Below are 103,469 nucleotides of genomic sequence, written 5' to 3' on the forward strand. Positions count from 1 at the left end.
CAGAACATGGGAAGAGCGAATGGCCCAGTATCCTGTTCTCACAGTGGTCCGCCAGGTGCCCCAATGGGAAGCCCGAAAGCAGGACTTCCACTTGCTGGGAGTAACTGGCATTCAGAAGCATCACTGCATCCAACTATGGAGGAACAGCCGTCATAGTTAGTTGCTCTCTCCCCCACGAATCTGCCAGCTTTGTTAATAATAATAATAAAATAATTTATTATTTATACCCCACCCATCTGGCTGAGCTTCCCCAGCCACTCTGGAAGGCTCCCAATTGAGTGTTAAAAACAAGACAGCATTAAATATTAAAAACTTCCCTAAACAGGGCTGCCTTCAGATGTCTTTTAAAGATAGGATAGCTGCTTATTTCCTTCACATCTGAAGGATGGGTGGGCGCCACTACCGAGAAGGCCCTCCGTCTGGTTTCCAGTAACCTCACTTCTCGCAATGAGGGAACCGTCAGAAGGCCTTCGGCGCTGGATCTCAGTGTCTGGGCTGAACGATGGGTGTGGAGACGCTCCTTCAGGTATACAGGACCAAGGCCGTTTAGGGCTTTAAAGGTCAGCACCAAAACTTTGAATTGTGCTCGGAAACGTACTGGGAGCCAATGCAGATCTCTCAGGACCAGTGTTATGTGGTCCCAGCAGCTGCTCCCAGTCATCAGTCTAGCTGCCGCATTCTGGATTAATTGCAGTTTCCGGGTCACCTTCAAAGGTAGCCCCACATAAAGCGCATTGCAGTAGTCCAAGTGGGAGATAACTAGAGCATGCACCACTGGCGAGACAGTCTAACCCTGAAATTTTGGGTCCCCTATGATGGGAGTAGTCAGGATTTATGTTGGGGGGGGACAGGACACCCACCTGTCATCATCCTCCGCCTGGCTCCATCTAGCAGATTGGGAATGAAATGTCTCAACAAGGGTTGTTTTAAATTACTTTCTTTTGGTCCCAAGTGCTCAGAAAAATCTTGTCAAAATCTCCCTACAATTTCAAATTTTAGTTAAGCGTTTTTATTTATTTACTTTGATTTAAGGGGGGGGCTACCCCCTGGCTACTATGTCCATGGTCCCTTCCAAAGTTTTAAACTCATTTTGTACTGCAAACCCCACGTTTTGTGCTCCCCCCAATTGAGTAACTGATGCTCAAACTGGGGGCCATAAGTGACCCCCCCAACCCAACACTGTCCACCTTGTGCCACAAACCCTGTGCTTTCTTTCGAGTATCACTTACTCAATTGTGGGGTGGCACACAACACAGGGTTTGCAGCACAAAACTATTCCGAAATTTTGGCACCAGTTTGGAGTGAATTGGAGAATGTTGGGTTCTGCTCAGGAGTAGACCTGCTGAAACTGAAGAACATGGCTCTTAAGTCTATTGATTTAAATATGTCTACTCTAAGTAAAACATTGTTGACTAGCACCCAGGCAAGGCAGGCAAAGGGAACACAAGACCTTTTAAAAAGGATGATCTTGATATCTAAAGAGGCTACCACCTGCACCCGGGAAACAATTGTCGGGGGGGGGGGAGCCTTTTTTCAGCTTGAGGGCCAAATTCCCTTTTGGGGAACACATCTGAGTGGTGGGTGGGGCCAGAGGCAAATGTGGGTGGAGCAACAAATGTCTCTGGAGCAAGCTAAAGACCTGAGGGAGGAGATCATCACCCCACTCGTACTAACCATCCCAGGGCGCTCATCCACTGCCACAATGTCCTTTCGTCTATCAGATCAAAATGATCAGACTAACAGCAAAGGTTGCTAGGTTCATAGCAGGGGCAGTCAGAATAAGGGCTACTAACTGACTGCTGATTCAGGACTTTAAATTGTGCTTTTATATCAAATTTCCTTTTCTGCGTATACTGTAATGTTTTACTGTTACTATGGCCATTGGCTAATGCGAATAAAGTTTTCTCTCTCTCTCTCTTGAGCAGGCTTCTATCTTATACCCACAGGCTTGTATCTTATTCTCCCCCCCCCCCCAAGCAAGCAAAAGGCATTGTCAAGAGTTCAAGGGCACATTCCAGCCAGGTAATAACAGACAGCCTGGGGAAAGTCCTGTAAAATTCCAGAGAACAACACCCCCCGATGTTCCTCTTCCCTGGCCCAAAATTATTTCCCTGCAACGCTGCTTCTAAGGAGCGTAGCGGCTTCCACTCTCAAAAACAAATCTGCAAGGCACGCTCAGCTGAAAAATGCTGACCCTGGATCATCAGGTGGGCTTTGGAATTCCAGAGGGATTTAACCCAGGGAGCAAGCTCTGCAAGGAGGTGAACAGGGGATCCCAGAATTGATCAGCAGCCCCGATACCTGATCTGCATCCTATAGCATGTTGGCTCTGTAACCGGATGGTTTTTGGCTTTAGAGATGCGTTTGGCTGAGAACGCAAAACAAACCCTTCAGGCCAGGTGATTCAGCCTTCGCCATCCTGAGAAGGGGGTGCAGACATACCTGCCACACCTAAATCTCTGCAACATCCACCTCCACCCCTGCAGATTTCAGCAAGAGATGGGACATTTTGACAAGCCAGCAAGATAAATCTCAACCCAGGTCACCTGCACCCAAGTGAACAGTTCACTTTCTATATATATGTACTGTATATTAGCATTCATTTATGTAAGGTTTTTGGAGTGGTCGCAGCACTCACAATAACCGTGAACGGGAGGTCAATTTTATCTCATAACGCCACCTTGCAGTCTGTCTCCTGGAAGCACAGGAAGTTCTCTAATCTTCTCAGCAACCTTGTAAAGGGAGGTAAAATTTTATCACAGATGCACACCTGTTGCGGAATCAGACAAGAGCCTCTTTCACCAGTGTTCTTTTCTGTACCGTGGAAATGGTTCACTCTGTCCTCTCCCTCCCACCCACCTCCCTTAACTTCTACTCCACTGTTGGAAGATTTACCCTAAAAGCACCGCAGCCAGAATTCCCCCTCCCCCCCAAACCAGAGATTTTGCCTTTAGATTTCTAAGTCCCCTGCCAGCCTCTTTCTTGGCAAATCTCAGCAGTCCAGGCTTGTCCTTGGCAGCTGAGTGGGTTTGGGGCTTTGTTTCTTCAGCAACCAGCCCGGGGGAGGGGGGGTGCTTTGAAAGGAAGCAGAAGCTGAGAGGTGACACTTTGTCAAGGAAGCAAACAAGGGGGGGGGGAATGCCTTTTTGTGTGTGCGTCTCAGTAGACTCTGTTCTTTCAAGCCTCGGATTGTCCAAATGGGCATTTTTGTGGCTTTGGCATGTGGAGGAGATGCTTAGCCAGGATGTTTGGGGGTCAGAAAAATAGAGCAAGGGCATGAAGGTCTGGTTTGTAAATTACTTTTGTGTGCTTATTCCAACAGGATCAGATCAATTGTCTCTCTAATCGGGCATCCCGTTTTCAACAGTGCACAGAGGGAGTTGCCTTCTACAAAGGCAGACCACTGGCCTATTTAGTTCAATACGGCCCACACTGGCAGCAACTCTGAAGGGCTTCAGAAGGGGGAGGCAGTATATGCCTCTGAATACCAGCTGCCAGGAATCACAAGCAAGCAGAGTTGTTGCTGCACCCAGTTCCTGCTTGTGAGCTTCCCGTCGAGGCAGCTGGCTGGCCACTGGGGGAAGAGGACGCCGGACTAGATGGACCACTAGCCTGATCCGGCGAGGCCCTTCGCATGTTCAAATGCAAACCACTAATTCATACACACATGAATGTATAAGTACCCAGGTCATTGCTCCCTCCCACTAGCTTTCAAACTGAGTTTATAACAGCACGGTACAAAACGTTTCTTTTAATACGTTCACATAAAAACCAAGAGAGTGAGAGATAGAGGCTGTAGGTGTCTGTATGTGTCTGTGTGTGTGTAAACGCACGCGCACACAGCAATGATTCCCTACTCCCCCAGATTCCCTTCTTTTCAAAAAGTCCAGCAGGACAAAACAGATTTTTTTTTAAGAAAACAATTATCAAAATCACACCAGTAACCACTTGACCAAAACACACACACACAAGTACAAAAAAGGTCTGGGTCTAAGGGAGAAAACAAACAAACCCGCCAATTTCTTTTTAAAAGTAAAAATTTAAAAAACCAAAAAGATGTCCAAGAGTGTTTCCTCTTGCATGGCTCTCTTGAAATGCCCTCTGAAAGAGGTTCAGGGCAGGGGTGGTCTGTTCTCCGTTACTTGAGGGCCTCCTGTCGACCTTCAAAATATCAACCCTCCCCACAGGGCCCAGGCTTTGGCAGACTCACACCTGGCAGTAGTTCTAGGGAAATGGGAAACTGAGGGAACCGTGTTGCATCTGAGGAGAGCGGGTGGCGGTCCTCTTCTAAGAAAACGCCAGCGGAAGAGAGAGCAGAGACACCCCCAGTGAAGTAACCGCTCTCCAGTTTATGCTAAATTGCCGTCCGCTGGGTATCTGCTGCCCAAGACTGGCTGTTCTGTAGCTTCGAACCGCAGGAGCGGCTATAAAGAAAGCCCAGGAGGAGGAGATGATGGAATGCTCGAAGGCTTGGGAAGAACAGCTCCAGGTTCCGGAGGTCACAGGAGGTCGAAAACTCTGTCCTCCCCTCCCACCAAATCCTTTCAATAACCGAGAGGCTTTGAACATCTGCTACCCGTGTTCCTTGGACAGGCAGCAGAATCCACGGACGAAGCCGAAGAGTGTCTAGTGGCGCAGAGCAGGGATGCCGCCACCTCCGACGCCCAGGCAGAGGGAAGCGGCTGCGACGGCTCAGCCGTCGTTGGCGGCCACCAGCTGCCCCATGCCCTCTCGGATGTAGACCGACTGGATCTCCTTGGTCTTCAGGCAGAAGTCACAGGCCCAGACGGCCGAGGCCTCGGTGGTCAGCAGCCCGTAGGCGTTCTCGGTCATCCCCGTGCACTCCCGGTGGAACCACTTCTGGCACGAGGCCTCGCACAGGATGGCGTCCTGGTCGTCGTTGACCTCGCTGCGGCACGCCCCGCAGGGGTACACCAGGCCAGGCGGGGGCTGGTGGCCCGAGTTCCCGGAAGCCTTGCTGGAGGGCGGGAGGCTGTTGGCTTCGGGCGTGCCGCCCCCGCCGTGCCCCGTGCTGTTGGGCGCAAAAAGGGGCTGGGTGCCGTTGATGGCGGCCGGCGAACCGCTGTGCTGCTCCTGGCTGAAGGTGCTGGGGGGCGGGTTGAGCGGCTTCCCCCCACCGTTGTCTTCGCCGCCGCCAGGGGGGAAGCTGGGGTCGGGCCCGGGGAAGGAGCTGGGGTTGGGGGGCAGGTTGGGGAGGTTCGGGCGCTGCATGGGGGACTGTCCGAACAGGTTGCCCGGCTGGTTGAAGCGCTGGGCCATCGGGGGCCCCCCGGGGGGGTTTAGGGCGGGCCCTGGGCCCATGTCGCCTCCGCGCGGGGGCTGCCCCATGGTTGGGGAGATCATGGGGCCGAAGCCGCCCATGGGGCCCTGCATCAGCTGCCCCCCGGGGGGGCTGAAGTTCTGGCCCAGGGGCTGGCCAAAGGGCTGGCCGCCAAAGCCCATCCCTCCGGACTGCACGTATCCGGGGTTTTGGGGAGGCATGTTGAAGGCGGGACCCATCTGGCTTGGTCCGAAAGGGGGCGGCTGCCTCCGCATGGGCTGCGGGCCCCCGCCGTAGCCGGGCGGCACCTGTGGCCCCATCGCCCCCTGCATGCGGAAATTCCCAAAGGGTCCGGGGCTGCCGAGGAATGGCGCGGAGGCAGAGCCGACTTTGGGGGCCCCGAAGTCATCCTCAAAGGGGTTCGACGCCACCAGGTGGTCCACCATGGGCGTGGGCGGGGGAGCAAATTCCGAGAGGTGGGAGTAGGCAGGGCCCTGGAAGGGAAAGATGCGCCACAGTTAACAGGGGGGACCTCCGCTGCACGGATTAAACCAATCTGTACATTATGCCCAGGGAATTCTGGGCTGCTCCACCATGGGGCTGAAAACAGGGTCGTATTTCTCGACCAGCCTCGCCATCCAAGATGGCCATTTGATTTAACCAGGTTAATTCTTAATGTTTCCCCCCCCCCCCATAACTCAATTGATCTTTTTTGGAAAATGACACCCTCTCCTCAACAAAAAATTATTGAGGTATACAGTGAAGACATGGCGTAAGAATGTGATTTAACCCAGAGCAACCAAAGAAGAGAGGTCCGGAGGGTGGCAACCTGAGAACGGGGCCTTTTCTGCAGTGGCTCCCCATTTGTGGAATGTTCTCACTTGGCACATTTGTTACATATCTCTAGACGCCAGGCAAAAAGGTTCCTCTTCAACCAGGCCTTTGGCTGACTGACATCTGATGCCCTTTTAAATGTGAGGTGCAAGGGGGGGTTAACAGGGTCGTCTCTGGTCTTATTTTTCATTATGTATTTTGTGGTTTTTTATTGTAATATTGTGTTGTGAACCACCATGAGATCTACGGGTACAGGGTGGTACACTAATAATAATAATATTAATATTAATAAATAATAATAATAATAATAATAATAATAATAATACAGCTCTGGATGTCTGAGAAAGTTCAGGACTGTTTGTCTTATTCATGTAATCGATAAAAGAGTGTCAGTCAGTTGTAAATGACTCTTTGCATCTCTGCCAGCCGTATTTTGTTGGTCAATTTCTCTATGAGGACTAGTCACCAAATTATGTTAAATTATTTCAATAAGGATGCCCCTTCCATGTCTTTCTAAAACATATGGGCTATAGCAAGTCTAACTGCTAACAACAGTTAACTAATAAGAGATTTAAATGAGATATCTGCATTCTGAACCAGAGATATATTCAACAGGCTGAATGATTTGTTTGACTAGTGATATTAGGTATCTCAAATAATGACCATATTTACTCGAGTCTAATGTGCCATCGAATCTAATGCACAATTTTCAGAACTTTGAAACAAAACAAAACAAAAAAAAGTATTTCCTGGCGAATGTAAATGTGCCATCGAATCTAATGCACACCTTCATTTTTGCAACGTGATTTGGCCCAAAAAGATGAACTTTAGATTTTTAGTAAATACAGTAATTATTTCGCAGCTACTACTTTAGCTTTAAGACAGTTTCAAATCTGCTTTTTGATCAGGCAAGAAATTCACTTTCCAAATGACTGAAGCATCAGAAAATGGACGCAGCAAAGCGGTAGAATCTGTGTGGAGCAGGAAGAAGTAAGGAAAAGCCCAGATCCAGAAATCTTACTTGGAAGAAAATTAAGGTGCATGCAAGAGAGAAGGGAAACAGACAGTAATTCTCAGAGGCTGCTCTGTAGAGATTTATTAATGCTGATTCATATACGGTCCAAACAGGCACACATCCCAGTCACGTTACCTGTGTATTGGACTTGCGGCGCTTCTTCTCGGGACTCTTCATTTGAAGGCCTAATTAGGAGGAGAAAAGGGAGGAGAAAATGAAATGTAGATGCGGCAGTGGCAAGCTAATCCAAAGTCTGGGTGGTCAGTCACAACCTGAACATCCCGGTGCACTGCCTTGCAACTAAGCCCGCCCACGTCACTAGACCACAAAACCCAACAACACCCTGTTTGCCTGTCTACAGATAACTATGCTAGAAATTTGTGTTTCAAAACCAAAATCTACTGCATCGAGATCATTCCCTGCCTAGTTGCTTGGGAGGAGGGAAGAACCTTGCTTTTCCAGAACTTTAAAAGAGACATTTGAAAAATGCATTGATTGAATTAAGTGCCACTGGATGTTACAAAAGCCACCACCTTTAATATGCTTAGTGATAGCCCAGCCCACCTCCTTGTGTCTGTAAGCATATTAAAGGTGGTGGCTTTCGCAACATCTTGTGGCACTTAATTCAATCAACGCATTTTTCAAACATCTGTCTTCTGGAAAAGCAAAGTTCTGGAAAAGCAAAGTTCTTCCCTCCTGAACAGATTTTGCTTTGGGGCAGTGCTGGAGGGGAACAAACAGTATGAGAGGGGAAATTGCCTTCAGGCCCTGCTGAAATATTTGCCTGGGCACTGTGGAAAACTGGGTGGTGGGTATAGAATCATAGAGTTGGAAGAGACCACAAGGGCCATCGAGTCCAACCCCCTGCCAAGCAAGAAACACCATCAGAGCACTCCTGACATATGGTTGTCAAGCCTCTGCTTAAAGACCTCCAAAGTAGGAGACTCCACCACACTCCTTGGCAGCAAATTCCACTGTTGAACAGCTCTTACTGTCAGGAAGTTCTTCCTAATGTTTAGGTGGAATCTTCTTTCTTGTAGTTTGGATCCATTGCTCCGTGTCCGCTTCTCTGGAGCAGCAGAAAACAACCTTTCTCCCTCCTCTATGTGACATCCTTTTATATATTTGAACATGGCTATCATATCACCCCTTAACCTCCTCTTCTCCACCCTGTGATCTTGAGATGAAGGGCAGCATATAAATTGAGTTGTTACTACTACTACTACTACTACTACTACTAATTATTATAATGTGTCCATGCTCATATTAAACAAAACAGTTCTTAGATTCCTCTAAAGCATGCGTGGATAAACTGTGGCCCTCCAGATGTTGTTGGACTACAACTCCTATCAATGGCAATGCTGGCTGGGGCTTATTGTGTCCAGTTCTGTGCAGCACAATTTAAGGTGGATATTGACAAGCTGGAACAAGTGCAGAGGGCAACCAAGATGAAACCAAACCTTAGGAGGAACAGTTGAGAGTTGGGGATGTTTAGCCAGGTAAAAAGGAGACTGAGAGGAGATACATCTGAAGGGCTGTCCATGGAAGATGGAGCAAGCTTATTTTCTCCTGCTCCAGAAGCTAGGGCCATAACCAATGGATTCAAGTTGCTAGAAAGAGGATTTCGACTAAACATCAGGAAGATATTTCTGACAGCAAGAGCTATTCGACAGTGGAACAGACTCCCTCGGGAGGTGATGCACTCTCCTTCCCTAGAGGTTTTCAAGCGGAGGTTGCATGACCATCTGTCATAGATGCATTGAGGGTTTGCACCAGATGACCCTTGGATTTCCTTCCAACTCTACAATTCTATGAACACCTGGGAGAACCACAGGTTCTCCATTCCTGTTCTAAGGGACTAGATGAATTCATGGCACAATTGTCCATTGGTAGTTGGAACTGATGCTTTTGAATTATGGTGCTGAAGGAGACTCTTGAGAGTCCCATGGATTGTAAGAAGATCAAACCTCTCCATTCTTAGGGAAATCAGCCCTGAGTGCTCATTGGAAGGACAGATCGTGAAGCTGAGGCTCCAAGACTTTGGCCACCTCATGAGAAGAGAAGACTCCCTGGAAAAGACCCTGATGTTGGGAAAGATGGAGGGCACAAGGAGAAGGGGACGACAGAGGACGAGATGGTTGGACAGTGTTCTGGAAGCTACCAGCATGAGTTTGACCAAACTGCGGGAGGCAGTGGAAGACAGGAGTGCCTGGCGTGCTCTGGTCCAGGGGGTCACGAAGAGTCGGACACGACTAAACAACAACAACAAAAAGTTGTCACTAAAGCTAAAATAAAAATCACCTGGAGAAGACAAGGATTGAACTTGGGACCTTCTATATGTGAAACAAGATGCTCCACCACTGAGCTACCGCTCTTCTCTATAACAAAGGGACATGGGAAGCTGCTTTATTCTGAGTCAGACCACTGGCTCATCCAGTGTATTGACTACACTGACTGGCAGCAGCACTCCAGGGATGTACACAGGACCTTCCAAACCCTACGTGGAGCTGCTGGGGGGTTCAACCTTGCACCTTCTGCATGCAAAGTACATCCCTTCCTCTAACATTAAAAGATTCCTTTCTTTTTCACTTACTACATTAACATACCACCTTTTTTCTTCCAAGGATCTCAAGGTGGTGTACATGGTTCTCACCATCTCACAACCTGTGCGGTAGGTTAGTCTAAAAGATGGTGACTGGCCCAAGGTCACCCAATGAGCTTCATAGCTGAGCAGGGATTTGAACCTTGGTCTCCCAGGTATTCCAACACTGTAACCATTACACCACAGTAATGGTAGTAAACAAAGGGCCAATTTAAAAAGGAGAGCAGGAAGCTGCCTAATCCAGAGTGAGGTCATTAGTCCTTCTAGCTTTGCACCGCCTACCCTGGCTGGCAGTAGCTTTTCGGGATTTCGAAAAGGACATTCCCAGCATTGGGGAGCCAACCTGGGACCTTCTGCGTGCGGAAGAGATGCTCCCTGCCTCTGAGCTTGCAGCGCTTCTCCCGACTGCCCTGTTCCTTCTAACTCACCAGGGTTCACGCTGTCACACTGAACAACAGACTCAAAAGGACCTAGAGCTACCAGGGAGAGCTTAAACACAAGGCTGCTCGAGCCCCTGTAAGTCCCATCGATTTCAAGGGCGGAGGGAGCTGCCACTCGAAACGTGCCGACTCCATAAGCCTAACTTCCGAGTCCCACTGATTTCAATGGATCTGATCTCAGAACAGCTAAGTCCGAACCCAACGTGCACGTTTTAAAAGAAAACAAATATTTAAATTCCAGAGGGAAAAGGGGGTTCCACCCATAGACAAGACACCCCCTGATCATCATCATCATCATCGTGCGCCCTCCCCTGTCACTCAAGGGCTCCGTCTCCATGGCAACCACCCTCGCCCGCCTCCCGGGCCCTTACCGGCCTTGCCCTGCTTGCGGCCTGGTCCTGTGGAGATGTTCCCTGGCGGAGGAGGCGGAGGACCCGGAGCAGGCGGAGCTGGGCCGACTCCCCCCTCCAGCTTGTCGGGGTGCGGGGCCGCCATAAGAGGGAAAAGGGGGGGAGGGGGGAGGGAGAATGGGGGGGAGGGGAAGAGCAGCTACGAGCGCTGGAGGGGCCCTGCGCGCGCCATCGCGACGAGAACAGGAAGCGGAAGCCCAAGACCATAGAGTTGAGAGGACAGAGCACAGCTTCCGTCTTCCACCGGCTTTGGAAGGAGAACGCGCGCCGCTGTGCCGCTCTAGGGACTAAGCAGCTCTATGGCGACAGAAAAAAGGCGAGCCTCGCTCAATAGTGAAAGGAAAGGAGGGACACTCTATTTCCCCCTCTCTATGGCTCAGGGAACCTAGCCAATAAGAAGAGAGCTTAGACATGAGGCGAGTGAAGGGGGATTGGGATGTACCATTTCGTCGGCGGGGGGAGGGAATAGAGAAACTTTTTAACAGACACAATAGATCCTGACCCTGAGTAAAATTCCTCAGGCGGAATGAAATCAAGGCACGGCCGGAAGGTTAAGACCACTTTTTTTCAAAGAACGGGTGACATGACACACATCCTTTCCGTACCTACCCCTGTGGAATATTCCTAAACGGCAGGCGAAGGACAGGCTTAATCCTGACAGGCACGGCCGTTGGCCAATCAGCGGCAAGGAACAAACCGCTCCTAGCCAATGGAGCTTAGGCTCTGCCTTAAGGAATCATGGGAATTGTAGGAACGAATATGAACAAGCTATTCCCTACTGCAGAGGCGGTGGGAGCGAGCGCCGCCAGCAGAGAGTTTGGGGCATAGCCTTCAACGTTTCCCTTTTTTAAAGGGAAATTCCCTTATTCCGAATAGGATTCCTCGCAAGAAAAGGGAAACGTTGACAGCTATGGTTTGGGAAAGCAGCTGGAATTCCAGAGATACAAGCAAGTGCGCTATACAGGCGACGTGGGGAGGAGCCGGTGCTTTGGGATCAGCTCTGGAACAGTTAAGAACTTCTATATTAGAAGTAATTAGCTATATTAAGAAAAAGTTTAATTATGATAAAAGTGCGTATTGGCAACAAGTAATATGAAATCGAAATATGGAATAGACGGGAGGTTGGGTCTTTAGTGTTAAGACCAATATATGTTTTATTGTTTGCTAAGAAGATTATGTGTCCATGGTTATTCCTGTGTGCAATTTGGTATTTGTGTTTTTTTTTCTTGCTGTATCAATAAAAATCTAAAAAATGAAGAAGAAGAAGAGGAGTTTGGATTTGATATCCCGCCTTTCACTCCCTTTAAGGAGTCTCAAAGCGGCTAACATTCTCCTTTCCCTTCCTCCCCCACAACAAACACTCTGTGAGGTGAGTGGGGCTGAGAGACTTCAGAGAAGTGTGACTGGCCCAAGGTCACCCAGCAGCTGCATGTGGAGGAGCGGAGACGCGAACCCGGTTCCCCAGATTACGAGACTACCGCTCTTAACCACTACACCACACTGGCTCTCAAAAAAAGTAAGACCCAAGTAAGACTCTTTGCTGGGTGCCCCCAACTCCACCCCACCTGCAGATAAACAGGCAAACAAACAAAAAGTGAGGTTCCGGCAGCCACAGCTTTAAAGAAATACCAACTTTTAATAATAATAATAATTATAATAATAATAATCATCATTGGGTTCCTTTGGTATAATCAAGATAAAATCAAACCGATAAAAAGTGTGTGTATAGGATTGGGGGGGGGGGACACGTGAGGTGGAAATGAAGTCCCCCAGGGTGGGGGGACAGGCACAGTGATCATGGGTGTGTTTGTGAGGAAGGGGGGGGGCTACACTTTGGCTTCTGGAGTATAACAATGTACATGCAACACTAAAGTTATCAAACCTATTTACAGACCTGGGGAGGGAGGTGTGGCTGCAGCCTGAGCACTGCAAGGAAACGTGGCTTTCTTCTCTCTCTGGGTCCTTTGGGTGCTATGGAAAGCTTTGTGCTCCCCACCCCAATATTGCCTCATTGCGGAAGGCCCTCGAGTTCAAGGACGTGTGTCCCACAAGTCCCGAGGGGTCCCTGCGCTGCTAAGGCTGTGCTTTCATAGAATCACAGAGGTGGGAGGGACCCCTAAGGGCCATCTAGTCCAACCCCCTGCAATGCAGGCGAGGAGAGGGGCTGTAGTGTAGGGCGTAGCCCAGAGTAATCCCGCCCCCTCCTCCACCTTCCCTGCAGGGCACTTTTGCCAACAGGGATGCCCAAGACGTGTAGGAGTGCCCGCCGGGGCACAGTGATGGCTGTGCAGGTCCTAGAGATTGGGGGGGGGGGGGCAAAAGAGAACAACAGCCTTCTCTCCCACCCCAACCCCACCGCCCTCCAAAGCAGGCCACCACAGCAAGAGGGATTTTGCATAAAATCTCAGACCTGTAAAAGGGTCAAGGCACGCAGAGTTAATTAATATGTAAAGTGAGTGTTTTTTTTGGGGGGTGTATGTGTTACACATCTGGGTCCAGGGGGAGAATTGCGCTCTCTCTTTTTGTGCTTTACAAAAAAAAAAAAGGGGGGGGGAGAGAGGCTATTGTTTCCCTCCCTCCACCCTCTCCCCCACAAAACAACAAAATACGACCACCAACTTTGGCATTAGCTGAATCCATTGGGCAAAGATTCAATCAGGCGCTGCTACAAACGGGAGACGGGAACGGACTTCCGCCCAGCCGCTTTAAAAAGTCAATAGAAGAAGGGCGAGGTTACCTGAACTGGGGGTGGGGGTGGGGTAAAGAGGCAGGCGAAGTTTGGGGCTCTTCTGCCCCAAGGGAAGCTGTGCAGGCACGGAATCCAGCAAGGGCACAAGAAACCGAGACCCTCGCGCCCTCGCTGAGGACTAGCGCCCTGCGCAGGCTTTTCAAAGGTGAGGCAGTGCTGGCCCAGGGCCTCCTTGTGAGAAATGAAAGGTGGGTGACGATAAGCGACAGGAGAGTTTGTTGATAATCAGAGAGCATCTTCTACCAAGGAGGGATTTGTGGAGTGAGGCAGGTGTCCAGCTCGCAATAAAAGGGAGACGCTTTGGCAGAGATGGCAGCGCTCTGGCCTGTGGTGGAAGGAACCATTGATGCCTAGTGTACAGGCGACACGTGTGTGAGGAACAGAACACCCGTAAAAGGCAGGAGAAGCTGAGGTGAAGCTGCTGGAAGGGGCAAGGCGGCAATTATTTTTTCCCACTGAAGGATTTGCGGGGTGGGGATGAGGATGACACCCCGGCCCCTCGCTGCTCACGATCTCCGCTCCACTGGTTGCTGCAGGCAGAGCTCACTGCCCGCCGAAATGATTGGCAGCCGATTGTCCATGTGGTAGCTAATGAGGTGGCTGACGCTCTCGAAGCGGTGATCCTTCGTCCGGACCTGCAGGTGGGGGAAGGAGACTCTGACTGTAAGGCTTTTTAAAAATTATTTTTTAGTAAGCCCTAAATGCACTGCTTGCGCAATGGGGCTCCCCCCATTCCTGCCTCTTACCCCACAAAACTGGCCTGGGAGTTGGTGTTGGGGAAACCCCCAGAAGAGCCCATGAGAGGAGAGGGGCAAAACAAGAATTAGTGGGCTCTGGCTCCGCCCACCTTTGGGTCTCCCTGCCTCCTGCTGGGCTCTAGCTCTGCCCACCTTTGGGTCTCCCTGCCTCCTGCTGGGCTCTGGCTCCGCCCACCTTTGGGTCTCCCCGCCTCCTGTCCTTCTGCCTCTGGCTCCACCTCTTGTTGGGCTCTGGCTCCGCCCACCTTTGGGTCTCCCCGCCTCCTGTCCTTCTGCCTCTGGCACCGCCTCTTGTTGGCTCTGGCTCCTCCTACTGTTGGGTCTCCCTCCTCCTCCTGTCCTTCTGCCTCTGGCTCCCTCTCTGGTTGGCGCTAGCTCCGCCCACATTTGGGTCTCCCTGCCTCCTGTCCTTCTGCCTCTGGCTCCTCCTATTGTTGGCTCTGGCTCCACCTACCATTGGGTTTCCCGACCTACCACCCTACTAGTCTCAACAGGGGGCAGCCAGCAAAGCGGGGATTTGTGACAGGAGGGGCTGTTTTGTAGGTTGCACCTGGCCCCTCTCGCCCCACACCCTGAAGCAGAAGACGGAAGCCTCACCACTCCTTCGGGGTCCACGAGGAGCAGGTGCTTGGGCTGCCCCCCCTGCAGCCCGGTCAGCACATACTGCCCCGGCGTGGTGGTGCTCTCGCGCACCAGGAAGTCCCCATTCGCCTGCAGCAGCTTCTCGGCATCTTTGCGACTCATCCGGCCGTGGTACCAGGGCTCCCGTCGGAGCTGCTCCTCCATGGAGGCCACCAGCTGGGCTGGTGACGCAGGCGGCGGCCCCCGCAAGGCATCCTCAAATGGCTCTGGGGAGAGAGGCAAACGGTGAGAGGTGCACAACTGCCAAGTGAGGACTAGCAGCTTGACAACCCCTTTCAGAGCCAGCGAGATATACAGTGGTACCTCTGGTTAAGAATTTACCGTATTTTTCGTCCCATAGGACGCTCCGTCCCATAGGACACACCTAGTTTTTTTTGGGGGGGAAATAAAGGATTTTTCCCCCCTTTATTTCCCCCCCCCCAAAGCAGGTCGGGGAAACCGAACCAGGTCGAGGAACAGCGGGATGGCAGCGCTGCGCCTCCCTGCTGTCCCCCGAGCTTGTGGGGCTGGCCGATGTCTGCCTGGCGCGAGGGGTGCGCTGCTTCAGGGCGCCGCTCGCGCCGGGCGGCAGGCTGCTATCCGCAGCATGGGGAGCCCTGCGGGGAACTCCTGCAAGGCTCCCCACGCTGCGGATGTCTGCCCGGCACGGGGGGCGCTCTGCTTCAGGGCGCCCCTCGCACCGGGCGGCAGGCTGCTATCCGCAGCGTGGGGAGCCCTGCGGGGAACTCCTGCAAGGCTCCCCACGCTGCGGATGTCTGCCCGGCGCGGGGGGCGCTCTGCTTCAGGGCGCCTCGCCCCCCGCGCCGGGCGGCAGGCTGCTATCCGCAGCCTAGACATCCCTGCGGGACCTCCCGCAGGGCTGCCTAGGCTGCGGATGTGTTCCCAAAGCGCCGGGCACTCTGCTTTCAGGGCGCCCGACGCTCCGGGAAGCAGGCTGCTATCCACAGCCTAGACAGCCCTGCAGGACCTCCCACAGGGCTGCGTAGGCTGCGGATGTCTTCCTGAAGCCTGGAGGGCGAGAGGGGTCGGTGCGCACCGACCCGTCTCGCTCTCCAAGCTTCAGCAAAAGCCTGCATTCGCCCCATAGGGCGCACCCAGATATCCCCTTCATTTTTGGAGGGGAAAAAGTGCATCCTATAGGGCGAAAATATGGTAATTTGTTCCGGAGGTCCGTTCTTAACCTGAAACTGTTCTTAACCTGAAGCACCACTTTAGCTAATGGGACCTCCCACTGCCACTGCACGATTTCTGTTCTCATCCTGAAGCAAAGTTCTTAAGCCGAGGTACTATTTCTGGGTTAGCGGAGCCTGTAACCTGAAGCGTCTGTAATCCGAGGTACCACTGTCATTGGTTGGGGACTACAAGACGCTGGCAGAAGCCCACAGAGGGAAAATGAGAGTGGGGCAGAAAGCTCCGTCATCGTTTTATTCATTTATTAATTATTACAGTGGTACCTCGCAAGACGAATGCCTCGCAAGACAAAAAACTTGCTAGACGAAAGGTTTTTCCGTTTTCGATTTGCCTCGCAAGACGAATTTCCCTATGGGCTTGCTTCGCAAGACGAAAACGTCTCGCGACTTTGTTTTTTTCGTCTAAAAACAAAGACATGTTTTGTTTATAAAGTTAATTTATTTTCCCTTCAATTTTTGAACTGCTCTTTACAGTATGTGTGACTTTAAAGAGCAGTTAATAAACTGTTGTTGTACCAAATTTGGCTTTGTTTGGACTTTTTTTGACCATAGGAACGCATTAATTGATTTTCAATGCATTCCTATGGGATTTCGTGCTTCGCAAGACGAAAAATTCGCTAGACGACAAAAATTGTGGAACAAATTAATTTCGTCTTGCGGGGCACCACTGTATTAGGGATTTATGGTGGGAGCTGGAGCCCAACGCACCACATTAGTGAAGCCTGATTTCAAGCATTAGGAACTCTCCCACTACTCCCAATTCAAAAGTTTACAAATACCACAATAGTTTAAATGGAATGGTTTCAGGTCAGAAACATGTTGACACTATTTCTTAATCCTCTCTTTTGAAAGGGATATGCACTTCTGCAGGAACAGGTGTGTATCCTGAGATGGGAGAGCAGTTAAATTAACACTACTAGATTATTTATACCTGATTATTGAGATATTGTAACAAAGGGCGGTAGATAAACCAATCGAAAAAATATCCTCCAGCCTGAAACATACTTGTAAATATGCCTTTTAAATAAGGTCACCAAACATTATGTGCAGCCTTCCATCCTCAAGCCACACTTCATGGAAGGCTCTCCGCCCGGCCTCCTCTCCCCTCTACTATTGCTTGCAGGCAGCCATTCCATCAGGCTGCCTCAGCAGGAGAGATTGGGAGCAGAAGGCTCATTTCCTCAGTTCTGCTGGAGGCCCAGTTCCTGCGCCAGCCGCCCAGTGGTTGAAGAACGTGCCCGAGCTTGATTTCCCCCTCTTCCCTCCCTGTCGCTTCTCCTTCATGTGTCGTGTGACCTCAGGAACTCTGGTGATCATGCCGGGGCCCGTTTTACCTTATTTTGTGTTATTTTCATTCACTTAATTTTAATCCACCCTTTTTTCCCTTCCCTCATAACACAGTTCAGATGATGTGCTCAATGAGCTTCTTATCCCGGTTTCTTAATGCTGCTCATTGACCGTAATACTAAGTACAGTGGTACCTCGCAAGACGAATGCCTTGCAAGACGAAAAACGCGCAAGACGAAAGAGTTTTCCGTTTTTGGAGTCGTTCCACAAGACGAATTTCCCTATGGGCTTGCTTCGCAAGACGAAACGTCTTGCGAGTTCTTGCGAGTTTGTTTCCTTTTTCTTAAAGTCACTAAGCCGTTAATAGCTGCTAAGCCGTTAATAGCCGCTAAGCCGCTAATAGCCGTGCTTCGCAAGACGAAAAAACCGCAAGACGAAGAGACTCGCGGAACGGATTAATTTCGTCTTGCGAGGCACCACTGTATTGGATAGCTCAGTTGGTAGAGCGTGAGACTCCAGAGTTGTGGGTTTGACCCTCACTTTGGGCAAAAGGTTCCTGCACTGCAGGGGGTTGGACTAGATGATCCTTGTGGTTCCTTTCAACTCTAGATTCTATGAATTAGTGATGAGTTCGATTTCCCTCCCACCTTTTCCTTGCGTGTCTTTTTCATTTTTAAGATAGCACCTGCGTGCAGCCTTGCGGTCTTATTTTAATTGACCGTACGGTGGCTCCCTGGGAGTCTTTTTGGCTGAAGAATGGGGTAGAAATGCTTGATATGACAACTCTCCCCAGGGAGGCCTGCCAGGACCAATATTTGGCACCAAGCAAAGACGTGATGAGATCGTATTATTGTTTTTTTCTCTCTCTTTTTTTTACTTAGGATGCAAATCACTTTGGGACTTTGCCGAGAAGTGCACATTTCACAAGCCAAAGCTAGCTCGCAGGTTACTAATAATTGTACTAGCCTGTTGGAAGAGGAGGGACAAAGAGAAGAGGAAGAAGAAGAGGAGTTTGGATTTGATATCCCGCTTTGTCACTACCCTAAGGAGTCTCAAAGCGGCTAACATTCTCCTTTCCCTTCTTCCCCACAACAAACACTCTGTGAGGTGAGTGGGGCTGAGAGACTTCAAAGAAGTGTGACTGGCCCAAGGTCACCCAGCAGCTGCATGTGGAGGAGCGGGGACGCGAACCCAGTTCCCCAGATTACGAGACTACTGCTCTTAACCACTACACCACACTGGCTGTTTGCCTTGCCCCTTTCAAAAGGCATTCCCCACAACATTTCCCCACTAGGTGCTTCCACCAGCCTTTTTACCCGCCTGTGGCTACCAGGCAAGTGCTTAATTGCAAGGTTGCTGCCCCTGTGCCCACAAGTCTCTTGCACATACACATACACAAACATGCCTTTGACACTCACTCATGTCAAAGAGATCTCGCTGAGCGCTGCCGTTGGCAGTGGCCCCCGGAGCCCCCTGCCGCGCCTTCTCCAGGTTCTGCACATTAACATAGGAGGGGTCGTCAAAGAGATCCGTGCGGCCGGGTGGGCCCCTCTCCCTTCCTGCAAGAGGGGACAGAACAGAACATTAGGAAACCCGCAGGAAGACTGTAAGAAATAGAAGCCCCACATGGCAGCAAACAGGATGGGGAGCTCAGGAGGTCAAGGGCAGCGAAGAGGAGCCTCCATGCCCAGAGGCAGCCTACCAGGAAAAGCCTGGGTCTACTTCTGGCGGGGAACGCAGGAACATTGGAAGCAGCTTAAACTAATTCACACCCTCCAGTCCATCTATATGGGCTGACAGAGTCTTTCCAGGGTTTCAGACAAGGGTCTTTTCCCCAGCCCTATCAGGAGTTGCCAATAATTGAGCCCGGGACCTTCCGTACTCAAAGCAGCTGCTCTGCCACTGAATTATGGCCCTTCTTCTGAAATTAAAGCATGAACTGGTGGGTGGCACTGTGGGTTAAACCACAGAGCCTAGGACTTGCCGATCAGAAGGTCGGCGGTTCGAATCCCCGCGACTGGGTGAGCTCCCATTGCTCGGTCCCTGCTCCTGCCAACCTAGCAGTTCAAAAGCACGTCAAAGTGCAAGTAGATAAATAGGTACCGCTCCGGCGGGAAGGTAAACGGCGTTTCCGTGCGCTGCTCTGGTTCACCAGAAGCAGCTTAGTCATGCTGGCCACATGACCCGGAAGCTGTATGCCGGCTCCCTCGGCCAGTAAAGTGAGATGAGTGCCGCAACCCCAGAGTCGGTCACGACTGGACCTAATGGTCAGGGGTCCCTTTACCCTTTACCTAAAGGCAATTTTAAATAGGAAGCTTCCTTATCCTGAGCCAGTCCATTGATCTACTTAGCCAGGGGTGACTGCATGGACTGGCGGCGGCTCGCTGGGGTTTCGGTCAGGGAACATCCCCAGCCCTTCCTCGAGGTACCAGGGAACTGAACCGGGGACCTTCTGCATGCCCTAGCACTGAGCCAAAGCCCTACAGCATCACCGGCTGCCAAGGGTTCCCTTTTTCCGCTCAAGGCAAAGCAGTGGCCTGGAAGCTCACCTTGTGCTGCGAGGTGCGGTTTCTTGGATTCGTAGTCCCCAGCGGACATCTGGGAGACAGGCTGAAGGAAGAAAGGCAGTGAGTGAGGCATTTAAGCATAGACTGGATTCGGCAAGGGAAGAGGGGCCCTCAGGAAGTCAGCTTCCTGCTTCTGTACTTAAGAAACAGGAGCTCAAATGCTTAAAGATGTGCTTGACATTACAGTGGTGCCTTGCAAGACGAAAAGAATCCGTTCTGTGATTCTCTTCGTCTAGCGTTTTTTTCGTCTTGCGAAGCAAGCCCATTGAAGGATTAGCGGATTAGCGCTATTAGCGGCTTTTAGCGGCTTATCTGCTGATCGGATCAGCTGATAAGCGGCTTAGCGGCTTAGAAAAAGGCGGGGGGGAAAGGGGAAAAAACCAGCAGGAACTCGCATTGTCGTCTTGCGAAGCAAGCCCATAGGAAATTCGTTTTGCGAAGCACCTCCAAAATGGAAAACTCTTTCATCTAGCGAGTTTTCCGTCTTGCGAGGCATTCGTCTTGTGGGGCACCACTGTATAGTCAAACCTTGGCTTGGCTCCTGAACAAATCGGCTCCTGAACGCCGCAAACCCAGAAGTAAGTTTTCTGGTTTGCAAATATTTTTTGGAAACCGAACGTCCAACATGGTTTCTGCTTTAGTGCAGGAAGCTCCTGCAGCCAATCAGAAGCCGGGCCTTGGTTTTCGAACAGTTTCGGGAGTCGAGCGGACTCCTGGAACGGATCAAGTTACCACTGTAATGTCTAACGTTTTACAGTTTTTTAATGTGCTGTAAGCCACACAGAGTGGCTGGGGAACCCCAGCCAAATAATAACATTCTTATTATACTTGTAGATCAGGGATGGGGAACCCAATGTCCCTTCACCTGTTTATGGACTCCAGCTCCCATCAGCCTTGACCAGCCTGGCCAATGGTGCAGTGATGGGAGTTGTAGTCCCCAACAGCATCAGATGACTCTGCAGTTAGGATGGAGCAGAGTGCTGCTCTGGGCTTCAGAATACAAGAATAGCCCTGGCTGATCAGGTCAGTAGCCCATCTGTTACAGCGCCCTGCTCTCCTGTTATTCAACCAGATGCCTCAATGGGAAGCCCACAAGCAGGCGCTGAGCCCCACAGCAACCCTCTCCACCCACGATTCCCAGCAACCGATGCTTAGAGGCAAATCACGGCCTCCAATGGGATGGTAGAGCATAGCCGTTGTGGCCATTGACAGCCTTTCCCATTAATTCTCTTTTAGAACCATCCAAAGTGGTGGCTGTCGCTGCTTCCTGTGGCAGTGAGTTCCAGGGTTTAACTATGCACTATGGGAAGAAGTATTTTCACAGAACTGTAGCACCGGAAGGGACCCAAAGGTGTAGGGGTGCAAATATCCAGAGTGTGGGGGGTCAGGTGGGATCGCTATGAAGAATTCTGAAATATGGAGCAAGCCACTGTGTCAGCAATGAAAGCATTGCGTTGACTGGGTTTGATTCACTGACAATAGTTTCTGATCGAATCCCACAAGCCTCTGCACCTCTGCCATTTGTTTTCTCTACGCCTGACAGGCACGTATAATCATTCTAAATACACAGGCCAGCTGCTTCATCAGGCATCCTGGGTCATAAAGATGATAGTTAGCTTTGACGTACCTTTCCTTGGTTTTTTAAATCTTAGGGCCAAGAAATAGTTTCACATGGAGGTGATAAATATGCCTAATCTTTCCTTGCCATCCTTCCTCTCCTGTTTACTGCTTGTTTATGACCTCTGGGTTTGCTGATTGCATTCCTCCTTTTAATCCTGTTTTATTTACCCCAGAATGTATGCATGCTTAAATTAGCTCTTTGTAGTTTTAACTTTAACTTTGTCCCCATGTGGGGTTTTTTGAAATGGTCAGAGGAAATCCGATTGGTTCTTACGAACACTGTGTAAAAAGTTCTTTTGTGAATAAAACGACCTGGGGCCAAGGGGTGGAAGGATTATTATTATTATTTGCACGCCTCCCAGAGTCTTGCTGGTCAAGCCTCGTGTGTATTTTATTAATCAGAGTCCAATCCTTCCTTGCTTTGGGAACGCTACACAAAGGGTCATTTTGTTCAACCCCCTTGCAATGCAGGAATCCCAACCTTCAGCTGCCCCAGATAATCCTGCTGGCTTCTAGTGTCATGAGATCGAGAGAGAAAACTGGCCCCCTGTCTACTTCCTCCACACTGTACCTATTTAAGAACCAGCCTGGTCGCCTATGGCGAGTAGGAACTGCATGCAGGTGAGCAAGCAAGTTGGCAGAGGAATGCCAGCACACTAACCAGGGTGGCTCCTAAGTGGTTGGGCATCAGGGCCGCCGCAGCTCCTTCTCTCAAGCGCATATCTACCACGCCTCCCAGCGGGGGCTCCTTCCCCGGGAAGTCGTTGTAGTACTGGTGGTCTGGCAGTGGTTCCTCCTCTTCGTCCCAAGCAGAGCCATCGAATCCAGCCATCCTGAGGAAAGAGGGCAGGTGCTGAATGCAAGAGAAGCCCTACTGGATCAGGCCAGGGAAGCTCCCATCATGCTCAGCATCCCCACACGATCCAATCGGATGCCTTAGGGAGGGCAGACAGCAGGGCACAGAGGCTATAACCTTCTCCTGATATTAAAGGTAAAGGGACCCCTGACTATTTGGTCCAGTTGTGGCCGACTCTGGGGTTGCGGCGCTCATCTCACTTTATTGGCCAAGGGAGCCAGCATACAGCTTTCGGGTCATGTGGCCAGTATGACTAAGCCGCTTCTGGCGAACCAGAGCAGCGCACGGAAACACCGTTTACCTTCCCACCGGAGCGGTACCTATTTATCTACTTGCACTTTGACGTGCTTTCAAACTGCTAGGTTGGCAGGAGCAGGGACCGAGCAACGGGAGCTCACCCCGTGGCGGGGATTCAAACCGCCGACCTTCTGATCAGCAAGTCCTAGGCTCTGTAGTTTAACCCACAGCGCCACCCGCGTCCCTGCTATTACTACTCTGCAAACAAGTTTCATTTTGTTTTTAATAGGCAGATAACAAGATACAAGACTGCCACAGGAAAGAAGGAAGTGCAAATTGTCCTTGAAAAATCTTGCCTGTTTTTTTTTCCGTGGGAAAATCTGGGGCTGAAATCTCCCTTGAGTGTCCAAGGATCTAATGGCTTCTTTGCCATTAGGTATAATTTTATTTTATATACAAACAGCAGCTCAGGAGGGCTTGGTACCCACAGTTCTAAGCAAGCGTCCAGATTTAGTGCAGTCCAAGGTTACATAGAATAGAAAAGTTAAAAAATGGCAATGATTTTAATTTAAACCATGGAATCCTCTGTAATCACAGAACACATGTCCTTCTCTTCTTGGTTATGTTTTCTTATCGATTCAGTAAATCACGTAGCTGCATCCTTTATTTTTTTATTGACAATTGTGACAACTAACCTTTCTTTAAAATAAAGATATTTTTTCTTTCATTGCTGTTCTTGCCTACAATTGTTCAATAAAAAGTATTTGAAAAGCAGAGGGAGTCTGCTATAAAAAACAAAGAGATGCCACAGCATATAAACAGGGCGCTGGAAATTCTGTTCCTTGTCTGAATTTCAGATGGTGTGTGATTTTCCTCTGTAAGTACTATATTCTCCAACACTGTACACGCATTTAATATGTGATCCCTGATTGGTTGAGGCATGACTGGTCTAGGAAAGTGGGGGGGTCCTCCAGGTGTTGCTCGATAAAACCCGCTTGGCCTTACCTGTCATGAGGGGTGACGAGCTTGGGAGGGTTCTTGAGGTACTGTTTGAAGCGCAGCTCAAACGCCTGCCCAATGGTGCTGATCACGTCCTGCGCCAGCCCCTCGGGGCACTCCAGGATGTGGCAGGCTGTTGGGGGGCAGGGAGAAGCAGGATAAGGTAACAGGTCATATCAGATGCTGTTTAGGGTGCTCAAGAGTAGAAGCAGTGCAAAAAAACCCAACCCACAATGAAATAAACCCAAGCAAACTGAAAGCGTGATAAAAAGATTGAGATGAAAAAAATTACAAACCGACGTAAATACATATTTTGCACACACACATTATACCTATATTTATAAATTTAATGGAATCTAATAGCAATTAGAATCTTTCTCTCTCTCTCTGTTGTTGTTGTTTAGTCATTTAGTCGTGTCCGACTCATCGTGACCCCCTGGACCAGAGCACGCCAGGCCTTCCTGTCTTCCACTGCTTCCCGCAGTTTGGTCAAACTCATACTGGTAGCTTTGAGAACACTGTCCCACCATCTCGTCCTCTGTCGTCCCCTTCTCCTTGTGCCCTCCGTCTTTCCCAACATCAGGGTCTTTTCCAGGGAGTCTTCTCTTCTCATGAGGTGGCCAGAGTATTGGAGCCTCAGCTTCAGGATCTGTCCTTCCAGTGAGCACTCAGGGCTGATTTCCTTCAGAATGGATAGGTTTGATCTTCTTACAGTCCATGGGACTCTCCAGAGTCTCCTCCAGCACCATAATTCAAAAGCATCAATTCTTCGGCGATCAGCCTTCTTTATGGTCTAGCTCTCACTTCCATACATCACTTCCATACATCACTCTCTCTCTCTACCCCCCATCTATTTATCATCTATTTATCTATTCATATCTGCCAGGGAACTGCCATCAGAACAGGGGCGGGAAACAGAGGGGCAGTCGTGTTACAGGGAGCCTCTGAAAATCTTGCGAAGCTGTTCTTCCGGTGATTAGGAAAGCCCCACCTCCAGTGGGGAAGAGGTAAAAGGACCTGAGGATTCTGCGGGGAGCCTCAGCACCACTCCTGGCCAAGCCGGCTAGGAGAGAAGCACGCCCCTTACGTCGCCCACCCTGCGCAGAGGTCTAAAGCGCAAAGAGGGAAGGAAAAGGCTGGGAGTAATGAGACTTTTATGTTGGGGGAGGTCCAGGAAACAACCACTCCCGGATTCTGCTAGCGATTGAGGCAGATATGAACTTGTGGCTCTGCACTGCAAATAGTTTGCACCCAAAATAAAGCCTGTAATAAAGGTCTGAGTCCTGCCTGGTTACTCGCGAGCAACCACCACTGCCATCTGACAATATCCAAAGCAAAAAACAAAGTAAACAGTGCATGCTAACAGAATATCAACAGAAGACATGCACCGTATTTTTCGCTCTATAGGACGCACAGGACCATAGGAGGGGGAGAACAGGGGGGAAAATTTTTTTTCTTGTTCTCCCCCTCTAAAACAAGGTGCGTTCAAGGTGCATTCACCCAAAGCCTCTGGAGCACAGCGGGAGTACCTGCTGCGCTCTGGAGGCATCAGGCAGCTACCTTGGAAGCCTGGAGAGCGAGAGGGGTCGGTGCGCACTGACCCCTCTCACTCTCCAGGTTTCAGTGAAGGCAACCCGAAGCCTCTGGAGCGCAGGGGGAGTTCCCACTGGGCTCCGGAGGCTTCAGGTTCCTTTCGACCTGCTCTTTGGGGCTGGCTTGCTAGCCTTGCTAGCCTCTGAAGGGCAGCGGGGTGAAGGCAGAGGCTTTGTGCGCAGCCATCCCCAAGCTAGAACAGCAAGACGGAGTGCTCCACAGCGCTCCGTCTCCCTGTTCTGGCTTTGGGCTTAGCCATGCAGCCTGCATTTGCTCTATAGGACGCACACACATTTCCCCTTAATTTTTGGAGGGGGAAAAGTGTGTCCTATAGAGCGAAAAATACGGTAGCTCATGAAATGTTGTCGAGCGCCATCACTGATCACTTCTCCAGCTTCTTGTAGCAGCACTAGAAGCTGCCTTCTACCAAGCCTGACCCGTTGGGTTCATCCAGCTCAGGACCGTTTACACCGGAGGTAGGGAACCTTTGGCCCACAGGCTTAGATCAAGCCCACCAGGCCTCCCAATTTGGCCCCCACCCGTGTCTTGGTGCCTGTCCGGCACCAAGACTCTTTTTTTTAAAAAAACAAAAACCTTGATTATTCTGATTAAAGTGCTCGCTCTTTTTTTTTTTAATGCTGCTGGCATTATTGTGAGTGAGCTGAAGGCAGGATGCAAATCTGTTAAACCCAGTCGAAGCTGACCTGGCCCCAGGAAGTTTCTGATTGGCGCAGAACGTCTTACCTCTGTGGTTGACAGGGTCTTTGGCAACGTAGGCAACATACTCGGCCGTGTCCTGGGAAGATGGGAGACTTGATAAATGCCAGATTAAAAAGGGGAGAGAGGGAAGAAGAGAAAGCACCCCACAACTACCCTTCACTGGCGCTGCTTTATTTGCTATATCTATCTCCCACCTTTCTCCCTCCAGAAGCTCAAGATCGTGTAAATTGTTCCTATCTGGTTTATCCTAACAACCCTGCAAGGTAGGATTGTGTGTGTGGCCCAAAGTCACAAAGTTTGCTTTGGGAACAAGTGGGAATTTGAACCTGGCTTTCCACCAGACTTCAAGGTGCTGGTTTTAACCTTTAAAGCCCTATACGGCCTAAGACCCTCGTACCTACGGGACCCCCTCTCCTGGTATGTCCCACAGAGGAACTTACGATCTTCAAACAAAAACATCTTGGAGGTCCCGGGCCACAGGGAGGTTAGGCTGGCCTCAACCAGAGCCAGGGCTTTTTCGGCTGTGGCCCCAATCTGGTGGAACGCTCTGTCACAAGAGACTAGGGCCCTGCGGGACTTGACATCTTTCCACAGGGCCTGCAAGACAGAGCTGTTCCACCAGGCCTTTGGCCAAGGCACAGTCTGACCCCCTCCTTCTGTAATCCTCAAAGAACTCTAGCCCAGTGGTTGCCATTAATTTGATTCTGAATTGATTTTAGAATATATTTTAATTAACTGACTGTGATTTTATGTAAATTGTGCTATTTTTACTGTTGTTAGCCGCTCTGAGCCCGGCTTCGGCTGGGGAGGGCGGGATATAAATAAAAATTTATTATTATTATTATTAATGCTACACCACACCAGCTCTCAGTTTCCCTGAAATGAAGGAGGGTAATAAGTTAACTGAATCCTGCTGGAAGGAAGAATGCCTAGTCCAGGCATAGGCAAACTCCGGCCGTCCCGATGTTTGGGACTACAATTCCCACCATCCCTAGCTAACAGGACCAGTGGTCAGGGATGATGGGAATTGTAGTCCCAAACATCTGGAGGGCTGGAGTTTGTCTATGCCTGGGCTAGTCAAAGGATCTAGCAACTGGGGTGAGGTGGAATGAATATAGTCAGGGCTGCATGGAGTCTGTGTCTGAAGACCCTAAAAATTCCACAGCACGCATCACTGGAATTCTGCAAACTGCATAAATTAAGCAAACGGCATTAATCTGCATAATTTATACAGGTTCTGCTAGCCACAGGGAGAGACTATGCGTGGCTCACATGCAGAGAGGATGGTAAAGGTAAAGGGGTAAAGGGACCCCTGACCGTTAGGTCCAGTCGCGGACGACCCTGGGGTTGCAGCGCTCATCTCACTTTACTGGCCAAGGGAGCCGGCATACAGCTTCTGGGTATTGTGGCCAGCATGTCTAAGCCGCTTCTGGCGTACCAGAGCAGCGCATGGAAACGCTGTTTACCTTCCCGCCAGTGTGATACCTATTTATCTACTTGCACTGGCGTGCTTTCGAACTGCTAGGTTGGCAGGAGCAGGGACTGAGCAACGGGAGCTCACCCCGTCGAGGGGATTCAAACCGCTGACCTTCTGATCGGCAAGCCCTAGGCTCAGTGGTTTAGACCACAGCACCACCCGCGTCCCTGGGAGAGGATGATACTCAACTAATTTTCTGTGCATGGATTAGCGTTAATGCAGGAGGTTTTTCCCCATGCACATCCCACACTGTCTCCAGAAACCCCAGAACAAGGTTAGAGGGCAAACCAAGGAGTGGGGAGAACATTCTGCCAAGGAAGGAGAAATCCTTAGCCCTGTGTTGAAAACAACCCATCCACAAAACCCTCTTGGCACTCACCGGATCCCCTCCGGAAGCAAAAGAAATTGATTGCATATGATGGTTGGCGATGATCTAAACAATGGAAGGGAAGGAAGAAGGAAAAATGAGACGCAAAGCACAGCAAAAAAACACAAAATGAACTTCCTCCCCGCCGCTTCCCAACCTCCTGAAATTCTTACAGTAAAGTCAAGCTCTCCTGGATTATGGGGGTGCCAGATTTTAGCTTCCTAAGGCAGACTTCTCCACCTTGATGCCCTGGCAAGGACTGGGAGGACGCTGGCAAATGGGCACCAGGGGAAGGGGGGCAGTGGTCTGTGGGGGCCTGTACCAGCCAGGAGGCAAGAATCGGAGGCAGGAGAAGGGCTGGGTGCTTCTCCACCTTTTCCTGCAGCACTGTCGCTCAGAACCAGGAGAGAGCTGAAGAGCAGAAACAGCATCCACACAGGCGCAATCTCTGCCTACGTGCGCACAGCCCATTAGGGGATGGTATATAAACTGGTGGAGGGGGAGTCATCCCCAGTTGCTGCCAACGCCCCCTAGAGCGGGAACAGCTGCCTAGATGCTAGATTGCTGTGTGCAGGTATCCAGAGCCGTAGAAGCAACTGTAAGTGTTATCTTAGACAATAAAGAGTTAATAATAATAATTTATTATTTGTACTCAGCCACTCTGGGCGGCTTCCAACAAAGATTAAAAATACATCAAAATGTCACACATTAAAAACTCCCCTGAACAGAGCTGCCTTCAGATGTCTTCTAAATGTCAGGTAGTTGTTTATCTCTTTGACATCTGGTGGGAGGGCGTTCCAGAGGGCAGGCGCCACTACCGAGAAGGCCCTCTGCCTGGTTCCCTGTAGCTTTGCTTCTCACATTGAGGGAACTGCCAAAAGGCCCTCGGCACTGGACCTCAGCGTCCGGGCAGAGTTAACTCTTTGCTGTGTGCATTCCGTGTCTGGGAAGCACCCCTGACGCGGTTGGCATGGCCAATGGTTGATGGCCGTTGTGGCCTAGCAATAGCTGGAAGGGATGCAAGTTCCCCTTCCCCACATTGGAAGAAGACAGGAATGTGATCAGAGCTTAGAGAAGGCAAACAGTGGTCCAGTTCAGGGATAGGGAACGTCTGACCCTCCAGATGTTGCTGGACTCCAACTCCCATCAGCCCCAGCCAGTGGTCAGGAACAATGAGAGTTGGAGCCCAGCAATGCCTGGCAGGTTCCTCAGCCTTGCCTTAGATGCATGTCCCAGCCAATCAGGGATCACACATTAAATGCATGTGAAGCAGGGATACAGAGATGTTGCTGGACTAACATGGCCAATGGTCAAGGGACAAAGGGAACTGTAGACCAGCAACATCTGGAGGGTCACAAACGGCAAGGAGGAAGGCTGTCTAAGCCCACGATCCTCAACACCCATCCGTCAAGTATCCACCCTAAACAGTGTGTCCCAGAGGAGGAGGTTGGGAGGGAAGATATCTCCTCACCTGTTTACAGTCAGATGCCATGAGGTTGAGGCTGCTGGTGGAGATGGTGAGCGTGATTGGCATGCCGGCAAACTTCAGGTTGCTCTTGCCGAGGATGGAGTTCAGCGAGCGGCCGCAGGGCTGTCGAGAGGGAGAGAGACGCACCCCAAGGATGTTAGCAGCAGCACCGGCTGGAGAAGCCCAGGACTGAACCTGGGACATTCTGTGTGCAAACTACATGCTCTATCACGGAGCAATGGCCCTTCTCCGTAAAACACCCCAGGATTGCCGGGGATTGAACCCAGGGACTTCTACAGGCCACTGAGCTATGGGGCCTGAAACAGGTCTGGGTTAACCAATCAGCAAAATAAGCACGTGCTTAGGGCATCAAGAGAAAGGGGGGGGGCACCACATAAATTTTCCACTGCCAGATTTCTAACATTAACCGTCACAAATTGCTCGGCTGAGTGTTCCATTTTCTCAGTTGAAGCATATTAAAAATCCCAACAGAACTACTGTGCAACAAAGCAGGCTGGATGCCTTACCTCTACTAAGTATAGAAGCAGATGTGTTACGTAAGGATCTGATCAAAGGCTTCACAATTAGAAAAAGCAGAAGACGACTTTTCAAATATAAATCAAGTGGAAGTATACAAAAACAAACATCGTTTTCCATCTTGCCGTAGGTTTCATTTCATTTCGAAAAATCACAAAATTATTTTACGGTTTATTATTGGTTCTGTTTTGAATTAGATCCATGGGGGCACCAAAACCCTTTAAGTGCTTAGGGCCTCTAAAGGTCTCCATCCAGCCCTGGAATGAAATCTGAAATCCTAGAGATCTGCTGCCAGCCAGTGCGGACAATACTAAGCTAGGTGGACCAATGGTATGGCTCAGAATAGGGCAGGCTCTATTTAAAAGCAGCTGCTTGTTCAAAACCATGAGGACTAGGATCTTTATTTCTGTGTATCAGGCAGCTCCCTGTGTTCCTAAGACCCAAGCCTATTCGGGAAGGGTGACTGGTAGCCATTGGGACTGGGGGGTGGGAGGCCCACAGTAGGCGGAGCCAGGGCCAAGGACCCCTGGGATTGGCTGTTAACTAAGGCAGGAAGGCAGGTGACAGGGCTGGGCAGAGAACCCTGCTTGAACCCCTGGAGAGCTGCTGCCAGCCAACGCAGACACAACTAAGCTGGCAATCAATCAATCAATCAATCAATCAGCTCCTTATATGTTCCTAAGAGATCAGGGAGAAGGGTGCACAGTGGGAAGAGGCAAGAGCGAGTCTGGGAAGGGCAGAAGGAACAAAAGGGAGATGGGCTGATGACCAAACAGCCCCCTCACCTCCCCACCCTGCACGTGCCCCTCCACTTTCCTCCGCGTCCATTAGACGGGCTGTTATGGTTATCTATTGATCAGCCTCGCCTGCGCCGGGCCTTTATTGCAGCAACTCGGTCCCCATTTCCCAGCCTGAGGGGGAAAGGGGGGGCCAAGGCTGGAGACCTCAAATCAAATCACGCACAGACACATGTGCAAGCTTTCCTGAAAAGCACGCGCGGCTCTCACGCGTCTCACACTCTGGGAGTGTTGCTGTTCCAGCTGGGGTGTGCTGAACGCATCTTCACACCAGCTCCTTTTATCCAAATCACAAGCCCTTAAGAGTTATTCTGCCCTCTGTGATTGGTTCTGCCTTGCTTGCTTGGGGATCTTTGCACAGACTACTAGGCCTTGTTCAAACTACAGATTTAAACCACCGCAATGCCAATATAAACAACCACGGCTTCCCCAAAGGTATCTGACATTTTTAAGGGTGCTGTGGATCGTTAGGAGACCCAGTCCACTCCTGTTGCCCTCCCAGAGATAACAATTCCCAGTGGGGGGGGTTTCCCCCATTTCAGGAAAATAGTGATAGGTTAAAAAAACAGACATTTTTACAAGTTACACCCTTGAATATGTGAAATATTGTAGGGTGGTCCCAGAATCATACCCTAATAGACTGGAGCAGTTGTAACTCATTCTCTCTGCTGCAGTATACTACAGTGGTACCTCGCAAGACGAATGCCTCGCAAGACAAAAAACTCGCTAGACGAAAGGTTTTTCCGTTTTCGATTTGCCCCGCAAGACGAATTTCCCCTATGGGCTTGCTTCGCAAGACGAAAACGTCTCGCGACTTTGTTTTCTTTGTCTAAAAACAAAGACATGTTTTGTTTATAAAGTTAATTTACTTTCCCTTCAATTTTTGAACTGCTCTTTACAGTATGTGTGACTTTAAAGAGCAGTTAATAAACTGTTGTTGTACCAAATTTGGCTTTGTTTGGACTTTTTTTGACCATAGGAACGCATTAATTGATTTTCAATGCATTCCTATGGGATTTCGTGCTTCGCAAGACGAAAAATTCGCTAGACGACAAAAATTGCGGAACGAATTAATTTCGTCTTGCGGGGCACCACTGTATATCTATGAACTGCACTGAAAGGAGAGTGGATTAACACTGGATTACCGCGGAAGGCTGTCTTGCGTGAGGAATCCAATTTGTAGTTTCACACAAGGCAACATACAGTCTGGCAAGATTTTATTAAAGCTTTTTCGTGATACGGTTAAGATAAAGGAAACTAATCCAAATAAAAATTTAAAAAGCAGAGAAAGAGAAAACGCAGCGTTCTCTCTCAAAAGTAGCTCTCAACCCTTGTCTCACACAGAAAGTGGTGGACCGTCCCAGCTCTCACCTGGGAACTTTCCTTTTTCTTTTATTTTCCCTTACCTGCCAATTCCCAGAGTGGTTTAACAATCAATCCCGTTTCCTAGGGACCTCTGGGAATTGTAGCTCTGGGAGAGGAAGAGGGAAGCTTCCTAACAATTCTCAGCACCCGCAATGAGCTGCAGCTCCCAGAATAAAGTGGTACCTCGGTTTAAGAACAGTCCTGCTTACGAATGATTTGCTTTACGAACTCCGCAAAACCGGAAGTAGCGTCCTGGTTTGTGAACTTTACCTCGGTCTAAGAACGGAAGCCGAAGGGTGAAAGGGCACCAGTGGCTGGAGGCCTCATTAGGGAAAGCGCGCCTTCGGTTTAAGAACGGTTTCGGTTTAAGAATGGACTTCCGGAACGGTTTAAGTTAGTAAATCGAGGTACCACTGTATTTGGGGGGAAAGCCATGATAGTTTCAAAGTGGCGTCGCAGCTCTTGAGATGTACGGGGCGAATTTTGACCACAGACAGCCAAAGAGAAAAACAATGAAGTATTCTCTGTCCACCTCACCTTTCTCCTGCGAACGGCTCCCTTGGCACCAGGCACAGCTTCGCAGACTAGGCCAATAGCTTCCCTGGAGGAAGAGGAGAGAAATGAGGGATGGGTGTATAGAATCTTAGAATTGTAGAGTTGGAAGGGACCCGTAGGCTTATCCATCCCCCTGAAATGCAGGAATCTCCAGTATATACTGGTAAAAAGTGGCAGACGAGCTCACCTGAACCCTTACCCATTTTCTTTCATTGAACTGCCCTTCCGGAACAGGACAAAGACCTGTCATCATGTCAAGCAGCTTGTTTTCCCAGCGTGGGCCAACCACCCTGACTTCTTTGGATGAAGGGCAGTATATAAATTAAATAAATAAGAGGGTGTTGGACCAGACGGGCTGCTGGATTCGCCCACAAGGGCTCTTCCCAGGGTCTTAGGACTCTCTACCTGTCGTTGTATTGTTATGTCAGGTGTGCATTGGCTCAACCGATCGCTCCCGGTGCAGAAGCACTGTGGAATTGCCCGTCGTTAAGTGAGGGCACATGGGACATGGGTGGCGCCGTGGGTTAAACCACAGAGCCTAGGGCTGGCCGATCAGGAGGTCGGCGGTTTGAATCCCCGCAACGGGGTGAGCTCCCGTTGCTCGGTCCCTGCTCCTGCCAACCTAGCAGTTTGAAAGCACGTCAAAGTGCAAGTACATAAATAGGTACCGCTCCGGCGGGAAGGTAAACGGCGTTTCTGTGCACTGCTCTGGTTTGCCAGAAGCAGCTTAGTCATGCTGGCCGCATGACCCGGAAGCTGTACTCCGGCTCCCTCGGCCAATAAAGCAAGATGAGCGCCGCAACCCCAGAGTTGGCCATGACTGGACCTAATGGTCAGGGGTCCCTTCAACTTCAAGGGAGGGCACCTCTGGACGAGACACTGCCCTGTCACTGCTCTGCTTCCTTCGCCCAGCAGGCTACGTTGCCAGCCACCCAAGAATCGAGAGGTTTCTAAACACACACGCACATCACACATCCGTCGGTCACCCTTCCACGCAAGCGAGAGCTCAAGGACGCCTTCCGGGCAGGAAAGAACACCCAAAGAGGATGCAAAGCAAGGCGGATTGGGGGGGTGGCCTGGCGAGGGGTGTGTGATCCAGAGGGCCGGCTAAAGAGCCACCTGTGGCCCCTGCAGACAGCCCATGCACACACAAACACACACAGTGTGTTTGTGTTTTGTTTGTGTGTGTGTGTTTGTGTGTCTCCCGGCTCCTTGGTAGCAGAGCAAGGATGGAAGAGGACGTGGGGGAAGAAATCGAGCGAGAGCTGTTAATATTTGATGATGCTGTATAAACGCTTCCTGTCTTTAGCGGATTAAATTTTTTTTTTATTAAAAAAAGCAACAACGCCGGCCGCTGATGGCAGGCTTGAGGCCTGGCTGCTGATGCCTTTCCATCTCCTGCTGGCTGCTCCCTCCGGTCACCTTTTTCCAGACCCTGCGTCTGCCCGGTAATGGACAGGCTTACAGTGAGCGCGCACACACACACACACACACACACACACACACACGCCTCTCTGCTCCCCCTCCAACTCAGCTTTAACTATTTCCTGCTGCTGCTAAGGATATGAACTGGAGCAGCCTGCCTCTCTCCTGGCCTCTGCAACCGGTTTTGGCTTCCCAAGGCCAGAGTGGCTGGGGCAAGCCAATCAGATGGGTGGAGTACAAATAATAAAATTATTATTAATATTATTACTGAGTCTCGGGTATTACAGGCTTGGTTCTTGGGATTTAATTAACAGGGGTGGGGGAGATGCAGATTATCTTGCTCCACCAAGGGCCCAGTTCACATCCAATGCAGATGCAACACAGAATGACTTGGCAGCACCTCGCCCAGAGACACAACAGGTAACCTCCTTTAATGGTGGGTGACTCTACATCGTTTCTGCACTGGGACAACAGGTTGAGCTGATGAAAAGGCACCACAGAATTATTTGGCCCCCAGCAAAGCCTGGTTGGAAGGACAGTGTTCCATGCAGAGGCACAACAGGCAGCCTCCCCGGACAGTGGGTAATTCCACAGTGTTTCTGCATTGGGAGAGACTGGCTGAGCCAAGACACAGCTGATGCAGAGGCGCCACAAAATCAGCTCCCCAACAGGTGCCGGATGGCAGGAGGAAACCCGGGGCAGGAACTTATCCAGAGATACAACAGGCAGCCTCCTCTGAGGGCAGGAAAGACTATCGGATCACACCGTCAAGCTAAATGACCTCCACCGAGAAAATGCAGATTGGAAGGAGGAAGACACAAAGCAGCAACTTATGTAGAGACACATGAGACAAGCCTCATGCAGAGACATGTGTCTTGATCGTCTCAATGCTCCCTATGCAGCCATACCCAGTACGGTGCAGAGGTACAGCAGAATTCTGCACACACACACACACAGGCAGATATGGAAAGGAAGCAAGCCCAGAGTGGCAACTCACGCAGAGACAGAATGGGACACACCCTCTCAAAGCTTACAGCGTTTCTGCTTTAGGAGTTAGTGAGTGACAGGAGCGAGGCAGCAGTCAATCACCCAAGTGAGTTGGAGTTAACTCTTTATTAGCAAAAAACAGAGTCTGAATAGGAGTGTCGGACTTAATGAGAACAGCAATTCATCTTGCCCCCATGAAGCAGTTGTAGGTTCCCACCTTCTCACAGCTACCTAAGCCCCCTCCTCCCCAGGGTTTTTTCCCAAGCAATCGGAGACTGCGCCTGCATGCAGCCAGTCTCTCCTCCGCCTTTTTCATGTCTCTTCTGATTCTGGGAGACAAGTGGGGAAGGGAGCTTGTCACAGTGGGTGGGAGAGACACCTGTGACTCTTCACCAGCCTGACTTATCTCCGCCTCTTGGCCTCCCTCATCCCACTCTCCTGCCTCCGATTCTGGACTCCTTTCTGCCACCGACTCTTCCAGCTCACTAAACCCTGTGACCTCTTCCGACACCTCCTCTTTCTGGTCTTCTCCCTCTGACCACTTGCATCGTCGCCTCACCACCAATCCCAGGGCTCTGAGCCTTCTTCCCTCGGGGTTTCCCACCTGGTTCCTCCCACCGTTCCTCTGCGTCCAACCAGTCAGTGACCCCGAGTGATGGATTGCAGCCTGTGCGGCGGCACAACGTAACTATCCTGTCCGACCTCCCCTGTCCCCCACACCATCCCCGGCCTCCGGATGACTGCGTAGCTCACCTTGTGACTTGAGTTCTTGTGTTGAAGTCGAGAGCCCGCATGGATTGGAGAACTTCCACGCAGCCCATGTACTGATGGGAGAAGGAAGAATGGGAGAGCCTGTTAGGTCCCAAAGTCCCCTCTGTTCTCATTCACCCTCATCCCCATCATCCAGATATTATGGATCAATTCTTCCACCTCCACCCTGCTCACCTCCCCCTTTTTCCCTAAGGGAACAAGAGCACAGGTAGGGGCCCTGGAAGACTTCCAAGCTGCAGTGTTATCCTTATTAGTCATCACCACCATCACTGAATTTATTTTCTGTCCTCCGCCAGCAGGTCCCAGGGAGGGCGACGACAATTTAATGCCAAATGCAGCCATAGGAATAGGGCGATGGGCCCCGGAAACAACCATCTCAGGGGTCAAAGGCTGTATAGTGGCAATGCCAGAGGCTCGCTCCTTTGCAGGGAGGGAATTCTAGAACTTAGGGGGCTACCACAGAGAAGGCCCAGTTCCAGGCCACCTCCTATCGTACAGCGAGCCAGCAGTAAATCACACCGAAATTGGAGCTCACTCTATTAGTAAAACCACAGTATTTACTGGCTGACAGTCAGGCCTAGTGAGCACAGCAGCTTACCCCTGGTCGGTCTTCCCCCCATGAATCTTTTCTCCTCCTATTTGGGGACTTCCCTGGCTTTTTTCTAGCCCACGTAGGACCAGTCTGGATAGTTGGCCTTGGTGAAGATTTGACGTTTTCATCCCCAAAAAGTTTTTGATTTGAGTTTCTACTGAAATGAGGCTGCATTTTAATGTTGTATTTTAATCTTGTTTTTAAGTTGTATTTTAATCAATTGGTTTTTATACCTGGTGTTAGCCGCCCTAAGCCCGGTCTTGGCTGGGGAGGGCGGGGTATAAATAAAACTTATTATTATTATTATTAATTGCCCAGACTGAAAGTCCCTGTCTCCCCCCAGCTGCCTAAGCCCCCTTCTCTTCAGGGATTTCTCCAAGCAATCAGAAACTGTGCCTGCATGCAGCCTGCCACCACTCTGCCCTTTTCATGCCTCTTCTGCTTCTGGGAGGGATGGGAGCTTGTCGCAGTGGGACGGGGAGAGACCTGTGACTCCTCACCAACCCGACTCATCTCTGAAGTGGGTGGAGGAACGGATGCGAATTGTACCTCTGTGCAGTGAGCTAGTTTCTACACCCAGAGAAACACACACACACACACACACACACACACACACACACACACACACACTGTATCCTTCATCTGGATAAAGCAAACCCAGCTCCCAAGACCTCACACACACAGCAGAGCCTGTGAGAAAGAGTGTCTCCTGGTCCTGATCACAAAGTGGCGTTTCCAGCTGGTTAGCAACACAGGAAGCTGCCTTGGACCATTGGGTCCATCCATCTAGTATTGTCTGCACTGTCCGGCAGCAGCAGTCCGGGGTTTCAGAAAAGGAGTCTCTCCCAGCCCTACCTGGGACCTTCTGGACGCAAGGCAGGTGCTCTGCCGACTGAGCCGCAGCCTTTCTGTTGCTGCTCGTGGAACAGGAGAGATCCGTTGGCACAATCGCCAGCTGGGCTGAAGAACCGACAGCAAAGAGGGGGGAAGGGGCAAGCAGCTGGCACAGGATGTGCCACTGGGCACCTGCCAGGCCGGCTGTGTGCGGTGGGAAGACACAAAGACTTCAGCGACGCCAGCAAGGCGAGGCGAGGCTACCAGTATGAGTCAGAGAAGGGGAAGTGGCAACGCAAGTGTTGCTCGCCAGACCCTGTCTCTGAACGTTCTCAGGGCACTGTTCGTCTTCCAATCCTCTGCCACCCTCCCCGGCACTCAGAGGCAGCAAACTTGTCCTCTTGCCGAGTCTCCACCCTACAGAGTAGGTTAAGACAAGGACGCTTAAGGCTCGGTCTCTGTAGCGGAGCGGCGATTCGGAAATCAGGAAGCTGCCTTGCGCCGAGTCAGATCAGATGTTCATCCAGCTCAATACTGTCTACCCTGACTGGCAGCAGCTCTCCAGGGTTTCAGGCAGAGGGGGACATAGCCAGCCCTACCTGGAGACGCCGGGGATCAAGCGTTCTGCAAGCAAAGCAGATGCTCTGCCCCTGGGCTATGGCCTTCCTTAAAAATAACCGTAAGATTCCAGTCCTCATGATGTTGAATCGACAGGAACACATTGGTCCATCGAGCTCAGCGCTGTCAACACTGACTGACAGCAGCTCTCCATGGTTTCAGGCAGGGCACCTCTGCCAGCCCGATGTGGAGATGGCAAGAATTAAACATGGGACATTCTGCAAGCCAAGCAAGTGTCCTGCCACCAAGCCACAGCTGCCTCCAAGACATCAGTCTCGAAACGGACCCTGGAGATCACAGCAGGACGCAGGCAAGGAGCATGAAAGGAGGCGTTCCCCTGCGTGGGTTGCAGGGGTTTGCGTGTGAATTTGTTTCCGCATAAATCCGAAAGGATATAAGGGCAGGGGGAGGAAAAAGGAGGGGGGTTTGGAAAACCGGCCCCCTTCCTGTCTTGTACCAGCAATGGTGGTCGAGAAAACATGGACTGGAGATCCGGATCCTACTGCTTACCTTCTCCCGTTAAGGGTACAACCAATCGTTCTCTGTACAGAGTCGGCACTGGGGCACCGAGGGCAAAGACACCCCCAGTGACACGGCTGTGTGCCCCTCACCAGACAAAGGTTTCAGTGAGGCTAAAGTCCAGGGTTGGGCCTACTGGGTCAAAGATGCTCCGAGATCGGATGTTCAACATAAAGGACAGTCAACAAAACCGGCTGAAAGGGACTGAGAGAGATTTAAAGGCCTCGGATGTGATAGATCCAGGCTGAGAATCGATAGATTGAAGGACAATTTTTTAGGGATCAAAACCGGGGGGGGGGGGGGGAGAGAACTTTAGAATCCAAAGGGTTACAATTATATGTTCTTATTTGTTAAGATTTTTTGTAAGTATTTTAATAATTGGGAATTTCGTGAAAGGGAATGTGGACCGATCTTAGAAAAAGGGGTTGATGTTGGGTATTAAAATGAAATTCAGAAGTTTGAAATTGATTAATTAAGATGAATTAATTAAAATATTAATAAGGGATTAATTTGGGTACAAAGAACTTGCTGGGCTAAACTTTGAATGGGGATGCAAGAAGGGGAGGTGGGGGAAGTCCGGGAAAGTGGTTAAGAAAATAAGGTTTTAAAACTATATGTGTTATTTGTGTGTAATGTTGATATGTATGTTTATGTTTTTGTGTGTTTGTCTTAAAAAAATGAGAAAATCCTAATAATTTTTTTTTTAAAAAAAAAGTCCAGGGTTGGGGGAAAGGTGCAGTGTGGCGTCAGACGTTAAAAGGAGTCTGGGTAGCAGTAGGACATCTGCTCTGTATGCAGAAGGTGTATCGGGGTCAATCCTCTGCATTTCCAGGTAGGGCTGGGGAAATACCCCGGAGAGCTGCTGCCGGTCAGTGTAGACAATCCAGAGTGAGATGGACAAACTTGCTATAAGGCTGCTTCCTATGTTCCTATTGAATCAGAAACATGAGGACTAGAATCTTGGCTTATTTTCAGGGAAAGGGGGACAGCTCAGTCGTAAAGCATCTGCTTCACTTGTAGAATATCTCAAGTTCAATCCCCAACGGCACCTCCGAGTAGGACTGGGGAAAATACCCCTGCCTGAAACCTTGGAGCTGCTGCCAGCCAGTGTGACAATACTAAGCTTGGTGGAGCAATGGTCTGACTCGACAGTTCAGACTCAACTTCAGACCACGCAATGGGGGAACAGCAAGGTATGCACTCTGCACGCCATCAGGGGAATGTTTATTTAGCATTTCTGGTTGCGCTTTACATGCAAGGCAGCCTGTTCCGTTCACTAGAGCTGGGCCAAACACCAGCCAGCCATCGCGATACAGTGATACACCGCAGCGTTGCAAAGCGGTAGGGGGAACAAGCTGCGTTGGGCCCGGCCCCACGAGGCACCAAGGTGAAACCGCCTCAACTTCCTCGGCGGGAGCAGCGACAATATGAGCCTTGCAGGGCTCGTTCCTCCACATGCAAGGTGCTAGCAGGAGTCCCTCCACCACCAGCGCCCAGAGCGCCAAGGGAAAAACAGGCTCCATCAGCCACAGCGCCTTGCAGCTTATTCCTCCCTCGGTTTGAGGGCCAGAGCGCAATGGAGCCTTCACCTGGTGGTACATCGTGGGTGAGAGTGCCATCGTGCTCAGGCCCTCAAACCAGTCCTGGGTGATGTATCAAGACATCACCAAGACCTACCATTTACCTGAGGCAGGTGGGTGGGTGGAACGACCTTCTTGCCAGATAATCTCAGCTTCCGAGCAGCTTGCAAGCAGCATGAAGATTCAGAGGTCTCCTCCGGAGCACACCTGGACCAGCAGCAATGGGCTGACCAATCCCTGGACTCCGCCAAACCACATAGGGATGCCCCAGCCTCCCAAAGCAGAGATCTGGAGCTGGCGGTCATCACAGCCAGAGGCTTGGAAGGGGGGCGGGGGAAGTGGAAGAGGAATGCCGGCTGACTCGATGCGCCTGGCGCATGTGCGCTGTGGCCCGGGGGATGGACGCTCGGGCGCACGCTTGTCAGAAGCAATCATGTGGCAGAGCAGAAGACCCGGGACAGATGCCTGCCGGGGAGGCCATACCGTCGCAGCTATGCTGGGTGGGCCTGGCTGGCTGGCAGCCTCTGTGGGGAGAAAAGGGCGAAAGGGTCTGTGCCCCCCCCCATTTCTGCACAAAGAGGCCAGAGTAAGATGTGGCCCCCGCTCAGGATTCTCTGCAGCGCTGCCTTTCTTGGGAGACGAGGAGGAGGGCTGAAGAGAACAGCAGGAACTCTCCTCGGTGGCCTTTTCAACAGCTCCCAACTCGAAATAACAAGTTAAGATAGGAAGCTGCCTCAGACAGAGACTTAGATCACTGGTCCATCTGGCTCAATGCTGTCTACACTGGCTGGCAGCAGTTCTCTGGGGTTTCAGGCAGGGGATATTCCCTGCTCTACCTGGAGATGCTGGTAACTGAGACCATCCGTGTGTGAGGCACATGGTCCGTGTTCGAAATTATCCAGGCGCATTTTGCACCTGGCTTTCAACCACTTGTGACCAAGTGAAGAAGCCTGGATGGTGCCTGACAACTCCGCCATTTGTAAATCCTTGGATCTGGACTGTTTTCGCACACTAGCACCCCATCCTGTAGAATTCTATGCGTTATATTTTATCTGTACAATCGGAATGAATTTCTGGAACCAAAATGCTTTTTTTTCTGCAGCCTGAGCAGCAGCAGCAGTCACCATTAAGAAAAAGAGGCCAATATATATGTGGACTGTCCCTGGGTCAAGCGACTTTTCTTCTTTTACTTCTCAAAGCTCTTAACCTAGCTCAGGGTTGACATTTGAACTAGCCAGATGCTTAGCTGAGAATCAATCACAGTCAGTCAGTCATCTGAAAAACAAGACTTTAGACCCGTCTTGCCCCAAAATGGCAACTAGACGTTACGTTTTGGCGCCTGCAACCTTGGTTTAAGGAGCCATTTGTTGTCTAGCTTGTATGTCTGATTTTCTAACGCTGCATGTGCTCCCTCAGTCAAGTTATAGCCTTGCCTCTGAAAAGGGACAGGAAGATTCTAGTCCTCATGATTCTACCTGGAGATGCTGGGGATTGATGCAGCAGGTTGCCTTCCTCATAGCAGTGATGCCCTGACCTGCGTTGTATGGATATAGGAAGCTGCCTTATATAGAGTCAGTCAACCTAGCTCTGCAGTATCGATACCAACTGGCAGCGGCTCTCTGGGGTTTTTGGCAATGGACATTCCAGGAGACAACCCTTGGGGATTGAATCTGGAACTTTCTGCATGCAAAGCAGTGGTTCCACCTTCAAGCCACTGTCCTCCAAGGAACCAAGAAAGATGCGAAGCCGAATTCAAAAGCTGCCTCATATAGAATCACACCATTAGATCATCTAGGTCTTTACTGTCTGTGCTGAATGGCAGCAGCTGCTCTCTAGGGCTTCAGAAGGGACAGTCGTCCCCCCCAGCCCTACCCAGAGATGCCTTCTTTCTCCACGCAGAGTCAATGCTCTGCTGTGGAGCGACAGCCCTCTCCCAACTTATGTAGGTCATGCCCGCCCTCTCTCCACGTGGAAGCACCTACCCTGTTCCCAGCTATGGAAAAGAGGCTTTCTGTATGCTCTGGAGAGGCGCTGTTTTCTTAGCTCAAGAGGCACTGCCAACACACACACACAAACACACAGACGTACTTCAGCAAAGTATGTCCCCTGCATATTAGGTCTTGGCAGCTGAAGACCCCCAAGATCAAATCCAAGCCCCTCTCTCAGTGGGATCAACTATCCCCCCACCCCACAGCAACAGAGGGGGGTGTGAAAGAGGGAAAAGGCAGCTACGGCCAATCAGTGCACCCCAAGTAACACGCTGAACTAGGACAGGGAGAAAAACTCTTGACCCACTTTCCCATACCGACCCTGCTAGTTGCCAACCAGCGACTCCATGGTGGGCTGGCCCCTCCACGTGCCACTGGACTCTGACCCCTTTTGATCCTGGCCAGCACAGCCAGATGGGAGTTGGAGTCCAGCCACATCTAGAAGACCACTAGGTTCCCCATCCCTGGCCGAGATACGCGTCCCAACCAATCAGGGTTCCCAGCGATTGGGACTTGCTGCCAGACCGCTGTACCCACAAATGCCTTGAACTACCTGCCGCCCCCCGCGATCGCCGCTCACTTACCCGGACGAGGTAGGAGACTCCGGGGCCCATCACCTTGTCGTCAGGGTGCAGCCAGCCCCGGCTGGGCTTGTTGACGAAGCTGCCGTGCCGTGTCCACTCGTCTCCCCCCAGCTGGCCGCCTTCCACCCGCATCCTCTTGGCGCAGCCCAACTTGTTCATATCCTGGGAATAGAGACCGACAGTCCCTGCTGAGTCCGGGAAGGGAGTCGAGGCAGCAACAGGAGCGAGGGGGGGAGGAGGAGGTGGTGGTGGTGCCGCTGGCGGCGGATGCTCCCCAGAGCTGCCCGCCTCCTTGGAGAAGGCACGGAGGCTGAGCAGAGTGGCCGGGTTGGCGAGCTTCAGGTTGGCCATCTTGGGGAAGAAGGAGCACAGGGTGGTGGGGCTGTCTTCCGACTCGGACGACAGCTCGCCCAGGGGGAGGATGGGGCTGAGCGAGGAGGAGGACAGCGAGCTGGGCAGGGAGGGGGCCGCCACCAGGGGGTCCACGGGAGAGTCCCCGTCGGCCGCCACAGAGCCCTCCTCCAGGGAGGAAAGGGAGTCATTGCGCAAGTGGTTGTATTTGCTCTTTTGCAGCAGATCCATGCCCCAAACCGGCGGAGGAGACGGGACGAAACCAAGGCGCCGGGGGGGGGGGGGAGAGAAGCAGGAGATGGCGAGGGTGTGCGGGCCTGGCACCAAACTCAGGAGCCCACGAAAGTCAGAACGGATCCGAGCGAGACGACTCCTGTCCGGCCCCCTGTAGGCATGGCTGCGGAGAAGAGAGGTGTTGGCACAAGGGCAGCGGAAGCAGGGACACTGTGCTACAGGTGAAAGACCGTCGTCGTCACAGGGCGCAGATGTTGCTCCGTGCCCCCCGCCCCCTGACAACGCCACCAGATGACCAGCGACCCTTGGACAGCTTTGCTGCGCTCCAGAGGAAGAGGGAGAGGCCGCCGGCTAGTCCCTGAAGCCGGAGCGATGGCCGGGAGGGAGAAGTGGCTGGCACACGCCCTGGAGAGCCGTCACGCCACCTGTGGAACGGCCGCCCTGCCCCGGGGCTGCCTGCCAAAGGTCCTGTCACGTCCTCTTAGCCACAGGCACCCCACGCCCCGCCACCAGGTCTCACACAGCCCAGGAGAGAGAGAGAGGAAAAAAAGACAACTGAGATGCAGAAGCGGTCGACGACGTCCAGAACGGCGGATGCTCTGGTCTCAAGCTCGCCTGCCGCTCCGCTGAACGGATGCGCAATGTATATAGATGTATTTGAAAAGGAGAAAAATTATTATCCAAGAGCAGGGAGGCCCTGGAGCGCCTTCCAGCTGGGCCCAGCTTGGCAGGGACCGGAGAGGTGGCGCGGCCGCAGGGTCTGCCAAGAACCGAACAAGGCTCCTCTGTGAAGTCACGGAAGCCCACGTGTCAATCAGTGGGCAGACGCCGGCCTGCCTCTCTCGGAGAGATGGAGGTCTGGGAACACGCTGGGAGCCGAAGAGGAGGGGAAACGGGTGGTGGCCCCCCTTGCACCCGGCTGGTCAAAGGGGCGAAGGCGGAATCCGAGTCCCCCTTGCTTTCGGAAACCAGCAGGCAGCCCCGATCTGGGCTCTTCTCCCCACACCTCCTCCTCCCCTCTTCCCGGCTGCAGTCGCTGCTGCTGTTGCTGCTTCCAGAGCAGAGAGACACTAATTGCTACCGCATCCTGCTCGCAATCTCTGCTGGGCTCTAAGTGACTGCGGCTCCCGTTCTGGGGAAGAGGCGGGCGCGGGTGCGGGCGGGTAGGGGGGGGCGCGGTGGAATGAGAGAGAGAGAGAGAGAGAGAGAGAGAGGCCAAGCCCCCACTGCCAATGGTAGGGCAGTGCTGACTCACAAGAGCTTGGCTTCTGCCCCCCCCCCCATGTGCGGAAAGGAAGACAAGGCATCTGTACAATAAAATGCGGAGGGAGGGAGGTGGGGCCTTGTGGGGGGAGAGAGCTGGAGCGGCAGCACACAAACACTTGTGAAAATCAAGGTCAGTGGTTGCACAGGGAAGCGAAGGGAGGTTTTTCCGGCAGCTAGGCTGGAGGAGGGGGGGAAGAGCACAGGGGGAGAGGGGGGAGGCAGGGCACAGGAAGGAAGAGCAGGGGGTGAAGAGGAGAGAATGGGGACCGGTTGCAGAGCAAGGTGGATCCTCATCTAATATGGGCCACTCCTCATCTGAATCCACACTCCTGACTTGACAACACCTCTGGTTTTGCATGGAGTTCTTTATGGCATAGGGGAACCCACCCTCCCTCTTTCTTAGTTAACGTTTTAGGATATAAAAGTTGACACAACACCCTGCAAGGTAGGCCACTGTTAATTTCCTTGCACCTGGACAGAGAAAGAGAGAGAGAGAGAGAGAGAGAGAGAGAGAGAGAGAGAAAGAAGCAACGGAGGGCTTTGTCCAGGTAATCTGCAAGAAGCAAGATTCGAAAGGACAGTCAAGCTTCACACACAACTCAGGCTGCCGCCCCACCTAGGCCTACTCAGAAGCAAGTCCCGCCGAATCCAAGGGGGCTTCCTCCCAGATAAAGGCGGGTTCCGCTTGCAGCCTCGGTCTCTTAGCGCTAGAGCGTTCCCTTCGTCACAACGATTCCAGACACACAAAGCAATTCTCAAAATCACCACTACAAATCCTCACAATAAAAATGGGGGGCAGGATCCTAAAACAAGATTAGCTGTTAGACAAAGGTTTGCGAGCTCCTAGGCATTGAAGCCCCCAGAGTCAAGCTGCACTACTCACAAAACCCACCCACTCCGCCGGCAAATGCATGCTAACCTGCATTTTTAAAATCCCGGTTTTTAATCCCATAATTAAGCACCGAATTCCCTCACTCCAGGAGGAAGGTATAAACCAGCCTTTGCCAAGTTGTTGGTGTTGTTTTTGTTGTTTTGCAACTTTACAATTCTAGGATTCTCTGAGTTTGTGCCATTCAGATGTTAAGACTACAACTCCCATCAGCCAGTATGGCCTATGATCAACAATGCAGTGGTACCTCGGGTTAAGTACTTAATTCGTTCCAGAGGTCCGTTCTTAACCTGAAACTGTTCTTAACCTGAAGCACCACTTTAGCTAATGGGGCCTTCTGCTGACGCTGTGCCGCCGGAGCACGATTTCTGTTCTCATCAGCAAAGTTCTTAACCCGAGGTACTATTTCTGGGTTAGCGGAGTCTGTAACCTGAAGCGTCTGTAACCTGAGGTACCACTGTACTGCTATGTATGCAAGAACATCAGAAGAGCCCGGCTTCTTGTATCAGGTCAAAGGCCCACTGGAACCCAGCATTCTGTTCTCACAGGGGCCAATCAGATTCCTCCAGGAAGTCCACAGGCAAGAGCCCTCCTTCCCTCCCTGCCACTCATGGGAACAAAAGAAAAGCCCTCCTGGATCAGGCCAGAGGACCTTCTAGCCCAGCCTTCCCAGTGGCCAAACAGATACTCCTAAAGGAAGCCAGCAAGATGAACCTGAGTGCAACAGCCACTCTTCTCCCCACTTGCAACGGCCAGCAGCTGGCATTCATATCACTTCTGACCACGGAGGGAGGATGTAGCCACGGAGGGAGGCAGCTACCGAGAGCCTTATCCTCCCTGAATTTGTCTAGTCCTCTAAGATGAGGAGCTTGGCTGTCGGATCAGGCCAGTCACACACACACACAGTCTTAGCTCGGGTTGAAGTCGCTTCAGATTAAGCCTTTTCAGGTTGTGCTCCACGGCGACCCGGAAGAAATGGAGCACGTTACTTCTGGGTTTCGTCGCTCGCGCATGCGCAGATGCTAAAAATGACGTCACACACATGCGCGGAAGGGGCAAATTGCGACCCACACACGCGCAGACACGGGTTGCGTTCGCTTCAGGATGCGAACGGGGCTCCGGAACGGATCCCATTCGCATCCAGAGGTACCACTGTATATATGATTTGGGCCTTTAAGATGAAAGTTCAAAATTATCAGGAAAAAGAAATTAAACCATTCTTATACGTGTGTGTGTGTGTGTGTGTGTGTGTGTGTGTGTGTGTTAAATTTTTTAAGCCTCTGATCAGGGGGAGAGGCCATGGTTCAAGCTGCTGGCCATCCCTGCCTCTTGTGGGAAGGAGTTCTGTAGTTTAACAACACGCTGCACGAAGAAGTACCGTATTTTTCGCTCTATAAGGCGCACCAGACCATAAGACGCACCTAGTTTTTGGAGGAGGAAAACAAGAAAGAAAATATTCTGAATCTCAGAAGCCAGAACAGGAAGAGGGATTGCTGCCCAGTGAAAGCAGCGATCCCTCTTCCTGTTCTGGCTTCTGGGATAGCTGCGCAGCCTCCATTCGCTCCATAAGACGCACACACATTTCCCCTTACTTTTTAGGAGGGAAAAAGTGAGTCTTATAGAGCAAAAAATACGGTACTTTATCTGTGCTGAACCATCCAACGTTCAGCTTCATTGGGCATCCCTGAGAGTTTGAGCGTTATAAGAGAGGGAGGAAAAACTTTTGCTCAATCCACTTTCTCCGTGGCATGCATAAATTGAATCACCTTCTGTCTCCTCATCTCTGACTAACGTTATTCCTCTCCCCCCCCCATCATTTTGGTTGGCCTCCCCCCCCCCCCCGAATGGAACACGAACTGATCCGGTTCGTCCTGCAAAGGGACAAACATTAACTGGGGGGGGGGGAGTGGAAGTTCCTTTTCTTTTAAACATTTTGGACTGTGAACTGGAACCGGTTCCTTTAAATAAATAAAAAAGGAAGCTTTCAAGGGGAGGAAGGAGGCAGAGTCTCACCCGTGGGCTCCTTCCTCCGAAAGAAAGAGGGAGGCAGGATCATGAGACCCCCAAAGACCTGAAAGAGGGAAGAAGCGGGAGGAGGAGGGAAGGTTGAATAATGCTCTCCCTCCCCGAACAAGGCTAGCGGATGTGGCTTTGGCCTCTCGGCCCCAGTTCAAGGACCCTGGGGGCCAGGGAGGCAGGAAGGCACACCCTGTGCGGGAGGCCCCTCTGGGCCTTGTTCCTATAGGGGCTTTGGGAGGGGGCGGAAAGAGCAGCCATTTCCGCAGCAGCCTGGCCCTTCTAGGTGGTTTCTTGTCCGGGGATAAAGTTTTCCTGGAGAAGGGGTTCTCCTACCATAAGGCTAAGGGGGAAGGGCAAGCACTCAGTGGTTAGAGCACCAGCTCTGGGTGCAGAAAGTCACAGGTTCAATTCTTCAGGGTGTCTCTGCCCAGAACCCCAGAAAGTTGCTACTGTTTAAATCATAAATAAATAAATAAATTTTTATTCATACCCTGCCCTTCCCGGTTCAGAAAACCAGGCTCAGGGCGGCTAACAACAAATTTAAAGCACTGAATTGATGCAACAAAAACAGCATAAAAGACGGTATAAAACGTGAATAGCAATCAAAAATCAATTTAGGGGGGAAATCCATCCAATAAACATTAGATGATCACCAGGGCTAGCTGGCTAAATTAGTCCTATTTGGGCCAGCGAGGAGACCAGGGGAGAATTAGCTGTGGGATCCCAGAGCAGGTAATCTTCATAAAAAGGGGAGGGGGAGGGAAGGAAGGGGAATAAAAGATCAGGCTAAGTTCAAGTTGAAAGCCAGGCGGAATAGCTCTGTCTTACAGGCCCTGCGGAAGGAAGTTAAATCCTGCAGGGCCCTGGTCTCATGGGACAGAGCATTCCACCAGGTCGGAGCCATCACTGAGAAGGCCCTGGCCTTGGTGGAGGATAATCTGACTTCCTTAGGGACCTCTGCTTTTTCCAAACCATGATGGCTAGGAACTTCTGTTACTAGGAGATAGAGCGCAGCTCGGTGGCAGAGCACCCACTTCGGATGCAAAAGGTCCTGGGATCCACCTGCAAGATCTCCAGGTGGGAAACTTGCCGTTTGAAACCCAGTGTAGGCAATAATGAGTGAGACTGAACAGCCAGCATGGTCCAACTGGTCGACCCGCGGTCTGATCAGAGTGCCAACAGAAATGTTAGCCGGCGGGTTAAAAAATGCAAGGTGGGTGGGAAGGACGGAGGAGGTCGCAGGGGGCAGAAAGCAGAGATGTCTTGGAGAGGAGGAAGAAGGCCTTGAAGAAGAGGGAGAACTGGGAGAGAGGACAACTCACATATGGGGCTCACATATTCATTCTGGAAACCACCTGCCAAATCTCAGACAGCAGGATGCTAGTCCCTGTGAAATTCGCACCCATACGTGTCTTCCTTTGTTAAGTGTTTAGGGCTGAGCAGCGATGTTCTCATTTAGCCACAAGGTGGGGTCGCTGCAGCGCAGAGAATTGGAAGCCAGCAAAGAATCAAGGGAGCGTTGTTTTTTTCCGGTGGTACTGGCCACAATAAAGGCAGTCAACAACAGCATTACAACTCACCAACAAAACAAAGAGTTGTAAGGGGTGCTCATTGTGCCCCTTAAAGATCACATGCAGTAATAATTTGGGGTTTGCTTGCAAAGCCTGCAACCAGTTTGCACAAACTTTGCAACCCACTTTCAGTTTGTGACTGGGTTAGGGACTTGACCCCAATTACCGGTATAAATTTCCATTTCGTTTCTGCCCCAGTTATAAATTTCCATTTCGTTTCTGCCCTATTAGGTCAGGATAACATGCGCTGAGCACAAGAAAGGTCACAGGCTCCCGCCTCCCTAGATTCATGCCTTGCCGTCTCCCTTGATAACATGCACCAGGCGCAGGGAACCTTTGGCCCTCCGGGCGCTGCTGAACTACAACTCCCACCAGCCTAGAAAAGCTTGTATGCTGCCATATCCCCTGATCAGAGGAAGAGCAGAATAATGGGGGGGGGGGGCCCTGTTTCCAGCTTTGGAAGCAGTGTTTGAAATGCGCCATGCGCATTTTGCACCTGGCTATTGGCCACTTGCAACCAAGCGAAGATGCCTGGGTGCCAGGATGGCACCTGTTGTCTCCACCATCTGGAGGTGCAAGCCTGGAGATCTTCGGATCAGGACTTTTTTCACACACTAATACCTCATCCTGTAGAATTCTATCAGTTATATTTTATCTGCACAATCGGAAAGAATATCGGGAACCAAAATGCCTTTTCTGTGCAACCTGAGCAGGAGCAGTGAAAAACGTTATAATTAATTATTGTAGCTTGGCTTCACTTACCCCACCCCTCTGCCCTGCTCCCAGTTGTGAAGAACATCCCTACGTTATGAATGGTCCGTGCCGCCATTAAGAAAGAGAGGTCAGAATGGGCCAATATGTATTGTATATTTTTTTCTTTTGTATAATTTTGCTGTTTCTTTGTCTGTTTTATTTTTACAGATAGGTAGCCGTGTTGGTCTGCCATAGTCAAAATAAAAAAATTCCTTCCAGTAGCACCTTAAAGACCAACTAAGTTAGTTCTTGGTATGAGCTTTCGTGTGCATGCACACTTCTTCAGATACACTGAAACAGAAGTTGCCAGATCCTTCTATATAGTGAGAAGGTGGGGAGGGGTATTACTCAGAAGGGTGGTGGGAATGGGAGATTGGCAGACCAACACTCTGCCAATCTCCCATTCCATTTCTATTTTGTTTTATTTTTGTTTGCTTTTTCCCCTAAATGTTCTTTGTGTGTATGTGTTGACTTTAAACCAATAAAGATTATTTTAAAAAAACAACAACCCCAGAATAGGCCAATATATATGTGCACTGTCCCTGGATCAAGGGGCTTCTAAGTTCTCAAAGCTCAAGGTTGTCATCTCAACTAGCCAGATATTTAACTGAGAATCAATCACAGTTAGTCAGTCATCTGAAAAATAAGACTTTAGACCTGTCTTGCCCCAAAATGGCAACTAGACATTCCATTTTGGTGACTGCCACCTTGGTTTAAGGAGCAATTTGGCACCTAGCTTGTATATCTGAGTTTCTAACACTGTTTGCAAGTTGCTGCAGGGGACCGACAGTGAGCAACTTCACAGGTGAGGTGTTCCTAGGACCAAGGTGAGACTGTCAAGCTCCCTTGCTATTTCTGAATGCTGTTAATGTAACTTGGTTATAACTACAGTCACACCTTGGGTTAAAGTAGCTTCAAGTTAAGTATTTTCGGGTTGCGCTCCCTGACAACCTGGAAGTAATGGAGCGCGTTACTTCCGGGTTTCGCCACTCGCACATGCGCTGACGTTCAAAATGATGTCACGCGCATGTGCGGAAGCAGTGAAACACGACCCATGCATGTGCAGTCGCGTGTTATGTTTACTTCAGGATGCGAACAGGGCTCCGGAAAGGATCCCGTTCGTATCCAGAGGTACCACTGTATAGTATCGAAATGCTGCTATTGTTTTGCGGGCTGTGATATTTGCTGTTGAGTTGTTGCTTTATTATGTTGGTATGAAATTGTTTTTCCAGGGTTGATTTTGAAATGCACCCCTGCTTTCTCTGCAGCAAGCCTTTTCGAGTGTGATTCCCCCCCCCCCCCGTGTGTGGAATGAATGAAGAGAGACCACGATCAACGCCACGGGGAAGAGAGGGACGGGAGGGGATACAGAGGGCTGACCTGCCACCGTTGCAGCCAGCCCTCCACCACACCCAGGAAAGGGAGAGGCAGCCGGCCTTACCGTGTACTCCATCACAGGCAGATGCCGGAGGACCCCTCTTCTTGGGAATGAGACCTGCGGTTCAGTGACAAAGAGGGAATTAGCCAGGACAGTCCGATCCATGGCGTATGCTGGAAAGCAGGGTGGGGTGGGGTCTGGGAATCAGGGAACGCTGGGAAACGCTCACATGAAAGAAGCAGGAAACTGCTCTGTGCAGGCTCAGGAGGTTTGGGGGTGTCCATGGGACAGTACAGTGGTACCTCAGGTTAAGTACTTAATTCGTTCCAGAGGTCCGTTCTTAACCTGAAACTGTTCTTAACCTGAAGCACCACTTTAGCAAATAGGGCCTCCAGCTGCCGCCGGAGCACGATTTCTGTTCTCATCCTGAAGCAAAGTTCTTAACCTGAAGCACTATTTCTGGGTTAGCGGAGTCTGTAACCTGAAGCCTATGTAACCTGAAGCGTATGTAACCCGAGGTACCACTGTATTGCAGAGCAGATGTCATCAGGGAGACGACTCTGCTCCCAGCCCTGCTCAAAGCTGCCTTGGAAAGCTTTTTTAAGCCAAAACTCAAAAGGCAGCATTGCTGGGGGTGTATATCACGAGAGGTTCGTGGGAGAACAGAATACTGTACAGGTGGCAGATTCAGCTTCTCAGGAAATCTCAACTTCTAACCCCCCACCTTACCCCATCCCTTCCTCAAGTGCCTAGTCCTCAAGGCCACCTGCTGAAATTTCAGGTGCTAGAGAGGAGCTTGAACAGCTGGACTGAGGCCCCATCCGCGCTATACCTTTAAAGCAGCGTCATAGGCCTTTGAACAGTCGCCGTTTCCCCCCAAAGAATCCTGGGAGCTGTAGTTTAAGGGTGCTGAGACCCCTTCTCCCTCGCATCCCAGAGCTGCAGCTCCCATACTTCCCAGGGGAGGAGGGCTGAACCACTTTGGGAACGGTGGTTCTGCAAGGGGAACAGGGGTCTCCTAACTGCAGTTCCCAGGATGCTTTGCAGGAAAGCCACGACTTTTTAAAGGGGTATGATACTGCTTTAAATGTATCGTGCGGACAGCAGCCTTCCCACACAAGATGCTGTTTATCCATGCAGCCCAGAACTGAGTGCAGTCATACCTCGGGCTACAGACGCTTCAGGTTGTGCAATTTCGGGTTGTGCACAGCGCCGAACCCGGAAATACCGAACCCAGAAGCACCAAATCGCGACCCGCACCTGTGCAGATGCGGCGCTGCGGGTTGCGTCTACTGTCCTCTTGTCAGCCAGTGTGTCAACCAGAGAAGAGTCTTTCAGAGAAGAGGCTACCTGAAGGCAGCCCTGTTCAGGGAAGTTTTTGGTGCGTGATGTTGTGTCGTGCTTTACTGTTTTTGTTGGGAGCTGCCCAGAGTGGCTGGGGCAACCGAGTCAGATTAGTTAGCATATAACTAATAAATTATTACGATTACGGTTATAAAGGCTGCAATTATAATCTGATAAATGTGATTATTGTATTTGGTAAACTAAGCATTTTGGGAAGTTCCTAGCGTACACTGTTGTACATTTTCTGGTTTTCCAAAATGAATAAAGTGAGTGTATGTGTGTGTTTGCGTGAAACACACACACACACACACACACACACACACACACCATAGACATCCCTACTGCCTTGGGCTGATATGGTGGCAAAGTCCCCTCCCCAGTAACCTCCATGGGAAGAATGCAGAGTCCAAGATATGCTTGTGCGGGAGGCAAACAAACAGGATTTGAACTTCCTGGTGTTGCTGCTGGAAGCAAGCAAGCCTTTCTATCTGGGGCCCTAACCTCGCCCCAGGCATGGAGCCTGGCTGATGGGAGAGATTAGGGCGGGAGGCGACCAGATAAGGGGAGCTCAGAGGAGGAGCAGGAAAACGCAGCAGGCTAGAGAAAGTCAGCAGTAAACAGGCTGTGATTAATGAGCTGTCTAGTGGGGGGAGCAAGCCAGGGAGGCCTGAAAGTAGGAGGGAAGGCAGAGCCGTGCTGGCTCCCAACAGCTTATGTAGCTTTTGAGAAAGGGGGGGGGGGTCCATGGATTCCTGGAGCCCACATGTTCAAAGGAAGTCCACCCCAGAATGCCAGTTGCAGGGGAACAAACAGGGGTGAGAGATGCTCGCCCCATCACATGACTGGGGGGATTTTCATGAAAGCAGAACGCTTGACCAAATGGACTTGAGGCATTAAAAGGAGGGGGAAAACTGCATGAACAATTTGCCCAGGCAAGCAGAGTGGTGTAGCGGTTAGAGTGTCGGACTAGGACCTGGGAGAGACCAGGGTTCGAATCCCCATGGGGTGTGGCCCTGGCCGGTCACTGCCTCTCAGCCTAGCCTACCTCACAGGGTTGTTGTGTGGGGATGACCCTCAGGGCCCTTTCCAACTCTACAATTCTATTTTTCTTTGACCGAGGACAGGGAGAACCATGTCTGGCACACCTGGAGAAGAAGGCCGGATAGAAAATGCAATAAATAAGAAGTCGGTAGGGAAGTTCTGCTGCCATGGGTTCAAGTCTCGGTGTTGATCGCTGCACTCAGAGCAACGAAGGGAAGGGCCGTGGCTCAGTGGCTGAGCTCCAGCATTGCATGCAGAAGGCCTGGATTCAATCCTCGCCATCTCCAAGCAGGGCTGATAGCAGACACTGCCCCCAAACCCTACACAGTGGTCTAACTCTGTACAGTGGTGCCTCACAAGATGAAAAGAATCCGTTCTGTGAATTCTCTTCGTCTAGCAGTTTTTTCGTCTTGCGAAGCAAGCCCATTGGCGGATTAGCGGATTAGCGCTATTAGCGGATTTTAGCGGCTTATCTGCTGATCGGATCAGCTGATAAGCGGCTTAGCAGCTTAGAAAAAGGGGGGGGGGAAACCAGCAGGAACTCGCAAGACATTGTCATCTTGCGAAGCAAGCCCATAGGAGATTCGTTTTGCGAAGCACCTCCAAAACGGAAAACTCTTTCGTCTAGCGAGTTTTCCGTCTTGCGAGGCATTCGTCTTGCGGGGCACCACTGTACAAGGCAACTTCCTGTGTTCCTATGGCATATCCCCAGACATGTAAGACTCAGCGCATTCCAAAGCTTACTTTCTGGTTTAGCGGCATATGTAAACTTTGGCTCTCCAACTCAGCTGCAGAGGTGTCAACCTTTTGCAGAAATAAGGATGTGGGAAACAGCAACCCCACACCCCGGCCTGAGAGTGCCATTGCGGGCTGTGGCTTCTGCAGAGGCCAAGCACACTCCCTTCCGAACGGAGGCCGGCGCAGGGAGACATGGCGCTCTCTTTCTCCCTTCCGGCAAAGCCAGGAAGGAGTCCTTCCTCCCGGGCGGCTGACTTACGAAAAGGTGGCGATCCCTCGCACAGACGGATTGGGAACGGAGAGAGCAAATTGCCCTGCTGAAAAGCTGGCCTGGACACACACACACTTTTCTAACCCCCGTCTCAGAAAGCAAGAGCAAACGCGAGAGAAGAAACTACAGCCTCACCCCTTCAGGAATCGCTCCTCCTCTTCCTAGAAGAGAGAAAAGGAGGTTTCCCTAACTTAAAACTGCTTCTGGTTCTTCATTTCTCCCCCCCCCCCCGCCTCCTTTGCAGGCCATCCTGATTTTACAAGCCCTGAAATCTGAGATATCAGCCAGCCCTCTCTGGGCAGGAACAAGACAAGCCCCATAACCCAGTCGCAGTTCAGACATTCCTTTGTTTTCAGACGTCCCCCAGGTGACCAACCCAACCAGACCATGGAAGAATCTCCCACTGGCCTTGATGTACCTGGTAGAAGGATTGGTCTTTCTTTCTTTTTTTGCAAAGTTTGGTGCAAGGCAGTTAAAGGACCAGAGAAAAGGGTGTTGCACAGCGGTAAAGAGCTTGCTTCGCACAGAGAAGGTCTCAGGTCCAAGCTCCAGAATCTTTACAAAGGGGGAGGAAAGACATTTGTCAAACTCTGGAGAGCTGCTACCAGTCAGGGTAAACAACGCTGAGCTAGACAGACCAATATTATGCTTCCTATAAACCAGACGGACCAATAGTATGCTTCCTATAAACCAGCTGCTCATTCAGAACCATGAGGACTGGGACCCTGCGCTATTTCAAGGAGAAAAACCATAGCTACCGGTGGCAGATCTGATACACACATGGAAATCCCCAGGTTCAGTCCCTGGCATGCAAGGTGGAGAAATAACACCTGTCTGAAAACCTGGAAAGCTGCTGGTCAGTGTATAGAATACAGTGGTACCTCGGGTTACATACGCTTCAGGTTACAGACTCTGCTAACCCAGAAATAGTACCTTGGGTTAAGAACTTTGCTTCAGGATGAGAACAGAAATTGCGTGGCAGCGGCAGGAGGCCCCATTAGCTAAAGTGGTGCTTCAGGTTAAGAACAGTTTCAGGTTAAGAACGGACCTCTGGAACAAATTAAGTACTTAACCCGAGGTACCACTGTACCTAGCTAGAAACACCAAGGGGTCTTGACTTGGGATAAGGTAGGCTTCTCCATGTCCTGTTCCCTTAAGAGTTCAGATTATAGAATCGCAGAGTTGGAAGGGACCCTGAGGATTATCTAGCAAAACCCCCTGAAATGCAGGAATAGGCAGCTGTCCCAGATGGAGATGGATCCTGCAGCCTTGGTGCTCCAGATGTCGCTGAACTCCAAATCGCATCACCCCTGGAAGTTGTAGGCCCACTACCCATCCCTGCCAAGGGTGGAGTCACTGGAGTATTTTGCCTCGTCTTCCCCTGTGTTGTCCAGCCCTGCCAGGCAGTGGATCTTTTACAAACAATGTGGCTTTTTTCAGAAAATTCTGAACTGGAAAAGTTTGCCATGCACATATTAGGAAAATTCGATTCAGAGAGTTCTTTCAGTTTGCATCAAAACATTTTCTGATGCCAGCTAGAGCAGGTACGGGGAAACTTTGGCCCTCTGGATGTTGTGGAACTACAACTCCCATCAGCCCCAGCAAGCGTGACCAGTGGCCATGGATTATGAAGGTTGTTGTTCTCAGGTGATTGACAGGAGGGTGGCTCTGCAGGTATGTGCCGAGGTAAAGATCTGATTTGCCAGCTGGATCCAGTTCCCAGCCCTGCCCTAAAGAGTATGTTCCTTTTACTTTTATTTTTAAAACAATGCTAAACGTCGTGAGGAAGGCCTGTAACTCAGAGGCACAGCTCCTGCTTTGCATACAGGAGGCCTCGGTTCAATCCCAGGCATCTCCAGGTAGGGCTGGGAATATCCCTCTGCCTGAAACGATAGATGGTCTGTCTCTGTACAAAGCAAAATAAAAAAATTCCTTCCAGTAGCACCTTAAAGACCAACTAAGTTAGTTCTTGGTATGAGCTTTTGTGTGCATGCACACTTCTTCAGATACAGAAGTTGCCAGATCCTTCTATATAGTGAGAAGGTGGGGAGGGGTATTACTCAGAAGGGTGGTGGGAATGGGAGATTGGCAGATAGCTGAGATGAGCCTGTTGACGACTCTTAACGACTGTAATAGGTCATACAGGAAAAGGCAAGGGGTGAGAAGGTGAGAAATGGCTTAGTCATGTATAATGAGATAAGAATCCAATGTCTCTGTTCAGACCAGGTCTCTCCATGGTTTTAAGTTTGGTAATGAGTTGCAATTCAGCAGCTTCTCTTTCCAGTCTATTTCTGAAATTCTGAGTAATACCCCTCCCCACCTTCTCACGAAAGCTCATACCAAGAACTAACTTAGTTGGTCTTTAAGGTGCTACTGGAAGGAATTTTTTTATTTTGACTATGGCAGACCAACACGGCTACCTATCTTTATCTGTACAAAGCAGTTACCTCCATTGAAACTGCCAGCCTCGCCTAACACAGAATCTGCAGTTGGCATCTATCGTTATCAATGGACTTATGAAACAGAAAGAATTCCCCCAGAGAAGGCTGGAAAGTTTTCCAGAAAATTTCCTGCCCCATATCCCTGGTCTCTTAGGGTTTTTCTTACGATCTCCCTTTTCCAACCTGGCTGTTTGAGGCAGCGTTCGGGATTTGCTAGGTGCCAGGTGCAAAATGAACCACTTGCGACCAAGTGAAGATGTTTGGGCGCTAGGATGGCACCTGACATTTCCACCATTCAGGGATCCTTAGATCTGGACTGTTGTCACACACTAATATCCCAACCTGTAGAATTCCATCAGTTATATTTTATCAGCACAATCGGACTGAATTTCTGGAATCAAAGTTCTTTTTCTGAGCAGCCTGAGCAGGAGCAGTCACCATTAAGAAAGAGAGTTCAGAATAGGACAATATATACCGTATTTTTCACTCTATAGGACGCACCCGACCATAGGATGCACCTTGTTTTAGAGGGGAAGAAGAAGGAAAAAAAATTCTCCCCCTCTCTGCGCAGCGCCTCTTCAGCGAAGCGGCAGGAGAAACGGAGCCCCTTCCATTTCTCCTCCTGCTTAGCTGAAGAGGCGCTGCGCCTTAGCTGAAGGGGCACCTACCCTTCAGTGGAAGGCAACCTGAAGCCTCCGGAGTGCAGTGGGAGCTCCCGCTGCACTCCAGAGGCTTCAGGCGGCTATCTTTGAAGCCTGGAGAGTGAGAGGGGTTGGTGCGCTCTCCAGGCTTCAGCGAAAGCAACACGAAGCTTCCGGAGCGCGGTGGGAGTGCTCCCACTGTGCTTTGGAGCCTTCACTTTGCTTTCGCTGAAGCCAAGGAGCCTGCATTTGCTCCATAAGACGCACACACATTTCCCCTTAATTTTTGGAGGGGAAAATGTGTGTCTTATAGAGCAAAAAACATGGTATGTGGACTGTTTCTGGATCAAGGGACTTTTCTCAAAGCTCTTAACCGAGCTCAAGGTTGTCACCTGAACTAGCCAGATGTTTAACTGAGAATCAATCACAGTCAGTCAGTCATCTGAAAAATAAGTCTTGCCCCAACATGGCAACTAGTCATTCCGTTTTGGTGACTGCAACCTTGGTTTAAGGAGCCATTTGGCACCTAGCTTAAACATCTGAGTTTCTAGCACTGATTTAAAAAATCCTTGTAACTGCAGATCAACGAAGGAAGCTGCCTTGTACTCAGTCACATCACTGGACCATTTAGCTCAGTAATGTCTACACTGACTAGCAGCAGCAATCCAGGGTTTCAGGCAAGGGCATTCCCACCCCTAGCTGGAGATACTGCGGATTGAACCTGAGAAGTTCCGCATGCAGATCGGATGCTCTGCCACTGTACCATGGTCCTTCCCTTGGAAAGAAAGTAAAATTCCAGCCCTCATGATCTTAGACAAAGGATAGGATTCCCATGAATAGGAACGTGGAAAGCTGACTTAATCCGTCACAGCAACAGTCCATCTAGCTCAGTATGGTCTACTCCAAGGTTTCCTAACCTTGGGTCTCCAGCTGTGGTTTGAGGACAACTCCCATCATCCCTTGCTAACAGGACCAGTGGTCAGGGATGATGGGAGCTGTAGTCCAACCACAGCTGGAGACCCAAGTTTGGGAAACCCTGGTTTACACTGACCGACAGTGGCTCTACAGGGTTTCAGGCAGGGAACATGCCAAGTCCTTCCTGGAGATGCCATGGATTGTAGCTGAGACCTTCTGCAGGCAAAGCAGATACTGGGCTGTGGTTGTTCTGTCAGGCATCAAGATGCCCCCAAAGCCTTAACAACGGAGGAGGCTTCCTTTTCCCAATTTAACAAGCATTTCCTGAACCTCAGCTGCAACCTGACTCAGTGTTTTGTCAGATCTCCGCTGAAGTAGCACAACTGTGTGGGAGGAAAGGGGCCACAGGGTTCAAGAGAAGATTCATGGGTGCTTCCAGGATCAACTCCATGGCTGAAGAGTGTTGGCACACTTAGCACACAGCAGATTGAGCTGTGATACAAGGCAGGCAGGCAGCCAACAGGATTATCATCAGCCAGATACCTATAGCCAAGGATTTGCAGGCTTGGCTCCAATCAATACGTGATCCCTGATTGGATGGGATATGTACCTGGCAGGGGACAAGAACGGGGAACATGGGGCCCTCCAGATGTTGCTAGATGTTCCCATCATCCCATACCATGCTGGCTGGGGCTGATGGGAGCTGGAGTCCAGCAACCTATGGAGGGCCACAGGTTCCCCATCTTTTCCAGTAGAGAATACTGGGTGAAATGGATGATCTGTATGAAGCAGCCTCACGCGTTCCTTCAAACAGCAATTCACACAGACAGGGAGGAGAAGGCTCATACGAAAGAAGAAAACATTATTAAAATAAACCAGGCGGGGGGAGACCCCAAGAACACCAGCTAATTTAAATCCAGATCAAAGCTTGCTGCAACTATCAAATGCTTGGGAAACACCACTGGCCCAGGGCGCAAGGAGAAGCTGCTGCAGAGGAGGGAAAGCCACATGCAAGGCTGGAAAACCCCACAGATTTGGTTGCCAAAGCTCGGGATTTGAATACAGCATTTGCCTTCTCTGCCCCCAAGGGAGGACCCTGCCTGGAAGAGAAAAGCTATACATCTGCTATTTTGTAATCATGGGATATTACTCATTGCTTACTCACATCCTTTAAAAATAACACCCCCCCCAAAGCTAAGCATTTCGCAATGGGGTGGGATTCATGTACCCAGCCAGAACTGCATCCCCCCCCCCACCTGCTCAACCCCAGTTCCAGCTCAAACCAGGCAGGCTGATGGGAAAGAGACAAAACTCAGACCCACCTAGTGAAGTACTATAGGAGAAAATGGCACAGCAACTGCCAAAAGGAGGATATAAGGGGGAAAGAGAGATTGTACTCTTCTTGGACAGGAGTGAGGAAACTCAGGCACCAAATGTGGCCCTCCAGGTCTCTCTATCTGGCCCTCAGAACTCTCCCCAGGCCACACCCCTCAGTGACCCTGCTCTGCACCCTCCTTGAGTGTTTTTGCCTGGCTGGAATGTGTCCTTAAACACTGATCACACCTCTTGCTTGCTTTGATGGTGTGTGAATGTGTGTACTGCACAATTTTACACTTATTGCTCTGCACATTTTCACATGTGGCCCTCAGAAGGCTGCTCATAAGGGAACGCGGCCCTTGGATTGCAAAGGATTCCCCCTACCCTTGCTCCACGCCGTACCAACAGCACTGCAGGGATACCCGACACAAGAGCCGCGTAAACAGCCAGAGGTCCCCTCTCCTCCACATCTATGACCTAAGCCATTGTGTCTCCTCGCTCTCTAGGTCTGCTACAAGGACTCACTCTCCCATAAGAGAGCTATTGGGCCAAAGTAACAAAGGGAAACCCAGCCATATGAGCAGGGTATAAATAAATTATTATTATTATTATTATTATTAAGAGGCTGAGCCGTAGCAGACCTGGCCTCTGCAACAAACTCATTAACTGAGAGCAAGAGTGGAGAACCTTTGCCCCTTCCAGCAGTGTTCAAAACTCCTATTGTTTTAGGCACATTTTGCGACATAGAATGTCATTAGCTTGAGCAGTTTCTGAGCTCTGGGCGCAGTACTGCGCCTAAGATTTCAGATTAAAACTGCAGAGTGGAAGGAAAGGAGGAACTTTTTCTGCCCCCCCCCCCACTTCCAGCTACTCTCTGAAGACCGGAGAAGAGACCCTCTTAAGAATATTAGGGGGGTGGGCAGGGGAAGGACTAGACCACGTGAAAAATGAACATAATATTTTAACTGCAGTTCATTCATTTTCAGCTCTGCACTCTTGTTATAAAAAAGCCACCTAGACATTCTGTTGTTGCGTCCATAACCTAGGTTTAAGTTGCCGTTTAGCTCCTAGCTTTCATATCTCAGTTTCTAACACTGCCTTCCAGGTGTTGTTGGACTCCAATTCCCATCAGCCACAGAGCCAGCATGGCCAATGGTTAGGGACGATGGGAGTTGTAGTCCAACGACATCTGCAAAGGGCTAAAAGTTCCCCAGCTCTGCCTTATAAGCAAGCCGGTCTTCTCTCTCAGACCACCTTCCACAACACAGGGATGATAATACTGACCCAATGAAAGAGACGGTGTTGTGAAGAACTTCAGAAAACAATACGAGGCTAGCTGCTAGATGAAGCCAAATGCCCATCCAGTTCAGAATCCTGTTCTCACAGTGGCCAACCAGATGCCTCAGTGGGAAGCCCAACAGCAGCTTTCCCCTCCTGCAGTTTCCACCAGCAACTGGTATTCAGGCTGCCTGATCATAAGTCATTGTGGCTGATAGGCGCTAATAGCCTTCTCCTCCATGAACTTGTCTAAGCCTATAGTCTTAGGTGCATGTTTGTAGCTTTCATGGAATACTAAACAGGTATTAAAAAGGTAAAGGGAGCCCTGACCATTAGGTCCAGTCATGGCCGACTCTGGGGTTGCGGCGCTCATCTTGCTTTACTGGCCGACGGAGCCGGTGTACAGCTTCCGGGTCATGTGGCCAGCATGACTAAGTCGCTTCTGGCAAACCAGAGCAGCGCACGGAAACGCCGTTTACCTTCCTACCGGAGCGGTACCTATTTATCTACTTGCACTTTGACGTGCTTTCGAACTGCTAGGTTGGCAGGAACAGGGACCGAGCAACGGGAGCTCACCCTGTCGCGGGGATTCGAACCACCGATCTTCCAATCTGCAAGTCCTAGGCTCTGTGGTTTAACCCACAGTGCCACCCGTGTCCCAAACAGGTATTAACAGAGATCAAATACACACCATGCGCTGAAAGCACATTCAATGCCCATTTAAAGCACACTGCTTTTCCCAAGGAATCCAGGGAACTGTACATAAGAACAAAAGAGACCCCTACTGGGTCAGGCCAAAGGCTCATTGTCCAGCTTCTTGTGCCCACATTGGCCAACCAGAGGCCCCAATGAGAAGTCTGCAAACAGGACCTGAGGGCGACAGCAACCTTCCCCACATGTGAACAGCAGCAGCTGGGATTCAGAAGCATACTGCCTCCCTCCGACAGTGAAGGGAGAACATAGCCATTGTGGCCACTTATATCCACCACGAACTTGCCATATTTTGAAGAGGAAACAGAGGACGCGATGACGGCAATTCAAAGCAAATAAATGCAATCTGTCTCAAATTTTGCCCCTGGAAAAAGAGGACACATGTCGCTGGCCATCACTGCATCTTGTGAAGAACCCCAAGATACCTTGGTGTGGTGATTTCAAGACTTTTAAGATGCGCAATCATCATTGGAAATAATGATCCCCCACCACAGATTAAATGCTGTGCTTTTCGATTTCAGTTTAAGATTCCTTTCCATAGCAGTCGCCCTGTGCCAAGAGCCCACAACCTCCCCCCTTTTGAATACTGTACAATAACGGACCAAGTAGATTAGACACAGAGGCTGCCTCTACTCCACCATTCCGTTTCCCACACGGCGACCAACCAGATTCCTCTGGGAAACCTACAACTTGGGCTGAGACGACCTGGCCTTCCCTGGTTTGTCCTCTAGCAACTAGTATTCAGAGGTAAGTTGCCTCTGGACCTGGAGGCTCTGTTTCAGTTTGCAGACTTCTCCACCTCCACCTCTTGCATGAATCTGCCCGATCTCCTTTTAAAGGAAGCTACCAGCACAATCTTCACCGTGGCAAATCCTGTTGAATTCAGTGGGGCTTAAACACACACAGACACGCACCACTTAGCTTACCCTGAATCTGCTGCCGGGTCGGATGACTCCCAAGCCCCCCTGTCATGGGAGAGAACCACTCATATGCAGAGATCTCGTGCTGGAGGGGAGAGGCGCGGGTTCGAATCCGCCGCAAGGCTGAGTTTTTTAACCCATTCCCTCCCTGCCTGGCATACCTTATAGGGCTGTGCCGAGGATGGCGGCCCCCTCCTTTGCGACACACATACGATTCGCAAAACGAAAGACGAAGAAAGGAAGAAGAAGACCCAAGTCCGGGGGGAGGCGAGTCTAGAGCGCCGTGGGGGGGGGAGGAATCGCCCGGAGTCAATCACGAGGGAGGGGGCGGGGCTACGAGGGAGGGGCGTGCCCGCGCTTCTTACCGGGGCAGCGGCACCATGGGGGTCCTCAGCGGAAGGCAGAGGCGGCCTCCTTCCGTCGCGCAGCAGCTCCTCGGCAAACTTCAGCTGGGCCCCGGGCCCCACTCCTCCTCCCCGTCAACCACTTCCGGTTGCGGCCGCCCCAGAACCTCACTTCCGGGCTTCAAGGGCTTACTTCCGGTTCCTCCTCTATGGCTCGAGCCCCACTCTGGTTCGCACGCTCCGCCCATCTTTTTCTTTTTCTTTTTAACCAACCATTCGCTAACCCCGCTAGAGATAGGAATCAGGGTAGAGTGACACGCGCAGCCTGAAAGTCGCAAGGCTCTTAACAACAACAACAACAACAACAACAACAACAACAACAACAACAACAACAACAACAACACTTATTTAAAGTTCCTAATGGGGTTGTTTTTATTTCTTCCTCCCATAGAATGAGCTGTTCGACAGTGGAACAGATTCCCTCGGGAGGTGGTGGGCTCTCTCCTCCCTTGGAGGTTTTTAAGCAGAGGTTGGATGGCCCTCTGTCATGGACGCTTTAGCTGAAATTCCTGCCTGCATCGTAGGGGTTGGACTAGATGACCCTTGAGGTCCCTTCTAAGTCTATGATTTACCAGGAAGTAGGGACCACCCGCAATACGAAAGATGGGTGTGGCATACGGAATAGGGTGTAGACTGAAGTGTGTGAGACAGGCAGGGAAGCAAATTTCTTGAGTTTTTACCAAAAATGTAACCAGTGCAGGTTGGACCACAGCCACCCACTCAGGATAGAGGTGCAATGATAGGGAAAGCTGCATGGGTCAGAATTCTACCTGCTGTGAAAGCTTTTAAAGGTTCGGGTGTCAATTAAGGTAGGGTCCCCAAATGAAGCGGGTCCTGGGCCAGAAAATGTTGTAGGTTCTAATAACTTATATTAAGGCTAAAGAGTGACCTGACCTAAAAATGTTTTAATAAATTCATTGTTTTTATAGCAACATATATTATTAATATGTAGCAAATTACCTGTAATTTATATTAGGGTCAATATAAAAATATTATGATGTATATGTATTAGAACACGCTTAACTGATATAATCAACTCTAAGCGAAAGGCTGGACTGGATGAATCCCAAACTGGAATTAAGATTGCTGGAAGAAATATCAACAACTTCAGATGTGCAGATGACACAACCTTGATGGCAGAAAGTGAGGAGGAATTAAAGAACCTTTTAATGAAGGTGAAAGAGGAGAGCGCAAAATATGGTCTGAAGCTCAACATCAAAAAAACTAAGATCATGTCCACTGGATGTCCACTGGTCCCATCACCACATGGCAAATAGAAAGGGAAGAGATGGAGGCAGTGAGAGATTTTACTGTCTTGGGTTCCATGATCACTGCAGATGGTGATAGCAGTCACAAAATTAAAAGACACCTGCTTCTTGGGAGAAAAGCAACAACAAACCTAGACAGCATCTTAAAAAGCAGAGACATCACCTTGCTGACAAAGGTCCATATTGTTAAAGCTATGGTTTTCCCAGTAGTGATGTATGGATGTGAGAGCTGGACCATAAAGAAGGCTGATCGTCGAAGAATTGATGCTTTTGAATTATGGTGCTGGAGAAGACTCTTGAGAGTCCCACGGACTGCAAGAAGATCAAACCTATCCATTCTGACGGAAATCAGCCCTGAGTGCTCACTGGAAGGACAGATCTTGAAGCTGAGGCTCCAGTACTTTGGCCACCTCATGAGAAGAGAAGACTCCCTGGAAAAGACCCTGATGTTGGGAAAGACATGCACAAGGAGAAGGGGACGACAGAGGACGAGATGGTTGGACAGTGTTCTCGAAGCTACCAGCATGAGTTTGACCAAACTGCGGGAGGCAGTGGAAGACAGGAGTGCTTGGTGTGCTCTGGTCCAGGGGGTCACGAAGAGTCGGACACAACTAAACAACAACAAAAGCTATTATAAAGGGTAAAGGGACCCCTGACCATTAGGTCCAGTCGTGACTGACTCAGGGGTTGTGGCACTCATCTTGCTTTATTGGCCTATTTATCTACTTGCACTTTGACGTGCTTTCGAACTGCTAGGTTGGCAGGAGCAGGGACCGAGCAACGGGAGCTCACCCCATCATGGGGATTTGAACTGCTGACCTTCTGATCGGCAAGTCCTAGGCTCTGTGGTTTAACCCACAGCGCCACCCGCGTCCCAAATATGCTTAATATTTGACTGCATCGTTTACATTTGTACATATAAGTTATATTAGGGCCGAAAGGTGAGACAGCAATTTACGAATAAAATAAAATATTAAAGCTTTAAAGATACATATTTATTAAATCTTAAATATTTAAATTGCATGCAATAATATATGCAATAATGCAATAATATATGTTTTCCCACACGGGCCTAACTATCCCACTTCCGCGCAGAGGACGGAGAGCGATAAATTATTATTTTTTTAAAAAAAGCGAGCGAAGGGAAGGGGAGGGGAAAACCTAAGGCAATGCAATGCCAATGCCAGCCAATCAGCCCTCTCAACGTCAAGAAACGTCGCCCGCCCGGCGCCTCCTCCGCCCAATCAGCGCCATCGGCGGCGGCGTTTGAAAAGCGGCGGTTGAGGAAGGGGTGTGTGTGTATTTGCGTGTCTGAAGCGCGGGGGAGGAAGGGAAAGGACAGCAGGCGCCCTCGCGCACGCGCCGAAACGAGGTCTCGCGCCGGGCTCCTCCCTCGTCCCGCCTCCTCTTCCAACGGGCGCCAGTGAGAGAGGCCTGAGCGCGCGCCGCCGCTCGCTCGTTGGCTGCTGCTGCAGAGGCTGCCGGGATACTTCTGTGACGGGATTCTCCTATTAATTATCGTCGTCGTTGTTGTTGTTGTTTCCCTCTCATGGCTCACAATCAGATCTACTATTCGGACAAGTACGACGACGAGGAGTTCGAGTACCGGTGAGAAAGGGCGAGGCCTGAGGCGGGGAAGCGGCGGGGTTTGCCCTGAGAGGGAGAGGAGGGGCGTGGCTTGGGGTTGCTATGGCTACGTTGAGGGGCGGGACCCTAAAGGAGTGGGCGGGGCCTCCTCGTGGCTAACGGGGGGGGGGAGAGCCTTCCATAAAAGAGAGGTGGGCAGTGTGGTGTAGTGGTTAGAAGGTGAAGACTAAGCCCTGGGTTCAAATCCCTCCACTCAGCCATGAAGTCCATTAGGTGGTGACTGGCCTCTCAAGCTAGCCTACCTCACAGGGTTGTTGTGAGGATAAAAATGGGGGAGGGGAGTGAGAACCACTTGCTCCATCTCATCCTCCTTGGAAGGAAGGTAAAGGTAAAGGGACCCCTGACCATTAGGTCCAGTTGGGAATGACTCTGGGGTTGCGGCGCTCATCTCGCTTTATTGGCCGAGGGAGCCGATGTACAGCTTCCGGGTCATGTGGCCAGCATGACTAAGCCGCTTCTGGCAACCAGAGCAGCACACGGAAACGCCGTTTACCTTTCTGCCAGAGCGGTACCTATTTATCTACTTGCACTGGTGTGCTTTCGAACTGCTAGGTGGCAGGAGCAGGGACCGAGCAACGGGAACTCACCCCATCGTGGGGATTTGAACCGCCAACCTTCTGATCGGCAAGTCCTAGGCTCTGTGGTTTAACGCACAGCGCCACCTGTGTCCCTCCCTGGAAGGAAAGGTGGTGTCAAAACGTAATATTATAATGGAATAGCTTCAGGAAGAATGGCTCAGAATAGTGAGCAGTTCTGATGGTAAATTGGGGAGCAGCTCTGGAAAGAAGCTCATAATCTGTTATTTGGATGGATCTAGCATTATCATCATTACCGTTATTGTCATAATTTCTGGTGTAGGGGACAGTTTTTAGGAATAATCTCTCAGAACAGTAATCGGAATAACCAGTTATGATTGTGGGTTGTTGAGTGCAGCAGAATCAGTACTAGGAAAAAGGAGGTTTCTGATATACAGTACTTCCTTTGTTATACTGTGCAAGTGGTTTGGATTGAGAGGTGGCTTTCTAGTGGCTACTATATGTATACAGTGGTACCTCAGGTTACAGATGCTTCAGGTTGCAGACTCTGCTAACCCAGAAATAGTATCTCGGGTTAAGAACTTTGCTTCAGGATGAGAACAGAAATCGTGCAGCGGCAGCACAGCAGCAGCGGGAGGCCCCATTAGCTAAAGTGGTACCTCAGGTTAAGAACGGACCTCCAGAATGAATTAAGTTCTTAACCCGAGGTACCACTGTACTGCCTTGAGTATTGGAGGCAACATGCTTAACAATTGCTGAAGAATAACAATAGGAAAGTGACATTTCCTTCAAGTCTAGCCTTGTGGGCTTCCCAGAAATGTAAGACCCTGCTGGATCAGGCCAGTGGCCCATCTGGTCCATCATGCAGTTCTCATAGCGGGCAACCAAATGCAAAACTCTCTCCTGTGGTTTTCAGCCACTGATACGCAGAACGAAACATTGCTTCCTCTGATTGTGTAGGTAGACCATAGCCATTATGGCTAGCAGCCATTGATAGGCTTGCCCTCCATATATTGGATGAATTGAACATAATTGCTGGACCAGATGGGCCATGGGTCCAATTTGTTGGGTCTCTTTACTTTCTGACGATTGACTTAATGGTCACAAACTATTTTACAGCGATCCTTCCTGTGCTTCTTTTAACATTCTCTTCTCTTGATCCTAACACTGCAGGCACGTGATGCTTCCAAAGGACATCGCCAAGCTGGTCCCGAAGACCCACCTCATGTCCGAGTCAGAGTGGCGGAACCTGGGGGTCCAGCAAAGCCAGGGCTGGGTTCACTACATGATCCACGAGCCAGGTAGGTTGCCCAATGGCACAGGAGGCCTGGAGCCAATGCTAAGAGACCTTGCTTGAGGGGAAGGGGTGACAAAATGGCTTTCTGATATCAGGGTAGCAGGAAATAGATTGGGTAGGATGTGAGACCTGCTATCTCTCTGTTGCACATGCACACATTTCTTCTTCTTGATGACCAAAAAGAGCTGTACTACAATAGCTGCCTGAAACACCTAGTTGAATTGTGCCCTGCCAGAATGATAGGCAGCTGGCTTGCTTACGTCTAGAGCAGGGGTGGAGGATATGTGATCCCTGATTGATTGGGACATGTATCTAGGGCATGCATGGCGGACCTCTGCCCTCCAGATGTTGGACCGCAAATTCCATCATGGCTGACCAATGAGAGTCCTGGGACTGCTGGGATTTGGAGTCCAGCAGTGCGTGGAGAGCCACAAGTTCCCTGTCCCTGCCCTGGACACACAGCTAGTGTGACCTGATATAAACAGCTCCTCTAGTTCCACACTGCACATACTTAAAACAAGGAAGTCGCTCCCACAAGAGGCAGGCACTGTTGGTCAGCGACTCGGATGATTTTAAAAGAGGATTAGACAAATTCATGCAGTAAAAGGTCGTCAGTGCCTGTTAGCCATGGTGACTATGCTCTGCCTCCAGAGCTGGAGGCAGTAATGCTTCCAAGTACAGTGGTGCCTCGCAAGACGAAAATAATTCGTTCCGCGAGTCTTTTCGCCTTGCGATGTTTTTCGTCTTGCGAAGCACGGTCCGTCACAACTGCGCCTCTTCAAGCGGCTTTAAGAAAAAAGCGCAAGACGTTTTCGTCTTGCGAAGCAAGCCCATAGGGAAATTCGTCTAGCGAAGCAACGCAAAACCGAAAAACCCTTTCGTCTTGCGAGGCATTCGTCTTGCGGGGCACCACTGTACCAGTTGATGAAACTACAGGAGGGAAGAGTTCTCTTGTTCTCAGACCCTGCTTGCAGGTTTCCCACAGGCATCTGGTTGCCTACTGGGCTGGGCTAGGTGGCCCATTGGCCTGATCCAGAGGGGTCTCCTTGTGTTTTTATGGATAGCAGTGAAGAAGGGCTTTTGCCTTTATGCCCTGCCTGTGGACTTCCTGGAGGAATCTTGCAGGCTCTCCTTATGTTCTTCAGAGAGCTATCCCATTCAAAGGGAGGCAGTGAGGGGTGCAGATTACTGTTACAAATTATAGTTACAATCTCAGTAACTGTATAGACTGTATATCTATTCAGACATAAAAATATTTAGGCCTTTGCAGAGAGCCACTGCCCTATAAAGCCTGTGATTTTCAAAGCACACAGATGTGGCTTCAAAAACAGCATCCAATGCTTCTGTCGGCTTCTTGCAAATCCCAGTTTTAATTTAAAGTTGCTAGTTCCTCACTGCTTTCTATTTAAGCGAATGCCTCTGCCTCCCCTAGGAGCAGAGTTTATGTATTAATAAAGTACTCCTTACGGCCCAGTTTACTGGTGTTCATAATGTTCACCACCCTTGGTATGTGATTGAATATGACAAGATGAAAAGACTCCTGGCATATACTGCATATCTTGCCTCTCAGTTTGGCAGAGCACCAGCCATAGTCGGGAGTGTCCATTACCTCCACTAAAGCAGGAAGTTACTTCCATCTTCCCCTTGTCCAGATCACAGTCAGGGGGGTTGGCCTGTCACTCAGTGGGTGACAGAAGCTCTGAACTGATCAGGGAGCTGGCCAGGGATATCAAGAAGAGAAAGTGCCCTGCAGTAAAGCCAAATTAGAGTTTTGATGCAGCCATTTTTTATTGTATAAATAGAAAGAATCATTTAAGAACTATTCCTATAACTCACGCCTTGCTGTAATTGTGCTATATAGAGTCATCTTAAAAACTTGGCTCTGTAATTTGTTTTTATACTGAATATGCTCCGTATATAGTTTTGTTATTGTTTGTATGGTTATATGTTGGCTTATACATATGCTTATGATGAATCAATAAAAAAATAACGTGATTAAGTAGAAAAAAATGAAATATTTGAAATATTTTAACTACCAAAAACAGCTTACAATGTTTTGCAGTCACAATTTTTGAAGAGGGAGAGGGACCTCTTGAGCCAACAGTGTGACGCGGCAGCTAAAAAAGCCAATGCAATTCTGGGCTGCATCAATAGGAGTATAGCATCTAGATCAAGGGAAGTAATAGTGCCACTGTATTCTGCTCTGGTCAGACCTCACCTGGAGTACTGTGTCCAGTTCTGGGCACCACAGTTCAAGAAGGACACTGACAAACTGGAACGTGTCCAGAGGAGGGCAACCAAAATGGTCAAAGGCCTGGAAACGATGCCTTATGAGGAACGGCTAAGGGAGCTGGGCATGTTTAGCCTGGAGAAGAGGAGGTTAAGGGGTGATATGATAGCCATGTTCAAATATATAAAAGGATGTCACATAGAGGAGGGAGAAAGGTTGTTTTCTGCTGCTCCAGAGAAGCGGACACGGAGCAATGGATCCAAACTACAAGAAAGAAGATTCCACCTAAACATTAGGAAGAACTTCCTGACAGTAAGAGCTGTTCGACAGTGGAATTTGCTGCCAAGGAGTGTGGTGGAGTCTCCTACTTTGGAGGTCTTTAAGCAGAGGCTTGACAACCATATGTCAGGAGTGCTCTGATGGTGTTTCCTGCTTGGCAGGGGGTTGGACTCGATGGCCCTTGTGGTCTCTTCCAACTCTATGATTCTATGACCTGTGACAAGCGTAAGATTCTGCTTCTCCCAATCCCTTCTGCCTGCAGATTTTTTAACATAGGAAGCTGTCTTATACTGAGAGACCACTGGTCTATCTCTCTGGGTTGTCTGCACTGACCAGCAGTGGCTCTCCAGTGTTTCAAGCAGGGGTTTCTCTCAGCCACATGTGGAGATGCCAGAGATTGAATCTGGGGACCTTCTGCATGCAAAGCGGCTGTTCTACCGCTGCTCTTACATGGTTGTAGCTTTAAGCTTATTGTTGCTGCAGTGTGGATTAGCAACTTCAAATCAAAACCTGGATTTGGAGGAAGCTGGTGGATGCTGTTTTGGAGGTCATGTTTCTGACATCTGATTTTTAACATATGCTTAGAAACACCCATGTTAGGCTTGAGTCACCTGGCCTTTCAATATTATTTTCTAGATCTTTTTTTAACATGCCATTTCCTCTCTCCCTGCAGAGCCCCACATCCTGCTTTTCCGACGGCCGTTGCCAAAGAAACCAGAAAAATGATGTGCTTGGGCCTTTCCCCATGTTTTAGCTATAAGCACCTTTAAACAAAAAACCCAGCAACTGTGTTTTTTGGAAAAGTTTGACAAATGTTTTCACTATGTCTGTCAAGAAAAGGCCACTCAATGCAACAGTTAATGCCGGACAAGAAAAGCTTTGCTTGCTGCAGAAAGACTGTCTGCTGAAAAGGATTGGTTTTAGCTGCTGAAACATTGATTTTTTTTTTACACTGGCTGAAGCCTTGCTCCTGCTTTATCCCACACAGCAGGGCTGGTTTTGTTTTTAAACCCAGGAGAATGCAGTGTGTTTCCCTGGTTGGATATTTCTAATCTATGTTTTTTAAATCTTTTTTTTAAAACCTTGTATTTCATGTTAATCCTTTGGAACTTTTAAAAGTTACGCTTGATATGACTGTTCTTCAGGGTCTGTCAATAAAGCACCAAGGTTTTACACATCCTTTTTGCTTATTTCATAGACTCCCTCAAACCTTCTGGTTGCTGTACTCTCAAATGTGGCTTGAACAGCTTTGTATTAACAGCTGATGTGCAAACAGTGCATGGAATTGCATGCAGACAAGTGAATGGACAGGCAGAGAAGGGGAAGATCTGCCAGCGTGCTAGGTAGATATCTATATTTTATCCAATCAGTGGTTATTTCTATGCCTCCAGGGGCAGCACCTCCTCCATGGTCACCATAACAATGCTAACAACAAACCTCTTAGCAGGCTACTAAATTATTTTATTACTGCTGGTAAGTAACCTTTATGGATTTATTTACAAAGCTGAGCTAGAAGTATTTTAAAAATAAGCTGCAGATGAGCTTGTGCATGTTGTTGGCATCCATCTGTCTCGGGAGATAGTGGAGGAGTATGCCTTTGGAAGTGAAGTCAAACTGTTGGAAAGTTGCAGCACCTGCTGTGGCTGTAGAGACCAATATGGGAGAGACATGTTTTGTTGCAGGTGGGGCAGATGAAGGCATCTGGTTGTGCTGCTGCACATGCATCATGGCGTTTCTACTCTTTGCGCTCCTCCCAGCAGTCATTCCTCCTGTGGTCACTGCTATGCAAAAATGGCGTGACTGTCTGTCTCCAGGCACCGTGGTCATCTGCAAGGAATTTCCACATAGCAGGGCTGATGTCACGTTTGCAGACATCTTTGCAACGTGTGTTACAGCTTCTCTTTCTGAGGCCTTTCTGCAGAAATGCAACTGTCTCTTAAAACAAACTTTACGCATCAAGAAAGGACATAGCTACCTCTCTAGGCATCCCATTGCCTCTCCTTAATACTTAAGTGGGCATAGGAACAAGTGGGGGCTGGCTCATGTGCATTCAGTTGCACAGTATTTTTCCCCTCTTAAAGAAGCAACTTCCACCTCTGGGGAAAGACTTGGCAAAGCTGCTAGCATAAACAAACGAAGGAATGGGTTAAGGTTAGGGGAACCTTTCCTGGGGGTGGATTGCAGCCCTCCAGTCCTTTCTGCCTGTCCCTCAAGACTTCCGCTATCTACACGCCTTACTGACCCTACCCTGTGCTCTCCTTGAGTGCTTTTTGCCTGGCTGGAATGTATCCTCTGCTAATGCCTCTTCCTTGCCTGGATGTGTGGACACAAAGCTCTGTATGTGTTGAAACCTCTGTCGTCAGTGTGGCTGGAACATACTTAACCATACAAAGGTAAATGTCATGCCTGTTGCTCCGCCCATTTTTGTCTCTGGCCACACCCACCACTGGCCCCCTGAAAGTTGCCTTTAGTACAAGGGTAGGGTAGCTTTTTCAACCTAACAGCTATAATAATAATAATAATAATAATAATAATTTATTATTTATACCCCGCCCATCTGGCTGGGCTTCCCCAGCCACTCTGGGCGGCTCCCAACAGAATATTATAACACGATAAAACATCAAACATTAAAAACTTGCCTAAACAGGGCTGCCTTCAGATGTCTTCTAAAAGTCTGGTAGTTGTTGTTCTCTTTGACATCTGGTGGGAGGGCGTTCCACAGGGAGGGCGCCACCACCGAGAAGGCCCTCTTCCTGGTTCCCTGTAACTTGACTTCTCGCAGTGAGGGAACCGCCAGAAGGCCCTCGGTGCTGGACCTCAGTGTCCGGGTAGAACGATGGGGGTGGAGACGCTCCTTCAGGTATACTGGTGAAACAGTGAATTAGTTGCCTCACCTACAGCTTTTTAAAATTTGAACCTATCTTGTGTCCCAAGGGCATCAGAACAGGCGAGAGCATTCAGGAGAGAAAAATGGAATTATTTTTATTCCAGCTCAAATGCAAAATGTCCTAAAGTCCACCTGGATTTTTTTTTATTTTATTTTTTGGTAAGCTTAGAATTGGGCAGCAAGCACCCTAATTGACAGAAGAACCATTGCAACAGCCTTTAATATAAGAGTGGGCAAGCGTTAGCCTCTGGGTGTTGCTGAAATACAACTCCCATCAGCCCTAGCAATCATGGGCAATGGCTTCGGGCAATGAAAACTATAGCTCAACGGCATCTGGAGGCTCCACCAACTTGACTCAAGAGGTGGTAGTGAGAATTAAGAGGCAGGAAGATACAGTTGTCTGGTTTACACCCAATTCATTTTTTTAAATAAAATATTTATTGCAAATTTTAAACAAAATAAAGATTAACAAACATACATAATGCCATAACAAGAAGAAATAGAAAAGATTTACAGAATAAAGAAAAGAGGGGAAAAAACAGGGGAAAAATGCATAAAATCAATTTGTCCATAAATCATATTTCCATAGACTTTAGACTTCCTCACATCACCTTTTCCTGCGTTCTCAATCATACAGTTATAAACAGCAATTTATTACCCTATTTCAAATCATCTTAATGGTTCTCGGATATTATGTCCCCAATTATCAATGTTTTTGTCATATATTAAACCAATTATCTTAAGCATAATAAACCTAAGACTAAGGATTGTAGGGTTGTAGTTTCCGAATCTTTGGTTTACACCCAATTCAAAGTGATGGTTTGCTCAACCAAAGCATAGGTCGTCTGGGCCCAACAAACTAACAATGGTTTGTTTACTGGCAGCAAACTGATGTGATGTCATGATCTCCTTGGCTTAGGAAACAGTTTGTTTTCGCCATGGTGTGTTGTTAAGGCCAATCCTAACAGGCTTACTTGACCATGGCTTCTTTTGCCACCCCACCACATATGTTTGCTGACCTACAGAAGCTGGAAAACAAACCAAGCTTTGGAGAAACAAACCGTGGGTTCTCTGCAATATGAGTAATGGCTTGCTGAGTAAACCATGGTTAAAGCAAACCTTGGCGTAGCTTTGTGTGCAAACACAAGCAGTGCTGCAGCGTTTTGGAGAATTTTTATGAGCAGGATTTGTGTGAGATATAAAAACCCCGGTCCACCCAGACTATGTGCTATCACACAAGCAGAACTTTAACGGTTTCGAAGCATAGTCTTATTTTTATTTTATTTTTATTTTTTTATAATATTTTATTAAGTTTTATCAATAGAAAAGTTTAGAAAAATACATAGAGCAAAAAAAGGATACAAAATTACAAAATACAAAAATACAGACATTAAACACAAAAATAGAAAGGAAAAAACACATATAGGAAAAAAACACAGAAATCCCTCTTTCTTAGTTTCTCATCTTTCATTAACTTATTTTCCTGACTTCCTCACGTCTCCCATTTTTGTATCCCTTTAAGAAATTGGTTCAGCAAATTCATGTCCTATTAGTTTATCTATTATTCATCCCATCTTACATTTTACCTTGTTGCTAGAACCTCTTCAATTCATTTCAATGTCATCAGCATTCAAAAATTTGAAGCATAGTCTAATTTTTAACATGCACTATAGCAGCTGAACTGACTGACAGGTCCTGGCCTGGGCATCATTACTAAGAGGAAACACAAGCACTCAAAAACATTTTGTACCATGACGAGAGTTCACACACACACACAAAAGAAGTCTGCCAGGGTGAATTCACATTGTGAGTCATGAAAGGGACATCTGAAAACTCTTGCTGTAGTACTTTTCTAATGTGTGTGTGTGCGCATAGTGACAAGCTGATGTTTCACAACTTTCTCCTCCTTTGAGGAAATATTTTCCAAGTCAACATCTGCTGAGGAAGTGCTGATCACATGCAGTGGATTCTGGGAGCAGGGTACAAACTCATTTTACTGGATAAACTGGTTGGGATTCATCACTGGCCTACGCTGACTGCAACTGTGCCCTAGAAACACACCTCACACCTTGCAAGGGAAAACTGGTAGTCCCAAGCAATCTGTAAGATAGCCTTTTCTTCCCAACAGAGTTTGAAAACTGCTGCTAGGGAGGATTCATATATATATATATATATTTAAGATGGCAGCATGAAGTGATTCTGTACAGTGTGCTCAGTCACTGCATTCCATCTCCACCAAATTTTGTGGATAGCTCAGTTGGTAAGAGCATGTTACTCAATCTCAGCGTTGTGGGTTCGAGCCCCATGTTAGGCAAAGACGATTCCTGCATTGCAGGGGGTTGGACTAGATGACTGTCATGGTCCATTCCAGCTCTACAATTCTGTAGCCACTGAACATAGGTAAAGGGACCCCTGACCACTAGGTCCAGTCGCAGATGACTCTGGGGTTGCGGCGCTCATCTCACTTTATTGGCCGAGGGAGCCGGCGTACAGCTTCCGGGTCATGTGGCCAGCATGACTAAGCTGCTTCTGGCGAACTAGAGCAGCACACGGAAACGGCGTTTACCTTCCCGCCAGAGCGGTACCTATTTATCTACTTGCACTGGCGTGCTTTCGAACTGCTAGGTTGGCAGGAGCTGGGACAGAGCAATGGGAGCTCACCCCTTCGCGGGGAATCGAACCACCCTAGGCTCTGTGGTTTAACCCACAGTGCCACCCATGTCCCTAGCCACTGAGCATACTCAAGCCTTATTGAACTTGAGTTCAATATTGAGAGATTTAGTCTCTCCCTCCTCCCCCTTTTCTGACTCCCTTTCCCAAATATTTTCCATACATCTGCCAACCTTGTCTGCTGATACACCTTCCTAGATTGATGATGATCTGTAGTGTATTAATATTATTTTCATTATCATCCTTCATTTCATCTCCTTACTTTTAGCTATCTCTCGCCCTAAGAGCCCCAACCTCCCTCCTGCCTTTCAAAGACACCCTCGAACGAAGGTGAATGCCGCAAAGCACGATGGGAATCGTAGTCCCCCCTCCCTCCCCAAGGGTCTCTTGCTTATTCTCCATCTTCCTTCTAGTAGGCGCATCAGGCTTGCTACGAGACGAAGCTTCTGGCCAATCGGTTTCTTTCCATGGGCCGTTCTTTTCCCCGCCCCTTTTCCTGCTGTCCAATGGGAGGGGAGGAGGCGGGGCGACGTCGACGGAGCGGCCAATGGATAAGAGGCGGGCGGGGAGATTCGGTGAGCTTTGATCTGAGAAGGGAGGTGAGTAGGAAGAGCGAGGGAGGGGAGGCTGCTTTGAATATGAGTTGGGGGGGGGGCTTCGCGAGGCTCCGTCCCAGGATGTGTTTTCAGGGCCATCCCCTCCCCCTCCGTGTCCTGAAGGATGCGAAGGAGAATAACTCTGGCCACGTGCAGAGTGCTTTTCCTCCCAGGGGACACAAAACAGGGTTAGAGCAGAAATCAAGTAACATTGGAATGGACTGAAGGTTGCCAACTTCCGCACTGGCCCCTGAAACTGTGCCTTTTAAGAGCAGCTGGCTCTGCAGCAAAGGATTTTGTTTATCTCCCGTGACAGCCACGTCTTCACCTATTATTGTTGATTTTATTATGTTGTTTTATTAATTTTCACTAATAATAATTTTATTTCAGATTTCTTACCTGCCTTTCACAGTGAAGTCCCAGAGTGGGTTGTTGTTGTTGTTGAAGTCCCAGAGTGGGTTGTTGTTGTTGTTGTTGTTGTTGTTAATAATAATAATATGGCAATATTCTATACAACACAATGCTTATTTTCATTGATCTACCAATATATACTGGGGCAGAGTTTGGTGAGATTGGCACCCTGAGCGAGGACAAAATTTGGCACCCCCTCCCCAAATATTTCTTTTTGGTACAGTTTGGTACAGTTGCTTTTTTATGGATCTTCTCAGTGGCTACTTATATAAATACAGGTCATTATTATTACTATCTTACCCTTCCCTCTCAAAGAATATTGTACAAATGGTGTGTGTGTGTGTGTGTGTGTGTGTATATATATATATATATATATATATATATATATATATATATATATATATATATAATAGATAAAATAGTATTATTAAAAATCCCCCCAAATTATCTTCCAAGAAGGGGCATGCCAGTAAAACTAAACATTCAAACCCAATTATTGTAAGTTTGGGAAGTACCATTGTAGATAATGTAATACTTGTTTTCATTGATTTACACACATATATATTGATTTTAACATATTGCAATCAATAGGGGGAGCTGGGGTCTTTCATTTGTGTGTGCGTGTAGGTGTTTTATGAGGATGTTAATGTTTTATGCGACTTTTTAATGGCTTGATGCATTTTTGCTTATTTTTTTAAATGCAAGTCGCTTGAAGACCTTGTAGGAACAAGCGACTAGTAAATTTGATAATAATAATAATAATAATATGTGCATCAAAACTTCGCTAATGTTGCTCAAGTGGTTGAGGTTAGGGTGTTTTCCTTCATTTTCTGACCAGTTGGCACCCATCCTCGAGACCCCTGGATTCTAGGCCCAAAGCAGGGAGGAAGGAGCAGGTGCCTCTGCTATGTAGCTTGGCTGGGCAGCTTGGATTCCTGAATTCCTTGAGAGGGAAGGGCAAGTGTAGCTCTGACTTCACCAGCCTGAAAGCTTCCAGGTGTTTAGGACCGCACTCCTATCGGCTGCAGCCAGCACCACGGAGGGGAGCTTCCCTCATTTTTTTTTAGTTTTTTTTAATAAATATTTATTAAAGTTTTCACAGTATTACATAATGAAAAAGAAAAAATACAAAATAAAAAACAGTTAAAAATAATTCCATCTTTTCATCACTTATCTTTCATTTAGCTGTTTCCCGGACCTCCTCATACCTCCCTTTTTTGTATTCCAGTTCAATTTATTAGTTCAGCAATTCCTTTCCCTCCTTATTATCCTGATCTTTAATCTTAATATATTAAAACATTAAATTTTTACCTATTAAAAATCCAATTTTTCCATATTCTTTTAAACCATTACAGCTAGAAACCACTTAACTTCAATCCAACATCATTCTAACATTCATTAATTTTGCAATATTTCTGTAAATAGTGGGCTTCCCTCATTTTGGGAAGGGATGTTACCTGCCTTTTATCCATGTGTCTTGTTTGTTTGGGGGCATGGAGAATGTTTTGGCTGTTTTGGAGAGGACCTTTCTGAGCATCGTCAGTGTCTCTTCTGTGAAATGGGTATTTTGTGGGGCCTGTTGCAGTCTCTCAGGTTCCCAAATGTGCCTGTGGAACTCCCCCCAAAAGAAAAGGTTGGGGACCCCTACACCAGGGGACTATACTTTTAAAACACATTCAAAGCACATACCCCTCTCGCAAAGAATTCTGGGCACTGTAGTTTCTTAAGGGTTGCTGGGGCAGGGGAACGGTACCCAGAATTATTTAAGGGACAGAATGTACTTTGAATGTGCCTTAATGTGTACAGAGCCATAACCTGTGGACATTTCAGTGCTCATTCTCACTGTTTATTAATTCTAACTCAGTGCTGTTTCATAGAATCTGGTGGCAGCTTTGCATTTAGCCGTAGCTTGGTCACCGTAGGCGAGAAGTTACCCCACGCAGGTGACCAAGCGAGCTGGCCCAAGTCTCCCCTCTTCTGTCTGGGTGGCTTCAAACATACGAGGCCTTACAAGGAGTGTTCCATCGCAAGGAGAGGTAAACAGGGAATCCTACTTTGTGATCGTCTTGCTTGTTTCCAAGTTTTAGTTCGTGCCAGCCTCCCAGCTTTGCCATGTGGGCCCCCCTGCACCCTTCTGAGCCCTGGCAGTGATGCGCTGGAACCTCCGGCTGTGCCAGGGCATTCTGCACACAGGACGGCAGAGCAGGTATCTCCGAGCCATGGCAGCACAGAGCAGCGCCGCCGCTCCCGGAACCAGTGAGGGAACCTCGGATGGCACTGTGACAGCTGGGATCATAGTTATCGGGGACGAGATTCTAAAGGTGCGTGAGCTGTGGGAAGGTGTGGCAATGGCCCTTGTCTTAGACGCAGTGGCAGTTGGTGATGCCCATTGGGGGCTGGAGGCAGAGAGGGCAACAGTAGGCAGAGCCAGAGGCAGTACAGTGGTGCCTCGCAAGACGAAAAGAATCCGTTCTGTGATTCTCTTCGTCTAGCGGTTTTTTCGTCTTGCGAAGCAAGCCCATTGACAGATTAGCGCTATTAGCGGCTTTTAGCGGCTTATCGGCTTATCGGATCAGCCGATAAGCGGCTTAGCGGCTTAGAAAAAGGGGGAGGGGGAAAAACCGCAGGAACTCGCAAGACATTTTTGTCTTGCGAAGCAAGCCCATAGGAGATTCGTTTTGCGAAGCACCTCCAAAACGGAAAACTCTTTCGTCTAGCGAGTTTTCCGTCTTGCGAGGCATTCGTCTTGCGGGGCACCACTGTAATAGGCGGAGCTGGATTCTAGGTTTGTCCCCATCCTCCTTCCTGCGAGAGCCAATGCAATTTAGTCTATATCAGGGGTCCCCAAACTAAGGTCCGTGGGCTGGATAAGGCCCAAGGGACTCGTTTGTCCAGCCTGCAGCAACCCCTGCCGCCCGCTCTTACTAGCGCTCCGCTGCATGGCTGCCCACTTCTGGGTCGGAGGAGCACTGGAAATAGCTTATGCGCAAGCATTATGTGCGCATGCGCAAGCTTATTTCCATTGCCCATCCGGGTTGGAGGAGGCCCGTGCACATGTGCACAAGCTATTTCCGGTGCTCCTCCGACTTGGAAGTGCGCCGGAAATAGCGTGTGCGCACACATATGGGCACGCGCTCCCCCGCCCTCTGGCCCACCGCGCAGTTGGCGCTGGAGACACCGGCCCGAGGTGCGGTAAGTTTGCTGACCCCTGGTCTATATGATCTACATGGAACCCTAGCCGGTAATCTAAATCGATCTTTTGTTTTTATGAGATTTCATTAAGAGTTTTCAGAATAGAATTAAAAACAAAAGGAAGCTAAACAAAAGGAAGGAAAAGAAGAATGCAAAGTCCTCTCTCAAAGGAGGATCTTAACTCTTGTCCCACATACAAAGAGGCGAGACCTTTCCAGCTCTCACCTGGAAGATCTTCCCTTCCCTGCCTCTCACGCAGGGTCCTTCATCAACCACCCTCTCCTTCATCTGCATGCAGACCCCTCCCTAACCCAGAGGCTTAAGGAAGATAACAAAAACCGAAGTGGAACAAAATCAGGAGCTAAATTAGAACTCCCTGCCTATTGACATCGGGCAGGCGTCTTCACTGTCTCCTTTTCAGCGCCAGCTAAAAACATTTTTGTTTAGACAAGCCTACCCAGATATTTTTATGATGCATTTGGGGGGTATTTTGGTGGTTTTAATTTTTTTAATGTTTTATTTGGGGTGGTGGTTAATGAAGTTTTCACAATACTATAAAAAAACAAACTAATTACAGGAACTAAAAGAAAGAAACTGAAGAAAAAAGGAACAGAAAAAAGCTGCAAGATACTCCCCCATCACTATATGGTTTTTAACCAATAATCCTATTGTTTCTTCCTTTTTGTAAACCGCTGTGAGGTATTCTGCAATCAAGCGGTATACAAATATTATCAAATAAATTAATAATCTGGCCTCTGTGTTTTGGACCAGTTGAAGTTCCTGAGTCGTCCTCAAGGGCAGCCCCACGCAGATTGGATTGCGATAATCCAATGTGGATTATTAAGTGAAATATGTAATAGGATCGATGGGGTGAGCTCCCGTTGCACGGTCCCTGCTCCTGCCAACCTAGCAGTTTGAAAGCACACCAAAAAGTGCAAGTAGATAAATAGGTACCACTCCGGCAGGAAGGTAAATGGCGTTTCCGTGCGCTGCTCTGGTTTCGCCAGAAGCGGTTTAGTCATGCTGGCCACATGGCCCGGAACCTGTACGCCAGCTCCCTCGGCCAATAAAGCGAGATGAGCACCGCAACCCCAGAGTCGGTCACGACTGGACCTAATGGTCAGGGGTCCCTTTACCTATGTAATAGGATGCAGGATTTGGCAATATTTGTGGCAGACCTCTTCGCACTGACAGCTCTCTTGTTTTGGCAGGGCTACACCCAAGACACGAATTCCTTCTTCATGTGCAAGAGGCTTCGCTCGCTGGGTGTGAAGGTGGCCAAGATCTCTGTGGTTCCCGACGATGTGGCTGCCATCGCCGACGAAGTCTCGTTGTTCTCCCGCAAGTTCACCTACGTCCTGACCTCGGGTGGGATTGGCCCCACGCACGACGACGTGACTTTCGAGGCGGTCGCCCAGGCTTTCGGAGAGAAGGTCGTTGCCCACCCAGAGATGGTGGAGCTGGTGAAGAAGTTTTTTGGCAAGACGGGGGCCGACTGCCCCGAGATGAAGCTGGCCCGGGTCCCTGCGTCGTCGCTGCTCAACTACGGCGAGGACGAGAAGACGGGCCGCCGCTTCCCCTACCCGCTCATCAGTGTCCGGAACGTCTACGTTTTCCCAGGCATCCCATCGCTGATGAGGCGAGCGCTGGATGGTCTCAGCCACCTCTTCCGCAACGATAAGACCCACTTCTGCTCGCAGGAGATATTTGTCAACTCCGAAGAGACCCTCATCGCGCCCATACTTGACCGGGCCAACGCCAACTTCAGACGTCGCACGAGCCTGGGCTCCTACCCGGATTGGGCCAGCAACTACTTCCGGGTCAAGCTCACTCTGGACTCCGATTCGGAAGAGGACCTGGAGGAAGCGGTCGCCTTCCTGATGAAGCACCTGCCGCCGGGGATCGTGGTGCCCCTAGTGGCCGATCCCGTCTCACAGGCAGCCCAGGATGTGTATGCCTTAGCAGAATCCGGTAGGGGAACACAGTCATACCTCAGGTTAAAGACGCTTTGGGTTAAATCTTTTCAGGTTGCATCCCGCGGCGACCCGGAAGTACCGGAAAGGGTTACTTCCGGGTTTCGCCGCTCGCGCATGCGCAGATGCTCAAAATGACGGCATGCGCAGAAGCAGCAAATCGCGACGCGCGCAGACGCGGGTTGCATTCTGCTCATGTTGCAAATGGGGCTCTGGAGTGGATCCTGTTCGCAACCAGAGGTACTACTCTAATGCCTGGCGTACAGCTGGATCTGTGGGGATAGAGGACCACGAGGTTAAGAATGCAGGACTATGCAGGGGCTGAAAGGAGAGGCAGTGTGGTGTAGTAGGCAGAGCAGGGGTGGGGGGGACCTGTGGTCCCCTGTAGATGTTGTTGGACTCCAACTCCCATCAGCTCCACATGGCCTGTGGTCAGGGATGATGGGATTTGTAGTTCAGCGATGTTTTCAGACTCCAGCTCCCATCAGCCCCCAGCCAGCATGGCTAGTGGTCAGGGGTATTGCCTAGAATCTGTTTCGGCTACTGACCCGACTGCTCCCCTGTTGGGATAGAGATAGCCTAACTTCTGTGGCCTACATTCTGGTAACCTCTAGGTTAGATTACTGGAATGCATTGTACGTACAGTGGTGCCTCGCAAGACGAAAAGAATCCGTTCTGTGATTCTCTTCGTCTAGCGGTTTTTTCGTCTTGCGAAGCAAGCCCATTGACGGATTAGCGGATTAGCGCTATTAGCGTCTTTTAGCGGCTTATCTGCTGATCGGATCAGCTGATAAGCGGCGTAGCGGCTTAGAAAAAGGGGGGGAAAGGGAAAAAACCAGCAGGAACTCGCAAGACATTGTCGTCTTGCGAAGCAAGCCCATAGGAAATTTGTTTTGCGAAGCACCTCCAAAACGGAAAACTCTTTCGTCTAGCGAGTTTTCCGTCTTGCAAGGCATTCGTTCTGCGGGGCACCATTGTAAGACTGTTCCTGAAGACGGTTTGGAAACTTCAGCTGGTGCAGAATTTGGTGGCCAGGTTGCTTACCAGGGCAAGATGGTTGGAGCATTTAACCTCAATCTTGGCTCGACTGCACTGGCTGCCAATTAGTTTCCAGGCCTAATTCAAAGTGCTGGTTTTGACCTATAAAGCCTTGAATGGCTCAGGACCACAAGGAGCAACTCTCTCCATATAAACACTCCAGGACTCTGCATTCATCCCCTGAGGTCCTTCTTCGCGTGACTCCTCCATGTGAGGTCCAGAGGGTGGGGCAACACGAGAACGGGGCCTTTTCTGCAGTGGCTCCCTATATGTGGAATGCTCTCCCCAGAGAGGCTTGCCTGACACCTTCATTAATTGGCTGATAGAACATGAGGCTCTTAATCTCAGGGTCGTGGGTCCGAGCTTCACGCTGGGCGAAAGGTTCCTGCATTTCAGGGGTTTGGACTCGATAGCTCTTGTGATTCCTTCAAACTCTGCAGTTCTATGATTCTAGACACCAAGCAAAAACGTTCCTCTTCCCCCAGGCCTTTGGCTCATTAAAGAACCCACGGCCTTTTAAAGTGGGGCAGGGTATTGTTTCTGTTTGTTATTATGGTATTTTTGTGTTTTTATATTGTAAGGTGCCCTGTGATGATCCGTTGAAGGGCAGTATAGAAATTTAATAATAATAATAATAATGATGTCAAAGTTCACCAATGGTCAAGTCTTGTCAACTTAAACTACAGTGGTGCCTCGCAAGACGAAAAGAATCCGTTCTGTGATTCTCTTCGTCTAGCAGTTTTTTCGTCTTGCGAAGCAAGCCCATTGACGGATTAGCGGATTAGCGCTATGATCGGATCAGCTGATAAGCGGCTTAGCGGCTTAGAAAAAGGGGGGGAGGGGAAAAAACCAGCAGGAACTCTCAAGACATTGTTGTCTTGCGAAGCAAGCCCATAGGAAATTTGTTTTGCGAAGCACCTCCAAAACGGAAAACTCTTTCGTCTAGCGAGTTTTCCGTCTTGCAAGGCATTCATCTTGCGGGGCACCACTGTACCTTATAAGGTTGTTGTGAGTACAATGGTACCTCGGGTTAAGTACTTAATTTGCTCTGGAGGTCTGTTCGTAACCTGAAACTGTTCTTAACCTGAGGTACCACTTTAGCTAATGGAGCGTCCTGCTGCTGCCGCGCCGCCGGAGCCCGATTTCTGTTCTCATCCTGAAGCAAAGTTCTTAACCTGAAGCACTATTTCTGGGTTAGCAGAGTCTGTAACCTGAAGCGTATGTAACCAAAAGCGTATGTAACCCGAGGTACCACTGTATAAAATATGGAGGGCAGAATCATGCACACCACCTTGGTAGCTCCTTGGAGGAAAAGGTGGCATATAAATGTAATATATAAAAGTAATAATGTTTTTAATTTTTATTATTATTATTATTTTAAAGACCCTGTTTCATCCTAGTTGCTTTTACCACTCTGTAGGTTCCCCTCTTGGCCAGAAGGTGGCAGCAGCAATTCGGACCATTGAGGAAGCTTTGGATAAGTACATTCTGTCAAAGCTTTGTGTCGGATTCAATGGGGGGAAGGACTGCACAGCCTTGCTTCACCTCTTCCATGCTGCTGTACAGAGGTACTTTACACCCTCTTCTTCCAGTATTTCTCATTAGGGCTTCCATAGATTGGGACACGGGTGGCGCTGTGGGTTAAACCACAGAGCCTAGGACTTGCCAATCAGAAGGTCCGCGGTTCGAATCCCCGCAACGGGGTGAGCTCCCGTTGCTCGGTCCCAGCTCCTGCCAACCTAGCAGTTCAAAAGCACCTCAAAGCGCAGGTAGATAAATAGGTACCACTCCGGTGGGAAGGTAAATGGCGTTTCCGTGTGCTGCTCTGGTTCGCAAGAAGCGGCTTAGTCATGCTGGCCACATGACCCGGAAGCTGTACGCCGGCTCCCTCGGCCGATAAAGCAAGATGAGCGCCGCAACCCCAGAGTCGGTCACGACTGGACCTAATGGTCAGGGGTCCCTTTAGCTTTACCTAGATTGGGACCAGCCAAGGGTTGTTGTTTTTTTAAGCCTTTTCTAGCCCTGATGGCATAACAAATCGCACAGCTTAGTCGTTTCCCAACTTGTGGAATTTTTCAACAAGGCAGCACAAGTTTCTAGTCCTCATCAGTGGCTTATCTGCATTTTCCTTCTTCCTTCCTCTTTCCCCCAATTCAGATTTGTTTCTTGGAAGAACGATAAAATACAAAAATACAAATCAGGAGGGGCAGGTGCTCATTCGTGGCTTTTTGAGGACCTCAGAATCAGGGCTTGTCCAGCATGAATTTTTCCGCCTGCAAAGGCAGCAGCTGTGAACAAGGATACATAAAGAGAACCTCCTTATTCCGAAGCAGTCTATCCCTGGGTGCCAGTTGCAAGTGGGGAAGGAGAAAGCACCTTTTCTTTCCTTGAGATTGAGACTGAATCCTGACAAGACAGAAGTACTGTTTCTGGGGGACAGGAGGCGGGTAGGTGTGGAGGATTCCCTGGTCCTGAATGGGGTAACTGTGCCCCTGAAGGACCAGGTGCGCAGCCTGGGAGTCATTTTGGACTCACAGCTGTCTCTGGAGGCACAGGTTAAATCCGTGTCCAGGGCAGCTGTGTACCAGCTCCATCTGGTACGTAGGCTGAGACCCTACCTGCCCGCGGACTGCCTTGCCAGTGTGGTGCATGCTCTGGTTATCTCCCGCTTGGACTACTGCAATGCGCTCTACGTGGGGCTACCTTTGAAGGTGACCCGGAAACTACAACTAATCCAGAATGCAGCAGCCAGACTGGTGACTGGGAGCGGCCACCGAGACCATATAACACCGGTCTTGAAAGACCTACATTGGCTCCCAATACGTTTCCGAGCACAATTCAAAGTGTTGGTGCTGACCTTGAAAGCCCTAAACGGCCCCGGTCCTGTATACCTGAAAGAGCGTCTCCACCCCCATCGTTCAGCCCAGACACTGAGGTCCAGCGCTGAGGGCCTTCTGGTGGTTCCCTCACTGCGAGAAGCCAAGTTACAGAGAACCAGGCAGAGGGCCTTCTCGGTGGTGGCGCCCACCCTGTGGAATGCTCTCCCACCAGATGTCAAAGAACAACAACTACCAGACTTTTAGAAGACTTCTGAAGGCAGCCCTGTTTAGGGAAGCTTTTAATGTTTGATATATCACGGTATTTTAATATTCTTTTGGAAGCCGCCCAGAGTGGCTGGGGAAACCCAGCCAGATGGGCGGGGTATAAATAAATTATTATTATTATTGTTGTTGTTGTTGTTGTTGTTGTTGTCTGTGGACTTCCCAGAAGCTGGCCCCCATGAGGAATGGGGTGCTTTGGGGTGGCAGGGCAGACATAGCTCATTGGCGCAACACCTGCTTGGAATGCAGAAGACCCAGGTTCGGCCCCTGCGTCGCCAGTTAAAAATAAAACCAGTTACCTGCTAAGAGGGAAGAAGTCCCTTCTCTGCCTGAGAACCCTGGAGAGCTGCACTGCCAGTCAGAGAAGGCAATTCTTGCCTAAAGGGACAAATAACCTGGTATAAGGCAGCTTAGTGTGGGACGCGGGTGGCACTGTGTGTTAAACCACAGAGCCTAGGACTTGCCGATCAGAAGCTCGGCGGTTCGAATCCCCGCAACAGGGTGAGCTCCCGTTGCTCGGTCCCTGCTCCTGCCAACCTAGCAGTTCGAAAGCACGTCAAAGTGCAAGTAGATAAATAGGTGCCGTTCCGCCAGGAAGGTAAACGGCATTTCTGTGCGCTGCTCTGGTTCGCCAGAAGTGGCTTAGTCATGCTGGCCACATGAACCGGAATCTGTACGCCGGCTCCCTCGGCCAATAAAGCGAGATGAGCGCCGCAACCCCAGAGTCGGTCACGACTGGACCTAATGGTCAGGGGTCCCTTTACCTTTTAAGGCAGCTTAACTGGTTCCCACTGAAATGAAGGGTCCCTATGTTCTCTCTTTCCCACCCAGGCGGTGTCCGGAGAGGTCGGAGAAGCTGCAGGCTCTTTACATCCGGATTGTGTCCCCGTTTCCCGAGATGGAGGAGTTCATCGAAGACACAGCCCAGCGGTACGAAACTTGTACTTTCATTCCGGGGGGCTGGTGTGAAGTCCCTTAACAGGCAACAAACAAAACGATCGGCACCTTCGTTTGTTGTATCCCCATATTTTGTGTTTGTTTCATTTTGAGTACCGCCTAGAGTACCGCACTGTAAGCTGGCATTCTGGAGGATTTGTTTAGGCCCCAACATCCCGGCAGGACTCCTTGCTGTTTCCACCATAGCTGTCAACCGTCCCTTCTTTGGCGGGAAAAACCCTTATCCCAGCGCCATGTTCCGCTGCTGTCCCTTATTGATGATGTCCCTTAAATTTCCCGGGTTTCAAAGGAAGCAGCTCCTCTCCCTCCCTCCCTCCCTGCCGGCCAGGGAGGAGGGAGGCTCCAACTGTGTTGCTTGGCTGCGTTGCTCACCCAATAAGAAGTCTAAGAACGACTGGGGAGTGGAGCTTGCATACCTAGTGCCGATCAAATCGGCCGCGTTGCCTGGGGACTCGCCTTTGCTCAGTGCTTCCCAGCAGAGAGGTGAGGGTGGTTTTCCTTGCTGCATCCCCTTTGCCGGGTTGCTGTACTTTGGGAACCACCGCTTGAGGCTTCGTTTGGCTGCTGGCTGGGCTTTCTGCCTTTGGCTTGGAGGGGCTCAGAAGTTGAACATACCTGTGCTCTGAAAATCCCATATTTTGGCTGCTGATCCCTTATTTTCGAGGCTACTGGTCCCTTATTTTCAAATCTGTAAGTTGACAGCTGTGGTTTCCACCCAGATCTAAAATGCAGCAGTCCCCAGGGATCACCATCACTGTTATTAAATCTGTTGCAAACGAAAAGGTCTTCTTTGTTCGGCACCAAAAAAAATAATGTTGGCGTCAGGTGAGACTCCCTCTTCTACCTCCCGCAGGTACAACCTTCAGATGTGTAATGTCCACGGGAACATCAAACAGGCGCTGGGCGAACTGAAGGCGCAACAACCACAGCTAGAGGCTGTGTTGATGGGCACCCGCCGCACGGACCCTTACTCATGCACCTTGACGCCCTTCTGTATGACGGATGCTGATTGGCCCCAATATATGCGGGTCAACCCTCTCCTGGTATGTAGCAAAGGCGCCGTGGCATGTCAAAAGGGGCTGGGTGGGTCTGCCGGGGTTCCTCAAAGGCATCTCGCCCAGTAAGCAGAGATGATGATGATAAATTTATTATTTATACCCCGCTCATCTGACTGGGTTTCCCCAGCCACTCTGGGCAGCTCCCAACAAAATATTATTATTATTATTACAATGGTACCTCGGGTTGCAAACAGGATCTGTTCCGGAGTCCCGTTTGCAACATGAGCAGAATGCAACCCGCGTTTGCATGGGTTGCGATTCACCACGTCTGCGCATGCACGTGACGTCATTTTGCGCGTCTGCGCATGCCCGAGCGGTGAAACCTGGAAGTAACCCTTTCCGGTAGTCGTGGGACATAACGTGAAAACGCAACACGAGGTATGACTGTATTAATAGTAATAATAATAATAATAATAATAATAATAATAATAATAATAATAATAGTAATAATAATAATAATCATTAAAACATCAAACATTAAAAACTTCCTTAAACAGGGCTGTCTTCAGATGTCTTCTAAAAGTCTGGTAGTTGTTCTTCTCTTTGACATCTGGTGGGAGGGCATTCCACAGGGCGGGCACCACCACCGAGAAGGCCCTCTGCCTGGTTCCCTGTAACCTCGCTTCTCGCGGGGAGGGAACCGCCAGAAGGCCCTCGGCGCTGGACTTCAGTATCTGGGCTGGACGATGGGGGTGGAGATTGCAGCTAAGGGTCTGAGTGTGGAAGGGGGGAAGCGTGGCCGCATGGCGTGGCTCCCCCGGACTGCCACCAAGCACCCTGGTATCAGCCACAGATTGAGCTCTGGGCTTCAAGGGCAGCATCTACGCTGCTGTACCAGCATCGCAGGAGAATCCCATCAGTTTACCCCACCCCACCCCATGGACCAATCCCGGCCCTCCAGCCCCTATAAAACATTGGCTTCAGATCTTGCTTCTCAGATGTCATCTGCACTATGCACTTAAAGCAGGCCTGGCTAGAGAAAATTTACTTCATCTTGCTGCTCTTTTATTAGTTGTGCTGATAAGGAAGACAATTCGCCTCCTTCGTGCTATGTAAAAATCGAAAACGCTTAACATCTGTATTTCTTCTTTAGTATTCCTCTCTTGTTCACTGAGCGTACTGGTGATGACCTTTATCCTTTCGTATCTTGTCATCTACACCGCTTTCCTGGCCTTATTTATCTCCCTTGTCTCCCATGTGTAATAGAGGTTTGCTAAAGTGTTATCCTGGAGAATGCAGTATGTGGGGATTGCTAACAAAAAAGGATTGGGGGGGTCAGTTGCCTTGTAGGGGATAAATAGTTATTTGATCCGTTGTTATATGCTGTATTGCATTTGCCAACCTTTGCGATAACTGCCTCTGACTCAAAAATGACAAAACATGCTGAATACTTTTTTTTATTTTTCTGTTCCAATATAGTATTATGGAAAGTAAATAAAAATATACCCCGAGAAAGGCATGGCTTCCCCAAAAGAATCCTGGGAACTGGAGTTTCTTAAAGGTGCTGAGACTCCCCTCATAGAACTACAATTCCCAGGGTTCCCTGGGAAGAGGGACTGAATGTTAACCCATTCTGGAAATTGTAACTGGCTTGTTTGTTTGTTTAATGCACCAGCCTTTGTCAAAAGATTTCAGGGCTGTTCACAAGATAAAAATACAACATAAAAGCACAACTAAATAGTTAAAGCAGAAAAAATGAAACGATACCGCTTCATCCCATAAATACATTTAAAAGGCTGTAGGATATTAATCCATCGTGAGGTGAATAGGTGTCTCCTAATGGCACCCTTAGGGATGCGGGTGGCGCTGTGGGTTAAACCACAGAGCCTAGGATTTGCCGATCAGAAGGTCGGCGGTTCGAAACCCCGCGACGGAGTGAGCTCCCGTTGCTCAGTCCCTGCTCCTGCCAACCTAGCAGTTCAAAAGCATGTCAAAGTGCAAGTAGATAAATAGGTACCGCTCCGGCGGGAAGGTAAACGGTGTTTCCATGCGCTTCTCTGGTTCGCTAGAAGCGGCTTAGTCATGCTGGCCACATGACCCGGAAGCTGTAAGCCAGCTCCCTCGGCCAATAAAGCGAGATGAGCGCCACAACCCCAGAGTCAGTCACGACTGGACCTAATGGTCAGGGGTCCCTTTACCTTTAATGGCACCTTTAACAAACTACAGTACCCAGGATTCTTCGGGGGAAGCCATGACATTTTAAAGTGATATGATACAACTTTAAATGTATTGCGCAGATGGCGGGGGGAGGGGCTCAATCTGATCCATTCTATTCACTAGAGGAGACATCAACCGAGTTAGACTTCTCTTTTCCTTCTGAGTACAAACCCTTTCCCTGCCTTTCTTAAAAACCGCATTACGTGCCTCTGGCCCTCCTCTGATCCTCTGTGCCTAGGAAGGTATATAGGTCTAAACTTGCCTTCATTTGCTGGATGGCTTCCTTGGGTAGAGGAATTTGAAGGAATGTCATCCCTCCTGATTACGTTGCTCTCCTTTTCCCAGGACTGGACATACCGGGATATATGGAAGTTCCTTCGCATGCTCTACATCCCATACTGCATTCTTTATGATAAGGGGTAAGAACAGATGGAGAATTAATAATAACAATAATATAACAATACCAACATATCGACTCTACCCCAGCTGAGTGATTTGGGAGCCAAGGTCTGCGTGTGATAAGATCCAGGAATGCAGCTTAATCCAGAAAAAGCAATTAGTGGTTAATTAATGCTGCGGCACAATTGCTGACAGGAGCGGGACCTTTTCAGCACGTAGCGCCTCTGCTGGTTCCCTGCTTGCCACAAATTCAAGGTGTTGCTATTAGCATATAAAGCTTTTAACAGCTTGGGACCGATTTACTGGTGAAATCATCTTACCTTCATATATGCCCACCCAAACCGCTCCGATTTGCAGAACCGGCACCATTAGGGGTGTCACATAATCCTTGTTCCACATTTGTAAGAAATTGATCTTTTAGTGTGGCAGCACCTACACTTCGGAACCCCCTGCCTGAGGCAGGCACCTTTGCGGGGCTCTTTTCCAGCGCATTTTTGCCTAAGCAAGCCTATCCAGGCATGTAGAAGTGCGTTTTAATCTGGTTTTGGTTTTTTTAGCAAATTGTTGATTTCAATTACAGTGGTGCCTCGCAAGACGGAAAACTCGCTAGAAGAAAGAGTTTTCCGTTTTGGAGGTGCTTCGCAAAACGAATCTCCTATGGGCTTGCTTTGCAAGACGAAAATGTCTTGCGAGTTCCTGCGGGTTTTTTCCCCCTTTCCCCCCCTTTTTCTAAGCCGCTAAGCCGCTTATCAGCTGATCCGATAAGCCGCTAAAAGCCGCTAATAGCGCTAATCTGCTAATCCATCAATGGGCTTGCTTCGCAAGACGAAAAAACCGCTAGACGAAGAGAATCACAGAACGGATTCTTTTCGTCTTGCGAGGCACCACTGTAGCTTTCAAACATTTTAAATAGTTGCTTTCCACTCTTCTTACCTCATTGTTTCATTCTTTCCATAAACCATTTCATGGGTTGTTGTTGGTTTTTTTACAGTCGAGCAGTTTGTTACCATTTTGTGCAAGGGAATAAATGTAAATAAACACCGTATTTTCCGCTCTATAAGGCGCACCAGACCATAAGACGCACCTGGTTTTTGGAAGAGGAAAACAAGGGGGGGGGGAATTCTGAATCCCAGAAGCCAGGATAGCAAGCGGGATCGCTGTGCAACGATCCCGCTTCCTGTCCTGGTTTATGGGATACCTGCGTGCACAATCCGGCTGGCTGTCCTGGCTTCTTGCTTGGCCGCGCGCAAACTCTCCCAGGCAAGGGGAGCCTTCATTCCCTGCCCAGGAGAGGCTGTGTGCGGCTAAGGCTCCCCCAAGAGCCACGCTCCCTTTAAAGAGCGTGCGGAGTGTGTGTGCGACTCTTGAGGGATTTTCCCTGAGGAGGAAAGGTTCCCAAGAGCCGCTCACATGCTCCACGCGGCTCTTTAAAGGGAGCGCTGAGCAGAGCCTCCCGTCTGCATTTGCTCCATAAGACACACACACATTTCCCCTTACTTTTTAGGAGGGGAAAAGTGCATCTTACAGAGCGAAAAATACGGTAAATGTTCTAAGGCACATTGGAGATGAAGCACCCCTGCTTGCTGTGGCTTACATCCGTCCTGTCTCTCTCCCCCACGCCGATCCCTCTTGACAGCTACACTTCGCTTGGGAGCATGAGTAACACACAGAAGAACCCGGCCCTGCGCTATACGAACGCCGCAGGGCAGGAATGCTACCGGCCGGCCTATGAGCTGGAAAACGAAGAGGACGAGCGCAACTCCCGCCACTGAAGCCTGGCTAGGCCTGATGCTCGTTGCCCCGGCAACCGCTGGCTAGCGCTGGAGAGCTGACAAGGCCCGAAGCCTAGCTTGGTTAAGGCTTGGTCCAGGCCGAGGCAAAATGGCGTCGGTGCTGCCACTACCGCTGGGCCACCAAGGGGCTGCTCTCACACCGACAATGTGATCGGCCAGCCCTGTCCTTGTGACAGTTGGCTGTAAGCACCGTTCCGTCCATCATGTGAGGGGACAGTAGACCCTGGGAATAAACTAGTTCTTCAGTTGCCTCTTTGAGTTCTTCTGTGTGTTTTAACAGTGGGGTCCGGGCAAGGTGAAGTGAGATAGGGGCTCTGCAGGGTCCAATGGTGCCAAAGAGTAGCGCTCGAATCCTTTCTTTGACCTTCCCACACCCCCAAATATCAGGGGTAGGGAGCCTGGCGCCATCTTGAGGTTGCTCCCATCAGCTGTGGCCATGCTGGCTGGAGCTGATAGGACTTGGGAGTCTGGCAACATCTGAAGGGGCCACCATCCCTGTGCTAAGTGCTGGGACCAAAGGCCCCATCTATACTATACTATACGGCTTCCCGCAAAGCATCCTGGGAGTTGTAGTTTGTTGAGAGTTACAAGGAGACCCCACTATTCCCCTCCCAGAGCTAACAGTTTCTAGAGTAGTTTAACTCGAGCTCTGTGAGGGGCTACAAACTACAGCCCCCAGAATGCTATCTGTTTAAAGTGATACAATACTGCTTTTAATGTCTGGCACGAATGGGGCACAAGTCTGTTTTTCAAACCTATTTGATCAAAATTCACTCTAGAAGCTATTCAACAAAGCTGGGTCCAGTTTTGAGGGTGCCCTGGGGAAAAGGTCCTCTGATTCGCCCCCTCCTCTGTCAAGCGAGCCGAGTGGGGCTTAGGGACAGGGAAGAAATGCAACTCAGTTCATATGGCTGCTTCACACCTCCTGAAACAATAAGGGAACTGAAACGCACGCTTCTCTGCATTGCAGTTCTCAGGCCAACAATAGAAAGAGCAAGGGAAGGTAAAGGGGAGCAGGTGGCGCTGTGGTCTAAACCACCGAGCTTCTTGGGCTTGCCGATCGGAAGGTCGGTGGTTCGATTCCTTGTGATGGAGCGAGTTCCCGTTGCTCTGTCTCAGCTCTTGCCAACCGAGCAGTTCAAAAGCACGCCAGTGCGAGTAGATAAATAGGTACCGCTGCAGTGGGAAGGTAAACAGTGTTTCCGTGTACTCTGGCACTCGTCACAGTCCTCCGTGCGCCAGAAGCGGTTTAGTCATGCTGGCCACATGGCCTGGAAAGCTGTCTGTGGACAAATGCTGGCTCCCTCGGTCTGAACGGTAGATTCTTATCTGCTGCAGCCTTCACAGCCGTTGTAACATACCACTTGTTATCATCCGCCTGTTCTGCCATTGAGGACTTCTTGGATCATTCTTTGTCTAGCTCCTTCCCTTTGACCTTACCGCCTTGGGTGACCCTGCTGGGAGTAAGAGATTCCTGACCCCATAGTCGCCTTTGACTGAATTTAACCGTCCAGGGGTCCTTGACACACCTTACATACAGCAACACAAATATTTGGCTAAAATGTGGATAGCAATGCATATATTAGTGAAAATAACATACCAAAATGCATTCTGTCAGGGGAAACGTTTGCACAGGAAGATGTGTATACTGGGAGAAATTTGCACTAGAGCATAGATTTATTTTTATGAGGACTTTTAAAAACAGATTTGCAGACTGATGTGGAGGATTGAATACTAGAAAATCGAGAAGCAGAGAACTGGCACTGAAACTGACCGCTCTGTGCAGCCCTAGTTCAGGGCAGCCCTTTTAATTACTGTATTTTCCGCTCTATAACACGCACCTGACCATAACACGCACGTAGTTTTTAGAGGAGGAAAACAAGGGAAAAAATATTCTAAACGAAATAGTGGATATATGATTTTTGTGGTTCATGCTGTGGCCACAGACATGTGATCTGACAGTGAGTTTGGAGTAGCCCAATGCAAAAATCCTGAGGATCCATGTGGATCCATGCTTTGTAACCACGGAGGAGGAAAGGAAGGGGGAACCATGGATCCTCTGCTCACGACTGCAGCAGATCCCCCCCCCCCCGCCACCCGCAGGTATTCGCTCCATAACACGCACAGACATTTCCCCTTATTTTCTAGGAGGAAAAAAGTGAGTGTTATGGTGCAAAAAATACGCTACCCATAGTGCCCCAGTGTGACAGAACGTCAAGGACTATGGGTAGTTAAAAGTGTGGGTCAAAGTTAAAAAATGAATTTATGGGGGGAACCCCAGGCGTTGGGACCTCAGCAGCTCAAGGCTGCCAGAAGTTGACTCGACTGTTGTTAATATCCTTGGGAGTGGGGAGAATGAACACAATAAGGGGGTCTGCCCCCCACCCCCATGTCGGGATTGGCATCGATTTCAGTAGGGTGGAACAATGTAGGTTGTGAAAGCAGTTAAAAGTGGCCTTTTTTGCCCCCCTGCTTAGATAGAAACTGCCCTGCCTAGCCCTTCAGCTGCCTATAATGTTTTTAAAAAATAACATTTTGGTGGTGCAGTCCCCCGCATCACACCTGCATTGTGGCTAACAGCTTGCGCTGCGCACGAGGAAGACCACAGACCTCAAACCAGTGGTTTTCTCATGACGGGAAGGAAGCGTAGGTCACCTATTGAATTTCAGGCCGCTTTTCTAACAAGCACAGATTGCGCCTTGTCATAATAAACCCGCAAAAACAACTCTATTTGAAAGAATCAGTGATGGGGCTTTCCAGCCTAGAATGTAGGATTCTGTGACACTGAGATGCCCTTGTGATTTGGAAAGGGTTTCCGGGTGGGGGGTTTCTCTCCACATGTGACAGAGAGGGGACTGTTCTGGCATTAGGCTAGCTAGCGAGGGCCAGGCCTCAGCAGTACGCAAAGCGGCCTTGTGACCTCTCGGATAACTGAGAAGTTTCCAGCGATTTGCACAAAAGGACAGCGTCGGCACCACACGCCTGCTAAAAGCCAGCTCTGAGCCAGCCTCCCCACAGTTGAACATGCATCTTCCTTTGCAGAGGTTTGCAGCCCCACGTCCGTGGGTCTTGGCGGCCCTCACGGGCCCCTACTTTGGCCGCCCAAGGGCCGCACGACCGCTTGCCCTCCCCTACTACAAAAGCGGGAATGTGGTCAGTCTGGGTTACTGGGCCCTGCAAGCTCTCCGCGAATGTCTGTACGTCCTCCTCTGCTGCTGGTGTCTGAAGGAGATTCTGGACTGAAGGGTGTCCGTCTCCCATGGGTGCCTGGCCTTGTGGGCTGCGCCATGCTGAGATGCCAGGCTCCTGCGCCACCTTACCCTTCCGGGCGAGCCTTTGCCCCAGGTTCTCCAGACCTTGAAGATTCCTCCTGGCTGCTACGTTGTAAGCCACCATACCATGTAAGTTTGTTTTTGTTTGTTTTTTACGCTTCTCAATCGCCTAATGCCGCTTTGACCAACCGAGGCTACAACTCCCATCATCCATTGTCATTTGCCATGCTGGGAATTGTAGTCCAAATGATCCGGAGGGAACCAGTTTAGGGAATGGAGTGATCATAAGCGTGCTGGGCTTTTTTGCTGCCTGCCTGGGACCGCAGAAGTGGATAATACTTTGCCATGCTGTAATGCACATTTGGGGGGGAGATCTAGTTTAACAAGGCTGCTTTTGCGTAATATAAAAAGCTGCTCTCTGCCAGGTCTGGCTATACATCCATCTCACCAGTGATGTCCACTCTGACTGGCAGCAGCTCTCCAGCATCTCAGGCAGAGGTCCTTCCAGTTACCAACCACTTTGCTCTTCTTCAGCCTGACTACAACTCCCATCATTCCCTGCCAGCTCTGAATGATGGGAGTTGTGATCCAACAGCATCTTTTTAATGGGGTCTTTTAAATGGCTGTAACAGGCCCTGGGACCTTAAGGTAAATGGCGAGTAGGAAATCAAAACACTACTACTACTACTATTTAAAAACAGACAATTATGATTTAATACTACTACTGATCTGGGACGCGGGTGGCGCTGTGGTCCTACTGAGCCTCTGGGGCTTTCCGATCAGAAGGTCAGCGGTTCGATTCCCTGCGACGGGGTGAGCTCCCGTTGCTCGGTCCCTGCTCCTGCCCACCTAGCAGTTCAAAAGCACACCAAAAAGTGCAAGTAGATAAATAGGTACCGCTCCCACGGGAAGGTAAATGCCATTTCTGTGCGCTGCTCTGGTTTCGCCAGAAGCGGCTTAGTCATGCTGGCCACAAGACGCTGAAACACTATGGACAAACGCCGGCTCCCTCGGCCTGTAAAGCGAGATGAGCGCCACAGCCCCAGAGTCGTCCACGACTGGACTTAACTGTCAGGGGTCCTTTATAGTTTTACTACTACTGATAATAATAATTTCCTACATTTATATCCCTCCTTTTCCTGTAAGGAGCTCTAAGTCCGTTGATAGTTCTCCTCCTCATTTAATCCCCACAACAACCCTGTGAGGTAGCCTAGGCTGAGAGGCAGTGACTGGCCCAAGGTCACCCAGTCAGCATCATGGTTGAGTGGGGATTTGAACCCTGGTCTAGCACTCAAACCCTTGTAAAACTGGGGTCACCAGCATCAAATGATGATGATACAGATCATGGGTAGGCAAACTAAGGCCTGGGGGCCGGATACGGCCCAATCACCTTCTAAATCTGGCCCACGGACGGTCCGGGAATCAGCATGTTTTTACATGAGTAGAATATGTCCTTTTATTTAAAATGCATCTCTGGGTTATTTGTGGGGCCTGCCTGGTGTTTTTACACGAGTAGAATGTGTGGTTTTATTTAAAATGCATCTCTGGATTATTTGTGGGGCATAGGAATTTGTTCATCCCCCCCCCAAAAAAAATATAGTCTGCCCCCCCCCACAAGGTCTGAGGGACAGTGGACCGGCCCCCTGCTGAAAAAGTTTGCTGACCCCTTATATAGATAATAGAACTGTAGAGTTGGAGGGGACCACAAGGGTCATCTAGTCCAACCCCCTGCAATGCAGGAATCTTTTGCCCAACATGGGGCTCGAACCCAGAACTGTGGGATTAAGAGTCTCACACTCTACGACTGAGCTATGCTGGCTGTGTTCTACTTTTATATTTGTAAATAGAGCAAATGCCACAGGGACACTTTAAGGCACCCTGACTGTCTTCCAAAGAAAATAAGGTTAGTAGTGCTGCCCCCTAAACTTCTCCAGGAAAAGGGGTGTGCACAGCAATAAAACACACACACATATGAGTGAGAAGGGCAGGAGTTTGAGACTAGGAAAGATTTTGCTGGAGAAGCCAGCTTCCCAAATAAATAATAAACCAAGCAGGCTAACCAATGACAGGCTAGAGCAGACATAGGCAGACTACGGCCCTCCCGATGTTTGGGACTACAATTCCCACCATCCCTGACCACTGGTCCTGTTAGCTAGGGATGATGGGAATTGTAGTCCCAAACATCTGGACGGCCGGAGTTTGCCTATGCCTGGGCTAGAGTATAGGCAACCAGTGAAATCTGCCTGGTTTTGCTCACTAGATTCTCACCAGGAACTGTCTGATCAGATGAACAGGAGTTTAGGGCAGGATAGTTCCCTCCCCCCCTCGACTGAACTTCTATTCTGTTTCAGGCTCCTGAGATGTAAACAGAACCAAAATGAAATAAAACAGCAACACCCAACCACCCATATAACCCAGTTCTCCGAGAGCGATGAGGATAAACGACGGCTTGGCTCTGGGGAAAGGAGAGAGACAAAAAAAGCCGGTGTCTGCGCTGGATTTCCGTCAGCTGCCGGGCTGGGGACGACTCAACAGAAATAGAAGACTCCAAACAAAGATATACAGACTCCCAGCCTGTATCCGGCTGGCGTATTCAAGGGTGGAAAACAACGTACATTGTCCTGGAATTCCACCACTGCAGCTTAGGGAGACCTTAAGCCACAGATAGAAAGCCCTCCAGATGCGGCTGGACTACAATTCCCAGCTTTCCCGAACCATAGGCTCTGCTGGGTTGGGGCTGATGGGAGATGGAGTCCAACACCAGCTGGAAAAAGCCAGTTCCCCCTTCTTTCCAGCACAATGTCAGTAAGTGCATTTGAGATGTGTTCCCTGATTGGTTGGGACATGTGTCTAGGAGAGGGTGGGAAAGTGACTGGACTACAACTCCCATCTTCCATGAGCCATTAGCCATGCTGGAAGTTGGAGTCTGACAACTTCTGGAGATGTCCTCTATCAGTATGCCTAGGAAAACAGGGCTCCTGGGGCAGAGGGAATTTCAGCTGCTGCTGCTGGTGGTTTCGCATGGTGAGGATTGGAGGGGAGGCAGCAGAAATGTCCTCTTCAACACAGCTTTGAAGAGCCAGGGAAGCCTTATTCCACCTTGCATGTTCTCACAATGACTTCAGCCTGTTTTAGTGCTTCTCACACACACACGAACCATATTAAAGCAAAATTCCCTGCATGTAGAAACATAGTGCGCCAAGGCAAAGGGGTCATCAGACCTCTTGCCCCTGAGGTGCTGGCTTTCTTCATGCAGGGGGTTTTGTTTTGATTTTTTATGGGACAGGGGAGATTCATGTGACCCCTCCCCCTGCAATAAAACCATCATGCACAGTGGCATTTTGAAGTGGTCTGTGTTTGCGGTGATTATAGACTGAATCTGATTTTTAGAGAGGGTTGTGTTGTTTCTGATGCAGATACACAATATTGCCTCTCTGTACCAATGGGTTCCTGGGGCTACACAGTTTTGCAAAGTTGGCTTCTTGCAATCAGAATGGAGTTGGGGTGCCCTGGGGTGCCCATGTTCCCCAAGCGAGTTCTCAGAGCACCCAAGAGGGGAAAGGTGCAATTCGAATATGCCTCCTGCCCCATTCATTGGAAGCAGTGCCTGCCAACCCCTCCAGCTTCCTGGGTCAGCCCTTCCTCTGTCTCGAAGAAATGCTCATGTAGCCTGAAAAGCTAATAAATTATATTTGAACACTGGCTATATTTTCATCAGCACTTCTTCACACAACGAACTTGCAGAACTCCCTGCCACAAGAAGTAGCAATGATCAAAACTACCTCAGATGGCTTTTAAAGAAGCGTTAGGTATGTTAGCAGAGGAGGATAAGCCTATCGATGATGATAAAACATGAGATCAAAATGGAACTGCCATGTTGGGAAGCAGTCTATCTCTGAATAGCAGGTGGTAAGGACAAACAACAGTTAATGCCCATCATCTTCATAACGCTAAGGTCCAATGCGAGGGCCTTCTGGCAGTTCCCTCACTGTGAGAAGCGAAGTTACAGGGGACCAGGCAGAGGGCCTTCTTGGTAGTGGCGCCCGCCCTGTGGAACGCCCTCCCATCAGATGTCAAGGAAATAAACAACTGACTTTTAGAAGACATCTGAAGGCAGTCCTGTTTAGGGAAGTTTTTAATGTTGGATGTTTCATTCATTTAATATTTTGTTGGAAGTTGCCTAGAGTGGTTGGGGAAGTATATTATTATTATTATTATTATTATTATTATTATTATTTGCATAACCTGTGTAAGCTTCCCAAAAGCATCTGCCTGGCCACAGCTGGAAACAGGATATTAGGATAGATGGATTATTGGTCTGATCTGCCAAGTTAATGTTAATAAAACAATGAGATATACATATGGAATAATTACTGCAGGGTGGTGATTTGTGACATTGCAAGACTGGGGTACCAAGCATTATAGAGCCATGAGCAGACTTCGATTTCTGAGCATGTTGCCGTGGGCACAATCCCTTTCGGGCACTTCTCTCCCTCCCCAGATCAGCCCTCCCCCAAAAGACAAAAAAAGTGTGCGCACTCAAACTTTTGCTTTTCTAAGTGATCTGGTTGAAATGTGGATCCAGTAGACTTAATCTGAGTCTCGGAGAGCACATGGCACTCAAAGAGGGTGTGGCATAGAACCCCTGACCATGAGGTCCAGTTGTGGCCGACTCTGGGGTTGCGGCACTCATCTCGCTTTATTGGCCGAGGGAACCGGTGTACAGCTTCCGGGTCATGTGGCCAGCAGGACTAAGCCGCTTCTGGCGAACCAGAGCAGCGCACAAAAACGCTGTTTACCTTCCCGCCGGAGCGGTACCTATTTATCTACTTGCACTTTGACATGCTTTCGAACTGCTAGATTGGCAGGAGCAGGAGCTCACCCCGTCGCGGGGATTCAAACCGCCAACCTTCTGATCAGCAAGTCTGAGGCTCTGTGGTTTAACCCACAGCGCCACCCGCGTCCCCATATCCCCCAATGGACAGGCGCAAATTCTCTGGTCATATGGGACTTTTGTAAAGGACCCTTCCAAGACCGGCGAGGGCAGAGCCGAGCTTCTGGCAAGTGTAAAAGCCCTTCTTGCATTTACAAGAAAAAAAGAAATATGCTGCTGGTCCACCTATATATCTCTCGATTTCTACAATTTTGTAGTCAGGCCACCTTGATCCGTCCTTTTGTCTCTCGGTGTCTATAATTCTTTGCCTAACCCAGGGGTCTGCAACCTTTAAGACAAAAAGAGCCACTTGGACCCGTTTCCAAAGGAAAAAAAAACTGGGAGCCGCAAAACCATTGCAACATTTAAAACAAATATATCTCCGGAGCCGTGATCTGACAGCGGGCGGGAAGGTGATGTCGGGACGGTGCGCCCCGCACGCACCGCCCCCATGCGACGTCACAGCCAGCACAGCGCCCGCCACAGAGAGGAGTGTCGGGGCGCACAATGCGCCTCCTCCCCTCGCTAGTATCCGCCCCGGAGCCGTGGCAAAGGTGTAAAAGAGCCACATGCTGCTCCGGAGCTGCGGGTTGCAGACCCCTGGCCTAACCGTTGCTTTTGCTTGGCCCAAGCCCAGACTTAGAAGGGCTTGAGGGTCAAAACCCAATTTCTGAAGAGTGTTATGGATGCTGAGATTCCTGCATTGCAGGGGGTTGGACTAGATGACCCTTGGCGCCTCTTCCTTCCAACGCTACAATTCTCTGCTTCCCTGCCCCAAGCCCTCCAGCGTTCAGCTTGGCTGCTGGATTCTTGCATTATTCCCTCCTCCCCTCCTCCTCTTCCCCTTTCGGTCGCCACTTCCCCATTCCTGACACCGGCTAGCCCTGCCTGCTTGTCTCCAGCTCAGCTCCAGGCCGTTTCCTGCTTCTCTTGATAAGATCCTCTCTCTCTGCAAAATCCCAGACTGGCTGGAGCTCTCTGCAAAGGTCACAGCCTGGACAGGCCTGAAATCTGGCGAAGAATGCAGCCGGCCCCTCCGGGGAACTCCCCTGTAGGAACCGGGGCTCCACATCTCTTTGCCTCCACGGGGTCCGGCGGTGCCAACCGGTGCCAACCGTCTGTTCTGTGATGGTATGACTTGGCGGCGCCCGCCTGGGCCAGCCTTGCAAAGCGCTGTTCCCTTCCTCTGCTGCAATCCTGCGGGAGACGTGGGATTCCATAAACACCATGCGTTTAAAAGCACGTTCAAAGCACATCCTCCTGCTCTGTTGAACTGTAGTTTTAACCCTCACAGAGCTACAGTCCCCAGCACCCTTGGCAAACTATAGTTCCCAGGATTCTCTGAGGAATGGCACATGCTTGGGGCAGAGGGCCCTCCCAGACTAAAACTGCATACAGTGGTACCTCAGGTTAGAGACGCTTCAGGTTACAGACGCTTCAGGTTACAGACTCCGATAACCCAGAAATAGTACCTCAGATTAAGAACTTTGCTTCAGGATGAGAACAGAAATCGCGCGGCGGCAGCGAGAGGCCCAATTAGCTAAAGTGGTACCTCAGGTTAAGAACAGTTTCAGCTTAAGAACGGACCTCCGGAACGAATTAAGTTCTTAACCTGAGGTACCACTGTACACAACATATATTTATAGCACACGCACAAGGCAAAACAAATTCTGGGAACTCTAGTGTGCTGGGAGCTGTAACTGAAGGGGTAAGCTACAGTTCCCAGGGTTCTTGGGCGACGGGATGTGATTTAACTGTATGGTGTGTGTTTTACGAGGTTAAAACACACAACTTTTCAAAGTATAAGGATAAGGAGGTTTGATACACGCAAAATGATAACGGCATTCTCTGCGAATGCATAAAGAGCATCAAATAATGCTACCGTAATTTACTAGGTAGCCAAGTACACAAGTTAGCCCGAGAGCTTGTGCTTTATTAAGGTGGCCAATTTGCTAAAAACTAGGTTTAAAAAAATGCAAGATGCATTTTAATTGTGACAAGGGCACCCCTTTGACCATGGGGGGGGGTGCGGTTGAGGACAGCGGGGGGGGGGGCTCATGGGTTTGTCGCCACCCATCCCCCAAATCTTTGGAGCTGCCTGCTCAAAGAGGATGGGGGCAGCCCCGGGCGCCAGTCAAATCTTGCTTATCTCCCTGGAAAATTGAAGGAGGAAGTGTAAGAGATAGCCAGCTCTGAGCCATCAGACTTGGACGCCCTCCGTCCTTAAAGGGGCAGCCTTTTTCCACTGCTGAACAATTGCCAGATTTTTTTTTCTTTCTCCTTTCCCCACTATGCTGCTATAGCAGGTGCCAGACCAATGGGAGTTTACTCTCGGTCTGTGTTCCACTGCTGCCCCCCATTACTGAACTGGTGACTGGGAGCAGCTGCTGGGACCATATAAAACCAGTCCTGAAAGACCTACATTGGCTCCCCGTATGTTTCTGAGCAAATTTCAATGTGTTGGTGCTGACCTTTAAAGCCCTAAACGGCCTCGGCCCAGTATACCTGAAGGAGCGTCTCCACCTCCATCGTTCTGCCCAGACGCTGAGGTCCAGCGCCGAGGGCCTTCTGGCGGTTCCCTCCCTGCGAGAAGTGAAGTTAACAGGGAACCAGGCAGAGGGCCTTCTCAGTAGTGGTGCCTGCCCTGTGGATTGTCCAGATAAATGTCCAATAGATAAATACAGTGGTACCTCGCGTTAAGAACTTAATTGGTTCTGGAGATCTGTTATTAACCTGAAACTGTTCTTAACCTGAAGCACCACTTTAGCTAATGGGGCCTCCCGCTGCTGCTGCACCACCGCTGCACGATTTCTGTTCTCATCCTGAAGCAAAGTTCTTAACCTGAGGTAATATTTCTGGAGTCTGTAACCTGAAGCTTATGTAACCCCAGATACCACTGTAACTAAAAGACTTTTAGGTCATCTGAAAGCAGGGATGTTTTTAATGTTTGATATTTTTATTGTGTATTTAATATTTTGTTGCAAGCCGCACAGAGTGGCTGGGGCAACCCAGTCATATGGGCAATAATA

The 103,469-nt window shown here is 49.7% G+C and overlaps 4 protein-coding genes and 1 long non-coding RNA gene across 10 annotated transcripts; 3 read left to right on the forward strand and 2 right to left on the reverse strand.

Annotated features, from left to right (window-relative positions):
- Window positions 1–3,731: 3,731 nt before the first annotated feature.
- Window positions 3,732–11,019, reverse strand: PYGO2 (pygopus family PHD finger 2). The gene is made up of 3 exons (XM_083477239.1): window positions 10,544–11,019; window positions 7,266–7,315; window positions 3,732–5,775 (listed from the first exon to the last, which is right to left on the reverse strand). Exons 1-3 carry the CDS (start codon window positions 10,665–10,667, stop codon window positions 4,693–4,695), a joined length of 1,257 nt encoding a protein of 418 aa, XP_083333365.1. The 5' UTR covers window positions 10,668–11,019; the 3' UTR covers window positions 3,732–4,692.
- Window positions 11,020–12,198: 1,179 nt separating this feature from the next.
- SHC1 (SHC adaptor protein 1) lies at window positions 12,199–62,864 on the reverse strand. Of its 5 annotated transcripts, none has more exons than XM_083477155.1 (14): window positions 62,708–62,854; window positions 50,789–50,842; window positions 42,265–42,426; window positions 35,532–35,602; window positions 32,349–32,412; window positions 29,116–29,235; window positions 27,657–27,710; window positions 25,825–25,876; window positions 23,494–23,620; window positions 22,057–22,228; window positions 19,758–19,818; window positions 18,627–18,767; window positions 14,687–14,937; window positions 12,199–13,966 (listed from the first exon to the last, which is right to left on the reverse strand). In XM_083477155.1, the coding sequence occupies exons 2-14, from the start codon at window positions 50,798–50,800 to the stop codon at window positions 13,838–13,840; spliced, it is 1,416 nt and encodes a 471-aa protein (XP_083333281.1). In that variant the 5' UTR covers window positions 50,801–50,842; window positions 62,708–62,854; the 3' UTR covers window positions 12,199–13,837. The 5 variants fall into 5 exon arrangements, with proteins under 5 accessions (XP_083333281.1, XP_083333282.1, XP_083333284.1 ...); XM_083477156.1 differs by lacking the exon at window positions 62,708–62,854 and adding an exon at window positions 54,255–54,276; XM_083477158.1 differs by lacking the exon at window positions 62,708–62,854 and adding an exon at window positions 54,108–54,145.
- A 2,442-nt stretch (window positions 62,865–65,306) lies between these two features.
- On the forward strand, window positions 65,307–71,180 carry CKS1B (CDC28 protein kinase regulatory subunit 1B). Its single transcript, XM_083477475.1, has 3 exons — window positions 65,307–65,622; window positions 67,371–67,498; window positions 70,677–71,180. Exons 1-3 carry the CDS (start codon window positions 65,564–65,566, stop codon window positions 70,727–70,729), a joined length of 240 nt encoding a protein of 79 aa, XP_083333601.1. The 5' UTR covers window positions 65,307–65,563; the 3' UTR covers window positions 70,730–71,180.
- Window positions 71,181–76,109: 4,929 nt separating this feature from the next.
- On the forward strand, window positions 76,110–92,485 carry FLAD1 (flavin adenine dinucleotide synthetase 1). Of its 2 annotated transcripts, none has more exons than XM_083477190.1 (8): window positions 76,110–76,159; window positions 78,649–78,888; window positions 80,971–81,730; window positions 84,191–84,338; window positions 86,703–86,801; window positions 87,682–87,871; window positions 90,389–90,462; window positions 92,079–92,485. In XM_083477190.1, exons 2-8 carry the CDS (start codon window positions 78,718–78,720, stop codon window positions 92,212–92,214), a joined length of 1,578 nt encoding a protein of 525 aa, XP_083333316.1. In that variant the 5' UTR covers window positions 76,110–76,159; window positions 78,649–78,717; the 3' UTR covers window positions 92,215–92,485. The 2 variants fall into 2 exon arrangements, with proteins under 2 accessions (XP_083333316.1, XP_083333315.1); XM_083477189.1 differs by lacking the exon at window positions 76,110–76,159 and adding an exon at window positions 77,095–77,633 and having other exon boundaries at window positions 78,016–78,888.
- Window positions 92,486–94,441: 1,956 nt separating this feature from the next.
- On the forward strand, window positions 94,442–99,209 carry LOC310694402. The gene is made up of 2 exons (XR_014519665.1): window positions 94,442–95,636; window positions 97,859–99,209. It is a non-coding gene; the product is annotated as an uncharacterized lncRNA (long non-coding RNA).
- Window positions 99,210–103,469: the final 4,260 nt, after the last annotated feature.

Source organism: Podarcis liolepis, assembly GCF_965112155.1.
Source record: "Podarcis liolepis genome assembly, chromosome: 15".
Lineage (NCBI taxonomy): Eukaryota > Metazoa > Chordata > Lepidosauria > Squamata > Lacertidae > Podarcis > Podarcis liolepis.

What these genes read in the sequence shown, in the direction of transcription:
- CKS1B (XM_083477475.1), top strand. Translation starts at nt 65,564, where the DNA reads ATGGCTCACAATCAGATCTACTATTCGGACAAGTACGACGACGAGGAG. An exon ending in GACGAGGAGTTCGAGTACCG is followed by an intron (nt 65,623 to 67,370) that starts GTGAGAAAGGGC and finishes CTAACACTGCAG; the next exon opens with GCACGTGATGCTTCCAAAGG. An exon ending in CTACATGATCCACGAGCCAG is followed by an intron (nt 67,499 to 70,676) that starts GTAGGTTGCCCA and finishes CTCTCCCTGCAG; the next exon opens with AGCCCCACATCCTGCTTTTC.
- FLAD1 (XM_083477190.1), top strand. Translation starts at nt 78,718, where the DNA reads ATGCGCTGGAACCTCCGGCTGTGCCAGGGCATTCTGCACACAGGACGG. An exon ending in TTCCATGCTGCTGTACAGAG is followed by an intron (nt 84,339 to 86,702) that starts GTACTTTACACC and finishes TTTCCCACCCAG; the next exon opens with GCGGTGTCCGGAGAGGTCGG. An exon ending in TGCATTCTTTATGATAAGGG is followed by an intron (nt 90,463 to 92,078) that starts GTAAGAACAGAT and finishes CCCTCTTGACAG; the next exon opens with CTACACTTCGCTTGGGAGCA.
- PYGO2 (XM_083477239.1), bottom strand. Translation starts at nt 10,667, where the DNA reads ATGGCGGCCCCGCACCCCGACAAGCTGGAGGGGGGAGTCGGCCCAGCT. An exon ending in CCGCAAGCAGGGCAAGGCCG is followed by an intron (nt 7,316 to 10,543) that starts GTAAGGGCCCGG and finishes CCTCCTAATTAG; the next exon opens with GCCTTCAAATGAAGAGTCCC. An exon ending in GCCGCAAGTCCAATACACAG is followed by an intron (nt 5,776 to 7,265) that starts GTAACGTGACTG and finishes TTTCCCTTCCAG; the next exon opens with GGCCCTGCCTACTCCCACCT.
- SHC1 (XM_083477154.1), bottom strand. Translation starts at nt 42,846, where the DNA reads ATGGATCTGCTGCAAAAGAGCAAATACAACCACTTGCGCAATGACTCC. An exon ending in GAGCCGTTCGCAGGAGAAAG is followed by an intron (nt 29,236 to 32,348) that starts GTGAGGTGGACA and finishes CCCTCTCGACAG; the next exon opens with CCCTGCGGCCGCTCGCTGAA. An exon ending in ACCGCACCTCGCAGCACAAG is followed by an intron (nt 18,768 to 19,757) that starts GTGAGCTTCCAG and finishes CCCCTCTTGCAG; the next exon opens with GAAGGGAGAGGGGCCCACCC.